The sequence below is a fragment of the Triturus cristatus genome, chromosome 3_1 (assembly GCF_964204655.1).
Source record: "Triturus cristatus chromosome 3_1, aTriCri1.1, whole genome shotgun sequence".
NCBI lineage: Eukaryota > Metazoa > Chordata > Amphibia > Caudata > Salamandridae > Triturus > Triturus cristatus.
Window position 1 is genome coordinate 1,027,175,285 of NC_140583.1, and position 144,179 is coordinate 1,027,319,463.

The window sequence follows — 144,179 nt, forward strand, 5'->3', positions numbered from 1 at the left end:
GAGTCATGTGTCGCTGTGGCCTTATGGCTTGTTCGTGGACTCGTACTCTATAGGTTATGAGTTTGATTCCTGGTGTTTTCCTCCTTGCGAGTTCTGAAGGCGCTGTTTCTTTCTTTTCTGGTATTTAATATTCTCGCTGTTGTGCACCCGCATTGCGAATGACTGTTTTCTTCCTCCTAGGATGGGATCCTGCCTGGGACTGGTGTGATGCGTCTTCCCAGTCTTTGCCTGACTTCCTGGTTTGGTGTCGGAAGTCAGGCTTCTGCTGCCGTGCGGTTGGCGGTGGTTTCCTTTGAAGGTTGCTGGTTGGCGTGTGTGTTCCGCATGGCGTTTTTTCCTGCTCCTGTCATGGGAGTCTGAGCAGCGGCACTCACCATCCTGTTATCCTGGGCAGATCGCTTGTTCTCCCTGTGCCTGACATAGTTGAGGGTGTCCGTCTGTGGGGTAAGGTGGTGCTCACGTGTAGCACTCTGATGCCCGATTTCTCAGTCTGGTTCACGCTTTATGAAGCTCTACAGCGAAGGAGGTTTCATGACGGGCTCCGTTCCTATGGTGGTTGTGCTCCTGCTCTTTTCTGGGGTCCTGTGCCCTTGAGTCCTCGTGTTCAGCCGTGCAGGCTCATGGATGGTGGGGGGTTTTCTGGGGGAGAGGGTGTGGCGTTCCTGCTCGTGCTTTGCTATCTTATCAATCTGATATCGGAGAGGAAAATGTTCAATGGAATTGGCTTCCCAGAGTTCTTGCAGAAAGATCCCTAAATAAACAACTATCTAACTCGCATCTTTAGCAAAGAATTATTTATAATATCCTGGAATGCAGCCGGTTTAAAAAACAGTCCGGAGAAAACGGCATTCCTTTTGTCCCTGGAGGCAAATATAATATGCCTCCAGGAGACATGGTGTACCGATAAAATTCAAATAGGGAAAGATTATTATGTATTGGAAGGTAGCGCCACCCCGAATAAAAAAGGACATGCCAGGGGGGGGATAGCTTGCCTCTTATCGAACCGAATAAATTGGATCTATGTGCACTATATGGATCCGAGTAAACTCTTCCAAGTAGTAACCTTATTTGAGTCTGGCAATCCTAAAACTGGCAATCGCCTGGTTTTGATAAATGTCTATATACCACCGGAAGCTGGCTTTAATGCAATCTTAAAAAAGGTTTTCTTGCATAGCCAGAGTATCAAGGAGAAAGATCCAACGGCGGCTATAATTTTAGTCGGGACCTGAATTGCAAGATTTCCAACTCAAGTATAAACTTATTCTGTGATAAACTTAGAGAAGAAACTCTCCATATTCCTCGGGCAGCGTTTCCTGAAAATATAAAAACAAATAAACGTGGCAAACTTTTACTAAATGAGTTGGCAGAAATGGATGGGATTATTGCAAATGGGAGACTCCCCTCGGATTCCCCGGCTAAGTTCACGCATAAATCCTACCAAGGGGAATCGATTCTTGATTACGTAATAATGGGGTCCCAATCATTTGAGTTATTGAAGGATCTCGATATTATTGATACACCGTTAAGTGATCACAGAATCCTCTCCATCTCGATGAATGTAAAGCCATCTAAATGTGATCAGTGGTCTCTGAATAGTGATCAAACAAATTTCGGTTCCAAATCAGGAAGGTGCTACTGGAACACAAGGGCGTGTCAAAATTTGGAAGAAATGCTCGATGTAGCAATATCTGAGCTTCCTTCCTGGTATGGCTCTGAAATTGAAAATTTCTCTCTGTTCTTGAAGTCAGTGATAACAGGGGCAAAAAAGCTCAATAAGAAAAAGTCCTTTGGAATATTTACTAGCCCTCTGAGACTGCTTAACATAGAAATTAATAAATTAGTAAGGGCCCAATATTTAAATAGATCTGTTGTTATAGCACAAAAAATAACAATGTTAAAAAGGAAACGGAGAAGGCTATTAACCACATTACGCAAAGAAAAAGAGGATGCTATCTGGGTAAAAATAAGAGAAGCTGCTATTAACGGGAAAATGAGGCAATTTTGGTCCCTTATAGGTGAGGGGTGCGGACTGAGAACAAGCCCTTTACCCATCCCTATTGAGGAACAAATATGGAGGGATTTTGTCTCTAATCTTTATGCAAGCAATAATACGGTGACCTCGCAAGTACGGCCAAACAAAATGAGCTTGTCTTTAGAGCCATTTACAGAAAAGGACATAGATTTAGCTATTGGAGAAATGCGGCACTCCGGGGCTATGGGCCCGGATGAATTGCCCATTAATGTATTAAAACAGAACAGGGCTAAATGGAGTATGCTACTCTGTCCAATTTTCAATATTTGTTTATCTAGAGGTAAGGTTTTACCCTCTTGGAAGGGAAGTATCCTGGTACCATTGTTTAAAAAGGGAGATTGTTTATCCCCTCAGAATTACCGTCAGATTGCACTGTTGGATGCAATCGGCAAAGTATTTACAAGATGTCTGCTCAAACGAATAAATGATTGGGTGGAGCATTTAAATATTCTTCCTCTCGAGCAGACAGGTTTCAGGAAAGGGGAGAGTCTATGCGGCATTCATAGATTTCTCCACGGCCTTTGATAAGGTCGACCGACAAGTACTGTGGAGAAAGCTACATGCCCTGGGAATGCCTCATAGACTCTTATGCTTGGTACAAGATTTGCACGATAACACGTGGTGCAGAGTGCTATTGGGGGGTGAAAGGGGCTTATCCCAGCTTATTCCATCGGCAAATGGCCTTAAACAGGGCTGTCTTTTAGCTCCTCTTTTGTTTTCCCTTTATGTTAGTGATCTCCCCCTTATCATATCTGCATGCGAAGGAATTGCCCCACGTCTGGGAGACAGATATATCTCTTGTTTAATGTATGCGGACGATATATTAATCCTAGACCTTACTCCAAAAGGCCTTAACAACCGTCTGCATTCATTATACGCATTCTCCGAAAACCATTTCCTGAAAATAAACATTTCTAAAAGCAAGGTAATGTGTATGGAGGGGCGAAAAAAACTGAAGTTGGAACACATTAACTGGGAGCTGGGAGGCCAAAAACTAGAAAGAGTAAAATCATACGTATTTTTGGGTAAGGTTGTAAATAGCAACTTGAGCAACAAATCCCATATAGAAAATAGTTCCCGCAAGGCAAAGTCGCAGGGAAATGGGTTAAGAGCATTATACAAATCAACCGGTAAAAGACACTTTGGTTATTTGCTGGAGGCTCTCCGGGCAAAAGTCCCCCCAACTTTGCTTTACGGCATAGAACTCATCGACCTAGTCGAATGGGGTTTTTTGGACATTATCGAGGGTTCCCTCTTGAGAAGCTTAACTTCAGTTAATAATAGTTGCAGTGCAGCAGCCCTTCGTTTAGAATTTGGTCTAAGAAGTAGCTGGGCACAGGGTCTGGCAGGAGTCATTCGCTGGGTTATCTGTTTGGTCAAAGGAAAGCCAGCCACACTAAGATCCCTAATCACAAAAGAGTTGATGGGCCCACTAAAAGAGCATTCGATTCTTATAAAGAATTATAGGAAGGCCATTACACTCTTGGACTTAGAGGAAGCCACTCTTTTAGACCTTTCCATGCAACAATTAAAATTTACATTAAAACAAGCCACATGGAAGCTAAGCTACGAAAGGGATCGTAACTTGATTGTACAAAAGAAGGGGGCTACTCAAGCTGTTGATTTCTATTTGTTTAAACAAATACAACCTTACGCCTCCTGGAATATACCCCACGGTTTGCGCCGTTTTTGGCTGCTTCTTAGGCAGGATCTCCTTCCACTGAATAAGTTGTTGGCCAAATGGCATGGTATATCTAATATATGTAACCTTTGCAATATCTCAGTCCAAGACTCTATACATGTCCTGCTAGTCTGTCCAGCATTAATGGCCCACCGTCGTCTGTGGGTAAAGCCTGTATGTATTCAGTTTGGTATTTTATCCGCAAGATCTCTGATAGATGCTATCTTAAGTCCCCCAAACGAAATTTTCTGTAACAGAATTTTTAACTTTTTCAAATGTTTTTTAGAATTGTATTAGATGAACGGTATGATAATCTGTACATTTTTTGCTTGAAAAAGTCGATTATATGTGGACTCATTTTATTATATCTTGGCTGTTATTTTATAATATGTGGATCTCCAAGGAGTTCCAAAATCATATTTAAATAAAATTGAATTGAATTGAAAAAATTGCTCGTGCGGCCTACTTTGGTGCTGGCGGACCGGGTTCGGGTCTCTCCAGTGACAGGTCAGACATCCTTTGGTTCTGGGTTCTTCACTTCTTCTCCCTGTATGCTTCCTGCTCCCCGTGGTGTCCTCACTCGCTCTGCCAGTGGCACTTCTGTCTTGTTAGCATATGGTCTGTGATTCTGGGTGGTCTCTTTCTGTCCCATCTTGGTTTGGGGTGTTTGCGTGTTGTCGCTGTGGACTTGCCACCGTGGGGGCACTTGTTCTTGTCTGTTGTCGACTGTTGGGCGGGGTCAGACCTGGTTGCTGCCTCGCTGTGGGCCCACCTGGTATCTCTTGTCTCCGTGCTTGGGTGGGGTGCTGGGGTCTGTGACTTGTGGCATTGTGTCCCCTCTTTGCTGTTTCTAGCATGTGGGATGTATGGGTTTGTTCTTTCTTCCACCTTGTGGTGTCTGTGCCGCCCGTTCTGGTCGGACTTGGCTTCCGCTCTCTGTTCGGTGGTTTTGCCTTTCTCTGTGCCCGGTGCTCTTGTTTGAGTTCTCTGTGGCGTTGCTTCATATTTGCTGCTCCGGCATGCTCCACCTCCCGGGCTGGCCTGCTTCTGCCATGCCTTCTTTACGGTGCTCCACTGCTGCCCTTGCCTCGGTTCTGTGGATGGGTACAAGTTTTGTTTTCTTTTGCGCTGAGGGGGGCTGGGGAGTTTCTCCCCTGCTGTGCTGCTCTACCCTGTACTGTTGCTTCCTGTGCTGTTCCGGTGCTGGCTTCTTCCCTTCTACCTTGGGTGGTGTTCCTGAGGTTTGCTGGTGTTCCTGGTTCCGTGCGGCCGTGCTCGGGTGTCCGTTGGCTCCTTCCTCCCTGGGGGTGCCTAGCATCGTCGGGGCGTCTGGTGTTGCCTGCACGTCCTCGGCTGCTTTGTGCCATTTCGGTCTCGCTTCGGGGGCCTGGTGCTCCAGTCCCCTCACCTCTGGATGGGCTATGGGGTTCTGTGCGGTGTCTTGGGGGCTCTCGTGAATGGCTGTGTCCGGCTGCTTGTCCGCTGTTTGGGGGCCTGGTTGATATGTGGTTGTGGGCCCGCCTGTGTGCCCTGGTGTTCTGGGCTTCTTGGTCTTGCGGCTTTTTGCCTGCTCTGATTGGGGTTCCCTCTGCAGCCTTGCCTCCCTGCATGCACCTGCTCTCTTCTGCTGGGCCGCTGTTGGCTCTGGTCTCCTCTGGGCTCTGTTCCCTGTCTGGCTGTCCGCCTGGGTGCCTGGTGCGGTGGCTTTGTTGGCGCACTCCTGGACTTTCCTACTGTCTGTGTATTTGTGCCTGGTCATGCTTGGCTGTTGCGTTGGGGTGCCTGTTGCTGTGGCCTGGGCATCCCTCCTTGGGTGCCCTTCTGGGTCTGCCCTGTGTTACTGGGTGGTTCTTTCCGGTGTTGGGTTGCGGCCGTTCCCTCTTTCTGCTCCTGTTCTTGTCTGCTTTCGGGCATTGTGTGGGTTTGGGCCTGGTTGGCTCCGGAGGGTGTGGGGGCTTTGCCTGTTTCTGGGTGCGCCTCCTCCCTTGGCCTTCTTGAGAGCCTGTTACTTCCCGTGCTGTTTTCCTGTGCCTGTGTGCGGGCCCGCCTCGGGTTCCTGGTGCTGGGTGCTTCGGCTGTCTTCCCCTTGTGTGGTTGCCAGTCTGGGGCTGTTCTCCGGTTGCCCTGGTGTGCTGGTTTTGCAGGGGGGGTTCTGCTTGGCCTCTACCCATGCCTCCTGCTCTTTTCTTCCTGTGTCACCCACTGGGCTGTTGCTTTGTTGGGTTCTCATGTCGTGTGGTCCGGTGGTTCTGTGCCGGGGTCTCTGCTGCCCTTCCTTGCCTTTGGCTGGGCTCTGTTTTGGGCCTTCTCCGGTTGCGGGTTGGGCTGCCGGGTCCTTCGGTTTGGGTAGCTTGCTTGGCTTTGGTCCTGACTTCCAGGCTGCTTTGCCCTCTCTTGCCTTCCTTCTGCCCTGCGGGTTTTTCCTGTTCCGTTCCTCCCTTGGCTTCTTCTGGGGTGTTTGGGTGCCTGTGTGTTTTGCTTGCTTTCACCCTGCCGTCTGTTGCCTCTGTGGCTTGGGTGGTTTTTGGGGGTTCTTCCCTCTGCCTGGTGGCTTGGGGTTTCGGGGTTGTTGCTGTTTGCCCTGTCCTGCCCCTTTTGGCCCTTGCTGGGTTCCGTTTGTTGGTCCCCAGTCTTGGTTGGTCTGTTCGCTCCTGGGCTGCTCCTGGTTCGGTTTTGGGGCATTAATCCTCCTGGGGTTTTGGTTCCTGGTCTCTCCTCTGCCCTTTTCGGTTTGGTTGGGGTTGGGGTTGGGGTCTGGCTGTCTAGTCCTCCTGTTTGGTCTTTCCGTCTTTCAGGGGGCTGGTTTTCCTGTGGGTGTTCGCATGCTGCCTTTTGGCTCTTGGGGCCTGCTGGGGCGTCGTTCCGGGGGCCGTGTTTGTGCTTCCCTGGTGTTCTTGTGTGTGACCTTTCCCTTTGGCCTGTCCCTGGGCTGTTGCTGCTCCTCCTGTGCTGGGTCGTTGGGGGTCATTGTGTGTCTGCTCTGTTCTGGGCTGTGTGCTTCTGTTTGTGGGGGGTACCGGTATTCTCCTTCTTCCCGGATTGGTCCTGGTAATCCAGCTCTTGCTTGGTTCTTTGGTTTGTGCCTTGCCCTTGTGGTTGCCGCTCTCCTCTTTCCCTTTTGGGTTGCTCTCTGGTGCATCTGCTCGGTGGTGTTGGCCTCTGTGGGGGGCCCCTTTCATCCTTCTTGCCGGGTTGTTTCAGGGGCTCCGGGGCCTTCCGTTCTTCCCACTTGCTTTTGGACCTTGTGTGTCCGTTTGACTGTGGGGCTTCCCTTTTGGGGTTCCCCCTTGTTGGTTGTTTTGGTCCCTGTTTCCTTCTGGGGCTTTGCATTTGAGGTCTCTTTGGGTTCCCTCCTTTTCTGCTCCCCTTTTTTTGCGTGTTCTCCATTTGGTGGGTTGGGGTTTCCCTTTGGTTGGCCTGGTCCTCTGTTTCCTGTTGCTCTGGTTGGCTGCCTCCTTGTTGTCACCTTCTGTTTTCCATGGTCCCAGTTTCCAGTCCTTGGTTATTTCCCTGCTGGCCTGTACTGGCTTACTGGTCGGTTGGGCCGCTGGGGGTCTTCTTCTTCCTGGTTTTGTGCTGACTGCCCTCTGTGGGTTGCCCTTGTCTTCGGCTTGGTCATCTCCCATTTGTTTTGGTGGGTGTGTCCCTGCGCTGGTGGGGTGTATTCCTGTCTGGATGCTCTGCCTGTTTGCCGCGGTTCTCCCTTTTGCTTCCCTTGGGTTGCTGACTTTGGTGTGGTTTCCTGTGTGTGTTTGGGATTTGGAAAGCCGGGTTTTCTGCTTTGGTATTCTCCACTATGTTAATGAATGGGACGAGGGACCTGGGGGTAATGCTCTATTTCTTAACGTAATCTTCATTACTCCAGGTCCCGTTGTTCTCGTTCCATTCATACGCCCCTCCCTCCCTCCCGGATAGCCGGCCTTCCTGTGGGGGCTTGGTTGTTCAGGCGGAATGCTGGGTAAGTATTGCTTATGTACTCCCAGTGGGAGGGGCTAGGGTCCCAGAATTCCTCTTTTCTTTTTTCTGTCGGGAGATGATTATCTCCACTATGTTAATGAATGGGACAAGGACAACGGGACCCGGAGTAATGAAGATTACTGGTAAGTAATAGAGCATTCCTCTTCAGTAAATCTCACCTGAGTAAGTGTAGCATTTTTACGCATTTCCAGGTCTATCACTAATGGTAAATCTGGGAATGCGTCAAAATCCATGGGTGGATGCACGGTAAAGCCCATGCTCCACCCATGGAATGCCTCCTGATTTGCGCTGCCTTGCATTACTTTAGGTTTATCAAGCTATGAAGGTGGCCTCTCGTGGCTTGCTAAATCTCATCTAGGCCATGCAAGGTAAAGCAAGGCCTTTGCAAAACCATGATAAATCCGGCCCCAAGTATTCAATCAAAATCACAATAATAGAGAACCTGAGCAAACCTTTTCCGACACAACTATTAAGTATGCTGTTTGCAATATCAACTTAAAAAAAAACTTTCATTTCAAGAAACATCACACTGACATTAGAAAAGGTGGCCATCGTGGAGTATGAGATTGCTCAGGGGAATTGAGTGGTTAACCAGTCGTCTCTCTCTCTCTCCTATGCCATCTCTATTAAGTCTAGAGATGTGATGTAAGCATAAAAATATCAAACAAGTGAGAAGAACTTCTCTTAAGGCCAAAATTTTGCAAAGAAAAATACTTTTTATTGTGAACATTTCCCAGCTTTTGCCCCTTAAAGAACCAACATCAATTTATGCTATGTTTTTAGGTCTCGGCGACAACTTTAGCTGTCTGTTCGAGTCCTATTGTTTCCAAAATATTACATATAATAAGAGTGGGTATTCAGTCAGCCCCATACTAATGACTGGACGGCTTTGTTATTCATGTCACTTCCATGCTCCTGATTCAACGTCTTTCATCCCAATACTTGTGTTTGTCCTGCTCAGGAGCATTTTCCTTTCACATCCTTTAGTTTTGGTGAGCTAATCATGGATTGGTGACATCAGTCCTGATAGTACAGTAAAGGGACCATTTTTTCTACATTTCTCACTCACTGCTCCTCCCTCCCTCCCCACCTAGTTCACTTTGTCTCTCACAAGTGCTGTGGAGAGCGACCTTCACAACGCGGTCGTTACACCGCGGTATGTTTACATTGCGGGCATTACAGCGCAAGTCGTTACAATGACTTGCACTTGATGGCGCTCTAAGCTTAGGAATAGTATGATTTACTAGTCCAACACCTTCCCCTCTGTAACGTAGGCTGGAGTTGGAATAGTAAATCATACTATTCCTAAGTCCAGTGCCCTCCAGCGCAAGTCGTTGTAGCGACTTGCATTGTAGCGAACGCAATGTAAAATACTGTGTTGTGAATGTATGCATTGTACCGTCATACATTCTGTGCTGCAGTTGCTACCTTTGATTTCATTTTTTAATTTTCGAAGGAACCGTGTTCAAAGAGGGCTGCCACGGATACAGCATGTATCCACAGTCAGCATCTTGAAATGTTTTTTCTAAAAAAAAAAATTTTGGGGAAGAAACCCCTGAAGAAACCCCTATCATAGATTGTCGCCTTGGATGTGCACACATTAGCAGCTGCCATCCAGCTAAAACAAATGTTTGCAATGTAATAGGTCTCGCATTTCTGAGAGATAGAGTTATTGTTGTTGTAAATGATAATGTCTTTTACCCATGTGGAGTGGAGGGGATGTATGTGGTGTGTAGTGGAATTACGTCGGTTGAATTGATATTGTTAGCTGTGGAATTGTGTGTGGTGGAATTGTGTGGTGTGGAGCGGATTTGTGTAGTGTAATTATGTGTCATCGTGTGCAGTGGAATTATGGGCATAGTAATTATTTGGTATTGAGTGTAACAGAATTATGTGGAGTGGGACTGTGCGTCATGGAGTGTCATTTTTTGGAATGGTATTTTGTGTTGTGGAGTGGTATGTAGTGGAGTTTTATTATGTGGTGTGCTGTTGACTTTTGTGGCATGATGTGAAATTCTGTGGTATGGATTGGATGTATGTGTTGTGTTGTGTAATTGTGCTGTTTAGTTGAATGATGTGGTTTGGTGTTGATTTATGTGGTGTGGAATGGAAATATGTGGAGTTGAATTGTGTGGCAGGTGGAATTATTCTGATTAGAATTATGTGGCATGTTCTGGAGTATGTATGTGAATTGTTGGTATGTGACAGTGGTTTATGTGTGGTGTATTTATGTCGTATTGAGTAGAGGCTAATTATGTGGAGTTGAGTCATGTTGCGTGTAGTGGTATGGTGATTTATTTCATGTTATAGTCTCACGTTAGGTTAGGTGATGTCATAATATGTTATTGAAGCCATTTCTTTTGGTTCATAAAAATGAAATCATTGTATTTACTAGGCCTGGGTGAAGCACTACGCTACGCTCGCGTAGTTTGCGAAGTTCGCGCTACTTCGCACTACGCGAACTGCACGTAGCACAGTGCGAACACGCGTAGCGTAGTGTTGCGTAGTGCTGCGGTCATTTTTTGCTTGCTCGCGGTCCTCAACGTCAAGTTGGCGACCGCGAGCAAGCAAAATGACATCCTGGCGAGACTTTTTCCTTGTTCGCGATCGCGAGCATGGAAAATAAACCTCCCGGCGAGATTCCCAACGCGAGAAGGTCAGGTTTCTCATTGCGAGGGGTCGCGTATGCTCGCGACCGCTCGCGATGAGAAACTACCAGTTCGCGTTGAGAAAGCTGCAGCTCGAGTAAAAATCTACTCGAGCAGCAGAAAACTACAGCTCGCACTGTGCAAGATGCCATTTTCAATGATTGCACAGTGCCGGTTGCTTGTCCGCACTGTGCAATCATTGAAAACAACATCTTGCACAGTGCGAACATGTTACTTCGCAGTTCGCGAAGTGCTACGCGTAGCTCGCGTAGTGCGAACTTCACTTTGCGTAGCTTCGCGAAGTGCTACTTCGCGAACTACGCCCACCCTTAGTATTTACCTCTGTGTGAAAAACCAGCTAAATGCATTGTTTTAAGTGCATCTGTTGAATGAATACTGTACACACATGCACCTTAACCTTGCAGTTTTATGTGAAGCTGGGCGTTCCTAATCTCACCAAGTACTATTGTCTACCAACCTGGAAAGCAGTGGGTCAAAATGCCCCTTTTCTAAACCAGCCTCAATTACCAAGACCTTCCAAAGTACTACAGGCCCAGGTCCAAAGACCCATGTACGATGCATCTCAGATAACATGCTCATTCAAGTGTTGGGGAGGCAAAATCATTAACAAAATAAGGCAAGGTTTCAACAGAAGCAAACAGCTTTTCTTTTAGGGAGAATTCTACTTCTGCAACCTCAAGTTCTGAAAATACTACATAAGAAATGCACAATCAAGGTTGGAGAAATGGGATTTCTAGGTACCTGTTACCGAGGCTTCTATTCGGAGTCCTTCCGCACATACCACAATAAAGCTGTTGGTCTCAAAGCACTTTGGGACATATTATCAAGAAAGGCGATAAAATTATCGCTGCTTTAGCAGCAGAAAACTGCCGCTAAATTGGCGATAATGGGTTTGATAATATGCTCTATGGAATTCCAATTGAAGCCCATGTTAGATATGAAGGACATCTAACAAGGGCTTCAATTGGAATTCCATAGAGCATATTATCAAGCCCATTATCGCCACTTTAGCGGCGATAATTGTATCGCCTGTTGTAAATTGAAACGACGATGTGATTAAGCATTTACTAAAGACATGAATTCTCCTTCCTTAGAACATGTCTCTTCCGTTATGTTGACTAAGGTTTGGACTCCATTTTGTATTGTCATGTCTCCACGTGCTCAACACGAGAAGAGTCCTATCTTCGTGTTAGTTGCTCTTGTAATCTGCCTAGTAACAGTCTATAAATAGTTCCTTTGTCCGCCTGGCGCATGCCCAGGCTTGACCACATCTGTTATCAGTTAGTCCTTGCTTGACCATGTTTTCGCGGGCTCATGGAGTATGTCAGCTCCGCCCATATATTGATTCAGTATCGAAAATGTCCATAAAAGGTAATATTCTTTGCCTCATGTTGTATCCACCCACTTATGAGCCCCTCTGTTGTGTATAAAAGGGGACCGTATACGCAAGTTCTTTGTGCTACTCTATGCAATACTGAAGGGTGTTGTATGGATTGTAGGACCACCCTTAAGGGTTAATAAACTTTGTCTTTGTACTTTGCAGTTTCCGTGCCAACTTCCTTATAGATTCCATTGCAGGAGAGCGAACCCTTGTGTCCTGCTGGCCTAGCTGGGGCCTGTAGTCATCAATTGGCGCCCGTCACATGGGGCTCATCGGCGACTCGGATGCTCGAAGGATTGGTCGCGACGAAGGTGAGGAATTTGGCCGGGGATGTGATCACTGCCAGAGGCACTTTAGTCCTGGCATCCCGAGGTTTTTCTTCCTTCCCTTCCGAGCTGACCATCTGGGTGGCGCCGGTCCTCGACTGAGACCTCTTCTGTCGGTCCTGCCGTGACAGCCGTTTGGGCGAATTTGGAGCTTGGCAGTTGGAATCTGGACTCTTGATTGGTAAGAACTGTTGTACGGTACTTGCTCCGAGTTTTTTTGAAGCCTGGTTTGGCTATTTGAGTTTGATTTGTGATGACCGGTCATATCTTGTATTGGCTATTGTGAGAATATATGCGTTGCAACACATATAGGCAGGTAATGTGGAGATATTTCTCCGGAACTGTGTAACTTTGAACGGCACAACGTTTAAGTGCCATTTTTGATAATACTGCATATTTTGCATTATTTTTGAGCATGCCTGCTTTTAGCGCACTCCGTAAGTGGTGCTGCTGCTTTGGAAACCGGTTAAACCTCGAGGAATCTGCTCCAGCCCCCCCAGAGGGGACTCCCAATAGGGATATGTATGTGAAGCATGGTCTTTCTTCCATAATGTACAGCACAGTATGGAGGAAATATACCAGAAAGGATCCTGAGTTACGGTGGCCGTTGTATGGGTCATTTGATATGCGTAAGATTGAGTATGTGGAACAGTGTATGTGTAAGCGGCGTGCTCGTCAAGACATGTTTGAATGTGTGCGATTATGGGTGAAGGAAGTGCGTGAGCGAGAGAAACGTGAGAAAGCGCTGTTTGATAAAGAGCAACGGAAGAATGATCATGTGAGAGCACAGGAAGCAAAGCGTCGGGAGGAAAGAGAACTGGCGGAGAGACAAGAGAAAGAGCGTCGGTTGCAAGTCTCGGGTCAATATGCTGTTCGTCAATCACTTTATCCTGTCCTTAATAATCCTGACGATGATTTTTATTTATTAGATCGTTCTCCGCCCCCTTATGTCGGCACGTCTGCTCCGAGGCCACAAGATTCTGGATCGGGTTCGGGTAAGGTAGACACGCGGTCCATGTTATCGACTGAGCGAATGGGTGAGCTTCGGCAAGTTTCCTATCGTGCACTTAAGGGCAAGTTATCCCTTGCTGAGTTGTTGAATTCCTGGGAGTTGTGGCAGGATAGAGAAAAGTTGTATTTTTTGGGCCACTTTTCTGAGGAAGTGATTGCTGCTTTCCGGAAATATTCCAGTGTCTTTGAGCCCGACGATGTGGAATTAGATGCTAAAGCATTGCGTAATGGTGTTTTCTCTCCCTCTAAGGCGCCTGATGCGGTTCGGCGGCTGTTTACGTTGCAGGACGCGGTGAGGGACCTTAAAGAGAAAGCACGCCAACAAGCTGAGGAGGAGAAGCAGTCGGATTCGCATACCGGAGATGGCCACTCATCCACCTCTCAGTCAGATAAGAGCGACCTAGTGCATGCTAAACCAATGCGAGAGGCGGCGCCTTTGTATGTTCCTCCTAAAGGAGCGGGGACTAGCTCGGATATTACCTCCGCCGACGCTAAGGGATATTTTGTGTATAATTGGGTTTATACTCCCTGGCACAGGGCTGACGTCATGGCATTAAAGAATGCGTTGCCTGATCCCCGCAAGAATCCAGCGGCCTTTTACGAAGAAGTCGAGGGGGCCTTGAATTCTTGTACTATGACCTTAGCAGATATAGATTTGTTCTTTGGGCTTATTTTACCACCAGATATGTGGCGATCTGTGCGGAAGGTGGATGATGTTGCCGCTTTTAAGGCTCGGTGGTCTGAGCTTGAGGATGAGGATAGGGAGAGGAAGCCCGCGCAGAAACCACCTCAGCTTATCTTAGATCTCCCTGCTGCTATTCTGACTAAGTTGAAGACAATCATCCCCCCTAAAAAGATTGACTGGAATATGCTAGCTTCGTGTAAGCAGAAAGTTGATGAATCAGTTGCAGATTTCTTTACGCGCTTTGAGGAGACGTTTCATGATTTTAGTGGTCAGTCACTTACGGATGATACGGGTCGACACCTCTTTGCTGATAAATATGTGGCGAATTTACTACCGGCGATCGCAGCCCGCCTAAAAGCGAGTGAAAGTTCTTGGTCCACTGCGACCCCGACAGCCCTCCTGACTATAGCTCAGTATTATGAGCGCCAGGAGCAAGAAGCGAAGGGACAGGAGGAGAAGAAATTGAAGGATTTAAAAACGAAGGTGATGTTAGCGCAAGTATATGGTCCGCCCCGCCGGGGTGTCAATAGAGGTAGGGGAGGATTTTATGGTCCTCCCTCGGGCCGATCTGATTTGAATAGGAATCAATGTGCGTATTGTAAGCAATCGGGACACTGGGCCAGGGATTGCCCGGCGTTGCATGCTTCGCGTCAGGGACACAATCAGGGTGGCCCGAGAGGTAGAGGGGGTTTCTCGAATTTTAGAGGGAATTCTAACGATCACGCTCGTTTTGACCCTGCCGGGCAGCAACGAGATAGGCCTAATGTTTTCGATCGACAAAACCAGTATCAAGTGTCGGGGATTGATCGCTCTGGGTACCATGATTCTCAGCATGCATAGGAATGCGTTGGATGGGGGTTAGAATCAGTTGAGGTGCCGGTTGATCAGAAGGGTCCTTACGTATCAGCTGAGGTTTTGGGTTCTACTGATCAGTTCCTAGTGGATACAGGAGCGACTCGTAGTGCGCTGTCTAAACAATTGGTTCCGAGGGCTCCCCCATCTGGCTTAATGGTTACATCGGTAGGGTTTGACGGTACACTCTCCCGAAGCCCTCTTTCGCGGCCCCTCACATTTCAGGTTGATTCTTTTTCTGCACCCTGTCCGTTTTTGCTTGCCCCGAACACGCCGGACAACATTATGGGCCTTGATATGTTAAAGCACTTCAGAGCTACGATCCGCTGCTCCCCTGCTGGAGTGCGGGTGATATTAAATGACAATTACCCCCGGTCTGAACGGATGTGTGTGGTTGCAGAAGATGCTGTGTTAGCTGCCCTCCCTTGTGCTTTGTGGGCCACTTCGGATACTGATGTGGGACAGATGGTGATTCCGCCTGTTCACATTAGTGTCCAGGAGGGGGCGGTGTTACCACGCCTCCCGCAGTATCGTATTTCGCAGGAGGGGGAAGAGGCTCTTATACAGATTGTGCAGGATTTGATTAAGGTGGGAGTAGTGGAAGAAGTTCCCTACAACGTCTGTAATAGCCCGATTCTACCCATTTTGAAAAAGGATACGGATGCTAAAGTCTATCGGTTTATAATTGACTTGAGAGAAGTGAACAAGATCGTGATACCTCAGTACCCAGTGGTTTCTGATATCACGACGTTGCTTACTTTGGTCCCGCCTACGGCGACCACGTTTTCAGTTATTGATTTGAAAAATGCCTTCTTTTCAATTCCTATTCATCCCGATAGTCGATATCTTTTTGGTTTCACTCTAAATAATAGGTCTTACCGATTTTGTAGAATCCCTCAGGGCTACACAGAAAGCCCTAGCATTTACAGTCAAGCTTTGAAAAGACAATTGGATTCCTTTGTTCTGCCCGAGGGTGTCGCCCTCATTCAATATGTCGATGACATCTTGCTGGCGGCCGACACTCCGGAGTTGTGTGAAAGGAGTACGTTGTCTTTACTTTCCTTTTTGGCATCCCACAATCACAAAGTATCTCGGAAAAAGTTGCAATTCTGTAGACAAAGGGTGACTTATCTGGGTCACCTTTTGTCTAAGGAGGGGCGTGCACTCACACCAGATCGTGTCCAAGTAATTTTGGACACGCCGACGCCGTCCACGCAGAAGGACGTGCGTGCATTTTTGGGTCTTGTTTCGTTTTGTAGGCAATGGATACTAGGGTTTTCACATATAGCTAAGCCATTGTTAGCTCTTTTGACAAAAGACACACCTATTCCGCTTCCTTGGTCGAATGAGTGTGACACTGCCTTCCAGAAATTGCGACAGGCCCTCTGTTCAGCACCAGTGTTAGGGACTCCTGATTATACCAAACCTTTTTCGCTGTATGTGCATGAGAAAGATGGATGTGCATTATCAGTTTTAGTGCAGATGCACGGCGACAAGCAGCGCCCTTGTGCATATTTTTCGGCTGTACTTGATCCTGTTGCCCGAGCATTGCCTGGTTGTTTTCGCTCGGTTGCGGCGACAGCTGTGTCAATACGCCAAAGCGAGGGAATTGTGTTATCTCATAAGCTGTTGGTATTAGTCCCCCATGCTGTTGATGCCCTGCTTAATCAGACAAAGACGCAGCATTTGACCAGTGCCCGTTTAACGGGATATGAGCTGACGCTTTTGGCTCCTCATATTATGTTAAAGAGGTGCGTAACGTTAAATCCGGCCACATTGTTGCCATACCCCGAGACTCAGTCTGAAGCACGGAAAGCACATGATTGTATTCTTGTGACTGAGGAACAAACAAAGGGTCGTATTGATCTCCAGGATACGCCCTTTCCAGATGTAGATGGAGAACTGTGGGTGGACGGATCATGCCTGAAGCTACCAGATGGTACGACTTCAGCAGCGTATGCAATTACCACACTGCAAACAATAGTGGAGACAGCACGCATACCACAGAAATCAGCTCAAGCAGCGGAACTGATAGCATTAACACGAGCATGTGAGCTCAGTACAGGATTGTGTGTGAATGTTTACACAGATAGCCGGTATGCCTTCGGAGTAGCGCACGATTTCGGCCTGCTCTGGAAGGAGAGAGGGTTTTTAACGTCACATGGAGTACAAATAATGCATGGGGAGTTAGTTCACAATCTTTTAACTGCATTGACATATCCGAAGAAAATTGCCATCGTTAAATGTAGCGCCCATAGGAAAGTAGTCGATAAAGTTGGAGAAGGGAATGCGTTGGCAGACCGGGTGGCACGGGAGACTGCGATGCAGCCCGGTGCTACTGCCATGTATGTAGTGAAATCGCAAGTAGAAAGATGGCACGATGCGAAGGAAGAAGTGCGAGAGATACAGAGGACCGCTTCTGATAAAGAACGGGAGCAATGGTCCAGTGAGGGAGAATTGGATGATGAGGGTTGCTGGAGAAATAAGCAGATGGATAGATGGAAATTACCCACGGCTTTTGTACAACCTATGGTTCAGATGGCACATGGGCTAGCACATGTTGGAGCTTCCGCAATTGTAAAATTGCTTACCCAAGTCTGGGAGCATCCAGAGATTGCTAGCACGGCAAAGAGAGTGGTGCAGACCTATATGATCTGCCTGAGGTACAACCCAGGAAAGGGTACTCGAACTCCAGCAGGAGGATTTGTAACACCTACTGCACCCTTTGAGGTTTTGCAGATGGATTACATCCAGCTTGAGCGCTGTAACAATTTGAAGTATGTTCTAGTAGTGGTTTGTGCCTTTAGCAAATGGGTTGAGGCATACCCTACGAAAGACAATACTGCAATGACTACCGCCAAGATGCTGTTGAAGGAGTTCTTCCCTCGATATGGCGTTTGTAGACTTCTGTGGAGTGATAACGGACCCCACTTTATAGCGGATGTTATAAAGTATGTTTTGAAGGGTCTGGGCATCACCCAGAAGTTCCACGCAGTCTTTCACCCTCAATCTACGGGACTAGTCGAGAAGTATAATGGTCCACTGAAGCTCAAGATCGCTAAAATCCAAGCTTCGACGTCCTTGACTTGGCCAGATGCTTTACCGCTGGCGTTATTGTTAATTAGATCGGTACTGCACTCTCGAACCGGTCTTACACCGTACGAGATTGTCTTTGGACGCCCAATGAATATTTGGGGTCCACCAAAACCTAAGACTGTGTATGATGTACCTTGTGTAATGATGAATGATTATCTGGCACAGTTAACGGATAACTTGGTTTCTATTCATCAACAGGTCCGGGAGGCGCTCCCTGATCGGTCCACCGGTGAAGGACATAGTCTCCGGCCTGGCGACCATGTCATGGTAAAGATCTTTGACAGGACGAACAGCTTGGAGCCGAGATGGGTGGGTCCTGAGCAGGTCCTACTTGCAACGAGGACGGCTGTGCGAGTTTCCAACAGAAAGAATTGGATCCATTCCCTGCACTGCCGCAAAGTACCGCCCGGATTGGTGGAGCCTGCTGTATTGACCGATCAACAAGAGATTCTGACCACAGAGAAAGGCCGTGCTGTGGAACCGAACGACGCTGAGGAGCTCTTTCCGGACCACGCGACTCCTGGAGGAAAGCGATATCATCTCAGGCCAAGGAAGTGAATTCTTCAGTATCAGGACATGTTGTCAGAACGGCCCTTGGGTTAGTGAAACGGAGAGCCAATGAGGCAAGGGGGGGGGGATCAGCCCTGCATTAGTGTAGCGACACCCGTATTGGCCCATTGGTGAAGAAATTGACCGCTGCCTAAGGGGAAGAGTTCTGACAAACCTTTTAGTTTCAGGAAGATATTGATTCTGTACTCTGACATGGAGAAAAAGAAAATCCTTTGTGCAACAGGTTTTATGCTTACAGTAGCTATTGTGGGGATAACCACATGGTTTGTGGAGGATGTGACTCCTGCTCGAAAGTTACTTGTGTTGACCACTCCAGTGCCTGAGGAGCATTACTTCTATACCCTTCCGTATCAAGAATTGAAGCATCGTCAGTCTTATTTGAATAACACTTTCATCCAGATGTTGCATCATACCCACGTTGCCACGAATGCTACGAACTGTTGGATATGTGGTATGATGCCAGCTCATCAGAAGAAAGGAGGAACGCCATTCATACCTCTTCCTTTCTCTCATAATGGCTCTTGTAGAGCATGGTACACTTTGGTTTTTGCCACCCGGAAACCCACAGTGGGACGATTACTCTTCAGACTCAATAAAGAATGTCATCAGGATAAAGATGGATATCCGCAAGCGAATGGGACAATTTGGGAATGGGAAGAGTATCGACCAGACAATGAATCGATTCCTTATATTTTCATGAACACCAGAGACACTGTGGGAAAAGACAGATTTGTGATTCAAGTGGCACAAGCTCAAGCGGACCTGTGTGTCCAGAGTGTGGGTTATATTCCTGTTGGTGTTAGTGATTGCATTACCATATTAAACATCGACGGGTTGAATAACAGTACCTTCTTAGCATCCCATAATACATACTTCGTATGTGGAAATAAAGGTTATTACCGTCTGCCAGCCGGTTGGTCCGGAGTATGTTATGTGGCATTTCTATTGCCTCCTGTATTTTTGGCACCTGCATCCTATCATAAGGATTTGAAGTTGTTAAATAATGTGACTGTAAATAGGTATAAACGTACTCTATCAATTGATGATGTGGATCAGACTGATACTAGTCTGCAGCAGTATATTGATTTTAATTTAGGATTGTTTTTCTTCGTTGGAGCTGCCCTAAATAGTAGGAAAGTTCGAAGGTTAACAAGAGTGGTAGAGGCTGTGACAAACCAAACCGCTGCTGCTCTTGGGAATCTTACGGAAGAATTGCAGATTACTAGAATTGTTGCATTGCAGAATCGTATGGTGTTAGATGTTATGTTAGCTGACCGAGGTGGAGCTTGTAAAATTATCGGAAGTAGTTGTTGTGTGTTTATCCCTGACCACACGCCGTCAGTTTATAGTGCCATCAACAGGTTGCATAAAATTGCAGCTGAAATCCATACAGAAAACGGCACTTGGTCCTTTTCTGGATGGTTTTGGGCATTGATCACTGCTTGGGGTTGGAAGGTTTTAACTGGTCTCTGTATAATTGTAGCAGTTCTGTTTTCTTGTTGCATCTGTGTCCAATGTGGTCCCTTGCTCTGTTCCTTATGTGTATCATTCTGTATTCCCGATAAGAAAGCTATTGCCAATGTCACTTATCAGAAACATTTAGCTAAAGAAGTAGAGGAAATGATGACAATTGACATACACGATGATTATCCTAACAAACCGGATGTCTTCAGTAAATGCTGAAAGGGTCGTCTGTTGTAAATTGAAACGACGATGTGATTAAGCATTTACTAAAGACATGAATTCTCCTTCCTTAGAACATGTCTCTTCCGTTATGTTGACTAAGGTTTGGACTCCATTTTGTATTGTCATGTCTCCACGTGCTCAACACGAGAAGAGTCCTATCTTCGTGTTAGTTGCTCTTGTAATCTGCCTAGTAACAGTCTATAAATAGTTCCTTTGTCCGCCTGGCGCATGCCCAGGCTTGACCACATCTGTTATCAGTTAGTCCTTGCTTGACCATGTTTTCGCGGGCTCAAGGAGTATGTCAGCTCCGCCCATATATTGATTCAGTATCGAAAATGTCCATAAAAGGTAATATTCTTTGCCTCATGTTGTATCCACCCACTTATGAGCCCCTCTGTTGTGTATAAAAGGGGACCGTATACGCAAGTTCTTTGTGCTACTCTATGCAATACTGAAGGGTGTTGTATGGATTGTAGGACCACCCTTAAGGGTTAATAAACTTTGTCTTTGTACTTTGCAGTTTCCGTGCCAACTTCCTTATAGATTCCATTGCAGGAGAGCGAACCCTTGTGTCCTGCTGGCCTAGCTGGGGCCTGTAGTCATCACGCCTGTCTTGATAATATGCCCCTTTGTTCAAATCTGTGAAGTATATCTATTTTTAACAAACCCCACTCCTCCCCGAAACAGCATACATTCTTCCAAGAATAAGTCGCAATAAAAACTTTATGGAAGAATTCAAGCCAGCTGCTTATTAAATAAACCTATGAAAAAATTTCAATTTCTTTCAGGGCACACAACGCTAGATTAAGTACTTGGGGGCATATTATCAAGCACGGCGTTAAAATTATCGCCGCTTTAGCGGCAAAAAACTGCCGCTAAAGTGGCGATAATGGGCTTGATAATATGCCACAGAGAATTCCAATAGAAGCCCATGTTGACACCAGAACATGGGCTTCTATGGGAATTCTCAAGGGCATATTATCAAGCCCATTATCGCAGCTTTAGCGGCAGTTTTTCTGCTGCTAAAGCGGCGATAATTTTTACGCCGTTTCTTGATAATATGCCCCTACGAAATTGCACAAACTGCGGGGCATATTATCAAGAACGGCTTTAAAATTATCGCCGCTTTGGCGGCAGGAAACTGCCGCTAAAGCGGGGATAATGGGCTTGATAATATGCCCCTGCATTCTTTTCCAAAAGGGACAGAAAGAACCATGGTCAATTCGACCTGAGTAAGTGGGGAAGAGGGGTGTGGGACATATAATAGTTGAACCACCCATCTCCCCTCCCCCATTAAGACTTAATATGATTATTAAGCAAACGTGAGCTGCTTTGTGGAATAAAAAGGAAAAGTATCATCACCTCAGAGCTTCTATTTCCAAGAGAGTAAACGCTCGCCCATCCTTTCCATTCAGCGGTCACTTTTCCATCGATACCAGTCAAACCTTATGTAATATGTAAGGCACATGGAAGCTTCTTGTGACACAGCGAATTGTTTATATATTTGGGTATGCTGCTGTAATGTTTTTGTTCTGTGATAAATTGCATGGAGAGACCTTGGGGCATATTATCAAGCCAGGCGATAAAATTATCGCCGCTTTAGCGGCAGAAAACTGCCGCTAAAACGGCGATAATGGGCTTGATAATATGCTCTATGGAATTCCAATTGAAGCTCAGGTTAGATGTGAAGGACAGCTAACCTGAACTTCAATTGGAATTCCATAGAGCATATTATCAAGCCCATTATCGCCGTTTTAGCGGCAGTTTTCTGCCGCTAAAGCGGCGATAATTGTTTCGCCTGGCTTGATAATATGCCCCCTTGTATGTATATAGCGGGATACGCAAAGGAGAGTGTCAGTAAATGCCGTCTGGCAAAATTAACGTTATTTTACATTTTACTGAAATTCTGGAATGCTGCTGGTCGGAGTGGTATTGGCTTCCTCCTAACTTTCAGACAAGGCTGCAGCACAGCCGAGCTATCTGTCGGCTGTAGCTGCCCTCCCCCAGCACCATATAATAGCATGCACATTCTGTGCTGTCTAGAAAGGCCACGTGGCCTTCAGCACTCTCCAGGGGGGAGGAAAGGAACAGAGAATTACCAACTCCCCCTGAAAAACGCGCAGTTTAAAATCTATTGTGCACTGGAAATCAATCGTCCCTTCTCGGATTGAAATATTGCAGGCACAACAAGAAACATAAAAGCGGGCGCCATGCTCAAACATTCTTGGTCCTTATTTAGCACTCATTTTCAGGGGGTGGTGACACTTTTTTGCTTAATTTCCTGAGCACTTGTTTATTTAATTGATTTTCGGGATAATGTTTGGATTTTATTACTTATCACAATCACTGGCTCTTTTTGATAACAATTTCTTTTGGTTTTTCTCTTCTGTTTAATTTGACCCCTTTCTAAGAATTTTCTCTCCATCTTGTGCTATGATGTGACCCCTGTCCATACAACATTTTTTCTGATACTCCTTCTTTCTGATACTCCTTTGTTCATTTTTAGACTTTTAATCGTATTTCCCATCAGACACTCCGGTATTCATTCTCGTTTGTCCTGATGATGACCATCTAATTCTAATATGGTCGAAACGCCGTGAACGCCTACATGTGGCCCTGGTTGAAGAGGACGCATTTTTGTTATGTGTTGTTTCTGTTTTGTCTAACCCACATATATTTACTTTTTCCTCAGCCACTTTTTATGTATACACAGTATATTGTCTTTATGATTGTTTGTGTAACTTGTTGAGGGCCATTAGTGTTTTACTGTTGCATTTATCATTGTCTTATCAATACACTTTCTACATATATATAACATTTGAGTCTGTGGGGCTATCACTTGTTTAAAATATTCCTTTACTCTTTTCCTTTCTTTTTTTTTTCTGTTCTTTCTCGCTTGATTTCATTACTTCTCGGTTTAATTCTTTTGCACTTTTACTTTGTATTTTACGCTACATATGAGATTTAACTTGAACCTATGTTAGGATTCTAGTGCTCAAACATGAAGCGCGGTGCCCGTGCATATAAAAGTTATGTTTAGAATGCAATGCATGGGGCCTCTGATGACACAAGAAAACAATTTTTGAGGGAAATGCCATGAACCAAGGAGAGGCAGGGAGCAGCTGCTGTGCCTGGGGTGTGAGTTTCTGCAGCTTTATAAAAATGTGCTTCCTAAAGTCAGCGCTCTCGTCCCTCCTCTCCTGTGAGAAGCTGGCCTGGTATATGATGTCCACTTATGTAAGTGGACACCTCGCACCAGTCCAGTGAACCATTAGGGTGATTTAAGAGGTCTTAAAGAAGCTTAGAAAGCTCTCTAAGTGGTACGTGTGAAGTGGTGTTGGAAACCACCATCAAGTTCAATGAAGGACTTCAGGAAAGTGCCAATGCTGAAGAAAGAGAAAGTGTATGGGGGAATTCAAAGGTGGATTCTAGATGAGAGGTACCTGCAAGCAGAGGGGACAGAATCTATGTCACTCAGGAGTGACCAGGAGGGGAAGCGGCATTTACTTAGCATGCGTTACTTCGCATGCCGTTACTACGCCGTTGTTAGTTAGCATACCTTTACTTCGCAATTCGGAACTACGAATTGCAGTAAGGGGGGAAGGTGTTGGATTTAAAATCCAACACCTTCCCTAGTGTCCGCATAGACTGGAGTTGGAATAGTAAATTATACTATTCCAACATCCAGCACCCCCTTACTGCAATTCGTAGTTCCGAATTGCGAAGTAAAGGTATGCTAAGTAACAACGAGGTCGTACTAACGACCGCGTAGTAACGGCATGCGAAGTAAACGCATGCGTAGAAAAGTTATATATTCGACCAGGAGACTTGGAAGATGAATGCCCTTCGATGTCGGGTGCTGCGGGATGGTGGACGATGACCTTGATTCAGCAGCTGTGAGGACCAGGCAAAGTGGAGGAGGACCAGGAGCCATGCATGAGCTGTTCCACAAAGGATGTCGTGTGCTGAGGGGTCAGTGTCCAGCGGGAGCACCAATAAGCCTTGGCAAATGCAACCAATGTAGGAATCGAAAAAGGAGCAATGTCGGGGCCAGCAAGGTCCAGGGGACTCACCAAGATCAGGGGAGTCAGGGCATGCCCAAAGCAATCAGGGGAGCTCAAAAGAAGCTCTGATGACCCTCAACTGGACCTTTAGGCCGGAGGCACTGGAGTCTGAAGAGGACCTCAAGCAGCTCACCAAAAGATGCAGGTCACGATGCGCACGATGCGGTGTGGCTAAAGGTTCTGGTCACTGGAGGTGCTCGAGGTTGGGGCTACTTGAAGCCCGAAGATCATCTTGGAAAGAAGTCAACAAGCCTTAGCAACTGCAAGTTGATGCACTGCACAGGGTTTCGGTTATTGCAACCCCCACGAGGGATACTGGCCTCAAACTTGGTTAGAGGGCAGGGCAGGCCTTGGGAGCTGTGGAGAACCACCACTTGTGTTGCCTTTGGAGTCAAGAATAACTCAGGATCAGCAGACCGGTCAACTTAGTTGTGGTGCCTGCGAATGCAGGGGAGTGACTCCTTCACTCCAAGGGAGATTCCTTCAAGTGTCTTTGATGCTCCTCAGGCCTTAGAAGGTTCCTGTATGATGCACAGGCACAGACAAAGCAGCAGACTGGAATGGAGACAAAGTCAGGCCCAAACAAATTCTATCAGAGTCAAGGGTTCCCGGACGGTAGAAGAGTAATCGTGTCTGATCTGAATCTTATCCCATGATGAATCTAGGGACCTACACACAGGTAAGCCCTTAAGTATCCTAGAGAAAGGATTGGGAAGATTCAAGGGACCCTCCCAGGGGAGGGTCTGGACAGGGGGGAGGTACAGTAAATCCTGTCTGGGAGGTGGTCACACCTCTCTGTGACAGGATGCCTATTGTTCCGCCTTCCCCTGCTCGAGGGCAGAATCGTGTCTCTGTTCAGCAGCAACCATTTCGGCTGTCCGGGTCAAGAAGGCTGGTACTCTGAACACTTCCAACGCTTGGGATCATACCTTCCACACTGTTTATGGCGTGAGGGTATGATTCAAACATGATTGATAGAAAACATGATAGGATGTGTTGCAGCCAGTTTTGAGATGGTCATCGCATAATTACGCGGTGCCCCTCTATATAGTATATGGCTGCTTTACTGACAACCCAGGAGAATGGACCCCGTAGGCTGCAGGTGTGTCCTGCTCATGCAGGGGCACCCTCTCACTTAGAACCAAGCACCCTGCCTACAGGATTGCAAAGGCCTGCTATAGGGATGGCTTATAGGTTTTAAGTGCACTGACCCTCGATATAGGAAACTTATATCTTTAGTAAGTGGTGCGAGCACCAACTTACACAGGCTGCAATGGCAGGCGTGTAGTTTCATTTTGAATGGTCTCCCATGGGTTACATAATACATGCTTCAGCCCATGGGAGAGCTCTGGGGTACCTATGCTCTGTGTACCTACGTACCATATACTAGGGACCTATAAGGGTACCCCAGTATCCAATCTGTGATGTGCCTAAGTACTAAACCCAAATATTTTAGGGAGAAAGCAGATAGACTGGGGTCCTGATTAGAAGGATCCCAGTCAGACTAGTCAAATACAGCTTAGCACCAGGCAAAAAGTGAGGGTAACCATGCAGAAGGATCCTACCTTTCTACATCGCCTCTCTCTGACAAGGCATTCTGTCCAGACTTCGATTTCAGGTTTCTCACCATGGCAAGGTATATCTCATGCCCTTCTCATGCAGCCGACACACTGACACAGAAAGAGTGTTATTGAAGTGGAGCCACCTAAGCCAGGGGGGAGGGGAGCCTTGTTTTCATGGTAAAGCAAACAGTGGTAGTGAGTGAGCGTTGCTCATGTGAAAAGCACTGCAGCCGGCCGTGAAGGGGAGAGGAAGCATATTTCAAAAAAACAAAGTGCAGCATTCATTTTGAGCAAGTGGTCGCATAAACCAAGTAATTAAAAAGTAGTGGAGGAAATTCTCAAGAACGTGTGATAACTACCATAAAAGTAGCTTAACGCATCTCTTCACATCGCGGTCTATCGTGGGAAAATAACTCCAGTGTTAACGTGGTATTCTCAACACGATGGCACCATGCAATAGACCCATGATAACGCATCAAATGAACGCATTAAAATCAATGCGACGCCGCAAGAATGCGAAACAGCAAGGCGAAAAAAGCGGCGTTGACGCCAATCTCGATACAAAAATCAGCGAAAACCAGCCACAGGCCTGCAATCCCCAAGCGTCATGCGGGAAAATGCACTATAAAAGTTGGAAAAAAAATACATACAAAAGCCAAACAACAGCGAAGCACAATGGAGGTTGCCGGAGCAAGTGCAGAGGACAACCAGAACCCCACAAGCCCCCCGATGATCAGCCTGAGACCTCGGGGGCAGGGAAGGGCAAGGACAAGAAGAGTAGGAAGAAAAGGTTCAGTCCGCAGGAAAATAGGATTCTGATAACGGAGATGATAGAACACCATCAACTACTGTTCGTCACCTCCACTGTGTCACTGGCCACTAAAAATGGAATATGGCAGTCCATCGTTGACAAGGTGAATACAGTCGGAGTACTGAAGAGGACAATGGAAGAGGTCAAGAGGCGCTGGAGTGATGTCAAGCACAAAACCAAGCAGAAACTCGCAAACAACCGGAAGGCAGCAATGCAGACTGGTGGTGGGAGCCCAGTGCCACAGAAGGAGCTGGACGAGATGGAGAAAATGGTGTCCACAGTCATCAGTGGAGAGACAGTGGCAGGAGTTGGGGGACGAACACTGCTCTACATGACCGGACACAACAGCAACAGGGTGAGTAACGACCAGGGACTGTGGGAATTAGGGTAGATGGGCAAAATGGCACACATACAGAAGTAAGAATAGCACAACTACGGACAAACCATGCCCCAGAGTCCCAACTCCCACCAAGAGCCCAATGTACCCAAGTCTGCAACATTCCATCACTGTATAAGCACAGAAGTCAAAGGTGCACCGCATTAAAGGGATAAGGGGCATCCAAATCAGAGCTGCAGAAAATGCCGCACACACACATAACATGCAGAACACAGCAATAGTGACAACAATGTGGTACAAACCGCAACACCTCCACAACAGAACAGAGGACACAACTGATGCCGCTTGTGTGCAGAAACTGGCCAATCACATTTGGCATAGCAGAGAAATGTGAGATGATGAAGCACAAGTGCAAACACACATCTGTGATGTCGTCGAAATGTCCCCTTTCCCACATCAAATAGGCAGCTCCCCCAAACACTCACAATGTACACTGTCAAGCAGTCTGAATGTAAACATGTACAATGCGTCAACACACATGTGAACACAATGTTAAACTGCATCTCCCCTTCACATTGCAGGGGGAAATCCAACACCTCCTGCAGAGCAGCCCAAACCCCTCTTGTCCGATGACTAAGAGGACCAGCACACCTTCGACTCTGATGCCCTCCAACAGCATGTGGAGAGCCACCGTAGCCCACTTTCAGGAGCAGGGCAGCCCAGCTGCTATGAGCAGAATCGACCCCCTGCACAGAACATACAGCAGGCAGCACACACCACCATGGCTGCCTCCCAGGACCCCCACAACGGACACATGGACTTCCAATGCTGTGTGTTGGGGTGCCAGGAGAAGCTGGCTGAACAGGTGCATGTGGGGTTCAACCGCATGGCAGCCAAACTAGACACCAAACATGGGTGCCTAATTCCCATCAGGGACCTCTCACAGTCCCTAAAGGACACCCACAGTCCACTCCATGCCCTCCAATGAACCATGGCTGACATCGCCAGAGTCCTGGCTCTGAGACAAGAACAACTGTCCAGTCATAGTGGATTCAGCTTGATCTCCCGGGAGTTGGGACTCATGCAGAGGCTCATGGAGAACATGGAGCGGATGCGGGTGGAAAGAGCGGCTGCCACAGCTGCACACCAGTCAGAGGTAGCTGGGTTCCTCAATGCCCTAAAGACCATCCTCATGGCTGTGTTGCCACAAGGCCTGGCGCTGGTGCATGCTGCTGCTACCACTCCATCCACATCTCCCGACCCTGATGTGTCAGTGCCACACAGTGTGGTGGACATTCCACCTTTGGCCCCTGAGGTGACACTACCACACAGTGCTGGAGACAGAACACCACCACCCACTTGTGAGGCAATGCAACAGCAGATGACGAAGATGCGGATGAATCTGCCTCTGTGGTCAGAAGGACGCAGTAGCATGCATCTCTGCCATATGGCCTGTTTCTGCTTGCTTTTGGCCTCTGCATAATCACCTTCCACTGTCCCCTGATGCACTCTGCGACACTCACCTTGGACCTCGACATGGACTGCCATATTCTGTTTGGTCACCAATGACACAGCTGTCAGACTGCGGACGGAACTCCTCCTCTTCTGATGTACTTGTCATTCCCTGAAGGACTCTGGCTGGCCCTCCACGGGCCAATAATGCAAGGTGGGATTTGCATGGCCCTGTACTGCTCCAGCTACAACACTCCACTGAATGTGCATTAAACACTGATGTGTCATGTCTATGATCTTGCAAATGTGGAGGTATGGATGAATGTAGGGTCAATGATTCCCCCTTACGTCCATGTTGCTCATGTTTTGGGACTTGGGTCACAGGGTGACACATTGCCGATTGCGTTTCGGGTGGTGCTGACACTAGAACGGAGACACACGCATTAGTTACTTCCATGTCCAGCCCAGAATGGAACCATGCCCAGAGACCGGGGGGTCATTGTTCACACCCTTATGCTGGACTGACATACGGCAGGCCAGCCCACTCCGCTTACGCTCACGGGGGGGGAAGATTACGCTACAGCACTACCCTGTAGAGATCTGCTGCTCACAGGTCTAGCTGTCAGCATTCCACAGCCACTCCCTCACGGCTGGTTTACACCCACACCACACCCATCCAGCACAGCCGTCACAGGACATGTGACCCTGCCAATAAAAAGGGCTGGGCGCACGTGCCACGGGACGGTGTATTTCGGTGCACTGAGGTAGGGGCACCTTAAGTTCTGAGCAGGTGTGCAGCCTGCTGTGATGTGCCGTCCTGGCGGCCGGGACTGGTAGGATTAGTGTGAGCCCTGCTAGACCGCAGTGTAGGCCTGAGCCAGTGGGCAGTGCGGGTCTACTGACACGTGGCGTCGCCCCGTGGTTCACAGAGTTAGTGACACCTCAAGAGCTGAGCGGGTGTGCAGCCTGTGATGATGCCGTGTGCACTGGTATGTTCTCTGCCATAGCAAAATCAAGACCCAGAATCAAGTGTGTGACCTGGTGGTACACGGTGCGGTGCTGCATGATGTTGAGGGTGCCATGGTCGTGGGCCCCGGGTTTGGCGCTCCCACTGGTACGTGGTGGGCCCTCTTGGAGACACGCTGGTGGCGGAAGGTGAGCAGTGAGGCCTTGTTGCGCAGGGGCAGGTAATCACTGCTGGGCGGCGGGAGGGGCTGGGGTGAATCAGACTGTGTGCGCAGGGGCGGGCAGCGATGATGGCGTGTGCTACTGTTTGGACTCTGTCATTCATGTCTCTGGGAACTGTTTCAGATGAGGGACCTGGGGGACTGCAGTGTGTACCGGCACATGGTTGGAGACACACTGGTGGCAGCAGGTGAGCAGTGAGGCCTGGGTCCGCAGTGCCGGAACTCTCTCTCTCCCTCTCTTTCTCTCTCCCTCTTTTTCTCTCTCTCTCTGTCTCTCCCTCTCTTTCTCTCTTTATCTCTCTCTCTCTCTTTCGCTCTCTCTCTCTCTCTCTGAACTTTGATGAGCGCATTACACACCTTATCTAGGTTTTTGTCTTGCAGGCTGTGACTTACAAAATGTCCTCAGAAGACCCGACATGACTCTTCTGAATTGTTGTTTTGGGTTTATTCTATAATAAACTGATTATTTGTATATTCTAAGAAGAATGTATGAGTCTCCTTTTTCTGACCACACATGTATGTTAGGTGTTGTGATTGTGCGACTACAGGCGACTTGTGTGGTTCATGATTTCGTGGCGTTGATGTGCAATATTTTTGTCCAAAGGGTGGGGGATGCCCGGGGTAAGGCCCGAGGGAGCCTTGGAGGGGGGATGGCAGTGGGTGTTGTTGCCCTATTGGGGCTCAGGGCTGCATGTTCAGTTGCTCATTGGCATCTGTTGTTCTTCATGTGTGGCTCTGGGCTGTGCTCCGTTGTCTGGTGCCGGTTGTCGTCCGTCTTTACACCAGGTCAGAGCAGGTGTTGGTTTCCTGCTGCTAACGCGCTTTATCACCTGTTTTGTGATCTTATTGCAGATCTGGCTGGTCGTTGAGAATGCTGAGAAGTGGTATTGCCGCGGGTTTTTGCCCGGAATGCCTACTCTGCATCTCATTAGCGTTAGTTGCCAGGGTCATCTGTGGTGATGTTTTTTGCGGCTGCTATCGCAGGTAAACTGGTGATATGGGCTGTTTGCACCTGCTTGTGAATGGGGCGATAAATTTATCGTGACTTTGGCTGCGCTAAAGTGCCGATAACTCGGCGATAGATCCTTGAGAATATGCCTCATTGAGCGGGATGGCTGGCAGTAAACCAACATAGCTCATGCAGCAGCTGTGGTGTGCAAAAGCATCGAATGGCTCATGGTTGCTTAAAGATAAAGCAACTACACCGCGGCGCCAGAGGCAAGGCACGATGAGGAATTATTACTAATAAAAATATATAAGCGGGCGCAGTGCTGAAAACTACAGCATGGTGCCCGAGGCAGGACAGCAGCAGAGAGTGGAAAAGAGGACACTGTTGCAGGAAAGCATGTGGTGCCTGCAGTAAGAGAAACTCATTAAAGAAAATAGTGCTTACAGACTAAAGAAGACGTACCATGTAACAACAGAAGTAAAAGGGTAAGTCCACATTGGAGGTTACAAATGAAGACAAGGCGGTACTAAGGAGGGAATAACAGCCTAATAACAATTCAGAAGATAGCATTTACGGAGGACAATGGCACAAGTCAATGACAAATATGGGTGGAGAGTGGGTGGGGCTTCAAGTACATACTCCAGTAAAACCTGGCTCGCAGAGCAACGTATGAGCTGCCCAGGCTCGACCTAAAAAACATTTGCGATTTCAAAACGTTTCACATCTGAGATCTATTGACTTTGAGAAAAATTGTTCTTGTCCTGTAGGCTGTAGTTGTCTGGACAAACAGTTCAAAGAGTCAGATGACATGCAGCTGGGCTCGAGCGAGGGTGATCCCAGGGGGATTACCAACCCACATTAATACCCCTAACTCCGTTTCCCGACCTATTTACAAACCTGAAAATTCCTTTTTAAGGAAATGGCTGCCCCCCTAAAGACACACCCTTGTAAGTATTCTGTATTGTACTCTTGTGGTCAGCAGTGGCTACAATGTATTATACAAACTCATGTACACACACACAAAAGCACACACACGTATAGTTAGATGTTTTTGACACTTATATGAAATACAGAGGCATTAAAAGCACATATTTTATAGAAAACTCGGAAATATGGAAACACAATTCATGGCTCCCTTTGTAAAATGGATTGCATCATCATAAGGAAAGCCCCAAATCATTCTGCAAAGCTTTGCCATGGTCTGCGCTACTAGGAGGATGCAGCATGAGTGGGCCAAATTATGAAGCAAGTTTTATCTAAATTATACTGCAAAAAATGGAAATTATGTTTCAAGTTCTCTGGCAGCATTATTCTCATCCATTTTGAGCTAGAAACCATTTTGCCTGTGAAATCTGTAAAGTTTATGGCACATGCAATAAATCCATAATTACGTTGTAAAAACTGCTGCAGCAGAAGCACATAAATTCACTTCCACACACCATTTTCCATGAGTGTTATCAATAATTTATTCTTGAAAGGTAAACAAAACCTACACATCCTAATTTCAGTTAGTGCTCATTGCTAGTTGCATATTGAAGACAACAGCTTTTGTGAGCTACGTACTTCAAACTTTGGGAAAAATAGTATAGAAAATGCATAGCAGGCAACATATGATACGATTCTACAGAGCCATCATGGCGTTCTGGTACATATTCAACACATGAGGAGTTTGGCACAGGGCCTGCTCAGACATTTAACATGTAATTAGTGATGTAATATGTGAGGTCAGAAGCAGTGCATAAACAGGGTGCAAATTATAGTAAGTTCACTAAACTGTAACTGGAAATTTCCGTGATATTTCAGTTTTTAAACATTAGCTTTTATCCAATTTTAGAACTTGATTATAATTTCACTTTAATCCTAGTTTTTTTCAGCAAATCTCTACTGTTATCACAAGATACAATCTTAATAACGTACCTATATGCAATGTCACCTTAACTTTAGTTTTTTCATTGAAAAAAAATATTTACACGCACATATCGTTCGCGTCATGAACTGTGCACATATCGTTGATTAAATAAAGAAGGTTATTTCAGCATTGGCGATTGAAGTTGTCCGTTCCTGTTGTTGTGCGCCACTGCACATTTGGAGAGTTCTTTCGAATATATATATATATATACATATTATCTACTGGCGGTCGCCAGTAGATAGTCATAGTTACAACCTAGTTTCCATAGGAAATCTCACAATTCTATTTTGAATAACTTTGGCGCCGGTTGACGAATCCTCGCGAAATTTTTAAAACAAATGGGGCGCTCCGTTCAGCTCCTACCCTGAAAGTCTCGGGGTGATTCGTCAAGCGGGGGCCGAGAAAAAGGGAGGGTCCCAAAACGCGTTTTCCCCATGCATTTTTCCATAGGACCTTTAGTCGCAGCTACAGCCCGAACGGCTGAACAGAATTACATGAAATTTGGCAGAGAGGTAGCCATAAGGTCAAGGAAGTCCCTTTTGCAGGTCTGGTGTAAATCTGTTCAGTATTTCCTGAGAAAATAGCATTTAAAAGCATATCAATATCTATACGCGCGCACCGTGCGCGCACAGTGCGCGCACCCTGCCGTGCGCAAGCGCAATTCTGATTGGTTGTTAGATGTCGGTAAACATTCGAATCGGTCGAAACCAGAAAGTGTTGGCCGCCATTTTGTCTCTCGCAGTCTGAGGGGATGAAAAAAAAAGGTGGAGAACGTAAAAAGGGGGCAGAGTGGACAGTTCCTGACCCCCTAGCCTTGGTCATGGGGTCACAGAAGGACCCCCAAGGGAGAAAAAAAACTTCTTTTTTTTTTTTTAAATCGCGAGGGGCGCGCACCGCGCGTGCACGGCACGCACTGCGAACCGTGGGTGCTCGGTGCGCGAAGCGAACCGTTCGCCCACAGAGCGCGCACGGTGCGCGAATCACACCGTGCGCGCACGGTGCGCGCACGGTGAAAAACCTGAAAAATAAATAAATTAATAAATACATAACTTAGCATTTAAAAAAACGGACAAATTCACTGAAAAAACCATAGGTTTCACACACGTTATAGTTACAAATTAGCATTTAGAAAACCTTGCAAATTCACTTAAAAAACCATAGGTTTCACACATGTTATAGTTAGCTGGACATTTCACTCGTAAAAAACCAATGAAATTCCCCCGTTATAGTTAGTGCAGGCAACTATAACTCACGCGACCGCAATCCTCTGCTGATGACGTCAGATATTACATCACTGATGACATAGGTGTCTTTATGAAAAATAAATATTTGTAATATATGTATAGCTAAAGATTAATGGAAGAAGACATGGGTAAATAAGTGTCTAAATACAGTGATGTAATATCTGACGTCATCAGCAGAGGATTGCGGTCGCGTGAGTTATAGTTGCCTGCACTAACTATAACGGGGGAATTTCATTGGTTTTTTACGAGTGAAATGTCCAGCTAACTATAACATGTGTGAAACCTATGGTTTTTTAAGTGAACTTGCAAGGTTTTTTAAATGCTAATTCGTAACTATAACGTGTGTGAAACCTATGTTTTTTTCAGTGTATATATATATACACACACAAACACACACACAGGCGAGAAGCTCCATAACAGCATCATGATGGACACGGACATGGTGAATAAAACCATCATTAACCTATCTGAGAGACACTTGAATGAGGTTGATAAGAGAACATTGTGCTTAGGTCTCTGGTTTTGCCCCACTCTACCGTTTAACTATGCTGAAACTCAAATTGACTTATTTAAGTTTATATGTAAACTGAAAGTAAGGAAGTGGCCTTTATTGAAAGCAGCGTGTGCTCCGAATACAAAAGGGGCATGTAAAAGGGAGAGGGATCTTGACCTTAAAATAAGCAATATTGATACCCTCATCACTTTACACAAACTTGAAACGGGCATGGGCAATGATGTCAGGAGCACAGACATTAATATTGTTCTAGATCAGAGGTCTTCAAACTTTTGAAGGCTGAGCCCCCCCCCCCAGCTGATTTGTTTTAAATGTCGGGCCCCCCCACCACCGGACAGAAATTTCTGGAATCTCGTACACCACATAATCGATCGCCACCCTCATATCCCAGGCCATATCCGGCAAATAATGTCCAACACAATAAGTGTGTTTAGTTAGCTGCAGGTTTGTGAGTGGTTGTGGTTAAATGACAGAGGCTTATTACACAGCTCAAAACTCAATCTTCCAGCAGGTACATTAGTCACTAGTCACTGGTGAACCACACCTGAATATAAGTGGTGGGGCTTTCATTGTTGCCTAAAAACTGCTGGATATACAAGGAACTTTTCAGTGTCAGCCCCCAGTAACAAAACCACCCCCACCTTTCCAGCCTCCCAGGGAAATGCCTGATACCCGGTGTAGCCAGTCCGGCCTTGCTACCACCCTCCAGTGGTGCCCCTCATTTTCGCATAGACCGTCCTTCATGTGTATTTGATTTCTTTTATAGTTCTATTCATCCCAAGTATGTACGGCAGGGTGTCTGAGTGAGTTACATCACACACATTATATAAAGACAATGACTCATATAAATATGAAAGTCAATGTACTTAAGATAATTGGGCTACAAGCTGTAATCATTCTTTCATCCATCATTCAGTCTTTAACCATTCATTCATTTCACCATGTCCTTCCATCTGTGTGCCCATCCATAGCCACACATTTTCAACCATTTGCAAACCTTTCCATCATATATCCTTCAATCCATCATTTAACTCATCCATCCCTCCTTTCAGCCATTTACCCTTTCACCCATCCAACCATTCTTTCACTTACTCATCCATCCACCAGTCACTCACCCTTCCACCCATTTACCCTTTTAGTCATCCATCCATCCTTATTTTCTCTCTCCATCCCCCTTTCTCTTAGCCAACCTTCCACCCACCCACCCACTCATCCACTCATGAATCCATCCATTGACGCTATCACTCATCCATCCTTTTTCTCATCCATCCTTTCTCTCATTCATCCTTCCTCTCATCCATCCACCCTTTCACTCCTTCACTCATCTACCCACCCTTTTGTCCATCTACCCTCCCTTTCACTCACTCATCCATTGTTACATCCACCTTTTCATTCATCCGTCCATCCACCCTTTCACTTATCAATCCATCCATCATTTCACTCAGCCATCCACCCATTCACTTGCACATCATCCACCCTTTCCCTCATCCATCCATCCTTTCACTCATCCATCCAACCTTTTACCCATCTATCCACCCTTCCACCCATACTTCCATCTATTTACCTTTTCTCTCATCCATCCTCCCACTCACCCATTCATCCTCTCTTTCATTATCCATCCTTTCACCCTTTCATTCACCCATTCACCCTTTCACTAATCCACTCAGCCATCCACCCATCCCTTCACTTACCCACTCACCCACCATTTCACATGAATTATGAGCTAAGCTTTCGTATGCTGGTCTGAGGGCTTAGTTTTCTCTGGGACTAAAAACCTTCGGGTGTTTTTTCAAACACCTGCAGGATACTTGCATCAGCCTTTGCCTCATGTACCTCCCAAGAGCATTTGTCGAAGTAGTGCATTGACTGTCCTGATCCTGAGGTCACTGTAAACAATTGCCTGAAAGTACCTAACTGCCACAAAAGTAGTCATGACACAGAACATCCCTTTGGAAACACCTTGTCCCCATGTTCCAGCCCTTCAACTACACCTGCTGAGTGAACCAGAACAAGGTAAAGGTGGAATGTACGCTGCACTTGGTTGTTTCAGCAGCTTCACTGCATCCCCACTACCCGATTTAGGTCCATGTATTTTCACTGTTCAGTTTTGATGGGAGATGTACTCATTCATTCATTCATTGAGTGATTATGCTTCAGGCAATGATAGGTTGTCAGTCAGCCTGTATGGACACACTTCTTTTGACCACCACCTTAAGGGGTGAAATGATTAACTCACTCAACAAGCAGACATCAAAATGTCCCTCAGCTGACCTTTGGCCATTTCCTTCCCCATTTTCTTTCTAACTATATCTTGCTCATCCTTTGCCCATCTCAGTTTTTAGCCCCAATGCTTTCATAAACGCACTTTGGAAGTTAGGTACACTTCAGTGCTTCCCATTCCTATCCAGAAGATGGAACAGCCCCTTCCTACATTATACACCGAGACTAAGCAGCTTAACTTCACCAGATCTGGAGCGTAAAACAGGCCCCTGCAAATCCTGCGGCGCAACGGGCCCCTCATCCATTCAGGTGGCGCCCCATTCAGCCCAAGACCAATAAGCATATGTGAAACTCTGGGACCCCTCCACACATTCTGCAGGGGGGCATCTTTTTGTGTTATGTCACTTCACCAAGCACTTAGAAATGGGGACTGTCAGTCATTTCAGCTGCAGTGTAGGCTGGTAGTCTCCTCTGCCATGAAACGGAACACGAAGGAACAGACAGTCTACTGTAGACTGTCTGTTCGTTTCCTTTCGGTTTCATAGCAGAGACTCCCTGCCTCTCACTGCAGCTAAGGCATATCAGCTCTAGCAATTAACCCATTCCTGGGATGGTTAGCTCTTCCCAGAAGGGAGGCAACGTTTCCCTTGAAATTAAAACAGCATGGGCACGTCGTGACCCATCCATTTCCCCTCCAACCCTCCGTGACTGCCGAACCCCCTTCACGTCCTCCCACTCCCCTCCTCCAACCCCCCCCCCCCGGGACTTCGAAAACTGGGCAGCATTAAATGGCCTAGCAGTATATTAGGGCGCAATTCTATCACAAAAGCCCACTCCACTTACCTGTTGGTGATCTTCCAAGGTGTCAAGAGACCAGCAAACTCCTTCACTGCGCGGCGGTAAAACCAGGAAAGCCTCCATAGCACACAAAGCAGAATCAAGGCAGAAAAGGCAGCAAGCACGAAGCAAACAGCAGGAATGAAAGAAGAAAGAAGTAGGTGTATGCAGGAGTTATTTGCACAAAAATTTCGCGGCACTTCCTGCCATCTATGCTGCTGCCTCCTCCTTTGTGGAACGTCAGTGGTGACGTTCCTACGTGTTGATTGGCTGCTGTTCTGGAGCTTCTCAATCTAACATCCCCATTTGAAATGGGTAAAGAAATACCAGAAGCAAAACAACTTGCAACGTGGGAAACAATGGTTAGAGTTTAGGGTGGAGTGCGCGCCCCCCCTGAGATGGTGTCGCGCCCCCCCAGGGGGGCGCGCCCCACAGATTGAAGAACACTGTTCTAGATGATCTTAACATTACATATGACGATACAGCCAAAACACAATTCAGACCACGTTCCACATTTTGCCCCGCAATTGATCATGACAACATCAACACTTTTCAAGACATTGTCACGACCAATCTCATCAAATTCTGTTGCAGAAAATGGTTTAAGGAACAAGGTGCATTACAACAAAGACACGCCCTGAGATCTCTGGCAGAGGACAATGACATTGTCATACACCCAGCTGACAAAGCTGGGAATATAGTGATTCTTAGTAGAGACAAGTACATTAAGGAGACATTACGCCAACTTACAAATGAGAGGTTCCACACAGTGGTTAATAGAGAAATATACTTACAAAGTGTAGAGGAAAACTGGGGCAAATTGAAGAATTGGAAGGACAAAGGTATTCTAGAGTGGCAGGAATATTGTTACCTCAAAAAAGATCATCCCATTCTACCAGTATTATACCTTTTACCCAAGTTCCACAAAGATAGGGACAATCCACCTGGCAGACCGATCGTGTTGCCCAAAGATAGCACCACCGAGAATATTTCCAAATATGTGGATAATTTTGTACGTAAATTTGTGAGCAACCTACCCTCACATGTCAAGGATACTAAAGATTTTCCAGGCAAATTGGAAGGCACACATTGGGAAAAAGATTTTTTATTAATTACCCTTGACGTGAGTTCACTTTATACTATCATTGATAACAATCAAGGTATCCAGGCCTGTCTCCATTACTTACAAACCAGACACATAAGATTCAAAGTTCATACCTAGATGATCCTGGAGATGATTGAGTTCTGCCTCACCAACAAAATCTTCTTGTTTGATGGGGCCCTATACAAACAGGTCCTCGGTACCACAAAGATTCCCTCATTGTTAAGTGGAGATCAATGTGCGACTCAAGTATTAAACATTGACAAAATTGAAAGATTAAAACAACTGAAAAAGAAAAACATAAGAACCCAATTACACGCTCAGGTTCTTTTGGAACATTTAAAAAATAACACTGTCCCAGTAGGCCTCCAAGTGAGAAATATCCCAGTAATTTTTATTACAGATAAGGTATATTTGGGTAAATTTGGGGGAGTAGGAACAAAATGCTCTAGGGACTGGATGGCATTGTCTATAGAAACTGCCCTTAGATTAAATGACGAAGAATTGAAGGAAATTCAGTTATTGGAACAAGAAATTCTAGGAGATAACACGATAAAAGATAGCAAATCTTTGCTTGAAACAGTCGAAAAAACAATTGCAGATTTCAAGATACACACCACTAATCAAAAAACTACGAAAGTAGCTAGAGACATCAAAAACTTTAAACTGGAAGAGACATATCCTTATTTGAAGGAGGATTTTTATCAAAATAATAATCCAAGTTCAATAAACTCACAATACAGAGGTAGGTCAAGAAATAGGTTCATCACTTTTTCTGATACATCCTCTGATTCAGACCAAGGGTCATACAATAATTATCAGAACTATTCTCAGTACCCTAGATCCCAACCTTTTTTTGGCAGAGGCAGATATCGAGGCAGGGGAGGAGGAGCAAGATGGCGAAATTTCAACACTCAATCAGGCCAGTATCAACAACAGGGCCAATACCAGACCCCGGATCAGTACCAAAATCAGGATTCAGAGACGTTCAGAACCCGCAAGAAAACATACAGACGTTAAATAGATGGGATACTGCGCAAGTGGACAAAATAGAAACTATACCCATTTACAATTTGTCCAAATACACTCCTACCCAAACTGAGTTGATGATTTTAAGTAAAGGCCTATCCTTTGTTCCAACAACGTTACAAAATCCCGTAAATACAAAAACTGAAATCTTACACTTTCTCAGAAAAGTCAGACTGAAAGCATTTTTCCTGGAAAGAGAGAGCAATGAACAAATTAACATAAGTGGTTTACGAAAGAAATCAAACTTTGTTCCAGAAAGTATATTTTTACCAGCAGAAATTCTAATCTTTGAGGAACAAGTCTTACGCGAACTAGACAGTCTACAAAAAAAGAAAATTTTCTATAATGTTAACTGCTCTAAAAATGAATTTCAAGCCCTAAGAGACTTGTCTAATAATCCGGCGATCATAATCAAGCCGGCTGACAAGGGGGGAGGAATCGTTCTGTGGGATACAGAAAAATACGACCAAGAAATAATTCGTCAATTATCTAATCCCTTGCATTACAGAGCACTAGACATTAATCCCACACTTGATTTAAAATCTAAAATCATGGAGATTACCAAGGAGGGTTTGGAGGAAGGATGGCTATGCAAAAATGAATTTGAATACTTGAATAATGACAATACTAAAACACCTAATATATATGTTTTGCCGAAGGTTCATAAAACCTTGATAGATCCACCAGGCAGACCAATTGTGTCTGCCTGTGGGTCTATCTTAGAGCCATTAGCCAAATATATTGACACCTTTCTAATCCCATTGGTGAAAGAGACCCCTTCGTATATAAGAGATACTATGGATTTGATATCAAAGATTGAAGGATTACCTTATGATAAAGAAAAACAACTCTTGGTATCCTTTGATATCGAATCTCTATATACGAATATACCACAAGAAGAGGCATTGGCTGTGATGGAATACCACCTTGACAAAAGAGACCGCCCTCATCAAGTTCCAACAGAATTTCTAGTAGCATTAGCTAGCTTGTGTTTGAAAAACAATTTTTTCAATTTTAAAGGGGACCTATATCTCCAAATTTCTGGGGTAGCTATGGGCTGCAGTTTTTCGCCTGAAATAGCCAATCTGGTGATGGCGGAATTTGAAAAAAGATGGATATATGGCGACACCAATCCCTTTAAACATCATATGGGGTTTTGGTGTCGCTATATAGATGATATTTTTATGATTTGGGCAGGAAATGATTCTCAACTAAAGGAATTCCACAATTGGTTGAACTTTAGGACAATGGAATTTAAGTTTACAATGAGCTTTGATCATATGAAGATCAACTTTTTGGATGTATTCATCCAACAAGAAATTGACAAACTAGGAGTGTGTCTATACACCAAGCCCACAGATCGAAACACCTTACTACACTTTGCAAGTTGTCATCCGCGCACATTAAAGGAGAATCTGCCATATGGACAGTTTCTCCGTATCAGGAGAAACTGTACCAATAAATCAGATTATTTTATGAATGCAGAGATCCTCAAAGAGAAATTGATAGCACGAGGATACCCCAAACAACTTGTGAAAGGTGCGCTAAAAAGAGCTTGGTATACTCCAAGGGAGGAATTACTAACACCAAAAGAAAAAGACAAAAATACCCCCTTGACTTGTGTATTGACATATGACCCCAAGGCAAACAAAATTAAAAAGATTGTCCAAAAGAATTGGAAACTGATTGAAACCCTGGGAATTCCTAAACCTCTGTTTGCTTTTAAAAAGGGTAGAAATATCCGGCAACAACTGGTGAAGGCAAATAGACCAACTGTACCCCCTAAAAAAGATCTTAGAAATCTTTTAAACTTACCACCTGTAGTGGGCCATTATAGATGCCAGAATTGTTCGGCATGTTGTCTAACAGAGGATTCCAAAGAATTGACTATCAATGACCAAATACATCATCAAAAAGTTTTTTCTAATTGCAATTCCAAAAATGCAATTTATTGCATCAAATGCCCATGTAACAAATACTACATTGGGCAGACTATACAACAGATGAAAAAACGAATACTGCAACACAAGTCGCGAATAAAATGTAAAGTCCAAGGTGCTCCGTTAGTACAACATTTCCAGACTTTTAATCATTCGGAAAATGACTTTAAATGGTCAGTACTTTGCTTAGTGGGCAACCTGGAAAAAAGCCAACTTCAGACAAGGCTAAATAGATTGGAAGCCAGACTGATTGAAAAATATCACACTACAGTTGTGGGATTGAATGACAGAGATGAAATATGGTCATTATTGCATTAAAACACGGCAGTGGCAAATAAGGCATTGAGTATGTGAGTTGTTCTTCGTTATTTCTTTAATACAGGGTCCAATAATATACTTGGTATAAAAATTGTCTGATGATGAATCGATATATGTAAAAACAGACTGTAAGGAGTGGCGGGTTCACACTGGGCTATAAGGTGACCTTCTTTGTATATATTTATTTATTATTTATAATTATATTTTCTTTGTATTATTTTAATTTGATTTTTTCAACAAATTACCTACAAGTGGTATTACGAGGTTCTAATTGAATTAGAAGTAACATTCGGGTGTTTATAATGATCACTAGCGACACTGATGTTATGGATAGTCTGCCCTCCATTTCCCTTACGGCGGAATAGAGTCCGTTTTTTAGCTCTAGTCCCTCCTCAAGCCGGATATAATCCCGCTGGCGTATTACGCGCTTCCTGATGCTGGTAAACGCGAGGAAGTTTGACGAGGAGTTTGGACGAGAAGATTTGGAATAATAAGGTGAGAAACGATAAAGAAACTACGCCTTTCCTTATTAGACATTTAGTCATCGACGTGGGTCCCGAGTATAACTATACGTTTTGTAACTTTGGCAGAGCCGACGTTTGTGGTCGTCTATTGTCCCGCAGGGATTTCTTGATAGGAACTAAGGCTATCACGGGCGTACAATTTAAGTCCTTTTGAAAAGGTAGGTTTTATAATTTAATCTTGGTTTTGCCTGGATGTGTATAATAATAATAAATTAAGGAAGTTTACGGTTAGACATCCCCTTTTTTGTTTTGTAGTCATGATTTTCCATTGAATGAAAGCTTGGAGAAGTCCATTACGAATATATTTTTACGAGACACCTCGACAGCACGGATTCCATTAGTAAGTTTAGAGTGTGTGTACATCAGGGTAAAGATGGTTTGAGTGCTTTTCCATGAATTGAGTCTTGTTATGGAACCACACCATTCGCTATGAATGAAGTTGTGAATCAGGGTGCCGCAGGTACTATATTAAAAGTCTTTCTTCGGTACTTGCTTGGTTAAGAAATATTACACTTCGTAAGGCTATATTCCCTTCAGTTGCAAGAGAGGTGGGATATATATATACATTGAGATTCTAGTTTAAAATATTGTTTATTTATTATTTCTTCTTTAATATTTGCATCCATAAAGATAATTGACACACAGTGGTGTTTAGTGCACTATTATGTTCATATTTGACACATTTAAATCGGGATATATTTTGCCCGCCACTTCAGTGATTCTCTAAAGAAACGTGTTCTTGTTTGTAAATATGAGACAGCATGATCCGTCCTTTTGCTCCAAGGTGTATATATAGTGTAAATAAGGATATAGGTTTGTATTATATTGTATATAAAAAAATAGTAATACAGAAATATTGAACTTGTATTTATAGGTGAATTTTGATGAAATCGAATATACGTGTACCCTAGTCCTGATGAGGCCTTAAAAATTCTTTGGGCTGAAACGCGTCGACAACGAATTGGAAGACATCCAGTTAATTGATTAAATTTTGTTTTGATTGATGTCTAGCGGAGTACTTTTAAGAAAGTAGAGATCAAAATGAAAAAAGATCTCTAGAGTTCTCATTTTGGTTTGTTCTTCATTACAAAGGAATGCTGGAACAGATTAATCCTACAAGCATCCAAATTCAAGTATAGGGTCGTATAGATGTATATGTGTATTGATTTTTTTCGAGAAAAGAATGTAAATATTACAAATGTTTTTGTATATATGTCTAAAAGATTAATCTTCTTATATATGTTTGGTGAAATATAAAACAATAAATACACTTAGATGCAGATCTAAGGAAAGATATATTCATTGTTGGGTCGGATTTTCTATGTATGACTAGTGAAAATAAAGAGAACATAGTCTATTTTTGAGGATTAATTAACTCAAGGGAGGAGATATTTGATTTTTTTCTCGTCACCATAACATAGTTATATTATTAATCCCTAGGTGTTAGTTTTTCCTGTCTACCTGTTTAAGTACCCAGACACCAAAGGGTTAGTATGGGTTTTCCCCTTTTTCTTTTGAAAAAAAAAAAAAAACTCGGTACCACAATGGGCACTTGCTTTGCCCCGAGCTTTGCCAACCTTTACCTAGGTCAGCGGGAGAAGGAAATATTCATGGATAATCCTGACTTTCCTGAGTTTGAGCAAGCCTTGGCTTTGCTACATTGACAATATCTTTATGATATGGAAAGGTAGTGAAGATGAGGTGAACAATGTCAGTGATAAACTCAACAGGAATTCCGGCAATATCAATCTCACCAGAACAATCAACAAACACTCAGTGGCGTCCCTTGATATCAAAATTGAGATTAAGGAAAACATCATTCAACATGAATCTGTTCCGCAAGGAGACTGCGTGCAACACGTTACTCCATGCTCTCAGCAGTCACCCGGACCCCCTGAAGTGGAGTATAACATACATGGAGCTGCTGAGAGCTTAACAAAATTGCAATTCCAACACTGCATTTCTGGAGGAAATGCAAACCATTACTGTGAGGCTTAGAGAAAGGGGGTACCCACCATGGGTTTTGAATAAAGCCATTAACAAAGTCTAGCAGGTACACAGAAAGGACACTCTGTTCACAGAAACGGACAGGGAAATGGAGAGCACGGATACTGAGAGCAATATGAGGATTATTCTCATGCACAACGTGAGTGCTAATGAAATCAAACACATTCTCACTAAACATCGGGATATACTCATGAGTGACCCCACTATCGGCCACCTAGTCAATGATAGACCCAGAGGGCCCGATTGACAGAACTAACTTAAGACAAAATCCTAAACTTACTACTTTTGGTATTCACAGAAGGCATTTAATAGTAGTAAAGTTAGGATTTTGTCTTAAGTCTGTCTTAAGTCTGCGTTAAGTCTGTCTTAAGTCTGTCCTAAGTTTGTCTTAAGTCTGTCTTAAGTCTATCTTAAGTCTGTCCTAAGTTTGTCTTAAGTCTGTCTTAAGTCTGTCTTAAGTCTGTTCTAAGATTGTCTTAAGTCTGTCTTAAGTCTGTTTTAAGTTTGTCTTAAGTTTGTCTTAAGTTTGTCTTAAATCTGACTTAAGTCTTTCTTAAGTCAAACTTAATACAAAATCCTAACTTTACTACTACTAAATGCCTTCTGTGTATACCAAAAGTAGTAGGACAGACTTAAGACAGACTTAAGACAAACTTAGGATGGACTTAAGACAGACTTAAGACAAAATCCTAACTTTAGTACTACTAAATGCCTTCTGTGAATACCAAAAGTAGTAAGTTTAGGATTTTGTCTTAAGTTAGTTCTGTGAATCGGGCCCAGTATTACCTACAGAAGAGGCCACAGCTTGAGGGACCAACTGGTCCACAGTGATGTCACCCTCTACAACACTATCAAAGACCCAGGCCTGACAGGGTTCTTTCCCTGCGGGCACTGTAAAGCATGTAAGAACAGCTATATGAGAAAGGAACTCACCACGGACAAGGGGTTTGTGAAAAAGATTACCCAATTCCTCGTATGCAGTGCCCCCTATGTGGTGTATGTCTTGGAATGTCCGTGCAAACTCAAATACATTGGCAGCATTATCCAACCAGACAATAAATGCATATTGGAACACATGAGAGCGATCACTAATGTTAACCCACAATACCCTGTTGCACGCCTTTTTCAAACATACAATTACTCAAACAGCGTGTCGCTGAGTTACTTTTGCATTGAACATATTCCTAGGCCACATAGAGGGGGGGGATAGGAAATTAAGACTCAGACAACACAAATCAAAATATATTATTGAGTGCCAAACTAAGAGCCCATGTGGCCTGAGTCTTGATGAAGAATTGGGAATTCATCTCTATGTAACATAAAATGCATTCATGGTTTTGCCAAACTGTAACCTCTTTCTGATGCTAGGGATTGAAGTACTGTCAGTACTCTGTTTTTAATCACTTGTTGACACAAGGAGATACTTAGTGGTTTTAACTAATTCACTGTTTTATCCCTTGTTTTTTCACTGCAGGAAGAAAGGAAGGGACCCAACCTACCTTAGTAGTTCACCCTCACGGGTTCCCTACCCTTTTCTTCAGAGGCAAGAGGCGGTGATAAGTCACTCCGGATATGAACGTACACCTGTGGTTTGCTTTTTATCTTTTTTCTTCTTGTTTTCCCCCTGTTTCATATTTGTGTACATCAGTATGGCACCGGCCCGTTATGCATTATATATTTGACAATTACTTACTGTGATTTCATACTTTGCTTGTTCCATAGTATCAACAATGTCTATGTCTAAGTAAGGGGTGGTTGGGCACTTGACCATTATATCAAGACATCCACAGTATTTTGATACCAAGCATTATTCAATGCACATCACATGATCCTTCACTAGTTATGATCCAATGTACCTGTACCAGTCCTGACAGGTAAGCTGTACTGGGGAACAGGCCGGTTACCCTTTTTCAATAGACTATAGGCATCAGTCCATATAATACTTATGTTGACACTCAGGGGCAGCTACCTCACAGGGAGGGCACAAGACACATTCATGATTTCTGCACGTTTCACATTATTTCTTTGGGGACGTACAACCGAAGTTAAGAAATCTTGGACTCTTTATCTGTACCAGTCAGACGTCAGCAACCTTAGCCAGGCGTGGACCCATACCCGGGCTATATAAATTACACATTATGTGTTTATGTTGTTATCCACGGGCAACCAACACAGGCTGTCTTGTTTAGCCAGGGCACGGTGCACACCGTTACATTCTCCTTCTGACACTCTGGCAATGCCAGGTGTCAGCTGCTGATCCCTTACACAGACACTACTCAAAGATGGCTGACATTAACTCATGCGTGCCCTGTGCCCTATCTGGAAATACTCTTCTTGGATACACCACACCACGGGGTGCTATACGGCGAACACATTGTATCTGAAATTAGATAATGCAGGTTCTGTTGGCACGTAATTTGGATTCTGTGCCATGAGATATACATATATCAGATTAGCATTAAGAATTATCACTATTTACCAACCCCTATGTAATTACAATGTGATCATGATCTTTGTCCCATGATGGACCGGTTCATTTAGTTTTTGTATTAACACATTACTTGTCCTTGACATTCCAATATGGCCGCCATTCTCGATCACTGAATTTTTGATGGTTGTGTCCATCCTCACTGTTTTTACGTTTGTATTTCAACACAGTATGTACAGCTCTTCTTACGTGTGGGCAAGGCTGTTTAGCCGAAACACGTAACGAAGAAGTGAGATAAGGTTTCCTGAACTTACAATCCAGCTGGGTCTTGAGAGTATGTTTATCCACGATTGCATATATATATATGTATTCCCAAATGACTATATATAAGCTTGAGTCCACCAAGAAGCGCTGCACACTCCAGAGCGGGTGCCCGTCTGATAACGTGGCAGTGGTTCCACAGATTACATTCAGCTCAAACTTCAAAGGAAGAGACCGCACTCATGAGAGAGGAAGAAAAAGCTCAATTTATTCAATGAGTTGCAGGTCCAGAGGACGCGTCTCGGCTTGCGCCATTCCCAACCATAAAAGCTCTAGCAGCACTTCCTTGAATTATAGCTACATCATCATACCGTATATTTAAAAATAAAGTTTGGGGGCTCCAGCCCATCAACCAGCCCCAGGGACCACCACCTTCCAGTGCTTAAATACTGTGATGTAATTTGAGATGTCATTAGTGATGTAATCAGTGATGTCACTGACCATTTCATGTATGTCAAAAGCAGTGCATTGCGGGGGTGCGAGTTATAGGTAGCTCAGCTAACTATAACAGCTACATTTCTCTGGTTTCGTACGAGTGAATTTTCAGTTTATCTTTAAAGGCTGTGTAACCTTTGTTTTGTCAATAAATTTCTAAGCTTTTTTAAATGCTAATTCCTCACTATAACTTACCTGTAACCTTTGATTTATCTCTGAATTTCCATGGTTTTTTAAATAGCAATGGTCTTTGCAGAATGCTGTAGAAAGGAGGCAGAGCCTCTGACCAGCTCTCAGAATGCCTGCTGAGTAGGACTTATAGAAAGTACCAGGAGGGCTTCTTGGACCCAAGTCCTTTAGCATCTTAGACAACTTTATTCCCCAACCAGTAGTGTGCCAGGAGACTTGTTTGCAGAGTGGTGCAGAAAGGGGGTGTGGCCTCAGAATACCTCTTAGCAAACTGACTGTGTACAACTTGCTGGAGGTACCAAGAGGGATACTTGGCCCTCAAATACCCGCAAAAGGCGGGGGACTTCATCCATCAACTAGTATTATGCCAAGAGGCACGTTTGCAGAGTCATGCAGTAAGGACGTCCACGAAGATTGCACAAGTAGTTCCTGTATGATTCTATGAGTGCCACTGCCAAGGACAGACTGCAAATACAGGGAATGTTTGACGAAGTGTAAAACACATATATAGACATATTTGAGATAAAGTTTTAGTGTAGCTATTTAGTAAGATACTAATGTAACTTTTCCCTTTGTATTCATTTGTTGACATAACTACATCAAAAATGCATTTTCTTTCCTCACAGCAACACCGGAGTACGTAATTACATTAGTAGTCACGAATACAAACGAAAAAGTGTAAAACAAATACATAGACATATTTTATACAAAGTTTGAGTCTAGCTGTTTAGTAACATATTTGGTTTAACTTTATTTTAAGACCATATTTTTTTTAAAACAACAGTCTTAAAAAATAACATTCAGCATCTAAACACACGAACACAACATAACTTCCAAACAAACCATAAACTATCCATTGTTACCCAAACTTATGAGGAATCAAGAATTGCTGGAAAACTAGTGCAACGCACAATGTTTGACAAGACCCTCTCTGGAGGGATGAACAAAAAATATTCATGTGCGATAACGTCCATGGTATATCATATAAAGCAGAGTGAAGCTGGAGGGTCATCTACTTCAGTGGCAGCAGCAACACTTCCCGGTCCGAAACTTCCTTCTGAGGTGCAGACTACTGCAACAGATATGGCTTCAGAGTTGTCAAGAATGCCCACGTACTGCATGGATTGTAGTATTGTTATAAGTACTGGTGAGCAGTGTGTTCCAGGTATTCAATGGTGATTAGGGGTGGGCAGAATTTGCGGAAGTGCCTTTTACAAATTATCGCGAAACGGCAAAAAATCTCCGCGATCACGCAAAATTTCGCGTGATCGCGGAGATTTTTGTGTGCTGAATTAAAGCGTTACTGAATTCCTGTTGGGGTTTCATTTTTGTGACAGGAGCATCGTGCCAGAATGAATGCTGCCCTGCATATTTACCCAAGAAGATGCCACTGTTTTGTGCAATACCTCTACTCAACTGGAGTACTTTCTACTGGCTAATCAGTAAGTGCTACCTCGTTGGGTAAATGTATAGTGCTTTTCCCACACTACAGCTGCATAAAGGGCCAGAAGAGTTGTCTACGGTGACCATGTGTGTCTCTAACGTTGCCACCACGCCGACGGACCCTGGGGTCCCTCGAGTCAGCTGTCTATCGCAGTTCACATGCCTCTTGTTTATAAAGGGCCAGAGACCGATCAGAGCAGCAGATGAGGAGACAGAACCTCCTGGCGTCAGGAGCTACACGGGGATTGCGCTCGAGAAAGTCGTGAATGCATAGAGCTCCATCAAGAATCACAGCTAATTTTTGACGGTAGATGTGGGGAGAAAAGCACACCTGCCCAGCCTTGACCTAGCTCCCGAATGTTTTGTGCTGATTAATGCGTTACTGAATTTGAGCTCCAACTCGGGCACCTGCTTTATATATATCTGTAAGTGCTTCCTGTTGAGGTTTAATTTTTGTGACAGGAGCATCGTGCCAGAATGAATCCTACCCTGCATATTTACCCAAGAAGATGCCACCGTTTTGTGCAATACCTCTATTCAACTGGAGTACTTTCTACTGGCTAATCAGTATGTGCTACTTCGTTGGGTAAATGTTTAGTGCTTTTCCCACACTACAGCTGCGTAAAGGGTCAGAAGAGTTGTCTACGGTGACCATGTGTGTCTCTAACGTTGCCATCACGCCGACGGGCCCCGGGGTCCCTCGAGTCAGCTGTCCATTGCAGTTCACATGTCTCTTGTTTATAAAGGGCCAGAGACCGATCAGAGCAGCAGATGAGGAGACAGAACCTCCTGGCGTCAGGAGCTACACGGGGATTGAGCTCGAGAAAGTCGTGGATGCACAGAGCTCCATCAAGGATCACAGCTAATTTTTGACGGTAGATGTGGGGAGAAAAGCACACCTGCCCAGCCTCGACCTAGCTCCCGAATCTTTTGTGCTGATGAATGCGGTACTGAATTTGAGCTTCAACTAAGTCCCCTGCTTTATTTATATCTGTAAGGGCTCCCTGTTGAGGTTTAATTTTTATGACAGGAGCATCGTGCCAGAATGAATCCTGTCCTGCACCTGCATATGTCCGTTCCGGCCGTGGATTGCGGAAGTTTCGACATTTTCGCGAAATTGTCGAAATGTCGCAATTTCCGCGAGCGGAACGGAAATTGTCGCCCACCCCTAATAGTGATATCTCAATCTAAATGTACGGCTAGTGCCTCATCACTATTGTGTCCCATTGGCTGTATAGTCTGATATTCTATAATCATCCGGGATTCGAGGCGTCTCAATTCTTTTGTCCTATCACCTCCTCTTTCCCTTCTTGGGATACTGTCTAGTACAATGAATGGTAACAGGCTGTTGTTTAGATTGTGGCGGGTTGCAAAATGACTCGCTATCGGGTACTGTTTATCATTGTGTGTTATTGCCCTCAGATGCTGCAAAATGCGCTTTTTGGCTTTGTGAATGGTACTTCCAATATAGTATTTATCACAGGGGCATCTGAGGGCATATACCACGTATTCGGTATTACATGACACATGTTTCTGGATTTTGAATGGTCTGCATTCAGTAGAGAGCTTAACCTCTGTGCAATTAGTGATATACTTACAGGCCTTGCATCTTCCACATACATAGAACCCTTGTATAGTACTTTTTTGTGTATCACTGGGGAGTAGGGCCGGACACATCACATCTTTAAGTGACTGTGCCTTTCTGTAGGTTACCTGTGGATATATATATATAGTGATAATATATGGTGGTGACTGACTCCGTGCAGTTATGGTTCATCTATATTTTTCATTGAAATGGCATATTTTTTTAGTTTACTATACCTTTAAACCCCCTGGATGGATTTGCACATGACATTCTGCAATCGCTGTTATGTTATGTAAGGTAAAAATTTTTATTAAGCGCTCGTACACCACAACGGTTTAATGGCGCTATAGGATAAAGAGCAACAGTGTACTGGACCAGATGTTTATAGGTATGCCTGAGTGAATAGGAGAGTTTTGAGAAGGGTTCTGAAACGCGGAAAAGAGGTTTCGAGTCTAAGCTCCAGGGGGAGAGAATTCCATAACTGGGGAGCCAGAAATGAGAAGCTAAGTCCACCGTGTTTTTTCCGCTTGCAAGGAGGAATAAAGAGAAAGAGTGGGATGAGCGAAGAACGCGGGTAGGGGTGTACCGAAGATCCAAAGAGGAGATAAAAGCCGGACCGAGACCGGCTAAGGCTTTGAAAATAGTACAGCCCAGTTTGAAAATGCAACGCTTGGCCACAGGGAGCCAGTGAAGGTTTTTCAACAGGGGACGAACATGTTGATGACGTGTTTGCTGAGAGATGAGACGAGCAGCTTGATTCTGAACCATTTGGAGGCGGTGAAGTTGGTACGCTGGGATACCAACATAAAGTGAATTGGCATAGTCAATACGAGAGATGACTAAAGCCATGAGAACCACAGTGAGAGCCTCGGTAGTTAGAAATCTCGAAATCTTGCGAATTCTGCTTAGATGGAAAAAGCAGGATGATGTCACAGCGCTGATTTGAGATTTCATGGACAGATCATTGCTGATTATCACACCGAGGCTTTTCACGGATTTAGTAGGTAGAGGAGGGTTACCTAATGTTGGAGGCCAAAAGTTGTTATTCCAAGGATTGGAGATGCCGCTCAAGACCAACTCGGTCTTATCGGGGTTGAGTTTGAGTTGACTGGCATTCATCCAATCACTAATAAAGCAGGAGTCAATTTTGAAAACTAATTGAAGGTCGTCAGCGTAGTTAAAGCAAGCGACCTCAAAATTGCGGAGGGAGTGAATCAGAGGGAACATATACAGATTGAATAGGAGAGGGGAGAGGGGAGAGGGGAGAGGGGAGAGAGAGGATCCCTGAGGCACACCACAGGTCATGCTAATCCTCCTGGCAGAGAAAGTGTCCAGGCGAACCGCCTGCGACCGGTTTTCAAGAAAAGAAGAGATCCACTTTAGAGCAGTACCATGGATGCCGGCATCCCTGACACGGTCGATCAGAAGTTTATGATCGACCGTGTCAAACGCGGCCGAGAGATCCAGAAGGACAAGAGCCGGAGAAAAGTTATTATCAGCCCCCTTTCTGAGCTCATTCATAACTGCAAGTAAGACCAGCTCGGTGGAATGAGCTGGTCTAAAAGCCAGCCTGTTGGGGGTCGAGAAAGGATGAAAGTTCCACAAAGGTGCTGAGGCAATGGGTGACATGGGCTTCAAGGATCTTGCTGAGGTAGGGGAGAAGAGAGATAGGGCGATAGTTAGTGAGGTTAGAGGGGTCAGCGTTGGGTTTTTTTAAGATGGGGACAACCTCTGCGGCTTTAAAGGAGTCCGGAACTAAGCCTAATTTTAATGAGTTATTTAGAAGTGCAAGAGGGGGATCGGGGCAGGAAGAGAATGCTTCTTGGAGAAAGGGGGCGGGACATGGATCCATAGGAGAACCAGAACTGACCTTTTTCTTTATAAGCATGAGGAAGTCCGCTTTTGAAATCAGAGGTATCTGATCCAACACTTGTGAGTTTTTAGGCAGGGTCCCGGACACGGTGGGAGTAGTTGGCGGAGGGATACTGCATTTGATGGTAATTATTTTCTGCACAAAGTAATCATTGAGAGCGTCACATAACTGTTGAGTTGGGAGGGGTTTGACTATTACTCTATCAGGCAGAGATAATTCATTCACTATAGCAAAAATGTCTTTAGTTTTAGTTGCGGAATTCGTGATTTTTGAAGAAAATTATGTGGATTTGGCCAAGATTATAGATTTTTTGTAATCATTTAGGAGCCTAATAAATATGGTTTTCTTTTCAGGAGAGTAGTTACGCTTAGTATCGCTTAGCAAACTCAGTTACACTCTACCATACCAATTAATATATGTGTTTGTGTTGAAGGGAAAACGTTAAGGGGGTAAAAAAGAATTGTTTTCTGATTTTAGTTCCCATAGTAATTTTCTCGTGACTAGAGTTCAAACCATTGAACAGTTTTAAATCCAAAAGGACCTGGTCAACACCACCTGTGCTCTGATGAAGGCCCTGTGCATCAGGGGTTTGCAGGTCACAGAGGGTTGGGCACAGGTCCTAGCTACTGGCCAAGTCCTAGGGCCAACCCCTGATGTGGGTGTGTGAAGACCGTGAGCAGCTGGTGTTGACTGCCATCATGGCAGATTGTGCACAGGACCTGGTTATAAGCCAAGCGCTGCTGCCAATGCCTGCTGCACATAGCCAATCAAGTTCCAATAGATTGGAACTTGGTTTGATTACAAGGTGTCTGCTCACCAAAACGCAAGTAAGGAAGGGCAAGCATCCATATCCTTTTATTGCATTGGTCGAGTTTTAAACCCACCAATCAGCATTAGGTATGGGTTTATGTTATCTCCCTCCTGGGCATGAAATCTGAAGTCTGAATGCTGTGAAGTGATACAAAAATACAATCACAGACTGGTAGATAAATCTGAGCACAGTTTACAGCTACTGGAGATTTTGGAAGTTTTTTTTGTCGTATTGTAGTTTCTTTGTAATTGTTTCAAACTTTTTTAACATCAAGACAAAAGTGGATATTTTAAGTCTCCCTTTTCCAGGTGCAGCTGAGCAAACTTTCGCTCAGTTGCCAAAATCCCAGTGGCGTCTCCCCACTGAAAAAAAGGAAAAATAAAAAGATAACTATTATTATCCTAATATATATCATCATTATATTTTTCCTATATACTTCAGTGACTCTAGGTTGGGGGTGGGGCGGGGCGGGGCTGGCAGAGTAGCACCGCCGGCCATGCAGAAGCTGGAACAAAGTCTCAGAAGAACACCTCACTTCCACCCTCACCTGCACTCCACACCCTAATATGACAGACGTCAACACAGCGGCAAGCAACCTCCACCAATGGATTGCCAAATGTGCCAACACTCTCACCCCTTCAAGAACACCACAAGATGACACAACAAGAAAGCCAACTGATTCACCATGGATTTCCGAGAATCCAGGCACTTCTGCAATGACTGGAGAAGACAGGAGAAGATAGGAGAGGAGTTGGCCTAACGGCTAGGGTGCTCGACCTCTGATCTGGGGAACTGGGTTTGAGTCTCAGTAATGAAGCTGAACATCCTGTGATTCTGGGCAAATCACTTAATCTCCCCGTGCCTAACAAAAAAATGAATGTGTGTCCTCATGTAACGTAACTGGTGCTATGTAAAGCGCTCTGATACCTGATTGGATTCGGGTCAAGTTCGCACTATATAAAACTCTGCAAAAAAAAAAGACATGGGGAAACAGCGAAACCCCAGAAGCACGCTCAACCTACAAAACAGCCATCACAACACACCACCAACTCATCAAATCAACAAAGAGAAACTTCATTCAAGACAGAATCCTCTCCAATGTTCACAACCTTAAGCAACTCTTTGCCATTATACATGTATTCACCCAACCCAAAAGCTAAACAACTGACATCCCTCCCTCCAAGACCTCTGCAACAAACTCAACTCCTTCTTTCACCTCAAGATGAAGACCCTCTATGAGAATTTTGATGACCAAGACCACGGCACCGCCTCTGCCCCTACCCCCAATGATGCCACCCAACAGACCCTTCTCACCTGGACCTGGACCCCTCTCACCACATAAAACACCTTAAAGACAGTGAGGAGTATCCAATCCGGAACACCTTCTGACCCCTGCCTGCCACACATCTTCACGAGGGCCACCACTGCCAATGCACATGATCTACACCAAACTATCAACTGCTCCCTCAAGACAACCACATAACCCAACTAATTGGAAGCGCCCCAAACTGAACCCCCTTCTAAAGAAGCCCTCCACAGGCCTGATGGACCTCAAGACCTTTAGGCCCATCTCACTGCTTCCTTTTACTGCAAAGTCCTCAAAAAGGCCGTCAACACCCAGCTAGCACACTTCATAGAAACCAACATCCTAGACACCTCTCAATCCAGATTCTGCAGCAACAGCATCAAGACGGCCCTCCGAGACCGATGACATCCGTGCCCTCCTCGACACAAGGCAGCCCTAACCCTCCTGGACCTATCAGCTGACTTCGATACCGTATCCCACCGTCAACTAGCCACCATGCTCCACGTTGCCGGCATCCAAGGAAAGGCCTTAGACTGGATACGATCTTTCCTTTCAGACAGAACACAGAGCATAAGACTCCCGCCCTTCCTCTCATAACCGACAGACATCAAATGCAGAGTACTCCATGGATCCTCATCAGCCCCACACTTTTCAACATCTACATAGCATCAACTCGCAATCATCGTCAGGAACCACAGGTTCAACATCATCTCCTATGCCGATGACCTCATCCTCTCCCTCACCAAGGAACCCGACATCACCAGGCACACCTTCCAAGAAGGGATGAAAGCAGTCACAACCTGCATGAGGAACAGCTGCCTGAAGCTCATCTTGGAAAAAACAGAAGTCCTCATCCTCGGCTCCACCCCCTCTGCATGGAATAACACCTGGTGGCCCCCCACCCCCACAAACCCTCCCACCTCAACCATGCACGCAACCTCAGAATCATACTCGATTCATCACTCACCTTGAATCGCCATATCAACGCCATATCCTCCGCATGCTTCAACACCCTCCGCATACTTCGCAAGATGTTGAAATGGATCCCCCCGACTCCAGGAAAACCGTCACTCATGCACTCCGGCAGACTGGACTACGGCAATGCTCTCTACGCCGGAATCAACAAAAAACTACTCCAGAAACTCCAGACTGTCCAGAATGCCACACCCAGACTCATCCTCAATATCCCATGGCACAACAACATCACTCAACACCTCCGCAACCTCCCCTGGCTCCCCGTTGAAAGAAGAATAACCTGCAAGCTGCTCACACACGCATAAAAAGCCCTCCACAACACCGGACCCCAATACCTCAACTGCTTAATCTTCTTCCACGCCCCCAAGAGAAACCTCCACTCAGCCGACCTTGCCCTAGCCACCGTCCCAAGTTTTTCACAGGACCAGAGCAGGTGGAAGATCCTGCCCCTACCTCACAGCCAAGACCTGGAATGAACTCCCCTTCTCTTCCGATGAAGCCCGACACTGCACCAATTCAGGAAGGACCTCAAGACCTGACTCTTCATATGACCCCAACGGAGCTGCTCACACCCACCCCCAGCACTTTGAGATCCTCACAGGTGAGTAGTGCACTTCACAAAACCCTGATTGATTGATTGAGTCTAACGTTACCTGTTGTTACTTCTACCTAAACGGAGGTTGTCAAAATCTGGTCAGCAGAGTCTGGATGCCGAATTTCGTATCACGGACCTCTGTTTACTCAGTACACCTCTGCTTGTGGATGTATTAAACTGAACCTGTTAACTGGCCATGCATAGATTTGTATCTCATTTTCTCCTTGTTATCGATGCAAAGTTGAGTCAGAGTTTGATCTATGGGACCATTGATATGATATGTCCCCCATCCTCCTTCTCCCGTGTGGGATTCAGATCATAATTATATTTTCAAAATCCTTTTTTTCTCTTTTTAGAAATTTCAAAAACTAACAATATTGCTATCACAATTCTACCAAGTCCAGCCTCAGGGAGTCCTAAGTATCCTGACTTTGGTTGATGCCTGGCATCCAATTCACACTGTTTTTTTTTTTAGAATTAGAAAGATATACAAATAAAAACTGTGTTGATAACCTAGATTAGCCTCTGCCATTTTTCTCTGTTTTATTCTTTTTATTGACAGTGCTGTTGTCTGCAGACCTATTGCTACCATTTCATTTAAAAATACTTGGAGTGAGCTCTACTTCCACACAGAGGAATAATACTCTCTGGTCTCAAGCTATTAAGTACTTGGGACCATATTTATCGTTATATCTTCCAACGCAATACAGCGCAATGCAGCAAGACACCCTACTGAACTGCGCTGCGTAAAAGGGTGAGGGCAGGAATGTGCCATATCAATTAAGATATCACGCAAATCTACCTTCCTGTACAAAATATCGGCTAAGGCTTTCTAATCTTTCTACGCGGGTTGCAGAATGCAGCACACGTAGAAAGTGGAAAACACAAGGAGAAATAAAGATATTTCACCTTGTTTTGCCTCCTCTTTGAAGGCTTAGCATTCTGACACACTCCCAGGTCTACCAGTGTTGGTAAATCTGGGAATGCTTCAGAATACATGGGTGGATGCGTGGATACACCCACGTTACACTCATGGAACTTCTCTCTTGCGCTGCCATGCATTACTCTAGATTTACCAAGCCACGAAAGTTGGCATTGCGTGGCTTGAGAAATATCATAATAGGTTTTGCTTCACCCTTTGCCCCCATGGGTGGTGCAGTGAGGACACAAAACCCTTGATAAATATGCCCCATAGTGAACAAGTACCTCACATATGAAGTGCTTGCACTGCAATGTATTAGAGTACATTTCACATCTCAAAGTATACTGAATCATCACAAGTTAAATCATTTGTCTTATGGGTGATTTTGTACACAGGAAGAAAGTTTTTTGTTTGTTTTTTAATTGCAGCAGGCATTTCTTTAATCTTCAAAGCACTAAGGTGGCTTACTGCTATTGTGACTCTGCCACACCATAAGTTTGCATAAACCAGTAAATTTCTGTTTCCTCATCAGTTTCTCGTAATGAAACTTCTTCTCAAGACAGACAGGTACAGTGTCATATATGACACCTTCAGCCATACAGTCTTTTCAGTAGCCATTTGCAGTAAATTATGCTGGTGTAAAATTTTATAATTTAGGTAACTTCAGGTTATGATTGTTCGAAATTTCAGCAAAAAATATCAGTACACCACTTTCTTTAGTTATGTACCATTTGCTTTGAAAATGTACTGTGAACATGTGGAAACAAGAGAACACGAGCAGCTCTTGTTCCAAATTCATATTTTTTTGTATATTTCTTTTAGCACAAATAGATTCTAGCATCCAAACACTGTGATTAGGATGCATTTTGTGCTACAAAATAGCACTAAGTGACAGATTTGCAGATCAAGTAACTATGCGTAATATGGTGTAATTTTGCTGGAGTTTCACTTAATTACACAAAAGCAAACTATGCACATATCCCCTCTTTTTAGCCAGTTATGTTCTGGAACTTGTAGCTTCCCTTTAAACATTGTGCACAAGATTTACCATAGCGTTACATTGCCTTTGCCTCATGCATTGTGTCTCAAGAGCAACAGAATGCTAAAGGCAGATTTACCAAGCAATGCAAGGTCACTGTTGGACCAAGTCCTTTCAGCAGGGTCACCCCCAAAAAAATTTCTGTTCTCCCCTTTTTGCTGAATTTGTGTTTGTTGGCTTTAGGACTTTAGGACTGCCACCAATTGCTAGAGGGCATCTGCTCTCTACTCAAAACATGGTAACAGTGGTTTATCCACAATTGGCATATCTCATTTACATATAAGTCCCCAGTGCATGTGCCCAGAGCCTGTAAATTAAATGTTACTAGTGGGCCTGAAACACTGATTGTGCTACCCAATTCAGTAGCCCTTTAAACCTGTCTCAGGCCTGCTACTGCAGAGCCTATGTGTGCAGTTTTAAATCAACATTTCAACCTGGCAAGTCAACCCACTTGCCAGGCCTAAACCTTTCTCTTTAATACATATACATCACCCCTATGGTAGGCCCTGGACATCCCCAAGGGCAGGGTGTTTAAAAAGTTGGACATGTACTTTTAAGTTTTACATGTCCAGGTACTGAAAAACGATTACATTTGTTTTTCACCACTGCAAGGTCTATCTTTCCATCAGGTTACAACTGGGATTAATTTATTACATCTTATAAGTGTAGTTTCCAATTTGGATAATGCAGTTCATTAATTCAAACAAAAAAATTTATTGAAATGCAATTAATCTGTCGTGGTTGTCTGATATTGATTGATGTTAGTAGAACCTAATTGAGCAAACAGGGGAATCTGCATTGATTAGGGTGATTTCATGCTGGTCGAGATTTTACTTGGGAATGAGAATTTCTGTTTGTATGAGAAGAGCTGAAAATTGTACAACCTTTAATAGTCCGTTTTTTGAATTGCTATTGTTTTCCTTTAAAAAAGCACACAATAATTGATGTATGTTTTGTTTTGTTGAACGTTTTTTGGTTTGTGTAAGTACAAGAGAAATTGTAAAGGAGGGTGAACTTCTACATGGAGTGAGATTGTATGTCATAGTAGTTTGTGCTGAGCTTGATCTATTGGTTTACTTTTGCACTGAGATTGGTTGGTGATGTCAAGAAGCTGAGCTGTCATAGGTCAGTCATTTCATGAATGATGCACTGGCATTTGTTAACAAGATTTTGATAAACAATTGATACAGTATTGGAAGGAGAATTTGACATTTATAGAGCAGAATTATAACATTGAACTGTGAATTGTTTACTTGACGAGGATTGTGAAAACATATTTTTTTTAAAAAGGATTTAAGAGTTTTGTGAGGGGAGATGTTACAGTCCGATAACAAAGGTCAAGAGGCACCTCCTGAGGGTACGCCTGCACATTTTGGGCCCGATTCACAGAACTAACTTAAGACAAAATCCTAAACTTACTACCATTTTGGTATTCACAGAAGGCACTTACTCATTTTGGTATTCACAGAAGGCACTTACTCATTTTGGTATTCACAGAAGTTAGGACTCCTAACTTTAGGACTCCTAAATGCCTTCTGTGAATATCGAAAGCCTTAAAATTAGGATTTTTCTCCGTTTAGTAGTAGTATAGTTAGGACTCCTAACTTTAGGCCTCCTAAATGCCTTCTGTGAATACCGAAAGCCTTAAAATTAGGATTTTTCTCAGTTTAGTAGTAGTATAGTTAGGACTCCTATCTTTAGGACTCCTAAATGCCTTCTGTGAATACCGAAAGCCTTAAAATTAGGATTTTTCTCAGTTTAGTAGTAGTAAAGTTAGGAGTCCTAACTTTAGAACTCCTAAACTGAGAAAAATCCTAATTTTAAGACTTTCGGTATTCACAGAAGGCATTTCGGAGTCCTAAAGTTAGGACTCCTAACTTCTGTGAATACCGAAATGAGTAAGTGTCTTCTGTGAATACCAAAATGAGTAAGTGCCTTCTGTGAATACGAAAATGGTAGTAAGTTTAGGATTTTGTCTTAAGTTAGTTCTGTGAATCGGGCCCTGTGTGTTGAGTGAAAAGGGATTAGATACCAATGGCTTCATCAATGGTGCAAGATTACTGAGAATGAGTTCATTGAGGTTTTCAAAATATGGGAGTTTTTAAATAAGAATAATTGAGAAATTAAAGGACAAATTATGTGAGATGAAACCATCACCTAGATCTACACACGTTGAAGTTTTTTTAAGCATGTGTGAAATGGCTGTAAGAGACAAGTAGAGAACAAAATACCAGGAAAGGACAAAGAGAGCAATGTGTAACTATGCAGATGCTCGATAGTATGAGGAACAGTTTAGATAGATGAAAACCATAGTTGAAGGTGCTAGGTTATATCCCGCAATGTTGTACTGAAATGCTGGAAATAGTGAAGAAGTAAAATACTAAAGTTAAAGACAATGTGGGAAAAAAGGAGGAAAATGAGACAGATTGTGAATCAGTGACTATATTTTAGAAGAGATGTTAGATGCAAGACTCCCACCTCATGCAACTACAGCTAATAGTCCTGGAAGTAGAGCCACGGCAAGCAGTACAATAGCGACTGCTCCCATAGAGAAACTAGAGTGGTACAAGTTGAGGGACTACTTCAGATACTGTAGATTGCCCCACCACAAGTTGCTCAAAGACAGATTGTTCCTACAACTGTGGTAAAACCACCTGTGATGCATTTACTGGTGCAAGCACCACAAGTAGCAGCTGTACAGTCAGTGCTTGGAGCAGCTACAAGTGCCCCAGTAAATGTTAATTTGACTCCGGAGATAGAACAAGCTGTAGGGATTTGCCGGCAACAAGATGTGACCTGACGTCTCAAAATTCAGAGATTGTTATGTGGAGACCACCTCAGACAGTTCAAACACTAAGAGAAGGGGGAACAATTGTCTTTGCGACACCAATTATGAATGAGGAACATAAACTGTATGAAGATAGAATTTTTCCACCATGGTTTGAGGAAGCTGCAGGCAGGGCCAGGAACTAAGCAACTTTGCAGCCATGGCGAATTTTACATAATTATGGATTTGCCACCTAATCCACCACCTGCTTCATGATCTGCAGATCTTAAGACAAAAGAAATTCGTTTTTTGCTATAACGGTTCAAAAGCTACAAAAAGTGCAGCAACACATGCTGCTGCGCAGTGGAAGGCACTTTGCAAACATTTGAACCAAACAAGGGGGAAGTGAAGGGCTAATGTTTAACCAGGTCCAGCATACATGCCCCAAGATAAATCTAAACAAAAATGGTATGCAGTTCCTAATGTCAGAACAGGTTGTTGGTAAAGATAAAGATACTCCAAATGGAATAAAAAACTCAGGAGAGAGTTCTCCTTTTTTAGAAAAAGGCCCTCACACACCCAGCCAGCTAAGTGTCTTGCTTCATCATCGGGTCTGCTCCAACTCGGGTCGCCGCTGCAATACCCGATCAGGTGCCCGTGATGGGGCCTACTTAGCGGAGATCTTTAATCCTGAAGCCATAGGGTGATGTGCGTGTGGGGGCCCTAGAGTAGTGTAGGTGAAGGTGATGTGTAGGAAAATGTGAAATAAAATAGGGAGAGATGGTCCATTCAAGATAATTTTAATGAAAAAGGCCACTCCCCTAATTAAAAAGTAAATGCGCGTATCTTCACTCTATGGTGTGAGGTTATACGCTAAAAATGGTGGTCGACATGTTTCTTGCCCTTATATCAAGTAGATGGCAATTCTTCAGGACCTGTGAAGTACTACCTACACTTTTTGGTCGTGGTCACTATCAATTGTTTGTGAGTGGTGACCACCGTTACAGCACCCTAAAAAATGTGGTGGTACCTGTGTTTAATAAAAAGCAACAACCTGCAGAGGGGAGACAGAATAACAACTGTTTGCAAAATACTTTAGCAAAGGAATGTATTCATGAAGATATGTGCACCAATAAGTGTTTAAGGTGCGACACGCATGCCGTGCGCTAGTGAACTGTGGCATGCTGAGTGTACTTGTACTAAATATTGTAGGACGTTAGCGCTAGTGATAACAAGGTAAAAAAGGAAAAAAGCTAAACAGCGAGATACAACATGATAAAAACAAAAACAAAAGTTCTCACCCAATTAGGGTCAGCTGTGGGCCGCAACAGTACCGGACGGTGTAGACGCTAAGGTGTAGTGTCCTGATATATGGGATAAAAAACTCATTAGGTTGTGTAAACAGCATTAGTTTACCAGCAACAGCGGAACACATTGAATGTAAAGTAGTCTAAGAGCTAGTAATCATGACATATAGCGAAGCCCTTGTGTTTCACAACAGACGCCATATCCCATAACACTTGATTGTGCAACGGAACATCCCATACTGCGCATGCACGGTTCAATCGATAAATTAGCCCAAAATAACGAAAGAGACCCACTGGTGGTCATGTTCAATTCAGGCACCATGTAGTCCCTCCTCGGGTCAAGTCAACGTAGAGAACCGTGAATGTGGCCGGTGGGTTGAACCATGACACCCAGAGGAAGGTAGGGGGAAATGAGAGCGTAGGCGAGATTGACACGCACATACAAATCGGGCTAACAATGTAAAACTCTGTCTGCAGGGACCAACACGATCGAGCGGAAGCCAGAATACGGTATCTCAGTCGTTCGAACAGTTACTTGTGGCAGATGTACACAAGGGCGGAACCAATTAGGTTTGCGCGTAGTGCGTCCCAAAGTAAAAAAAGATATAGAAAATGGCCTGAGTAAGATGAGATAAAAATGGTCATGTTGCAAACACAACGGGACCAAGGTATGGTCACAATTACTCACGTAACCCCAGGTGGAGCATTGGCGTCTGTCCTACCCCTCACTCGGCCGGTCCGGGTAGTAGTGAGCGTGATGACGGCTCAGCTACAAGTAGCGGCCCGTGGAGGTGGGGTGGGCGGTTCTACCAGTAACTTCCGGGTCGTTGGTGCAGCAACTGAGAAACCAACCCCCAAGCGGGCGCCATGTTGGAATAGGCACTGCATAGGCATCTGAGACCCGATGTGGTTGCTGCGTGCGGGACTCGCATGTTTACACCCTAAGAGGCTGCGGTAATTAACACAATGGGATGGTGTATGAAAAGTATAGCGAAGTGTAAATACACTAATTAAATTATCTGCGAAAATGGTGAGAGTCCATTCGTCATCTATCTAGTCGCGACGAAAGTTGAATAAACCCAAGTTTGGTGTGTATCGATTCTCGCTGGCTAGACGTCTGTCGTAACCAGACCTATAATGAGGGATTGCACCGGAGTAACAAAACATAGAGTTATTGGTGGCCAATGCATCATGGGAAATGTAGTCCTGTGATGTAACTGGAGTATGTGTATGAAGTCAAAGCTGGTACTAGTGGCCTCCCTCTAGGGTCATAGATGAAATCAATTCATTTACATGGTAGACAACCCCATTATTTTATAAGCAGGGTGATTGGTTGTTTAAGATGTTATGTTGTATTGATGGGTAACACCAATTCATAAATGGGGGAATGTGTGGATACCTGATCCAAATATCATCAGGTTAATAGACTCCAGGGAATGTCTTGATTGAGCCCAGTTTTATCTGTAGACAACCGGAGCACCCACCGTTGCTCAAGACGGAACAATGCATCCCTGGACATGGCTGGATGTGCTTCTAATATCCCCCATTCAAAGGAATCTGGGGGATGTTGTGCTTGTTGGAAGTGAGTGGTCATTTTGGTGTTGGTCTTAGAAAATCGGAAGTTGCTTCTATGTTTCATCATTCATACTTTGACTGATCTAGTGGTCATGCCAATGTAGAGGAGGCTACACCTACACTTCAATATGTAGATACAATTGAAGCATTACAGTTGGTGTGCGTTTTCAATTTCCATGTGACGCCATTAGGGAAAGTCAGTTTCTTCATGACTTTTGTTTGGGGACAGACTGAACAGGACGCACAAGGATAGTGACCAAAGACGGGAGGGAGATCCCACAGGTTTCTTTGTTTGTTGTTACGATGTTTCATGGGTCTTGTATGTATCAACATATCCTTGATGTTGTTGGTCCGTTTAAAGGCGAACCTTGGTGTGGCGAGATTTAGTGTGCCAGTCTTAAGGATGTTCCAATGTTTAAGAACAATACTCCTCAGACGATTAGAGTTAGAGGTGTACGTCGTGACACACGTGATAGTGTTGTCCGGTTTTCTAGTCTGGTTTTCCAATAGGCTTTCTCGATTGTTGTTTTTAGCCCTTTTGTAAGCTGTGTCAATTACCTGACTAGGGTATTCACGCTGGAGGAGGTCTTGTTTTAATGTGGCAGCCTCCTTTTTATAGTCGTAGATAGTGCTACAATTCCTCCTAATGCGGTGGAACTGCCCAAATGGTAAGTTATGTCTGAGAACCCTGGGGTGATGACTACTGAAAAGCAGGAGACTGTTTCTGTCAGTGGGCTTACGATACAAGGTAGTAGAGATCCTACCCTCCTCCTGTCTAATCAACAGGTCAAGGAAGGGGATTGATTCTGCTGAGATGGTGTTTGTAAATTTCAGAAAATGATTCAATGAATTGATCCATGTGCAGAATTCATCGCATTTGTTGCGGTCTCCCTTCCAGAGAATCAGTATGTCATCGATAAATCGTTTCCATAACATTGATTATATTGGAGATGTAAGGGTTACGGGAATTAAGGATCTCTCTCTCCTCAAAGGCTGACATGTACATGCATGCCAGACTTGGAGCGAAGGTGCTGCCTATTGATGTACCCTGTGTTTGGTGATAGAGTTGGGTATCAAATTGGAAATAATTTTCTGTCAGTGCTAGTGTCACGCATTCCATTATGAACGCCACTGGGGTGGGAGATTCCCACTCAATGTTGTTTAAGGCATCCTCAATAACATCCAGAGTTGCTCTTTGGGGTATGTTGGTGTAGAGGGCCTCAACATCCAGGGTAACCAGTAGGTTAACTTCCTCTAGATGTTGGGTGCCCTCACGGAGACGTAACACGTCCGTCGTGTCCCTAATGAAGGAAGGAGTCGCCCTGACCAATGGTTGAATTAAATGGTCAACGAATTTCGAAAGGGGTTCTAAGATGGACCCAATACCAGAAACTATCGGTTGTCCAGGGACAGGAGTGATCCCTTTATGAATCTTGGGGAGACAATATAAGTAAGGTATAATGGGTTCTTTTGTTAACAGGAAATCAGCTCCTTTCTTAGAGATCCAACCCTCGGATTCTGCTGAGAAGGTCATGGCAGCGATGGTGCTGTTAAGTCTGGGTGTGGGATTGACCCTAATAGGAGTGTAATACCTCCTATCACTCAATTGTCTGCGGCACTCGATATCATAGTCCGCTGTGGACATGATTACAGTTGCCCCGCCCTTGTTGGCTTGCTTGATGGTGATGCTTTCATCGTTGGCCAGGGCCTTGATGGCCGCTGACTCTTCGGAAGACAGGTTATGGAAAGGAGCCAGTGTATTAGTTCTATTGAGGTCTTTCAACACTGCTTGCTCAAACGTAAGTAACTCATTAGGTACTTACACACCCAGCAAGCTATGTGACTTGCTTCATCATCGGGTCTGCTCCTACTCGGGTCGGCGCTACAATACCCGATCAGGTGCCCGTGACGGGGCCTACTTAGCGGAGATCTTTATTCCTGAAGCCGTAAGGTGATGTGCGTGTGGGGGCCCTAGAGTAGTGTAGGTGAAGGTGATGTGTAGGAAAATGTGAAATAAAATAGAGAGAGATGGTCCATTCAAGATAATTTTAATGAAAAAGGCCACTCCCCAAATTAAAAAGTAAATGCGCGTAGCTTCACTCTATGGTGTGAGGTTATACGCTAAAAATAGTGGTCGACATGTTTCTTGCCCTTATATCAAGTAGATGGCAATTCTTCAGGACCTGTGAAGTACTACCTACACTTTTTGGTCGTGGTCACTATCAATAGTTTGTGAGTGGTGACCACCGTTTTTTTTCCCGAAAAAGGAGAACTCTCTCCTGAGTTTTTTACTCCATTTGGAGTATCTTTATCTTTACCAACAACCTGTTCTGAAATTAGGAACTGCATACCATTTTTGTTTAGACTTTGCAAACATTGACTGGTCACCTTTATGTATCTTATTGCTATAGTTGGGTGTTAAACTGGTACTAAAGAGTCTCAACTTATGCCCAGCCAGTGTTAAAAAGTCTTAAAATGTCAAAATAATGAAGTAGTCCTATCACAAACATGCTGCATAATGCTGCATAATTTGGCTTATCTAGCAGCATACTTTACTGAAGCCTGCCGCATAATTTGGCCCTCTCCTGCTGCATAATTCCAGTGTCCCTGGCTATAGGTATTAAAAAGACAAAAGACTTGATGCAACTGACTAGCTCAAAACCTGAGAATGAAAGGGCATTAAATATACCAAAATTAAAAGTTGAAATAGAGGAAATTATTGGGGGATGTTTGGATTTAGATTTTTGAGTACGTATCATGGAAAACAACTGATCTACTTATGTGGAGAAATTACAAGACAATCAGCAATTACACCTGAGATGTTGACCCAGAAATATGATGTTGTTATTCCAAAAAGCTCTCCTTACCAGAAGAGTTTTAGGGTATAATTGGATGATGCAGCAATTGAAAACATGTGTCCTACAGGAATGAGGTTACACATTATCGAATTATTAAAATCTATTAATTAATGGAGTGATTTTGAAAAATTAGGACACAAATGGGAAAAGAAACATGAAAAGAAAAAGAAGCAGCCAGGAATTGGGAAGGAAAATAGGGAGTCAGACCTAGAAGGAGCTTCAGTTTATCCACTTAGGAACATAATGGGAGGAGTGTATGTTAATGTACCTTGGAGCAGAGGTGATCTTGCAGCATTTCCAAATAGTTTACCAAAACTGAGAGACAAACCTATGCAGTGGTAGTTACAAGTTGATCAATTTTTGAAAATTTCAAAGGTGTTGTGAACTTATTTAAATACATTATTTTACATTGTGCTGCCAAGTAATTTGTAGGCCGAATGTAAGACTACTGTGCAATTGCCATGTGATGAGCCATTAAGAGATGTATGCTCAGATGCACCATCTCCCAAATCTATGGAGAAATATGAAGCAGTGACTATTTTTCTGAAAGGCAGAGTGCCTCCAAAAGGCTTAGATTGGTTGAAAATAAATCAAACCACACAAGAGGCAAAGGAATCAGGTCATGATTATTATGAACATTTGTTTCAGGTTTTTCAGCGGCATAGTGGAAGAGAATACCCTGAGGAAAAGGACATGGGGTTTTTGTATCTCAGTTTATGTTAGGATTAAGACCAGAGATCCATATAACTCAAAGTGTAATCAGTTGGCAGAATAAGACATTTGGGGCCATATGTAGGTAGCCCAATACCGGTCGGTAACGGCCGATTTTCGGTAAATATACCGTTACCGACCGGTATTGAGGCTTTTGCTATGTAGGGGGATCATTTCTGTATTCGGTAATTTACCGAATCAGTAAAATTACCGAATCGGTAATTTTACCGATTCGGTAAATACCGAATACAGAAATGAGATGTAGGGGGAGTGTGGGGATTCGTTATTTACCACCAACTAAAAGTTGATGGTAAATGACGAATAGGTGTAAATATGCATTTTTGTGCACTGTGAAGTGTGCAATGTGGCAGACATACATGCCCCTAGGGCATGTATGTGCGCCACATGTGCACACATGGACGAATCAGGGGTGCAACAGGGTGTCAATGTGACACCCTGCCACCCATGATGATGCCTCCCCCCATTACCGAATCGGTATTTACCGATTCGGTAATGGTAACTGGCTTCCCATTGATTCCTATGGGCCTCCTGGCCCATAGGAATCAATGGGAAACAAGTTACCATTACCGAATCGGTAAATACCGATTCTAAAATACCGACACTTACCGAATCGGTATTTTTTTACCTACATTACATTTACCGATTCATAAATAGAGAATCTGTAAAATTCGGTATTTAAGAATCGGTAAATGTAATTTACCTACATATGGCCCTTGATGAGATCCTGGGATATGCAAAGTATTGCAGTTGCGAATTAGAAATAAATCAGAAAACAGATTAAAGAGAAATGTATGTTGGTGTAATTTGTATTCTGTTGGCAGAATAAGACACTTGATGAGATCCTGGGAAATGCAAAGTATTACAGTTGGTATTAGAAATGAACCAGAAAAAGATTAAAGAGAAATTGATGTTGGTGTAAATGGAATTGGAAAAAATCAAGTACTGGGAGAATGGATCACTTGTCCTGTGTTATCAGGGTCTAAGATCTTAGCAGTCTGTGTAAGAAAACCCTCATATGAGTACACAGGTCGGTGGCGGTGTATCTTGATTCTCCGCCTTCGTGTACTGTCACAGCATCTTCATTGGGTTCCTTTTTGTTAGTATGCTGTCCTCCACCTGGAGGTAGCCCAACTGATACTACAGTAGCGTCCAGGTATCAAAAAAGGAGAGGGATGTGTAAAGTGCTCATAAGTGGTGAGGTTAAAATTCCCTACTCAACTCTAAAAACTGCAAAAAAACTTTAATGAGAACAAGAGTGGAGTGGGAAATTAAAATAAAAGTGATGTTATTATAGACAGAGTTAATAGTCTATTACATCAGTGGATGAGGTCTGTGGATAAGGTCAACATGTTTCAGCCTTCTCGTGTATTCTTGAGGCTTTCGTCAGGACCAAAAAGTAAACAAGGGGGGGGCCCGTTCTGCCGCCTTTTGGTGTGTGATCAGGTGACCACCACTATGATAATTCTTTCAAAGAGTTGTTGACTCTTGCTCAATGTCTTGTATGAGCTTCCTCGGGACTTCAGAGATCAAGAAACCTGTTCCGGTTCTTCATCACGCAATGCTTGTGCTGACTCTGATCGCCGTGTCCCGGTTCCCGGTGTGGGAGGTATGATTCCACCCCTCAGAAGCAGGTTTCATGGGTCCCTGGTCTTCCCGGTACCAGCCTTCTCGACCTGGACAGCACAAGATGTTTGCTGCCAACCAGAGACACATTTCTGCTGCTGAGCCAAGCTCGGGCAGAGGAAGGCAGCACAATAGGCATCCTGTCACAGGGAGGTGTGACCACCTCCCAGACAGGAGTTAGTGTATAGGGGCTGGGTGGGTGCACTTCCAAAGTGCCTGAAAGTCTGCACAAGGGGCACCTTTCAGTCCCTGTGTATAGTCCAGTTCAAATCAGTTCTGGGAGCCGTTGGCTCCTGCTCTGGGGCGAAACTAGACAAAGGACATGGGTGTAACCTCCCCACTGTCCTGACCCTCCCCTGGGAGGGTCCCCTGAATCTGTCCAACCCTCTCCCGTGGGTACAAAAGGGCTCACCTGGCTGTAGGACCCTAGATTTGACGTGGACAAGAATCTGAACAAGAAACCACTGAGCTTGGACCGTCTGGGCACTCTGGACTTCGCTAGACTTTGACAGTTCCTGACTTTGTCTCCCTCTCCATCCAAAGTATCATCTGTGCCCGTGCACCATACAGGCTTCTTGCAGGACCTGTGGAGCATCAAGGACAACTGACGTCTCTCCCTTGGTGTGAAGGAGTCACCCCCCTGCGTTTGCAGGCACCGTAACACAATTGACAGGTCTGCTGATCTTGAGCTCTTGTGGACTACAAAGCTCCAGCACCACAGGAGGTGGGTTCCCATGTTCCTTGAGGTTGAGATACCCTCTCACTGAGTTTGAGGCCAGTATTCCCCGTAGGGACCGCATAACCTGAACCCCTGTGCATCGTGTACTTTTGCATGTGTATATGCTTGTTGGAGTTCCCTAAATTTGTGCACTGGGCTGTCAATAGCCCCCACCACTGCGCACATTTCATGCAAAGGACATCGGCCTCCTTGCAATCTGTGCCCTGCAATCTGTTGCTTTGTGAAACTGCTAGAGGTCCCCACGCGACGACTGTGCCTTCGGCCTGTGGATCCATTTGAGGGACAACATTGAATTTCTTGGACTCCCCTGGTTGCTCAAGGCCTGCCCTCATTCCCCTGGCTGTGGTGAGTCTCCTGGTCCTTGCTGGGCCAGGCCGTGACCTTCCTCAACCTTCTCCATGGGTTGCTGTTGCAAATGCTTGTCGGTGCTCCCGCCAGACACCGACCCCTCAGCACTTGACATCCTTTGTGGGACAGCTCGTATCCAGCTCATGGTTGTCCTCAACATCTCCTGGTCCCTGCAGTTGTAGAGTTAAGGTCTCCTTTCTCAAACCTGAAGCACTCGACATCGGTAGGCATTCGTCTACCGAGTCCCTGGTCACTCCTGAGTGACTCAGACTCTGTTCCTTCTGCTTTCAGGTTCCTTTCATCAAGAATCCACCTGCCGATTCCACCGGACACTTTTCTTATTTCCAGTAGTGGCATTTCTTTGAAGACTCCCATTGAGAATGACGGCGGTTTCCGACACCACTTCAACCCTATGCACCCGGCTTCCCTGGGATAGGTAGCGTTGCTACTTTGGTATCCATGGGTGGGTCAGCTCTCCAACCTTCTATGTTCCAAAGGATTTCCTTGTAATCCACTGGGAACAGTCCTTACACTTTAAATCTGCAACCACCACTATCCCATTGAAATGCACGTAGCACGCAGTTGTGTTCTCACACTGCACCCGTCCTCCGTGGCATCCTTACTTACTCACCTTGGGTGGTTCCTTGGGGTCCCAGCGATTCTACATCCTCTAGACACTGTCTTGACTCGAGTCGTATTTCTTATACCACTATTTTAGTGCATGGTTTGGTCTCCCTGTGTAGCCCACTGTGTATTAGTGCTACTTACGATTGTTTCTGTGCTACAGTATTGTGTGCTTTGTGTTTATCTGCATGTAGCAGATACTGTGAGGTATTTAAGGTGTTATAATAATAAATATATACATTCTTATAACTACTGGGTGGTTCTCCTTTCATTGAACCAATCCAATAAGGTTGCATTCTGGTAAATCAAGCTGCTTAACATTCCTTCAAGACTAAGCCTGAAGGCTGCTCTCCACAGCTACCACTTGGATAGCTTTCTAAGGTTATCTTCAACCTCTTAAATCACCATAAGAGTTGTTTGGACTGGTGCAAGGTGCCCACTTTAACTAGTGGACATCATATACCAGGTTAACTTCTCACATTGGTTTGCAGCGGTTGGGATTCAAGCCTGCATTGTTTTACCAGATGAATCTTTGTATTGATTAACTGAAAACCACTAAGTACTAGGTACATATAATACTATCTTAGAATAAGTAAGTTCTACTGAACTTGGGGTTTGGTAAGTCAAGGGTCTTGCACACCCTTCTTCCAACCTTAGAGAGTTTAGTTTCCATTAGGTTATGCAGGTACAAAACCTCATCGCACTTAATATGTCTTCTAAGGGAGATGCCAGTCTCTCTCTGCCCACTACATACCGTGAGCTTTCATTGCAAGAATTGAAAGCCCTTTGTGCCTCTAGAAAGCTGAAGACAGGGAGAAATGTAAACACCCAACGCCTCATAGAGGCCTTACTGCTTGAAGACCTTAGGAAGACCCCTGGGTCAGATGAACAGGAGAATGTGGGTGGGACAGGCAATGAGGACAGGTCAGGAGGTGATATCTTCTATGACCTAGACTCAAACCCTGGCCAGGAGGAACAGGATGGTTCCCACCTGGACAACTCAGATCTTCAGGGAGATGATAAGGAAGGACAAAATGGCCCTCTCTTCACCCCTCTGGAAGAGTGCAGAGTTTACCAAGGAGTTCGAGATCACCCTCTGCAGAGTCACATCACTCGGGACTTTCTGTAGGGACCTCTGTATCTAGCAAGAGGGACCACTCTTATGACAGGGAGTACACATTTCTGGAACTTGAGAAAGCTAAGCTTAGGCTCAGGCAACAACAATTGGCCCAGGATAAAGAGTCCCTAAAAGTCCAGAGGGCTAGAAAAAGATTGAGACTAGAGTCCCATTGTGGCAGCAACAGTTTTCCTAGAGTTAAGGAACATTCTTTGACAATAGGAAAGTGAGCAAGATTGTCCCTCCTTACCATGTTGGGGACGACATCCATAAATGGATAACTGCTTTGGAGAGGGCCTGTAAAATTAGGAACGACCCTCAAGAGCAGTGGGCAACTATCCTGTAGCTCTCCTTTGCTGACAAAGGTAGAGATAATCTACTCACTGTTAGAGAAGAGGATGCTGACAACTATTCAGTCCTGAAGAGTGCCCTCATTGATGGGTTTGGCTTAACCACTGAACAGTAAAAGACTACGTTCAGAGACACCCTGAAGGTACAGAATCAGGACTGGGTAGACTTTGTGGATAGTGCTATTAAGTCTCTGGAAGGCTGGTTACTTGGCAGCAAATTGAATGATTTCAAGGGATTGTACAATTTGATTATGAGGGAGAAGATCCTTAATAATTGCCAAAATCAGTTGTTGCATCAATACCTTTTTGACTTTGATTGACTTCTCCCCAAGAATTGGGAAAGAAGGCAGATAAGTGGGTCAAAACCAGGGTGAAGCAGAAAAAAGAGAACTCTGGTGGTGACCAGAAGAAGCAGGATTCTAAATCTCCAGATAAGGGTGGGGACAAAGATAAAGATCAAAAGTCTTCATCAGGGCCCCAAAAACCTGCATCTGGGTGGGGGTGGAGGGGCAGGGGGGTCACAGTCTAACAAAGGAAAAGGCAAAATAAAACCTTGGTGTTACTTTTGTAAGGTAAAGATACATTGGAGAAAAGAAGTTGATTGTCCAAAAGCCAAGGAAAATCCTTCTACCACCACTGCCCCTAAGGCAACTGTGCCACTTAGCACAAGTGCAGGTGGTGGTACAGGGAACAGGGGATTAATAGGGTTAACCTTGGGCTCTGAGGTGGGTTCTGGCCTAGTCAGAACTCCAGCTCAGGCTGTGCTTGTGTGTGATGGTGGCATGGATATTGCCACCCTATTTGGCAGTCCCTGTAACCTGGGGAAATACAGACAACAGTCTTTGATTAATGGTAAGTAGGCCATGGCATACAGGAACACAGGTGCAAGTGTCACTATGGTGACAAAATATCTTGTGGACCCTGATCAGATGATACTTGGTGAGATGTACCAAGTGATTAATGCTAACAATGTCAGGAATGATCATTCCTTGGCAGTTGTTAACTTCAGGTGGGGAGGTGTAACTGGCCCAAAGAAAGTTGTGTTTAGCTCAGACCTGTTTAATGGGCATCCCAAAGGATCTATTGGGATGAGGGACTCCTTTACTCAGAGGGTAGAGACCCCAACACTAGTGCCACCAGGAGGTTGGTCATACCTCTGAGGTTTAAGGGCTTCCTACTCACCTTGGCACATGACATTCCCTTAGCAGGACACCGAGGCCAAAGTAAGACTTGGGACAGGCTTGTCCCACACTTTCACTCGCCTCATATGTGAGAGGACATCAAGGAGTTTTGTCGCTCCTGCACCTCCTGTCAAGCTTGTGGTAAGTCAGGTAGTCCCACAAAGGACCACTACCTGCGGAAGGGGTTCCCTTTGAGAGGGTTGGGATTGACTTAATTGGTCCCTACTGCATCCGGGTACAGTTATTTTCTAGTGGTGGTGAACCATGCACTAGGTATCCAGAGGCTATATCCCTTAGAACCATCACAGATCCTGTGGTGGCCAGAGCCCTCCTGGGAATTGTTTCTAGAGTGGGTTTCCCTAAGGAGGTCTTAACTGACAGAGGTACCAACTTCATGTCTAGTTACATCACTGCAATGTGGAAGGAGTGTAAAGTGAATTACAAATTCACCACACCCCATCACCCACAATGCAATGGGTTGGTTGACATGTTCAACAAAACCCTAAAGAGCATGGTCATGGGCCTCCCAGAAAAGCTTTGGCGAAAATGAGATGCCCTGTTGCCCTGCCTTCTCTTTACCTACAGAGAGGTCCCACAAAAGGGGGTTTGCTACAGCCCTTTTGAACTTTTGTTTGGGCATCCAGTTAGGGTCCCTTGTGTTTGGTGAAGGAGGGATGGGAGTTACCTCTCAAACCTCTCAAGCAAGACATAGTGGACTGTGTACTTGCTCTCCGCTCCAGGGTGGCTGAGTACAAGAAGAAGGCCAGCAAAACCCTTGAGGCAAGCCAAAAATTGCAAAAAGCTTGGCATGACCAAAAGGCTATACTGACTGTTTAACAGTCAGGACAGAAAGTATGGGTGTTGGAGTCTGTGGCCCTAGCAGCTTTCCTAGACAATTGGAGTGGACCTCATACTTTTCTTTCGCAAAAGTGAGAGCTCACCTACTTGGTAGACCATGGAACTCCCAGGAGCCCCCATAGGGTGCTACATGTAAACAGGCTCAAACGCTATGTGGACAGGGTAGACATGGGCTTGCTCCTGGCTACTGATGAAAGACAGGAGGAAGAGAGTGACCCAATCCCTGACCTCCTCTCACAGAACCCAGATGATGGCTCAGTTGATGGTGTAGCCTTGGCAGGCAGCCTCACTGAGCAACAACAGATTGATTGCAGGAAGGCCCTCAATTAATACAGGCACATGTTTTCTTGGGCTCCTAGTCAGACAACTTGGTGTACCCATGAAGTGGACACAGGTGAGATTCTATCTGTTAAAAATAAGATTTACGGGCAGCCTGACCAAGTCAGAGATTGCATCAGGACTGAGTTCCAAAAAAATGCTGGAATTCGGAGTCATTGAAGCCTCAGATATCCCTTGGGCTAGTCCAGTGACCTGGTATCCAAACTTCATACCCAGGATGGTAAGAGAGAAATGGAAGCCTATAGTGAAGCTTATCTTGATGATATAGCTGTCTCTAGCTCCACCTGGGAAGATCACCTGGTCCACCTGAAGAATGTATTGGAGGCCCTGAAGAAAGCACGCCTCACTATCAAGGCCACCAAGTGCCAGATAGGGCAGAGTAAGGTTGAGTACCTCGGCCACCTTGTGGGTGGAGGCCAGGTTCAACCATTGCAGAGCAAAGCCTAGACCATCATGGACTGGGTTGCTCCCACTACCCAGACTCAGGTCAGAGCTTTCTAGGGACTGACTGGGTACTACAGAAGATTTATGAAAGGATATGGGTCTATAGTGACTCCCTTGAATGATCTGACATCAAAGAGAATGCCCAAGAAAGTTCAGTGGACAGTTAGCTGTCAGAAGGCATTTGATGGTCTCAAGCAGGCCATGTGCACTGCTCCCATTCTGCAAAGTCCTGACTATTCCAAACAATTCATTGTCCAAACAGATGCATTTGAGTTGGGGGTAGTGGCTGTGTTGTCACAACTTAATGCAGAGGGTCAGGATCAACCAGTAGCTTTTATTAGCAGAAGGTTGACCCCCAGAGAGAAACGTTGGACAGCCATTGAGAGTTAAGCCTTTACTGTGGTTTGGGCGCTGAAGAAGTTGAGGCCATACTTGTTTGGCACTCACTTCATTGTTCAGACAGACCATAAGCCCCCTCTTATGGCTAAAACAGATGAAGGGTGAAACCCCCAAACTTTTGAGGTGGTCCATTTCCCTACAGGGGATGGACTATACAGTGGAACATAGACCTGGGAGTAACCATGCCAATGCAGATGGACTCTCCAGATATTTCCACTTAGAAAATGAAGACTCAAATGAGCAAGGTTAGTCTCCTTAAGTTTGGGGGCGGGGTTGTGTAGGAAAGTATGATCTGCTTCTTATGGTTACCCCCACTTTTTGCTTGATGTCACACTTTTTTTACTAGTCTGACTGGGATCCTGCTAATCAGGACCCCAGTCCATCTGCTTTCTCCCTAAAATGATTATGTCATGTACTTAGGTACACCCCAGATTGGATACTGGGGTACCCTTATAAGTCCATAGTATATGGTACACATGTACCCAGGGCATAGGTACCCCAGAGGCCTCCCCTGGGCTAAAACATGTATTATGTCACCCATGAGAGGCCATGGAAAATGGAACTACATGCCTGCCTGCCTGTGCAAGATGGTGCATGCACCACTTACTTTAGATATAGGTTTACTATATCTCACGTCACTACACTTAAATCCCATATCGCAGGCCTTGACAATCCGGAAGGTAAGGTATTGGGTTTTATGTGAGAGGGTGCCCCTGCATTTGCAGAGCACCCCTGCAGCCTTCGAAGACCATTCTCTCGGGTTGTCGGTGACACAGCCAGACATATAGGTAGAGGTGCATTATGTGCTCGCGTAAAATGCTATCTCAAAAACGGCTGCAACAAACCATGATGTGTTTGGTATCAAACACCTTGGAATCATACCTCTACACCGGTAACCGGTGAGCGAGGTATGATTCCACCCCTCAGAACCTGATTCCACCCCTCAGAACCAAGGTTCGTGGGTCCCTGGTCTTCCCGGTACCAGCCTTCTCGACCTGGACAGCACAAAATGGATGCTGCTGACCAGAGGCACATTTCTGCCCTCCTGCTGCTGAGCCAAGCTCGAGCAGAGGAAGGCAGCACAATAGGCATCCTGTCACAGGAAGATTGACCACCTCCTAGACAGGAGTTAGTGTATTGGGGCTGGATGGTGCACTTCCAAAGTGCCTGAAAGTGTGCATGAGGGGCACATTTGGTGTCCTTGTGCATAGTCCAGGTCAAATCAGTTCTGGGAGCTGTTGGCTCCTGCTCCAGCATGAAACTGGACAAAGGACATGGGAGTAACCTCCCCACTGTCCTAACCCTCCGCTGGGAGCGTTTCTGAATCTGTCCAACCCTCTCCCGTGGGTACAAAAGTGATCCCCTGGCTGTAGGACCCTAGATTCGACATGGGTAAGATTCTGAACAGGAAACCGCTGGCCTTCTTGTTTCCTAGATATCTACTTCTAGATGAAAACTTCGTAGTTCAGATTAAGAGACACCTGAAAGAATTCCTAGAAATTAATATTGACTCTGCTGCGCCCACTGTAGTATGGGACTCATGTAAGGCTAGTATTAGAGGACTCTCCTAGCAATACATTTGGAGACAGAATGGTGAGCGTAAGAAAGAAACAGAAGAGACTATCACAAATATTCTTACGTTGAGAATCAACAGGCCGAGGCATTGTTAAGGGGTCTCCCAAATGCAGAAGATTTAGGATATATTTTAATTGACTTAAAATCCGCACTGAAAAAGACATTTAGGGAAAAAATCGTAGCTAAACTAAATAAATATTGGGTATCTCAATATGAAAGCTGTGAAAAAATAGGGAAGCTCTTGGCATTCAAGATGGCAGATGATAAGGCCAAGACCCTTAGAAAGCTGATTAAAGGGTCTAATAATGTGGTTTATGAGCACCCAAACCAGATACTAGGGCAATTCGCTGATTATTATCAAAAATTGCATACTCCAGAGAATTGATCGGAATTGGCTGACATAAATAAGTACCTGCAGATCAATCCAATGAAAAATATGGGTGATGAAATATCTGATTCATTGACAGCTGATATTACGAATGAAGAAGTCAAACTAGCGATAGCTGCTCTGCCTTCGGGTAAAGCATCAGGGGAAGATTCTATTTCCCTGGAACTATATAAGCTCTGCATGGATGAACTACTTCCACTTCTCATCCAGCTGATTAGATCTATCTGAGCAGGAGGAAATGTTCCTGACTCGTGGAATCTCACACAGATTGTTTTCTTTTTAAAAAATAACAAACCACCGGAGGAATGCGGGTCATATAGACCAATATCACTTATAAATACCAACGCAAACATTTTTGCTAAGATTTTGGCGACTCGTCTTGCTCCAATAATGCCTGGTCTGGTGTCTCCTCAACAACATGGATTTATCTCAGGGAGGGACACTACGGCTCATGTGAATATGGCCGTAACAGCATTTGATGATGCAAAGACAAAGGCGACCCCACTCGGTATGATCTTATTGGATGCCGAAAAAGCTTTCGACCGAGTGGGGTGGGACTTTCTCTGGGCCACATTAATAGCATTTGGTATTACAGGCAAGTTTCTGCAATGGGTCAAATCCTTGTATCATCACCCTAGCGCTAAATTAATATATGCGGGATTACAATCCCCTACCTTTTCAATTTCTCGTGGCACCCATCAGGGGTGCCCTCTATCGCCGTTATTGTTTGCGCTGTCAATAGAGCCATTTATTTTGGCCTTGCAAAATCAACCTCGGATTAAGCCCTTTATATCTGGGTTGAATAGCCTCAAAGTCACGGCGTATGCAGACGACATTACAGATTACTCGACTGATGTTGAGGAAGCACTGAAGGGGATTGTCGAGGAGGCAAAGAGATTCGGTGCAATATCTGGTCATAGACTTAACACTAATAAAACTCAAGTTTTGCTGAATTATAAATCCCCAGCCCCAGTTCCGGAAGTTTGCAGTGTCGCTACCTATTTAGGGATTAGAATGTCAGCTAAAATAGATAAGATAGTTGCATTAAACTACAAGGTACTTTTGAAAGAAACAGCTAAATCACTCAAAAAATGGCACAAGGTGCCTATAGGTATCAGCGGACGAATAAATATAATCAAAATGAAAATCTTGCCCAGATTCCTATATCTGTTTCGGTCCATCCCTCTACGACTGAATACTTCCTTTTTTAAGCGCCTAGATGGAGTTTGTAGTGGTTTTATCTGGGGCTATAAGAAGGCGCGTAGAGCTATTGACTTATTAAAGCTTCCATTCAACCGGGGGGGGCTCGATTTCCCGGATTTTAAATTATACTTCTGGGCAGCTTTTCTGGGCTGTCTCCGTAGCTTAATAAATCCCACGAGCAATACTTTTTTCTATAGATTTATGTTAGGTGAAGATTATAATATGTTTCTTTTCAAAACTAATGACCCGAACTATTACAAGCGGGTCAAATTTAAGACCGCATGTGATAGTGTAAATATTTGGCGTGCCATTCTGTCTAAATGCAACACACTGTTCTATCATGTCAAACTTCCCATGTGGGGTAATCCGGGTCTACCAGAGATTTTTCATGATGCAGAGTGAAAATGATGGGCTAGTTCTGGGATCAAATACCTAGGGGATCTATATGATTATAATGGATTTATTACATTTGAAAGACTGAATAGTCTATACAATTTATCAGCAAGCTTGCGATTTAAATATTACCACATCCGAGACTACTTCATACACAGTATGAAGCTGATAAATGTTTCGGATTCTGATATATGTAAATGCTTGTATGAAATAAACAAAAAATCATTGATTAGTATAGGATATATAAGTCTCTGCACCTATAAGGAAGACAATTGCACTAGACTAGCTGATCGCTTGAGTCGCAGTATGGGAATATCGATCTCGGCTAATACTATCTTGCTAGCCCTCAGCAGCATCAATAAATCGGTGCACTTGTCTAACTTGAGGATGCAGCAGTATAAAACAATCTGTCTACTATACTATACACCTGAAAAGATATCGAAATGGTCATCTCACGATTCCCTTAGTGGTCGGACAAAGTGCCCGAAGTGTGATTTACAGGCAGCTGATCTAAAACACATGTTCTTTTCATGCCCTGAGCTAGCAGAATTCTGGCAGAAGGTGACTCAAATATTGTCTCATAAACTTGGGAGATTGCTCATGTTCTTAATAGTAGATGTAATGATGGGTGGGCAGAACATGGGAACTAGCCAGACGGACTTAATTACTATCTCACTGGTATGTGCTAGGTTGACAATTGCCCGGGTCTGGATCTCACGAGCTCCTCCATCTGCTATGGAATGGTGGGGATTGGTTAAAGAGACATATGACATGAAATTAGCACTGGCTAAAACAAGAGGGATTCGCTCATTACGCAAACTTAAGAAAGTTTGGGAATCATTGTTATGAAAAATTTAAGGAATAGTACGGAACAGTTTGGTTTAATTAAGATCGCCTTTTGTCTTAAAAGAAGGGGAAGAATTAATATTCCCGAAATTTGCTATGTTTTGTTATCACTGGTGTAAGTCAGTATGACTGTCCATTTAAATGTCTATTCTGTTATCTTTCTCATGTTGGTAAATAAAAAAAAACCATATATATATATTTTTTTTAAACCCACTGGCCTTCGACTATCTGGACACTCTGGACTTCCACTGGGCCCGACTTCGTCTGCCTCTCCATCCAAAGCATCGTCTGTGCCCGTGCAACCATACAGGCTCCGTGCAGGACCTGTGGAGCATCAAGGACAACGGAAGTATCTCCCTTGTGTTGAAGGAGTCACTCCCCTGCGTTTGCAGGCATAACGCAATTGTCTGGTCTGCTGATCCTGAGCTCCTGCAGACTCTGAAGGCTCCAGCAACACAGGAGGTGGGTGCTACGTTCACTGATGTTGAGCTAACCTCTCACAAAGTTTGAGGCCAGTTTCCCTCGTGGGGACCGCATAACTTGAACTCCTGTGCACCGTGTACTTTTGCAAGTACATCTGCTTGTTGGTGTTCTCCAACTTCGTGCACTGGGCTGTTGATAGCCCTTACTTCTGTGCACATTTCATACAAAGGACTTTGGCCTCCTCACAGTCTGTGCCCTGCAAGCTGTTGCTTTGTGAAACTGCTAGAGGTCCCTTCGCGACTCCTGTGCCTTCCGCCTGTGGGTCCCTTTGAGGGACAACATTGCTTTTCTTTGGCTCCCCTGGTTGCTCCAGGTGTGCCCTGACTCCCCTGGCTGTGGTGAGTCTACTGGTCCTTGCTGGGCCAGACCGTGACCTTCCTTGTCCTTCTTCATGGGTTGCCGCTGCCAAGGCTTGTTGGTGCTCCCGCCGGACACTGACCCCTCAGCACTCAACATCCTTTGTGGTACAGCTCGTGTCCGGCTCCTGGTCATCCACGACATCTCCTGGTCCCTCCAGTTGTAGAGTCAAGGTCTCCTTCTTCACACCTGAAGCACCCGCCATCGGTGGGCATTCGTCTACCGAGCCCCTTGTCACTCCTGAATGACCCAGACTCTGTACTCTCTGCTTTCAGGTTCCTTCCATAAAGAATCACCATGCGGATTCCACTGAACACTTTTCTTCTCTCCAGCAATTGCATTTCTTTGAAAACTCCCATTGAGAACGACGGCGTTTTCCGACGCCACCTCAGCCCTATGCCCCCGGCTTCCCTGGGATAGGTAACTCTGGTACTTTGGTGTCCACGGGTTGGGTGGCTCTCCAGCCTTCTATGTTCCAAAGGGATTACTCATAATCTACTGGGAATGATCCTTAAACATTAAAACTGCAAACGCGGCTCTCCCATTGAATTGCAAGTAGTTCGCGGTTGTGTTCTCACACTGCACCTGTCCTCCGTGGGGTCTCTTCTTACTAGGGGTGGGCGGAATTTGCGAAATTCACTTTCGCAAACTATCACGAAAATGTTAAAAATCTCCGCAAACATGCGGAAATATCGCAAAGACGCAGAAGTTTTTTTCCCGCCCGTTTGCGGTATTTTCTGCGTGATCGCGGCTCGCCTATTTACCCATGCGGTTGTTCATGGGCGCGGCCATCTTGTTTTCAATTGTCCCACCCACTCGCGTTCGATATGACGTGCCCGCGTCCTCAAGCTCTCGCTCGCGGTGGAGAATGATGTGTTCGAGATCTCAATCATCTCATACTCTCGCCGTGCATGATCGCGAGAAGAAAGACGTGATCGCGTGACGAATGACGTGATCGTGTGACAAATGACGTTAATGCGGGCGCGAACTGTCGCGAGACAGCGCAAATGGCTACCAACAATCCAACATCTCGTGGACAACGCGACCGGATCGGGAAAACTTGTCGGCGAACGCGGGGATTCAGGTAAGGCGATCGCGCGCACACGAGAATGTATTTTTTCACAGCGCGAGCAAGAAAAAAATTTCCGGTAAGATGCGGATCGTGGAAATTTACACATTTTCGCGCTCTCCGCGTAACACGAAAATGTCAAATTATCCCAATTTCCGCGAGCGGAACGGAATTTTCGCCCAGGCCTACTTCTTACTTACCTTGAGTGGTTCCTTGGGGTCCCATTGATTCTACATCCTCTAGACACTGTCTTGACTCGAGTCTTGGTTCTTATACCACTCTTTTATTATATGGTTTGGTCTTCCCCTGGAGCCCACTGTGTATTAGTGCTACTTACGATAGTTTCTGTGCTACAGTATTGTGTCCTTTGTGTTTATCTGCGTGTAGCAGATACTTTGAGGTATTTAAGGTGTTATAATGGTAAACAGACATAATATCGAATTAAAAATATCGACAGGACAGAATATCGAGTTTTTAATATAGAATGGTCAGAATATCGAATTGCCAAAATGATGAAGCGTGTCACAATAAGTGAGTGAGGTGTCTACTCCAAAATCTTTGGATATCCAAGAGGTTCAAAGAGGACCCCCCCCTTTCTGGTAATAGCCCAAAAAAGATTTTGAAAAAACCCTTAAAAAAACTTTCTAAATATTCCAGTTGCTTTTTATTTCTCAAGATCCCTTGGCCTTGTCACTGCAGATCTGCCCTGATGTATTCAAGTCATGGCGGCAGTGAGCAATAGTCTGGAAAAGAGTGAGAGCATAGTGATGGGATAGTCAGTAACTGTATTGATCCCTCACTCTATGGAGCTTCTATTGACAAGAAAAAAAACACAGCACATGACCCATAACCATATGAAGAAATATGAAGAGAATTTTCTCTTCTGAGAACGTTGTCATTAAAAGTTGTCAGATTTTAAACCCTGCTAAATTGATTCCTGTAAATGATGATGTTTGTGATGAAATTGAACATGATTGTTTAGATGTCACAGATTTATGTAAAAAGCCTAGACCTGATATTAAGGATGAACCCCTGATTGAGCCAGACCCTGTAATATTTGTTGATGGCTCATGTTTGAGAAACAACAAAGGTACCCTGAGAGCAGCTTATGCTGTATGTACATTACGTGATGTTGTTGAAGCTTCATGTAATGTTATGTTATAATATTTATTAAGCGCTTGAATACCCAAAAAGGTGTCCTGGTGCTAGACACAGCGTAGCAGTGGTTATGCAGGGTTAGTAGACCTATAGTGGGGAATTAAAAAGCCAGGTTTTGAGGCATTTTCTAAACCCAAGTGGTTGGAGGAGGCTGAGATATGAAACAGAAACTCATTCCAAGCATGAGCGATAGCCCGCATGAGTCTGAAGCCACCCCAAGTTGTGCGTTTAAAGCTGGGTACTAAGACTGTTTTTGCTGAGAAGGATCTTAGTGGTCTAGTGGGCAGGTACCATTTAAACTGTTTTAAGGAATAAGGGTCCTTGGCCATTCAGGACCTTATGGATGATGCTGGGAGCCTCGAAGGTGACTCTTTAACATATCTGCAGCCATTGCAGTTTCCTCATGGGTTTAGCAACCAATTGGTATTGAGGAATTTTAAGGAGGAGCCAGGTAGACGTGGGCGGTAAATTTAGTTCCGCTCGCGGAATTTGCAGAATTTGGGTAATTTTGCGTTCAGCGGAGAACGCGGAATTGCCAAAAATTCCACGATCCGCGGCTTCGCTGCATTTTTTTCAAAATGCGTGTTTGCAACATATTTCTCCCGAGCACGCAAACAGCGTTCGCGAACAGGAAAAAAGCATCGCGAACGGGCGGAACAAGCAATTCCGCGTGTTCACAGAACTTTTGCGTGCTGGCAGAGATTTTTTACCGTTTCGCTGACTTTTGCGTAGCGCGGACTATGCAAATTCCGCCCACCGCTAGAGCCAGGCACCTGCCTATCTAGTTTGTGTTTGTGAGAAGCTATATACAGACAGTTACAATAGTCCAGTCAGGAAAGAGCAAGGGAACTCACTAGCGTCTTTTGAAGCTGAGGGGAAATAAAAGGGAGTATCTTTTTTATGAGCTTTAGAGTGTGAAATACCTTGGAGGCAACTGTATTGACTTGGTCAGTGAGGGACAACTTATTGTTGATCAGAACACCTACATTAAGGGCTTTGTTGACAAGAGGTGGAAGGGAACCCATGTCATGGTGCCACCAGGTGGGCGTCCAAAAAGAAGGGGTCGGCCCCAAAAAGTAGGACCTCCGGCTTTCCTGTCTTCAACTAGAGGCAGTTTTCTGCCATCCATTGGTTGCCGAACTGCACACAATTGTAGAAATAGTTTCCTGTTCGTAATGAGTCATTGGCCAGGGAGACCCTAATTTGAGTGTTGCAGGTATAGGAGGTAAGGGCAAAACCAAATGACTTGATGAGTTCCGTAAGAGGGGTAACATATGTGTGAAACAGAGTAGGGCTGAGTGAAGACCCCTGTGGAACTACACATGAAAGGGAGAAAGAGTGAGATACAAATGTATCCAATTGAACCGTTTGTTCTTGGCCATGAAGAAAAGAACTAAGATGTTTCCAAGCCATGCCAGTGACACTGATATTCTTGAGACGATTCAACAGCCTGTCATGACGTAATGTGCCGAATGCCGCTAACAGGTCCAAAAGTATAAGGACAGCTTTGCCGCCTTGATCGAGGGATTTCCTGATTTCCTCTGTTGCCTTAATTAATGCCATCTACGTACTGTGCCCTGATCAAAAGCAAATCTGGGTTTCATCCAGATGATTGTTGTTAAGGATAAACTTAAATAGCTGAGAATTCATTTTCTTTTCGATAAGTTTGGCGGGAAGGGGAAGGCAAGATATAGGGCGATAAACTATTTGGCTCAGAGGGATCAAGAGATGGCTTCTATAGAAGAGGGAGAACTGATGCTTTTTTCCAGCTAACAGGAAAAAATAGCAGTATGATACATGAGGTAGAAAATCCTGGTCAAAGTGGGCGCTAATGTCTCTACAATGGAGATGGTTACCTTAGGAGGACAAGGGTCCCCCGAAGTTCTTGATCTTGCGGATGTAATAAATTTGGTAATTCTTTCAGTGGAAAGAGGAGAGAAAAATTCAGAAAGCAGGTTCGATGAGATGGAGATCAAAGTGATACCAATGTTGGAAAGTGAAATAATGGGATTAGAAGAGGTGTTGTAGATGTTGAATACTTTTTGTAGACAGAAACTGGCTAGAGAATAGCAGGATGATTGATTAGCAATCGTAGGGGATCAAGTTGCCTTTATATTTGTGAGCTTGGTCACTGTTAGAAAGAGTGTCCTGGAAGAGTTATTGGCTGCTGCAATTTATTTTTGTAAAGTAGGACATTTTTGCAGGAAAAGTCATGGCCTTACAAGTACTCAGGCAAATCTTGCACTTAATTCTTTCCTGAGCATTGCATTGGAGGCAGCACTTCTTTTCTTGCCATCTAAAGCTTTGTTTAAAAGTTCTCAGTTCTTCAGTGAACCATGGGGTAGAGGTCTTGTTTCTCTTAAGTTTGTTCTCCTTAAAGGGCGTTACCATGCGAGCGGCCGAGTCAACCCAATCATTATACTGGGTTACAGCTATGTCTGGGTCATCAGAGAGGACTCATTGAGAGTTGACAAAGAGTTTTGTGAGATTGCTCGAACTGACTTTATGTCAAGCCTGAGCAACTACAGTGTGGGGAGCCGATAGAATAAAATATCTAGTAAATTCATCGATTTGGGGCTGCTCCTTGCTAAACGGGAGGTGACCAGGAATTGGAAGGCACGGACCGGCCCGACAGGGAGCCGGTGGCACAGCGAATTTTTGAAGTGGGCGGCGGGGGAGAGTACGCTTAGATACCAGCTAGCTTGGAGGCAGCGTAACGAGAAGGCCGAGGAGACAGCGCTGGAGTGGGAGATGCTCGTGCAGGCCCTTAGGGAGTATTGCGCCCCCGGCGATGCCGAACGTGAGGAAGCGGCGCGCCCTGAGTCCCGTTAGACGGTTGCACTTCTCAGCTTTATTGCTTTCCCCATGGGTCCCCTAGAAGATCCGGTTGCGGTTGATGCCGCGCGCTGATGGCGGGGGGGGGGGAGGGTTTTTCTGGGATAGGGGGGTTTCAAAGGTGGGGGGGTGTATTTGGAGTTATAGGGTTGTTTAGAAAAGCAGATGAAGGACAACGAATCCTCCGGGCCGACCTCGACAACCTCCTGAGCCCCCATGGACTTTTGCCGCCCGACCCCAGGGTTGTGGGCTGAACGGCTGTGTAAGCAACTTCCGGAGGGGGTCGGAGGGTTGGGTTTCAACGCTCCGGCTTGAGATGTAATGCTGGCCGATTATGTAAAGATTTACTAATTCCTGCAATAAAAATAATTTAAAAAAAAAAAAAAAAAATAAAATACAGTGTGGGGAGCCGATCTAATGGCAGGTGGACATTCCATATGGCAGGCAAAGGGTTGCATTAGATGGACAGAGTGGATAGATATATTACTGTTAGGCCATCCCATGCTATCGGGCCTGTCCTGACGATGGATCGAGTAGCCTGCAGGGATAGCTCCAAGGAGATCCTGGGCAGATATAGAGTTGGCCCAGGTTTCTGTAATAAGGAGAGGATTTGTGGGTATCGATTAGCAGGAAGAATTCTGTGTTGTGTTTGACCAATGACCTAGCATTGGTGAGTACAGAAGAAAGGCTTCAAGGGGTTACCTCAGCACAAGTTGCAGAATCGATTGCCCTTCCCAGAGCATGCAGTTTAACTGCACAAATGAGAGCTACTATATTAACAATTAGTCAGTATGGCTTTGGCGTTGTCCATGATTTTGGTCAATTATGGTCACAGAGAGATTTCATGACCTGCTCAGGAACACCCATTAGGAGTGGGGTGCAGTGAAAGATTTGTTAGATGCTCTTCAATTACCAGCTGTGATTCCAGTGGTTAAATGTACAGCTCACCTGAGTGGGAATGGCTGTATAGCAATAGAAAATAGGCACGCTGATTCAGTTGCACAATATTGTGCTTTGTTGGCCAGCACATTTAATGCAGCTTTCACATGTCAGTCTGAGGAACACACTTCATTCTCTATGCTCATGAAGTTGACAGATACCTGGGATGAGGTAAAAAGGGTACAAGAAAATATCAGTATTGGATTGAAGCAGATTGTGCAAAAATTGTCAATGACATTTGGATGTCAACTGATGGAAGGGCAGTGGTGCCTTATAGTTTGTTGTTCCCAATGACTCGATATTTGCATGGATGCATACACTTAGATAGGGACGCCATGACTATACTTTTCTACGAGAACTGGTTTAATCCCAGATTCATGATGCTAGCGAAAGAAGTGTGTCACAGATGTGTGGCATGTCAACAAATGAATCCAGGGAAAAGAACACTGTCACACTGAGTCACATAGGGAGATCAGGTGGTCCTTTCAACAGAATGCAAATTGTCTTTATCTAAATGTCTATTTGTAATGGTCTGAAATATGTCCTAGTCATAGTATGTTTCTTATCGAGATGGGTGGAAGCCTACCTAACCAGCAGAAAGGACAATCTCACAGTAGACAAACTGTTATTCTGAGAATTAATACCAAGGTATGGCGTGCCGGTTCCTTTGGAGTCAGATAGGGGAACTCACTTTAATAATAAAGTCCTGAAGATGATTTGCACAGCATTACAAATTGATTGAAGACTACATTGCAGCTGTCGACCTGAAGCCTCTGGCATAGTTGATCAGATTAATGAAACTATCAAATCTCGTTTATCAAAGGTTTGTGCTTCAACATCGCTGTATGCCTTACCATTGGTGCTGATGAGTAATTGAAGTATCCCTGATAGGAAGACTTGTCTTTCAGCCCATGAAATACAAATGGGACAGCCCTTTAGGTTGCCTACTGTATCTGCAAATGCATTGTTGAACATCACAGGTGATAAGATCCTCAAGTGCTGCAAAGGATTGGCTGACGAGGTGCGTTCTGTTTCTTACCAGGTTGATGCTGCCACTAAATATCCACACCAAGAGCAGTGCCAAGAACTCAATCCTGGTGATTGGGATGTGATCAAGAGGCACGTTTGGAGGAATTATTTGGAGTCAAGGTAGAAAGGCCCATTCCAGGTCATTCTAGTGACCAATACTGTTATGAAGTGTGGCACAGTTGCATATTGGGTGCAAGTATCACACACCAAGGAACTGAGAAATCCCAAAGAACAAATTGTGCTCTTTTGTTCTGAACGAAGAGCATTGGTGACTGCACCACCACAAGCTGTTGGACCATGTGGAGCAGCGATTACGGGATCTCACCAGCAGTAAGGTGAAGAAAGGGGTGAAGAACTGCAACAAATTGCACAAATTCAAATATATACCCCTCATTGCACCAACTGGCATTGAAGTCTCTAATGAAGTAGAAGCAGCGACTGGTCCTCAATTTGAAGAGGTGACTGATACAACATCAGTATAGCAAGAAGACCGTGGTGAAGGAAGAAGCATTGAACTGGGAAGAATCATCTGTGAAGTTGTATAGCCACAGACTTGTAATCAAGAAAGATTGAAACAGAGCTTGTTAATTGACCGAATTCCATTGACAATAGCAGAATAATCTGAGACAGGTGATGAAAGTGATTCAGGAGAAACTCAACAAAAGTTGGGAAGATTAAAAAACAATAAAAGTACCTTGTCAGTTGTATTCAGCACCTGAGTGGACTTTCTATCTGGAGTACTTAATGTCACAATTAATGCACTGTTTGAACCTCCGTGACACCATTGCAATTAGCAGTGCTGGATAAAAGATATTTGATAGAAATGAACTGTGCATTTACAAAAAGACTGTGTAAAGCAAAAGAAAGCGATATGAAAAACAAAAAGTCTGACACTGATCAATTCCTTTTTGTTTTTTATTTTACAGACAATAAACCTAGTCCAAAGTATGCGGTAGAAGAGAAGGGATAACATTATTAGAAGAACACGGAGTAGGGTTAAGGATTGGTTAAAAGAAGATTTGATTGTTGAAAACTAATCATTTAAAGAAACTATTTGCAAAAGCTGCAGACTGAACTTTAGCTGCATACATATAATCTGTTTCCAGAGAAAACATGTAATGCTTTATAAATAAGTGGAAATATATCAAGTGTTCAATCTTCATAATACCAGTTATTATGATTACCATGGTGTTAGTAGGATTTTATGTAACTCCTGAGAAAGATTTTATAAATACAAATGCAACCAAAACTGAAATATAACTGAATGATGAAGAGCAATTTCATACCTCTTTCATTGCCTACAATAGGGTGTATTACTCAGCACATTTTTACTCTAGATAGGTACAGGAATACACCCATGCCATGGGAGCTAAGGACTGGTTTGTCTGTGCTCATTTACCATCATCAGCATCATAAGAAGTCAGATTTAATTAATACATGCTGTTATCTTATGAAATCTCATGTAATATATTGCTTGCACTTCTATATAGATTAGAACACTTTGAATATTTATATTCTAACTATGACTTAATACTGTCTAGAACACCATTGATAGAAATAATGAATTTATACTCACAAAGAAAAGAAATGGGCACAGCTTGGTATTATTTTAAGCTGCAAAGACCTATATAGAGCATTAAGAGTTATCAGAACAATTTAACCTTCTTGATGTGACCCTCGGAGAAAATGTATATAATGACATTAGAAGGGAGAAACACTAACATGACAAGTAGTAAAGATAGCCACAGTGAAGTCATGAAAAATGTTATAAGAAGGTGGAAGGTGGATTTAAAAAGAAAATGGTATATCCAAACTTAAGATTTGACAGTCGACACAAAGGAAAAGTTAGCATTTACCGAAATGAACCAGGCATGTGGCAATTAGTAGTTGTGACCCCACATTTAAATTGATGGGAGTGATCAGGTAAACAACTCATTCACTTTTGCAGTTAGTATGTTGTCTTAATTCCCAGGGTTTGTCTGTGCCAATGTCGATCATCTTGGTTATGGTAGTCTGTGCGCAAACCGTGCATGACCTACTGGAAAAATGGCTTTGGACAGGTGGAAGGCCCCATACTGTATTCTGTGTAGTGGGTGGTACTGAAGGTGGTCTGGTGTGTACCAAACTATCTCTGAGACTGCAACCCGTTTGAAAGCAAACAGGTTTTTCTAGGGCTAGAGTCCCTTTGTTGAGAATGTTCCAGTTCTTGTTGATTGAGCGTTTGACTTCATTGGACAGAATGCTGAATGTGTTCGAACAAACAAGTCTGTTGTGTGGTTCCTTGTGTGGATTGATGTCAAGCAAAGCATCCGTGTTGTTGTTGAGAGCTCGTTTTGCTGATTTTTTTATCAGAGCTGTAGGATAGTGCCTGCCAAGAGGTTGCTCCTTAGTTTAGATGCATGTTCATTGTACTTCTCTACGTTGGAGCAGTTCCGTCTCAGTCTAAGGAAATGGCTGAACAGTAAATTATCCTGAAGGGATTTCGGATGATGGCTTTCATATTGCAGGAGAGCATTCCGGGCCATGGGTTTCTGGTAGAGCTCAGTTTCGCAAGGGACAATTAAGAGGTCCAAGAAAGGGGGCCGTTCTTTTCTGTATTCACAGGTGAATCGTAGGTGTGTATTCTGCATGTTGAGCCACTGATGGAACAGCTTAATGGTGCAAGAGTTGCCATGCCACACAACCAAGATGTCATTGATGTACCTCTTCCAAAGACTGAAATGTGGAGGGTAGGGTTTGACTTCTGAGAGGACAATCTCTTATTCAAAAACATGCTTGCACAAATATGCCAGGCTCGGGGCGAAGGTACTGCACATTGAAGTGCAAGACACCTGTAAATACAGTTGGTCTTCGAACTGAAAGAAATTCTCTTTCATCGCTAGGGTGACACATTTCATGAGGGCATGGGCCTCGTGTACTTCAAAGTCTCTCCAACTTCAAATGCTCAAATGGTTATAAGTACTGGATCCCTGACACCACCAACTCAGTACACTTCTGGACCTGAGGACACTCTGCCAAGAGGACCGCTGTGCTGCTGAAAGGATTGTCACTCTGCTTAACGCCTGCTCTGCTGAGTCTGCCCTGCTGGCTGCTCCCTTTCTTGCCTGGTAGTGAGAAGGACTGGGCATAAATCTTTACATCATCAGAACCAAGAGGCTTCAAGGGCTGGTTGGATTGAGTCCTATTCTAAAGTCTCAGGGACATTAAAGACCTCATTCAACCCAGCTACAGCCTCTGGACTGTGCCAACAGTGAGTCCTACCCTGCCAAGCGGTGCCAATCCAGTCCTGGGCCCTTGGAAGTGGGTTTTCTGGCTGTTTCTGCAAATTCCTTGCAGTGCTGACTTTGAGCCGGTCTGAATCAATGCATTCTCTTCGACGCTAATGCATCACTGTTTCGAGGACACCACAGCACCAACAGAGAGGCTGGACAATGAGGCATTGCCTTCATTGCTAGGGGTTCGACACCGAAGCATCCCCGAACTGTGTGACTCGGAACCGACACATCGCCTACAATCCTTTGGATCGATGCCAAAGCATTTCCCCTGACGGTTCCTCGCAGCTGCTTCTCTACTTACGAGGCCTGCGTAAGTACTGTACCTGACCCATGCTCCCTTGTAGTCAACTTGACTTTTCAGACCAGACCCGGTTCAACGTGACCAGATAGCCCTGGTTGGCGCTTTATGACTGTAAGTACAATATTTCAAGATATTCATAAAAAAATTATAACTCCTGTTCTACTCATTGAAATTTTGTCATTTGCGTCTGGTTTTGTTAACCCCTTCAGCGAAGCGTGGATTTCCGCGCTGTGCTGAAGGTTCTGTGCGCGGGCGGGGCCATGACGGAGCGGTTCCGTGATGCGCACAGCGCAACCGACGCGCATGACGGAACCGCTCCGTCATGCGCATCAAAAGGGTTAATTAAATTAGGCACTATGGGGCATATTATCAAGCACGGTGTTAAAATTATCGCCGCTTTAGCGGCAGAAAACTGCTGCTAAAGCGGCGATAATGGGCTTGATAATATGCCGCAGAGAATTCCAATAGAAGCCCATGTTGACACCAGAACATGGGCTTCTATGGGAATTCTCACAGGCATATTATCAAGCCCATTATCGCAGCTTTAGCGGCAGTTTTCTGCCGCTAAAGCGGCGATGATTTTAACGCCATTTCTTGATAATATGCCCCTATGTTTCTAACCTGGTGTGGATTATTTACGTTGGCCATTTTCACTGTTTTACAGTATTAAGTGCTGCACAAATACTTTCCACATTTCCTCTTAAAGTTAAGTCTGACTGCTTTGGCCAAGCTACCAGAGGGTGAGCACAGGCTAATTTATGGTGTGTTTCTGACTTTTGCGGACTAGGATTGTAGTTCCTGGTTGGGCAGGGTGCATACCTCTGCAAACCAGAAACCCAGGGCCTCATTTATAAAAAAGTGGTGTGGAGCAGCACTGAAAGTCTTTTTGCTGCACAGCCTTACAACAATTTGAAAGGGCCAGAATGCACCATATTTACCAGATACGGCACATTCTACTCTTTTCCCCCTGTGCTGGGGCACAATTTGGTGCCTAGAGCCAACACAGTCACGTTTGTACCATAGTGCAAGGGTGTCTGCATTGTTGGCAGGATTGATTTTGTGCAGGAAGGTGCCCATTTGGGCGTTTTCCTTATTTCTCTTGTGCTGCAGAAAGTAGCACACATGGAAAGAGGAAAAACGAGGAGAACTGAAAAAATATCTCCCTGTTACACCTGTTCTGGGAAGGCATAAGGTGTTAGTCCTGCTCCAGGTTTATGTGATTTTGTAAATCTGGGGCAGCATCAAAATCTATGCGTGTTGCATGCGAACACCCTCCGCAACACCCAGGGTATGCTTCCTTGATGCAATGCAGTGCTTTGGGCTTCCTTGTCTTACTCCATATCTATGAAGCCATGCTTAGCCATGCAGGGTGGATTTGTGTTACCTCAGATATATGATTGAGAGTCCTATGCTACAAGAGCATTAACAAAAGTGACGCTCTGGTGGCGCAGGCCTCTTGTATATAAGCCCCCCAATTTCAGACAGTCACCTTGCGTGGCCATGAGTTTCTTGGTATATCTGGAGTAATGCAAGACAGTGCAAGTTAATGCCTGCACCAAGAAGGCATTACATGGATGGAGCATGGGTGTTTCCATGCATCCACACATGTATTTTGGCAGCCTTCCAGATCAACCAAAACCGGTGAAACTGGGAATATGTCAAAATACTACACCTTCCCAGTGCTGCGCTCTCAGCACACTTAGAAAGAGGAAAATGTCTCTAAGGTTTGTCTTTGTGGATGAAGGTGTCTCTTCTTGCACAAAAACAATCCTGCAATGCAGGCAACTATGGCACAAGGGTGCCTGTGTTGAAACTAGGCAGTAAATTGAGCACAAGCACAGTCAGAGAGCAGAAATGCGACCCAACTCTTAAGTGAGATCTAGCAAGATAAGCAAAGCCAACATGCGTGGCTTGATTAATCTAGAGTAACTCAATGCAGTGCGAATTGCTGCAATGCATAACTCTGCCCCAGGGAGGCGTTCCAAGGGTGGAGCGTGGGTCTTCCCATGCATCCACCCATGAATTTTGGCACACTCCCAGATTTACCATTATTGTTAGACCTGTGAATGCTTCAAAATGCTACTCATCCCCAGGGGAGGTATAACAAGGAGAGTGTCTTTATTTCTCCTAGTTTTGCCCCTTCGTATGTACCCTGCAAACAGAGATGCACCATATAATGTTAAATGCTGTCCATTCCTGCCCAATCCCTATCATGCAGCGCAGCAAGCTGGCCTGCGTGGTTGGTTGATAAACATGGCCCTATATTGGTAAATATGGTGCATTCTTGCCCTCTACCTTTTACACAGCAAAGCAAGTTGTTTTGCTGCATCGTGTTTCATGAAATAAGGATAAATCTTGACCTGTAGGTATAAGCTCAAAAATCCAAGCAGCAACAGTGCAGCCGGCTAAATTGCCTAACTACTTGAATGTGACACACATGATGTAAAGCACTATGCAGCTAGAGAGGGGAGTATGGAGGCGGATGTACAGGGCCTCATTTGCGAGGTTTTGGCGAAAGGGCAACGCTGTAAGGAATCTTGCTGTGCTGCCCTGCATCAAAAGAAAAGGGGAGGAATGCACTGTGTTAATGATACAAGGCGCATACTAGTCCTTTTCCCCTGTGATGGTGCACACTGGGCTGCCATACACCAACACAGACATCCTTGCACCATGGGGCAAGAGTGCCTGCACTGCATGGATGATTGTTTTTGTGCAGGAAGAGACACCTTCCTGCACAAAAATAATCACAAGGGGAGTTTTCCTCTTTTTATGTGTGCTGCAGAATTCAGCACACATAGAAAAAGGAAAAATGAAGAGAAATAAAGGTATTTCTCCTAGTTGCGCCACCCTTACGCCTCCCCTGGGGAGGTGTAGGAATCTGGCACATTCCCAGTTTTACAAATCCCTGTAAATCTGGGACTGCATCAGGTTCCATGGATGTTGCATGGGAACATCCAGAGCAGCACACATGGAATGCCCTATCACACAGAGTAATGTGTGATAGGGGGCCGTATTTACAAGGCCATAGAAAGCATTGAAGGGTGGGTTTATGTGGCCATGTAAATATGGGCAGGCATACTGCACTGCTGGTGCATCAAAAAAAGTGAGGCCAGTCCTGCCAAGTACCATGCATCAGGCAGTAGACTAACGCATTTCAGTGTGGTGCTCCACATTACTGCACTAAAATGGATTGTCATGCATTTCAATAGTGTCTTAGTTGTCATTGAATCGCTGCCTAAAACTGTTAGGTGTGGCAGCTGGCAGCTCACCGCCCGTGGCATGCATGTGCTAGTTCTGCATCAGGGTTGGGGCTCAAAGCTGATCTAAGGCTGCTGGCCAGGGCCGGCTTTAGCGCTGGTGGCACCCGGTGCGACAATCATTTTTGGCGCCCCATGACTGCTTCCCTGGATTCTCTCATTACCACCGGGTAAAAGTGCCCCTCATCTCTCTAATCATAAATTATTGCTAAAAACAGCACACCCCCTGAAATCAGCGCCCCCTCCACAGGTCAGCGCCCAGTGCAGCTGCACCGGTCACACTGCCCTAAAGCCGACCCTGGTGCTGGCAGACTCACAATCTTGCTGCTATAATGTATCATTCATTATTGTGATATCCCGTGGCTCTCACGGGCATCCTGACGTCATCGAGGTAGTGTCCAATGACTACTACCGAGACAGCCGGGGCTTGAGTGATACATGCCGGTGTCCCGGGGGACGTCACATACTGCTGCCAGAGCGAGGAATTTGTTGTGAGAGGAAGGCGGCTGACTGCTGGTTTGCGGGCACCTATGGAAATTCAAACATGGTGTTTGCAGCACTGCCTGCAGCAGGTCACACTGGCCCGGGCTGCCACACACTGTCACTGTTATTACTCCTTGCCGAATTAAATTATTGCTGCAGCCAAGGGAGATGGAGGGGAGCCAGTAACCCTGGTTGGAGCGGCCACCAGAACAGCCTATCACTGGATGGCCCCGCCCGGGACTCACTGGACAGCCTGGACGACTATCTCTGGAAGCAGGATGGGGCAGGGCTGAAAACCTAAATTGCTGCAGCCCCGCAGTGGTTCATGGCCTGAGCCTGCAGTCAGCCTTGCAGAGCCACTGTGTGCAATTTATTGGAGTGCCACATTCCTCTGGAATCTCATTTGTGGCCGTGGCCCAAGTAAGTACCAGCCACCTGTGTGAATGTGTGCATGTGTGTATGTGTTTGTGTGTGTAAACTGTAAATCACTTGCAGTGGAGTTAACTAGCTAGAGCAGACTTGCTGGATTCCCCCCACTCCCCCAAAAAAAGGAAGAGGGTGAGAGAAGCAGAGATTTACTCAGCTTCCCAAACCAGTACTTAAATATTCAAGATAAATGAAACACTTTCTTTCAGGGAAGGCTACAAGGCAATGATTCTGGTAACATCAAAACCCAAGATAAGCGCTTTATAATTGTTATAAATTATCTCAAAGAAATGCACCCCTTGCAGCCTTCACACATTTAGCAGCACAGCCAGGGCTGGCTCCAGAAAGTCTGCATCACTTAGGTTGTTTTCCAGAGTCTCTTGGAAATTTTCGATGAGGACCCTCAGGCACATTGTCAGGGCAGCAGTACACCATAGTTCTCCACTTATTTGATTGAGCGGTGTGAATTATCATGGGGTCTTGGCACCTGAGTATCCTGTTCCCCAGGTGTTCATCATGCTCCACCAGGAGGGAGACTGTCTAGTGTGTGACAGTCATGAATGGGAAGCGTGTTGGGATAAAAAAATGATTAAAAATATCTTCTCTCCTGTGTAGTTTGTTTTTATTTTCACAGGGGAGGGATAAGGTTAAAAATGTGGGTGGTGCCTAATTGGAAGATTATAGGTCCAATGCACCTGGTGAATGCTCGGTCAACATGTTTTAGCATGTGTTGCCCATATGGGTCAGATGGCTTTCTTCAGGATCAGACGATCCAGCCCTCTGGAAAATTGAGGGGCTGTGTATGTGCTATATAAGGTAAGTGGAAACGCTCACCCTATTAGGTCAACAGGTCCCATTTAATGCCTGTTGTGGACATGTGGTAATAGGTCTTATTTTGGTCAATTGCTGTGGTTGACAAAGAGAAAATGAAGAAGGAGTTAAAGGCTTACTTATTATCATGGCAAAATTATACATATAGGCTTACACGTTATGGAAAAAAGTTCCATCTCTTGCTTAATGCAATTTAGATGTTATAATACGTTTGAGAGTGCTGGCATCCTATTGTCAGCAGACGTAAAGTATTTCAAGCCAGATGAACTTCCAGGTTTGAAATGAAGAGAAAAATTGGGCTGAAAAACTGGCATATAGAGGATTCCTTAAAAATTACCAAAAGTGCATTTGTGTACCTCTATGACAATCAGTGTCAAAGTGCAAGTGCTCCCTGTGTAAATTGTGATTACAATTAGTTCTCCCTAATTGGCATATATGATTTACTGATAAGTCCCTAGTAAAGTGCTCTGAGTGTGCCAGGGCCTGTAAATCAAATGCTACTAGTGGGCCTGCAGCACTGATTGTGTCACCCGCATGAGTAGCCTCGAAAAGGTATCTCAGACCATCCACTGCAGTGTCTGTGTGCAGTTTGTTAACTTCCATGTTGACTTTGCAAGTGCACCCAGTTGCCAGGCCCTACCCTTTGCTTTTCTTGCATGTAAGGCACCCCTATGGTAGGCCCAAGGTACCCCATAGGCAGGGTGCAGTGTATGTGAATGGTAGGACATATACTGATGGGTGTGACATGTCCTGATAGTGAAATACTGACAATTTCGTTTTTCACTATTGAAAGGCCATCTTGCCCCCATAGGATAGAATGGAAAATGCTTTGTAACGTCTTACAAGTAAAACTTCCCATTGGGACAAGATAGAGAAATAATGTTTAAGCTCTCTGAACTCAGAATTTAATAAAACATATTTTAGTAAAGATGGTTTTTAAATTGTGTGTTTGAAAATACCACTTTTAGAACGTAAGGCATTTTCTTGTTTAACCATTATGTGTCCCTCTGCCTGTTTGTGTATTTACTGTCTGGTTCTGGAGTGACAGGGGCTGGGGATGTGCATTCACTATAGACAGCCACTTAGGAGGGGGGGGGTTGAGGTGCACCTGGCCCTTCCTGGATGACTCAGAGCTGAGCTGAATAGACCTAGGCTGAATTTAGAGTAGTGGTAGGAGATTTCCTTGCACCTGAATAGGATCTGTCTCCCTTGCACAATTCTCTCTCCACCTCTGTGGTCATACTGCGCCAGTGAGGACAGAACTGCTTTGGACTGGGCTCAGTGACCCTGACAGAGAATAAAGACATTTTGGGGCATAAGTATTAAACCTAAAACCACAGAACTTTAGATTGCTTCTGGACTCAAGAGGAACCTTTGCCAAGGAGAAGAGGTGAAGAGGTGAAGAGCTAAAGAGCTGTGAGAAAGAGTACTGCCCCTGTGCTGTGTGGGTTTGGCCTGCAGTTGCTCATTCTGCAAAGGAAAGGACAAAGACTGAAACCTTGCTTTGAACCTGCTTGAGAAGATCTCCACAGGCCTGTGTGTGCTGGCCTCCAGTTCTGAAGTCTCAGGCACATGAAGACTTCACCCCCAGCTACCCTGAACGCTGCTGCTGAGAGTTCTGGCTTGCTAGGAGGTGCCTGTTCCAGTGCCAGGCCTCTGGAGATTGTGCATACTTCTGGGAACTGGAAGAAACCTGAAGAACTAAGAATATTGATGCGTTGCTTTTCTTGCAGCTGTTTTTCCGACCCAGCACCACTGTGCGAGAAGAATCTCGATGAATTGCAGTGCCGCTCCCAAAACCGACGCAGCGCCAGTCACTGCTGCAAGAACTGACGCATCAAGGGATCACAGCTGAAGAAACCAATGCAGTGCCACTCACCACCGCATTGATCAACGATGCATCCCGGATTTCCACACTTCACACCTGTGCAGAAAGTTTTTTGCGATGCAAAACCCGCGGACCAGAACCATCTTGGAGTCAACGCATCACTTCCCCCTACAGACCTGCATGCAGCAGAACTGTCATGTCACCTCCCCATGGTCTCAGGAACTGATGCATCTCTTTGTTTCTCCATGCTTTCCATCTCTGCAGATGTTTGACCTGGTGAATTTTTATGCATCAACAGGTACTTTGTGAGAAATCACACATACATAGTTTTCTATGGACCAAGTTGTTTAAAACCTTTCTGAAGACATATTCTTATTAAATGCATGTTGGATTTTTGTTGAGGTTAGATAAAGATACTTTATTTTTCTAAACTGGTGTGGTGTCCATTTGTGGTGTTATCACTGTATTACTGTGTACTTTGAGTACAGATACTTTACAAATTGCCTTTGGGATAAGTCTGCTCTTTTCAAGCTACCTAGGGGGTGAGCAGGGGTTATCTAATGTGTGTATCCCCCTTACTCTCACTAGAAGCAAGGATCCCTATTTGGACAACGGTACCTACCTCTGTCAACTAGAGACCCCCATTTCTAACATTGGTGGTCAGCGGTGAGGATTTGAACTTGTATTTGTACTTGACCCACTGTGATTGGTGTACATCACTAGTTTAGTGAGGACCACTACGCAACCGCATACTGTGTTTATTTTTGGTTCTATTTCTGATCTGACCCTTGAAGTATCCACGCACCCTATCTCTGAATGGTAAATCAGCAAGTGAGGCTCCAGAATTGGAATGTGACATTGAAATGTTAAGTAGATACAAAGCAGAGCAAGTCAAGCAATTCTGCAAGAGCTTTGGATGTCCCATGAAGACCAACTCTAGGAAAGAGGAGCTACCAAAGGCCCTAGGGGCCTGATGGGAGTTCAGACAAGCTGAGGAGACAGATGATGCAGATTTGGATTGGGGTGCGCCAGATTATGGTTTCAGATCTCAGGATTTGCTTGTTGGGAGAGGAGCCTCTAGGACTGTCAGCAATCATTCCTCCAGAAATTGGGCACCAGAGGAAAAGGAGGAAAGGCGCAGGGTCAGGGATCATGAGTTGGAGGCCTTGAGGCTCCCGACCAAGGCAGAGGAGAGCAAGGATGCTCATGCTTTAAAGGAAAATAAATTATCTTAGCCCATGAGTTGAGCATGAGAGAATTGGACATCAAGGCCAAAGAGGTGGAGTCCTGTACAAATGGTGGCAGCGTACAGCCAGTGCAAGGGGTTAAGGTTTATATTCCCAAGGATCTAGTACAGAATTTCAAGAAGTGGGAGGATATTTATGCATGGTTTGCATCTTATGAGGCAGCACAGCGAATGAATGAGTTCGATCAGAAGAATTGGAGGCAGGTCTGTGGAGACACTTTGAGGCCAATAGGAAGAACACTCTGACACCTTTGGAGGAGGCGAGTGGTCTGAGCTATCCCAATATGAAGGAGGATTTATGCCTCAGGTATGGGCTCACACCTGAGCAGTACAGGGAAATGTTTATGTTCTTCAAGAAGCTTGAATCCGATATGTAGGTTGAGTGTATGAAACTTTATTGCAGAGCACTGGATGGTTAGATAAAGGGCAGCAAGGTAACTGATTACCATGGGTTGTACAACTTAATTGGTTGGGAGCACTTGAGTAGTCTTTGTGTTCCAGAGCTGTGCCAGCATCTGAAGGATAGTAAACTGACTGACCCCAGGAAGCTTGCTCAGAAGGCGGACCGCTGGACGAGTACCAGGGTCCACTAAGAGTATGTGGGAAACCCAGCCAAGGTTGGGCAGGGTCCCCAGCAGAAGAGTGGGGGGGACAAGGGTAATCAAAATGAGTTCTCTAAAGGGCCCCAAAATAGTTCCCAGAGTAAAGATTCCTAGACCGTCAGTGGCAGATTTACACGAAAGTGACGCATATGTAGAAATGCGTCACTTTCCCTGTGCCACCATGCAAAACCCTTGCGTCACCATGGATGCGCCGTATTTGCAATATGGCGCAATATGGCGCAAGGATTGACAGATGCGACAGAAATACTGACACATCTGTTGACGGATAAGTTACACATTGCTGGAGTCGTGTCGCAAGCACAACGCAACTACAGCAATGCGTGTTGCGGCCTATTCCCAATACACTGCATCACTCCTTATGCCTGCTTCAAGCAGGCATAAGGTTTTGATGCAGTGACATCCTAAAAGTCATACAGTGAAATCTTGTCGATTTCACTGCATCACTTTTACGAGGCTTTCCTGCGTGGGAACGCCTACCCTGCATACATTATACCTGACGCAGGTATAATGTCACGCAGGGCTTTACAACGTGACGCATCTCCCTAGATGCGTCACGTTGTAAATGTGCTGCAACTTTTACCCCGCTGCTGTGTCACAAAAGTGACGCTACGACGGCGCAAAAGTGACGCAAGGGGCTTGTAAATCTGCCCCTCAGTTCTAAGAAGCCATGGCCCCCTAAGGGTAGTCCAGGCAGCAGGGGTCCCCAAAAGTGGTTTGCATGTGGTCAGGAGGGTCACATACAAAATGATACCATGTGCCCCAAGGCACCACCAACACTCACTGGTGCGCCATCACCAGGGTTAGTTGGTGTAGTGCTGGGGGAGGAGTTGGTTCTTAGTGAGGGTAGGGAACCAGCAGTGATGACCCTTACCTTATTTCAGGGGCACTACCAGTTCTGTGTCATGCTCTTTTGGTTGAAGAACGCCCCAGCCACATTCCAGAGACTGGTCAACCAGGTACTGCCCGGGCTTGAAGAATTCAATACCGCCTACCTGGATGACATTGCTGTTTTCAGCTCCAGCTGGGAGAAACACTTGAAACTCTGAAGTGTTGAAGGCTCTGCAGAAGCCAGGCCTCACTATTAAGGACAGTAACTGCCAGATAGGGAAGGGATCGGTGGTGTACTTAGGGCACCAGGTAGGAAGAGGCCAATGGTGTCCAAAGAGCCTAAGATCAACGCCATTCTGGCTTGGGAACCCCCTAAGGCCCAGACAGGGATAAGAGCCTCTTTAGCTACTCACCGAGTACTACCGACGGGTTTTCAAGAGGTATGGCACCATTGTTGCCCCCTTGACAGAGCTTACTTCAAGGAAGCAGCCAAGGAACGTGATCTGGACCAATGCCTGTCAGACCGCTTTTGATGCCCTGAAATCTACCATGGGCACGGCGACCATGCTCAAGGCACCCAACTTCTCACAAGAATTAGTTGGGCAGACAGATGCTTCAGAGCATAGTGTGGGAGCTGTACTCTCACAAGTGAACAATAAGGGCTTGGACCAACCCGTAGCATTCATTAGCAGGAGGCAACTTTCCAGGGAACAGAGGTGGAGTGCAATTTAAAGAGAAGCTTTTGCTGTGGTCTGGACGCTGAAGAAGCTAAGATCCTACTTGTTTGAGACTCACTTCTGGGTTCAGACAGACCACAGGCCACTCAGATGGTTGATGCAAATGAGGGGTGAGAACACAAAACTGTTGAGGTGGTCCATCTCCCTATAGGAAATGGACTTTGCGGTGGAACACCGCCCTGGTACAGAATACGCCAATGCTGATGGTCTGTCCAGATTCTTCCGCCTTAGTGATAAAAACTCCCAAAAGGGTGGGTTGTTCTCCCCAACTTTCAGCTGGAGGGGACACGTGTCAGACTTGGCATCTTTGGCGTGAATTCCCAGAAATGTTTGCCTTTAACTCCTGTATTTTTGATGTTGTGCCGGATTTTGTTTTTGCTGCCTTAGATGCTTTGGGAACTTAGCTACTGCTGGTCAGTGTCAAACAGCAAGTGCTCCCTGTGTAAATTGTGATTTCAATTTGTTCTCCCAGATTGGCATATTTGATTTACTGGTAAGTCCCTAGTAAAGTGCACTGAGTGTGCCCGGGCCTGTAAATCAAATGCAATTACAGGGCCTGCAGCATTGATTGTGCCACCTGCATGAGTAGCCCTGAAGAAGTCTCTCAGACCTGTCACTGTAGTGTCTGTGTGCAGTTTGTTAACTGCCATGAATGACTTGGCAAGTGCACCCACTTGCCAGGCCCTACCCTTCCCTTTTCTTACATGTAAGTCACATTTAAAGTAGGCCCAGTGTACCCTCATGGGAAGGGTGCAGTGTTTGTGAACGGTAGGAAATGTACTGGTGTGTGTGACATGTCCTGATAGTGAAATACTACCAATTTAGTTTTTCACTATTGAAAAGCTATCTCGGCCCATAGGACAGAATGCTTTGTAACATCTTACAAGTATAACTTTCTATTGGGACGAGATAGAGAAATAAAGATTAGGCTCCCTGAACTCAGAATTTACTAACACGTCTTTTAGAAAGTATGCATTTTCTTGATTAACCATTCTGTGTGCCTCTGCATGTTTGTGTATTAACTGCCTGATTTTGGAGTGACAGGAGCTGGGGATGTGCATTCACTGTAGACAGCCACTACGGGGGGTTGAGGTGTGCCTGGTCCTTCCTGGATGACTCAGAGCTGAGCTGAATAGACCTTGGCTGAAATTAGAGTAGTGGGAGGAGATTTCCTTGCACCTGAATGGGGCCTGTCTCCTTAGCACAATGCTGTCTCCACCCCCTGTGGTCATACTGCACCATTGAGGACAGAACTGGCTTGGACTGGGTTCAGAGACCCTTGCACAAAGAGAACAAAGACACTTTGGGGTATAAGTATTGGACCTAAAACCCAGAACTTTAGATTCCTTCAGGAATCAAGAGGAACCTTGCCAAGGAGAAGAGCAGAAGAGTTGTGAGGAGGAGTACTGCCCCTGTGCTGTGTGGGAGTGACCTGCAGTTTCTGTTTCTGCCAAGGAAAGGACAAAGACTGGAACTTTGCTTTGAACCTGCTTGAAAAAGATCTGCAAGGTCCTGTGTGTGCTGGCCTCCTGTTCTGAAGTCTCAGGGACACAAAGACTTCACACCCAGCTCCCCCAAACTCTGCTGCTGAGAGTCCTGACCAGCCAGGAGGTGCCTGTTCCAGTTCTGGGCCTCTGGAGGTTGTGCTTGCTGGTGGGAGCTTGAAGAAACCTGAGCTAAGAAAATAGATGCATCGCTCTTCTTGTGGCTGTTTTTGAGATGCAGCACTGCTGTGCAAGACGAATCACCCTGCATCGCCGTGCTACTGCTGAAACCGACTCAGCACCTTTCATCGCTGCAAGGACTGATACATCAAGGGATCGCAGCTGACGAAACCGATACAGCACCACTCGACGCCACATTGATCAACGACTCATCCCGGATTTCCATGCATCGCACCTGTGCGGCAAGTTTTTCCATACGCATCACTCGCGGACCAGAACCATCTTGGAATCAAGGCATCACTTCCCCCTACACACCGGATTTAACGCGTCACTTCTGCGCACAGCAGAACTGTCGCTTCACCTCCCTATGGTCTCTGGAACTGATGCATTTCTTTGTTTCTCCATGCTTTCCATCTCTGCAGATGTTTGGCCTTGTGAATTTTGATGCATCTACAGGTACTTAGAGAGATATCATGCATCCATAGTTTTCCATGGACCAAGTAGTTTGAACCCATTCTAAAGTCATATTCTTATTACATGTATGTTGGATTTTTGTCGTTTTGGTCCTGTTGAGTGTGGGTAAAAATACTTTATTTTTTAAACTGGTATGGTGTCTATTTGTGGTGTTATCACTGTATTACTGTGTGTTTTGAGTACGAGGGCCATATTATCAAGGAACGGCGATATCAATATCGCCGCTTTAGCGGCAGGAAACTGCCTCTAAAGCGGCGATAATAGGCTTGATAATATGCCCTTGTGAATTCCAATCGAAGCCCAGGTTCTGGTGTGAACCTGGGCTTCTATGGGAATTCACAAGGGCATATTGTCAAGCCCATTATCGCCGCTTTAGCGGCAGTTTCCTGCCGCTAAAGCGGTGATAATGTTATCGCTGTTCCTTGATAATATGGCCCCAAATACTTTACACATTGCCTTTGGGATAAGTCTGTCTGCTCGTGCCAAGCTACCCCGGGGGTGGCAGGGGTTATCTAAAGTGTGTATCTCCCTTATCCTGACAAGAAGCATGGGTCCCTATTTGAATAAAGGTACCTTCCTCTGACAACTAGAGACCCCCATTTCTAACGGATGCACTGACTAACTCAAATGGTTTTGGATGGCTGCGCAACGCAACTACTTATAGCGCTGTCTCTGATGGACAATAACGATCTTCCCAGCACCGGGCAGGCTCAAAATAAATTACAGCTGGCTACCTAGCTATGACCTATGACTCCCACTCTCCGCTCTCCAATGCAGCTGTGCTACTGCTCATATTGTCAACAGAGGTCCAGTGAGTCTTTGAGTCACTCAGTAGATTAAATTATGAACGTCCTCCAGACACCTTTATCAATTTTCTGCAATTTTGACTACAGTCTCATAAATGAAAGTCCTTTAACAATTAATTCTTATTCTTTGCAGCAGTTAACTTCGGGTTTCTCGTTGCTCAAATGGGTGTAATTTCTGATATTTGTTTGTTTCCCTCATATTCATGGCTTGATTTTGCTCGCAAGAGAGTGTCACTCATAGTCGTTGAAATGTCACTTATAATTACACTGAAATTATGTAAAAGTCCCACATAGCAATCGAAAACCTTGGTAGTTAAACAAAGGCACAGGCAGCACAATGGGTTTGTAAATAAGCCCCACATAGGATTGGATTAGAAAAATGGCATGTGTGTGGTGGAAAAAAGAAAAATACATTTGCTTTTGATTCACATAATTCATATAATGTTGAACTTCAAGTGCTGACATTTCTTTTTCAAAGCAGGAAACCGAATGGTAAAGGGGAAATCCCATTTTAAAGAAAGTCCGCAGGAGCCTTGCACACCACTTATGGTGGCATATTATCAAGCACAGCGTTAAAATTATCGCCGCTTTAGCGGCATAAAACTGCCGCTAAAGCGGCGATAATGGGCTTGATAATATGCCGCAGAGAATTCCCATAGAAGCCCATGTTGACACCAGAACATGGGCTTCTATGGAAATTCTCAAGGGCATAAAGTGGCGATAATTGCAACGCAGTTTCTTGGTAATATGTCTCTGTCACATTTACTACTGTTTGATAGAGTTCTATAGACAGATATCAAAAAGGCTCCCAAATTCATCGACAGCACACACCTGTGAATCTGCAGAAACATTTTTAAACAGGCATTCCATGCCGGTGCCTAATCTAATCTCCCTTTATAGAATGCTGCCACCAAACGTCTTTTTGAAGTACTGCACAACAACAAACGACAATTATTCTGTACACCGTCACATTCAAGCAGCGGCAAAAGCGGATATTTAGAGGCAGAGGGATGTTTAGTAATTTTTATCCAACAGCTCCACTTAGTAGCTTCTTCAAGACTTGCAAAGCACTACCAAACAAATATTTAAAAGTGCCTCAGTCACCATGTGTAGGAAATGTAAGTTTCAAACAAGTTTTTTGTACTGTTGAAATCAGAGGCAGTGACTCGGACTATAACCGTATCTCCCAGGTGTGCAGTTCCCTCCTGTCTGACACTCCTCTGCCTTCAGGGTTCTTATATTGGACATTTGAGTGCCATATGAGTGACACTGTGAGTGGCACCTGATCAAGTGTGTTAAAATACATTCATAATGAGATAACTTACATCTATAATTCAATTTTCTGTAATGTAACATTCTAGAAACTGCTTCAGAACCGTACTTGACTGAAAGCATCAGCTGCAAACATAGCAAGGTAGTTTGACAGATGTTATATGACCTCACACGCATATTTGTGTGTGTTGTACTGATCGTACACCTTTTGTAAAATAGTAAAAATACCTAGGGCCATATCTATCAAAAAGTAACGAAGCACAGCAAGTCATATTGTTGTGCTGAGCTGCGTTTCATGGAAAGGGCAGACATGTGCCATATTTATATCACTATGCGGAGTACACCTGCCTTTTCCCAGCACTGGCGCACAATGTGCTGCCTAGTGACAACGCAGGCACCCTTGCACCATGGTATGAGGGTGCCTGCATTGCAAGCAGGATTGCTTTGTGCAGGAAGGGGCTCCTTCCTGCACAAATACAATCCTCTGAGCCAATAAAGATATTTCTCCTCATTATGCCTCCACTGGTAAAGCGTAGCATTTTGGTGCATTCCCAGGTCTAACAGTAATGGTAAATATGGGAATGCATCAACATACATGGTGGTTGTGTGGGAACACCCACGCAATGCCTATGGAATGCCTCCCTGGGACAGACTTGCACAACGCAGTGGTTTGTGCTGGGTTGCGTTACTCCAGATTTATCGAGTGTAGAGAACTGGGCTCTTGTTGCAGTCCCCACACCCTACTTTTTAACCCCTATTTAGCTACTGGATGCTGATTTTCGACATTGGCAGTGCACTGCTGCCTGCGAGCCAGACTTCAGTACCAGTGCCCCTTCCCTAAAACAAGGTGTTGTCTGATTGTGCTACAATTGGTGAAGGAGGTTAGCACCCCTGTAAGCCCCTAGTTGAATGGTACCTCAGTTACCTAAGGCATGGGTGCTAAAGATGGTCCCTAAGGGCTGCAGCATAACTAATGCCACTCTAAGGTACCCACATTCAAATTCCACTCAGGTTGCCAGTGCAACAGCGTGACATGGATGATTTGTGATTTGATTTTTAATTTGATAAAGGGCTCAAATGCAATAAGACATCTTGGCACTGCTCCTGAAGAGGCAAGGGTATGAGGGGTTTAAAAAGAACAGTGTTAGTTATTTTAAAGCCACGTTTTTAGTGCTTTCCTGAAGGACCATAGATTATACCTGTCTTTTAGTGTGATGGTGAGCAAATTCCATAATTTTGTTGTTCCTGTGATTAAACTTTTTCCACTCCAGTGACCTCTTTTAATTCTGGGGACCACTAAGATCTTGCCAGTAGTTGATCTTAGTTTCCTAGATTGAGTGTACTAGGTAAAGCAATGTCTGGACCAACATTGCACATCACTTTAAAAGCTATGCATAATAATTTGAACGTGATCCTTTTGTTGATTGGGAGCCAGTGTAGGTTGACAAAACTCTGGGAGACAGATTGATGTTTAGGAATGCCCCAAAGTAGGTGTGCCAAAGCATTTTGTAACATTTGTAATTTCTACAGGAGTCTTTTTTAAATATTTAGGAATAAGGCAATTCAATAGTCAACTTCAGACAAGGCCAGATCGGTTATAACTGTCTTCTGGAGGTCGGAGTGAATAAATGGACTGATCCTTCTAATCATCTTTAGGACAAAAAAGACTGATGAGACTAAGGCATTCATCTGATTTTGTTTTAGGTTAGCCTGTTGTCAAAGAAAATTCCGAAGTTCTGTTCCTTATTCACTAATGAAGGAAGAGCACCCATGTACGTGGGCCACCAGATGGATGATGTTATGTTATGTTAACTGGGATTTGTAGAGTGCATAATCACCGGCAGGTCTCTTAGCGCTTCGAGAGAGTGGCCAAATCCCACCAGCAGTCACCGATACAACACTCAGAGGGGCTTTATGCTGTGTCCAGTGCCTCCCTAAACAGAAGAGTCTTGAGTCGTTTCCTGAAAGGGAGGAGCGCGGGTTCCTTGCATAGGTTCTCGGGTAGCCAATTCCATAGTTGAGGAATTAAAACAGAAAAGGCTCTGCCGCCTTTAGATGTAATTTTGAACTGTGGATATGCCAGAAGGCCTGCTTCAGACGACCGGAGTTTACGTCCGGCATATAGTTCCCTAGCCGCTCCTTGATATATACTAGGGCCTGGCCATGAATGGCTTTAGGGGCGATGCAGAGACCTTTGAACCTTGCTCTCTGTTTAATGAGGAGCCAGTGCATCTGCTGCAGTAGGGGGTTAGTGTGTGCCAGTCTTGGAAGCCTGAAAATCAACCTAGCTTCATCGTTCATGATCACTTGTAGCCTACTGATCAGTTTCTCGTGGAGACCAATGTATAAAGCATTGCCGTAAACCAGCCTTGACACAATCATTGCTGACACAACCATCTGTAGTGTGGCAAATGAGAGGAGAAGGGCTAGGTTCTGCAGTTGTCCCATTAAGCCCACAAAGGTACCGACCACGGTGGAGACTTGGTTTGCCATGGAGAGATTGGCATCAATTTTGATGCCAAACCTTTTACAACTGGAACTGGCGTTGGGGTGGGCCATGCTCTTGTGGCCAGAAAAGGTCATTCCAGGGTTTTTTTAGGGAGGAAATGAAGAGGACCTCAGTTTTATCGGGATTGATTTTCAGCGAATTAGCTGTCATCCAGTTGACCATGTATCTAAGTATGTTTTGCACACGGGCGTGGGCCTGGGTGGAATTATCGCTCTGAAGGATTAATTGTGTGTCGTCCGCATAGTTAATACTTGGCAGTCCATGCGAACCAACAAGGCCACAAGTGGCAGGAGGTAGATGTTAAAAAGGAGAGGGGACAGCGCAATGGCCAAAAAGAAGTGTAATTTCCTAGAAGTAAAACCTCCATTTTACTGGAATTTAATTGTAGGCAATTAAGCTTCATCCAGTTAATGATCTGAGTCATACAAATGTTAAAGTGTTCAGCTGGGTGTCATCAGTGTAGAAATTACTGAAAAGCCAAAAGATTTGATGAGCCTCGTCAGTGGGGTAACATACAGGTTGAACAGGGTAGGGCTCAATTAGGAGCACTGCGGAACCCCACAAGGTAGCTTGAAACTGACAGAGGTAGATTAACCTAGTGCTATGTGTTGTCCCCTATCTGACGGGAAAGACTTAAGGTCTTTGAGGGAGGTACCCTTAGTTCCAAGCTCAAAGAGCCGGTCAATTTGTTTGTGGTGGTTGACCGTATTGAAGGCAACCGAATGATCCAATAGAATCCCTCATCCCTCATCCAGGATTGATCTCGATCTTTGGTTGCTGTTATCAAGGCAGTCTCTGTGCTATGAGCTTCCCTGAAGCTACATTGAGTAGGATCCAGGAGTTTGTTAGAATCAATGAAGGAAGTGAGTTTAGTATTTAGTGCCCTTTCAAGGACTTTTGATGGGAATGAGTCTGGAGATAGGCCTATAACTACAGGGTTCCAGTGGAACCAGATTTGATTTTTTTTATAAATTGCAAAGTTGATGCTATTTTCCACTCAACCAGAAAGAGTCCTGTTCTCAAGATTTCATTAAATATCTCAGTCAGAGACTCACTAAACATTTCTGGTGCAAGATATACTATCCTAGGCAGACAAGGATCGAGAGATGAGCCTGATTTAGTTGCTAGTACTAGTTTTAGTACCTTTTCCATGTCCAGAGGAGAAAAAGTCTCCAACAGACTGCTGGTGGGGGAGGTTTCTGTGGTTGAAAGGTTTTCTGTGAGTTTTTGCTTGCTGATGTTGAAAGTGTTGTAGACTTCTTCCACTTTAGGCTGGAAAAACTACTTAGCTAGTGAATTGCAGAAGTCAGGGCTGCAGTTGTGTGGGTTATGATGCTTTCGCCAGACTTTTTACCGTGACAAATAATTGTTAAGCCGATTTCTATGTAGGATTTTGTCAGAGAAGTAATTAATTTTTTCTTCCTAGATTCAAATTTTATAATCTGTAATAGCCAAGGAACCATTTTTTTTATCATGAGAGTCAAAGAAAGCTCTCCACTTCCTTTCTAATTTCCTGCAAAGCTGTTTTTTTATTCTTAGTTTATTAGTGAACCATAGTTTTTCTTCATTTGGTGTGTGACAAGACTTATCACAGGCTTGTCACCCACTTTTACTGGCCCCAAATGCAGAGGCAAGTTGGCACACATTGTAGGTCTTGTCAAAATTGCCAAGCAAGTGGGAAGACTTAAGGGAGGTGTAAGGTTCCCCTCCAACCCTTTCTTGTAGTGGGCAAATCTTTCATGCAGGTGGGCATCGACATTGTGGGGCCACTGGAGCCCAAGACAGCCTTAGGCAACAAGTTTATCTTGATCTTGGTGTAAAATGCCATCTGGCCCCCAGAAACCGTCCCTCCTTGGACAATCATGGCCCCTGTGGTGCACCGTGCATTGATGTGGATCTTTTCCCATGTGGGGTTCCCACTGGAAACCAAGACAGCCTTAGGCAACAAGTTTATTTTCGGCTTTGTGGACCATGCCACCCAGTACCTGCAAGCCCTCCCGTTCATAACGATCACGGCCCCTGTGGTGAGACGTGCATTGATGGGGATCTTTTCCCGTGTGGGGTTACCCAAAGAGGTGGTCTCTGACCGTGATACAAATGTAATTTTCAGGTATATGAAGTCACTGTGGGAGCAGTGCGGTGTAATGTACAAAATCACCACTCCTTACCATACCCAAGGTAATGGGTTGGTTGAGAGATTCAATCAAACTCTGAAGGGCACAATAAAGGGTCTTGCAGAAGCCATGAGATGTAAGTGGGATGGCTTCCTACCATGCCTGTTGTTTGCCTACAGGGAGGTACCGCAGAAATCTTTAGGGTTCAGTCCCTTTGAATTGCTGTATGAAAACCTTGTGAGAGGACCTATGAAAGAGAAAACCCCTGGTAAGGCCCCCCAATATGTGTTCAGCTACATACTGGCCTTCAGGAACCAGACCCTATGCTTCAGGAAAATCACTCAGGCAAACCTGGAAGCCAGCCAGGAAGAGATTTAGCGATGGTACAACCAGAATATCACTCTGGTTGAGTTTCAGCCTGGCCAAAAAGTGTGGATAATGGCACCAGTGGAGACTTGTGCACTCCAAGACAAGTGGACTGGTCCATTTGAGGTGGTGGAGCACAGGAGTGATGTGACCCACTTGGCCAACTTGCAAACTCCCAGGAGCCCTTTGAAGGTCCTGCATGTGAACCACCTCCAATCTCACTTTGAGAGGTCTCACGTGACAATGCTCCTAGCTACAGATGATGCAATGAAAGAGGAGAGTGAGCCTCTTTCAGACCACCTGTCATCCAAGGAACATAATGGGTCAGTTGATGGAGTGAACCTCTCGAGCCCAGTAGTCTTGGTTCCAAAAGCTGCTGCACCCGGTGCCACTCCTGAACTCAAGTTCTGCGTGGACTACTGTGGGCTCAATGCCATCACCAGGACTGATGCCCACCCCATCCCCAGAGCTGATGAGCTCATTGTTTGGCTGGGAGCTACACGGTACATTAGTACATTTGATCTAACGTCTGGGTACTCGCAGATTGCCTTGACTGATGGGACAAGAGAGAGGTCTGTGTTTTCAATGCCAGAGGGGCACTACCAGGTCTGTGTCATATCCTTTGGGTTGAAAAACGCCCAGCCACGTGACAGAGACTGGTCAACCCTGTACTGTCCGGGCTTGAGGAATTCAATGCTGCCTAACTGGATGACATTGCTGTTTCAAGCTCCAGCTGGGAGAAACACTTGCAACACCTCTGTGAAGTTTTAAAGGCTCTGCAGAAGGCAGGCCTCACTATTAAGGCCAGTAAGTACTAAATAGGGCAGGGATCTGTGGTGTACTTAGGGCACCAAGTAGGAAGCGGCCAGGTTGTACCCAAACAGCCTAAGATCAATACCATTCTGGTGTGGAAGGCCCCCCATGGCCCAGACAGTGGTGAGAGCCTTTTTAGGACTCACCAGTTCTACCAATGGTTTGTCAAGGGGTATAGCACCATTGTTGCCCTCTTGACAGAGCTGACTTCAAGGAAGCAGCCAAGGAAAGTGATCTGGACCGATACCGGTCAGACCGCTTTTGATGTGTTGAAATCTGCCATTTGCACAGCACCCATGCTCAAGGCACCCAACTTCTCCCAAGGATTTGTTGGGCAGACAGATGCTTCAGAGCATGGTGTAGGAGCAGTACTCTCACATTTGAACAATGAGGGCTTGGACCAACCCGTAGCGTTCATTAGTAGGAGGCAACTTCCTAGGGAACGGAGGTGGAGTGCAATTTAGAGAGAAGCTTTTGCTGTGGTTTGGCACTGAAGAAGCTAAGACCCTTCTTGTTTTGGACTCACTTCCGGGTTCAGACAGACCACAGGCCTCTCAGATGGTTGATGCAAATGAGGGGTCAGAACACAAAACTGTTTAGGTGGTCCACCTCTAGGACAGGGAAATGGACTTTATGGTTGAACACCGCCCTGTTACAGAACATGCCAATGCTGATGATCCATTCAAACACTTCCGCCGTAGTGATGGGAACTCCCAAGAGGGTGGGTTGTTCTCCCCACCTTTCGCGTGGAGGGGGCACATGTTAGACTTAGCATCTTTGGTGTGTTTACCCCTGACTTTTTGCCCTTATCTCCTGTATTTTTTATGTTGTGCTGGATTTCGTTTTTGCTGGCTTAGATGCTTTGGGCACTTTGCCACTACTGATCAGTGTCACAGTGCAAGTGCTCCCTGCGCAAATTGTGATTACAATTGGTTCTCCCTGATTGGCATATTTGATTTACTGGTAAGTCCCTAGCAAAGTGCACTGAATGTGCCAGGGCCTGTAAATCAAATGCTACTACAGGGCCTGCAGCACTGATTGTGCCACCCACTTGAGTAGCCCTGAAAGGTATCTCAGACCTGCCACTGCAGTGTCTGTGTGCAGTTTGTTAACTGCCATGTTGACTTGGCAAGTACACCCACTTGCAGGCCCTATCCTTCCCTTTTCATACATGTAGGGCACCCCTATGGTAGGCCCAATGTACCCTCTTGGGCAGGGTGCAGTGTATGTGAAAAGTAGGACATGTACTTGTGTGTATGACAAGTCCTGAAAGTGAACTACTACCAATTTCTTTATTCACTATTGAAAGGCTATCTTGCACCATAGCATATAATGGGAAATGCTTTGTAACATCTTACAAGTATAACTTACCATTGGGAAAAGATATAGAAATCAATTTTAGGCTCTCTGAACTCAGAATTTAATAGTACTTCTTTTAGTAAAGATGGTTTTTAAATTGTGTTTAAAAATGTCACTTTTAGAAAGTAGGCATTTTCTTGTTTAACCATTCTCTATGACTCTGCCTGTTTGTATATTGACTGTCTGGGTTTGGAGTCACAGGGTCTGGAGATGTGCATCCACTGTAGACAGCCACTGTGGGGTGGGGGGTTGAGGAGAGCCTGGTCCTTCCTGGATGGCTCAGAACTGAGCTGAATAGACGTTGACTGAATTTAGAGTAGTGGGAGGAGATTTCCTTGCACCTGAATAGGGCCTGTATCCTTTGCACAATGATGTATCCATCCCCTGTGGTCATTCTGCAGCAGTGAGGACATAACTGGCTTAGACTAGGTTCAGGGACCCTTGTACAAAGGGAAAAAAGACACTTTGTGGTATAAGTATTAGACCTAAAACCCCAGAACTTTATATTACTTCTGGACTCAAGAGAAACCTTTGCCAAGAAGAAGAGCAGAAGAGCTGTGAGACGGAGTACAGCCCCTGTGCTGTATGTTGTGTGGGGGTGGCCTGCAGTTGCTATTTCTGGCAAGGAAAGGACAAAGACTGGAACTTTGCTTTGAACCTGCTTGAAGAAGATCGGCAAGGGCCTGTGTGTTCTGGCCTCCTGTTCTGAAGTGTCAGTGACACAAAGACTTCACCCCCAGCTCCCCTGTACTCTACTGCTGAGTGTCCTGACCTGCCAGGATGTGCCTGTTCCAGTTCTGGGCCCCTGGAGGTTGTGCTTGGCTGGTGGGAGCTGGAAGAAACCTGAATACCTAAGAAAATTGACACATCGCTCTTAATGCAGCTTTTTTTGCAATGCAGCACCACTGTGCGAGAAGAATCTCCATGCATATCCACGACACTGCTGAAACCGACGCAGCGCCTGCAAGAACCAACACATCGATGGATCGCAGCAGAAGAAAATGACGCAGCACCGCTCGAGGCCACATTGATCACCTATGTATTCCGGATTTCTATGCAACGCACAAGTGCTGCAAGTTTATCCAGAAGCATCACCCGCATACCACAACCATCGTGTATTCGACGCATCACTTCCCCCTACAGACCGGATTTGTCGCATCACTTCTTCTGCGTGCAGCAGAACTGTTGCTTCACCTCCCCATGGTCTCTGGAACTGATGCATCTCTATGTTTCTCGAGGATTCTCATCTCTGTGGCTGTTTGGCCTTGTGAATTTTGACGCATCTACAGGTATTTGTGAGAAATCACGTATCCATAGGTTTCTATGGACCAAGTTGTTTGAAACCCTTGTAAAGTCATATTCTTATTACATGTATGTTGGATTTTTGTCATTTTGGTCTTGTTGATTTAGATAAAGATATTTTGGGACAGATTTACAAGGCCCTTGCACCACCGGTGTGTTACTTTTTGTGACGTACCGGTGGCGCATTTTACTGCTCCATATTTTCAAGGACATGAAAAGCCACCCTGCATGACTTTTCTTGTCCTTGGAAATATGGCTTCTTTACACGCAGCAGTTTGCATGGAAAGGGCATTCCATAGGTATTGCTGTGGGTGTTCCCATGCAACACCCATGGAATCGTAAATCTGGAAATGTGTGTGAATGCTACGCCTCCCCAGGGGAGGCGAAGGGAGGTGCAACAAGGAGAATTTCTCATTGTTTTTTTTTTCCTGTTTCTATGCGTGCTGCATTCTGATTATTGTTTTTGTTCAGGAAGGGTTCCCTTCCTGCACATAAACAATCATTGGAACAATGCAGTTTTCAACTTCTATGTGTGCTAATGCAGCACACATATAAGTTGAAAAACGGCATTTCAGATTGTTTTTGTGCAGGAAGGGAACCCTTCCTGAACAAAAACAATCTCCCTACGATGCAGGCATCTTTGCAGCATGGTGCAAGTGGTGCAAGGGTGCCTGCGCCAGTGCATGGCAGCAGTTTGTGCAGTGGCAGATCTTCAAGGGAGTGCTGTGGGGCGGGGAAGGGTAGGGGCACGGTGGGGGGGTAGTAAACTCTGGAATTGGGCCGAACGCAGTTGAGTAAAGAAATAAGGGGCATATCAACAAGCAGGCGATAAAAAATTATCGCCGCTTTTGCGGCCGTTTTCGGCCAAAAAGCGGCGATAATTTTATTGCCTAATCAGCAAGGTCACGCTAACATGTGAAACCTTGCTTTAGCGTCAGGATTCCTAACGCCCAGTTTTGCATCTCTAATGAGATGCAAAGTGGGTGTTCCTGACAGGAGAAATGTCGCTAAGCGACATTTCACCTATCAGCAAGCCTAACGCTGTGAAGCATAGCGTCGGGAAAAGTAGCGATAACCCCTGTTATCGCTACTTTCCTTACGCCTGCTTCAGGACAGACTTAGCCATGATATCCTATGGAAGGTGGATATCATGGCTAAGTTTGTGAGTCCCTATCAACTAGCTAACGTGAGATTATCGCTGGGTTTCCAGCGATAATCTCACGTTAGCCAGTTAGCGCTAGGATTTTTATCGCCGGTAAGATAAGCGTTGCTAATAGCACGCTATCTCAGCGATAAAAATCGGCGCTAGCCGGCGATAATTATCTGAGCGCTAAGTGCGCTCAGCGATAATTATCACCGGTTGTTGTTGATATGCCCCTAACTAAATAAAATGAATTACATTGCGTGCTGCATCGCCGATTTGGCGTTGCAACGCGCTCAATGTAATTCATTTTATTTATTTATTTATTTACTCAACTCCGTTTGGCCTAATTCTGGAGTTTTCTACCCCCCATCCTACCCCTCCCGAGCCCCGCCCCACTGCCCCACAGCACTCCCTCCAGGAGCAGCCACTGAGTTTGTGCGCCAGCGCAGGGGAAGCATAGAGATGCAACATATTGTTGTAAATGTGTTGCATCCCTGTGCTTTGAAAGTGACTCAGTGTGACTGAGTGTGGCACAGCCAAATGGCTTGCAGCAGACACTGAGTCACTTTCATTGTGCATCTGCCCCTTTATTTTCTAAACTGGTGTGGTGTCCATTTGTGGTGTTATCACTGTATTACTGTGTGTTTTGAGTACAAAGACTTTACACATTGCCTTTGGGATGAGTCTGTCTGCTCCAGCCAAGCTACCCAGGGGGTGGCAGGGGTTATCCAAAGTGTGTTTCCCCCTTATCCTGACTAGAAGCAAGGGTCCCTATTGGATAAATGTACCTGTCTCTGCCAACTAGAAACCCCTATTTCTAACAGATGCACTGACTAACTGAAATGGTTTTGGATGGCTGTGCAACTCACCTAGTGATAGCGCCGCCTCAGATGGACAACAACGATCTCCCCAGCACCGGGCAATCTTAAAATGAATTACAGCTGGCTGCCTAGCTTTGACCTATGACTCCCACTCTCCTCTCTCCAATGCAGCTGTGCTTACTGGTCATGTTGCCGACGGCAGTCCAGTGAGTCTGTGAGTCACTCAGCTGATTATAATTAAATTATGAACATCTTCCAGACCGCTTTATCTTTTTTCTGCAATTTTGACTAGAGTCTCATAAATGGAAGTTGTTTAACAATTATTTCTTATGCTTTGCAGCAGTTAACTTAGAGTTTTGCGATGCTCAAATGGGTGTAATTGCTGATATTTGTTTGTTTCCCTCATCTTCATTGCTTGATTTTGCTCTTAAGAGAGTGTCACTCAAAGTCGTTGAAATGTCACTCATAATTACACTGAAATTATGAAAATGTTCCACATAGCAATTGAAAACCTTGGTAGTTAAACAAAGGCACAGGCAGCACAATGGGTTTGTAAATAAGCCCCACATAGGATTGGATTCGAAAAATGGCATGTGTGTGGTGGAAAAAAGAAAAATACATTTGCCTTTGATTTACATAATTCATATAATGTTGAACTTCAAGTGCTGACATTTCTTTTTCAAAGCAGGAAACTAAATGGTAAAGGGGAAATCCCATTTAAGAGAAAGTCTGCAGGAGCCTTGGCACACCACTTAGGGATATATATAAAGATGGTATAAATGCTGCAAAGTAGAAAGAGAGTGAAACGTCACATGTGAAGCCTAGAACACATCGGAGAGAGGGCAGTGCTTTAAATGGGCCGGTTCTGTCCAGTACTGAGTACCGGCACTTTTTTATTTTGAGATGGTGAGTACTGACACTTCTCAAGAGAAATGCAATACTTTTAATTGGAAAGTACCTGCACTTGTCAGAAACAAGCAGGTACTCTGATACAGAGTACCTGCACTTCTATTTTTCCTTTAAAGCACTGAGAGAGGGTTCTGCTCAGTGGAGCATATATAGTCTCTTCAGTTGATAAATGAACGGTGACACATTTACTACTGTTTGATAGAGTTCTATAGACAGATATCAAAAAGGCTCCTAAATACATCGACAGCACAAACCCGTGGATCTGTAGGAATAATTTTAAACAGTCATTCCGTGCAAGTTCGTAATCTAATCTCCCTTTATACAACACTGCCACCAAACGTCTTTTTGAAGTACTGCACAACAACTAACGACAATTATTCTGTACACCGTCATATTCAAGTTGTGTTTTTCAAACAGCGGCAAAAGCGGATGGTCAGAGGCATGTTTAGTCCTCTTATCCAACAGCTCCACCTAGTAGCTATTTAAAGACATGCAGAACACTACCAAATAAATATTTAAACGCGCATAATAATCACCATATTGTGTAGGAAATGAAAGTTTCAAAAAAGTTTTTTGTACTCTTGAAATCAGAGACAGTGACTCGTACTATAACCGTATATCCCACGTGTTCAGTTCCCTCCTGTCTGACATTCCTTTGCCTTCATTGTTCTTATTTTGGACATTTGAGTGCCATATGAGTGACACGGTGAGTGGTACCTGATCAAGTGAATTAAAATACATTTATAATGAGATAACTTACATCTATAATTCCATTTTCTATAACATAACATTCTAGAAACTGTTTCAGAACATCTACTGATGAACCATACTTGACTGGAAGCACCAGCAACAAAAATAGCCAAGTAGTTTGACAGATGTTATATGACCCCACGCGTATATTTGTGTGTGTTGTATTGATCTTACACCTTTTGTAAAATGGTAAAAATACCTAGGGTCATATTTATCAAAAAGTAACAAAGTGCAGCAAGTCATTTTGCTGTGCTGAGCTGCATTACATGAAAAGGGCAGGTATGTGCTGTATTTATATCACAATACGGAGTACACCTGCCTTTTCCCAGCACTGGCGCATAATGTGCTGCCTAGCGCAAACGCAGGTACCCTTGCACCATAGTGCGATGGTGCCTGCGTTGCAAGCAGGATTGCTTTTGTGCAGGAAGGGGCACCTTTCTGTACAAAGACAATCCTCTGAGCCAAAAAGATATTTCTCCTCATTATGCCTCTACTGGTAAGGCATAGCATTTTGGTGCATTCCCAGGACTAACAGTAATGATAAATATGGGAATGCATCAAAATCCATGGTGGTTGTGTGGGAACACCTACACAATGCCCATGGAATGCCTCCCTGGGACAGACTAACACAATGCAGTGGTTTGTGCTGGGTTGCGTTACTCCAGATTTATCGAGTGTAGAGAACCTGGCTCTTATGCATTCTACCTCCCCAACACACTTTTTTAACCCCTATTTAGCTACTGGATGTGAATTTTTGACTTTGGCAGTGCACTGAGGCCTGCTAACCATACTTCAGTGCCAGTGCCCCTTCCCTAAAACAAGATGTTGTCTAATTGTGCTACAATTGGTGAAGGAGTTTAGCACCCCTGTAAGCCCCTAGTAAATAGTACCACGGGTACCCAAGTCATGGGTACTAAAGAAGGTCCCTAATGGCTGCAGCATAACATATGCCACTCTAAGATTCCCACATGCAAATTCCACACAGGCTGCCAGTGCAACTGCATGACATAGTGATTTTTTATTTGATTTTTCATTTTATAAAGCGCTCCAATACCAGAAAGCATCTTGGTGCAGCTCCTGAAGAGGGAGAAGTATGAGCTGTTTAAAAAGAACAGTGTTACTTATTTAAAAGCCAAGCTTTTAGTGCGTTCTTCATGGATGATAGATTATTTCTGTCTTTTAGTGTGATGGTGAGTGAATTCCACAAATTTGTTGTTCCTGCGATTACTTTTCCACTCCAGTGGCTCTTTTAATTCTGGGGACCACTAAGAGCTTGCTAGTAGCTGATCTTAGTTTCCAAGATTGAGTGTTCCAGGTAAAGCGAGGTCTTAAATAGTCTGGAGCAACAGTGCGCATCGCTTTAAAAGCTATGCGTAATAATTTGAACTTGATCCTTTTGTTGATTGGGAGCCAGTGTAGCTTGACAAGACTCTGAGAGACTGATTGTTATTTTGGAATGCCCCAAAGAAGGTGTGCCAAAGCATTTTGTAACATTTGTAATTACCAAAGGAGTCTTTTTTTAAAATTTAGGAATAAGGCAATTCAATAGTCATGTTCGGACAAGGCCAGATCGGCAATAACTGTCTTCTGGAGGTCGGAGTGAATAAATGGACTCATCCTTCTAATCATCTTTAGGACAAAAAAGACTGATGAGACTAAGGCACTGATCTGATCTTTGAAGGTTAGCCTGTTGTCAAAGATAATTCCAAAGTTTTGTACCTTATTCAGTATTGAAGGAAGAGCACCCATGTCCGTGGGCCACCAGATGGATGACCAGAAAAAAATGTCATTTCCTAGAAGGAGGGAAACGCGTCGCAGAGAAGGTGCTGAACAGTGCTGGACTCAATATCCCAGAGGACCGAGGGGCTGCCTCACCTGGTTCCAGTGTAGAACTCCGCCCATAGCGCCTTTAAAGAAACCTAGCGCTTCCCGCTTCGTGGCAAACGTGTCGCAGAGAAGGTGCTGAACAGTGCTGGACTCAATATCCCAGAGGACCGAGGGGCTGCCTCACCTGGTTCCAGTGTAGAACTCCGCCCATAGCGCCTTTGAAGAAACCTAGCACTTCCCGCTTCGCGGGAAACGCGTCGCAGAGAAGGTGCTGAACAGTGCTGGACTCAATATCCCAGAGGACCGAGGGGCTGCCTCACCTGGTTCCAGTGTAGAACTCCGCCCATAGCGCCTTTAAAGAAACCTAGCGCTTCCCGCTTCGCGGGAAACGCGTCGCAGAGAAGGTGCTGAACAGTGCTGGACTCAATATCCCAGAGGACCGAGGGGCTGCCTCACCTGGTTCCAGTGTAGAACTCCGCCCATAGCGCCTTTAAAGAAACCTAGCACTTCCCGCTTCGCGGGAAACGCGTCGCAGAGAAGGTGCTGAACAGTGCTGGACTCAATATCCCAGAGGACCGATGGGCTGCCTCACCTGGTTCCAGTGTATAACTCCGCCCATAACACTATATATTACGTATCGCGCTCAGCTACGCGGGACGCGAGCGGGCACGCCGGACGAAGCCCGGACAAAGGGCGGGCCGTCTGTGGCTGTCGGGGGCCGGAGGAGGCTGGGCTGGGCTACTCCCCTTGCCTGACCTGTTGGCCTAACTGTGAGTTCTATTGGTGCCATTATATCCGGTTGTACCGGTTCTTGTTTACATTTCCCCTTGTGCCTCCCACCGAGTCCTTCCCCTTTCACCATGGTTACACGGAAGTTAATAGATAGTCAAGGAGTCGATGGAGAAGGTAGCACTGCATTAAAACAGCGTAGAAAAAAGAGAGTTCGGAGGACTGCTAAAGTGCCCGACCCAGTGGGGACATTGGACCGTATTAATCTGCTGGTTGGGGATTGTGAAGCTATTTTGGAGTCTGATGAGGGAGTAGCTGGTGCTTCCTCTGGGGTGCCTGTTGATGCCCTGGTGTATACTATTCCCAGTTCATCCCCTAATATCCCAGCTATGTTTCGTACTAAAGCTAAGAAAACATCTAGGGGACAGGGGAGTGTTGAGGAGGGAGTTGTCCCGGGGGGAGGGGTTGATTTGTTTTCTGCCGTCTCTACCCACTCTGTGGATGCTGTGCCTGCTGTTCTATGTTCTAATAGATTTGCCCCATTGATGAACGAGTCGAGAGAGAATAGTGTAGAAATTATTGACCCCTTACCATCTTTACAAATAACTCCCCTATGTAGTATTGTCAGGACCCAGGAAGATCCCCTTCAAGCTCTTGTTAAGTTAATCCGTTCATTGCAGGAGGAAGTTAGTGCCCTGAAAGTTGTGATTAACACCTTGACTGTTGCTGTTGGTAATTGCACATTAGATCAACAACCTCTCTCTTGTATTCCCAAGAAAGCATCCACGTTACCTGTGGATGCTAGGTTTCACTCTCAGGTTAACTCTTCAGGACTGTTAAAATCAGGTACCCAAGCGAACAAGGAGGTAACATATAGTGATGTAGTAAGGGCGGGGAATTTTTGCTCCTCACGTCGCTCTGGGGGTACTCCCGTTGCTGCTTCACAGTCTAATTTGAATTGTAAGAGGAATGAAGGTGAGAGAGGGATTCCTACCACTAACACTCAGAGACTCCTAGCAGTTAGGGGGCCACGTGCGGAGCAATATATGAATATAGATAACAGTTGCACTAACAAAAAAAATTTCATGACTAATGTTCCGAAATTGTGTAATAATCAGGGCTATGAGAATGCTGATTCACTGAAAAATAAGGCGATCCACTGGTTGAGATATGTCAGAGGTTGTCGCTCTGTTATTAGGGATGATATTATTAGAGCTACTAGATTGATTTCTCCACTGTCCCCAACCGATTGTATTGGACTAAGTCTATGCACTAGCATACTTGTGGAGAATCTTTTTACCCTGGAGTTTAGGACATGTCCCCCAAATGGATCCCCCATCCAGCTAAGAAAATCTATTTTGCATGGTTCTGGGTGGGTTAAGTGTGACCAACAGAGTACCATCAGAGAGGATGGGTCTGCACTGGATAGTGTTGATTGACAAGATGTCCTGGGGGTCACAGGTTTTTGTTGTCCTTCTCTAAGGGAAATAGATGAAGGGATCTTACCGCATAGTGTTAATAGCTGCCGTACTGGTTTTTCTATTTCCTCTATCCCGCTTATGGGTCCAGGTTCTAATAACTGTTCTGACATTGTTGTTCCAGACCAGAGTCTGGACCCTATTCTTCCGAAGAATATTGTTAGTTTTGCTCACCAAGCCACAACCCTTATTAACAAGTTTTTATCTTTGGGGGGTGGCTCATTACTTTCTTGGAATATAGCTGGATTAAATGCTAAGTTGCCCATTGTTGAATGGGTTGCATTTATTAATAATATGGATATATGCTTATTCCAGGAGACTTGGTTGCTGGAACCAAGATTTAAACTACCACATTCCGCAATAAAAAGGGGCACATGGCCGACCATCTGGGGGTTTAACGATATGGCTTCGGCAAGATTTAAATTTAAATAGTAAACCCATTCCTACTGGGAGTAGAGATATACAATTGCTTAGGTTAGAATTAGGTTCTGTGGGCACAATCGATATTTATAATGTTTATGCTAGGGGTTCGGGTGGGGTAAGATCACCAGTTTTTGATGAGTTAATGAGGCTGCTTGATCTCCACTCAACTGGTACCCTTGTGGTAGTAGTAGGTGATTTCAATGCTACCTTCGATCCCCTTGTACTTCTTGAGGGGGATGAATATGAGAATGAAGAGGCACTTTGGGGTATCCCCCCACTAGAATTGCCTCCTATAAATAGGTGGACGGAAATAATAATCCAGATTAACTCCCTCTGTATGGAGAAGAGTCTAAGGGCTCTGAATGGTAGGATGCCTAGTGACCGTAATGGTGCCTATACTTTTAATAATGGACAAAGTAGGAGCCGTATTGATTATATCCTTGCGGCCGTGAGTCTATGGCACTCTCTTGTTGATAAGAAGGTTTTTGACCTACCTGAAAGTGACCATAATCCCCTTTGTCTATCTCATAACTGGTGGAAAAGGGATTGCGCTCTTCTGGCGGCTGGAGAATTGCCCACCTCGAATGTCGTGTTATCTAACGATATGCGTCGTCTGAGGTGGTCTTGTATTCAAGAGAATCCCTTCACTCTACAGAGTATTACAAGTGAGGTTAATAGTTCTATCCAAGAAATGGAACAGATCTTTTTTTCCAATGGCGATATAGGGGATATAACATCAATTCATACTAGTCTCTTTGTTTTCTTGAGATCTCTTTTTTTAAAGAAAAGGAGATCTGGTCCAAAATTGGTCTCGAGCCGAGTCAGTTGGTTCAATGAGGATTGTAGACAGTCGAGGCTACTGCTGGGGAAAGCTTTAAAGGAAGGTGATGTAGGTGCTGTTCATGCTACCAGAAATAACTACTAAAGTAGCATTGCTAGGGCAAAACGTCATTGGGATGAACTCAAGTGGCTGGATCTTTTAGAAGCGAGTACCAAGAACAACAGTAAATTGTTCTGGGGCATCGTGAAGTGGGGCTATGGTGGCCAGTCAGAGCGGCTGCAAAACAATGTTTCCCCAGAGAGGTGGGTGGAGTATTTAAAACCCCAGAATGCTTCTCACCTGGATATTACAGCTAGTGTAGATATTGCTGCTGTGATTATCTTGGAACCTGATTTTAATAGTGCGGAATTAACGCTGGCCCTTACCGGTGTAGCTCCTGGGAAGGCTCCTGGCCCTGATGGGGTCCCAGCGGACCTCCTTTTGAATAACAAGGTCAAATGGGGGAGGTACATTCAACTGGTTGCTAATGCCCTGGCGCGTGGTGCACCTATTCCTAGCGCGTGGAAATTGGCGGAGATAATTCCGGTCTTCAAAAAGGGGGACCGGTCGCTCCCGGAAAATGATAGGCCCATTAGTCTGATTGATGCTACCCAGAAAATTATAGGCAGGTTGATTTTAAATCGTGTTCACCTCTGGGCAGCCTCAAATAGTATTTTGTCTCCATTTCAGGCGGACTTTCGTCAGCATATTAGTACGGTTGACCAGGTATTCCGTTTTGTCCTCCTATACTAGAAATCCGTGACACTGGGTAAGGGGAGCCTTTATGCGGTCTTTGTGGATCTAAGGGCAGCCTTCGATCTAGTCCCTCGTCTTAAATTATGGAAGGTGTTGAAAGATCTGGGACTTCATCCAGGCCTGTTGTCCTTAATACAGAGGCTTCATGACGAGAATACCGCCAGAATTAGGTGGGGAGGGCAGGGTGAGACAACAGAGGCCTTCCCGGTTGAACGGGGGGTTCGTCAAGGTTGTGCAATGGCCCCTACTATATTTTCCCTATACATTAATGGTATAGCTGATCGCCTTCTAGAAGCAAGCACTGATGCCCCTTCCCTTGCAGGTGTGAAAATCCCGATCCTAATGTTCGCGGATGACACGCTGTTAATTTCTAAGACTCCTAGCGGTCTACAGCGGGCATTAGGTATTTTTGAGAACTTTTGTGTGGAACGTGGACTTGAAGTAAATGTAAAGAAAACCAAGTTCATGGCTTTTAACCCTCATAGACATTTTAAAAATATGTTTTTATTGTTTAACCAATCCTTAGAACTAGTACAGGCTTTTACTTATTTAGGGGTTAATATCCAAAATAATCTTAAGTGGACGCATCAGAAAGAATTGGCAGCTTTAAAACACAGACAGCTCACTGGAGTAATAATTGGTGAATTTAAGAAATCTTTAACGAAACCAATCAAACCTGTGCTCCAGGTTTATAGTGCTAAAGCTGTTAGTGCAGCACTGTATGGAGCTGAATTGTGGGGCTTCGAGAACTTGTCCTCTTTAACCATCTCAGAGAACAAGTTCTTTCGAGGCATCACATCACTCCCTCAGAGCACGCCCCTAGTTCCCCTTAGGTATGATCTGGGGAAGAGTTCTATTGCAGATGTAGCTAGACTGCGTCCAATTTTATATTGGCGTATACTGTGGTCAACCCCGGCATTAGCTCAGTATGCAGCGGGTTTCCTGGATATTTTGTCCATGGCTGGATCCCATAAAATTGGGTGGTTCAAGGATCTCCGAAAAAAAATTGAGGCTTTGGGTATAAGTGATCTAGGGGTGAAGCCCTTGGATGTTTCTTTCCCACTAAAACAACCTGTTGAAAGAAAAATACTGGGAGTTGATTAATACAAAGATAATGACTGATTGTAACACCCCTTCTTTAACTGATGGTTTTTAGAATATAAAATCTGTCCCAAGGTTGGAGCCCTTTTGGGACCTCGTCACTAAAGTATTAGATAGGAAGTTGTACTTTCAGTTACGGGTGGGATCATTGCCCCTGAACTCATTCACTGCCCGGTGGTCTAGTAATGTTAATAACTTATGCCCATTCTGTAAATCTCACGAAGAAACAATAACTCACATGCTTTTTGTATGTCCTGCCTGTTTATCTCCAAGGCGGGTGTGGTTGAGACCAATTTGTAAACTATTGGGCACTAGGCAAAGTGGTGAGGCAAGAAGGATCCTATGTACTAGTACAGCACCGGTTATTGTTGTGGCTGTGGCAACATTTCTAGGATGGGTGTGGATTATAAGAAATCGCAGCACTCGAGAGTGATGTCCTAGCTGTTCCTGGATGCGTATCTGTATTTAACCTCGAGTATGTTTGAAATATGTTTCTTTTTTTAATTTTTCCACAAATGTTAAAGTCTGGTTTTTAATTCTATTTTTAAGTAACTAATTTTTTAAGATCCCTTATGCAATTATGAATTGTATATATGTTGTATTGCTGCTATAGATTTTGTACTTGTTTTGTATCGCTTTTATGACAATTGTCGAATAAAGCTTTCTTGGATTGGATTGGAATTTTACTGGAATTTAATTTTAGGAAATTAAGCTACATCTAGTTATTAATCTGAGAAATACAAATGTTAAAGTGTTCAGCTGTTTCCTGGAGATTGCTGGACACTGAGACTATGATCTGGGTGTCATCAGCGTCCGAAACGACTGGAAAGCCAAAAGTTCCGATGAGCCTCGCCAGTGGAGTTACGTGCAGTTTGAATAGGGTAGGGCTCAATGAGGAGCCCTGCGGAACCCCACAAGGAAGCTTGAAACTGACAGAGGCCGATTTACCTAGTGCCATGTGTTGTTCCCTATCTGACAGGAAAGACTTAAGGACTTTGAGGGGAGTAGCCTTAGTTCCAAGCTCAGAGAGCCGGTCAATTAGTATGTGGTGGTCGACCGTATTGAAGGCAGCTGAATGATCCAATAGAGTTCGTCATCCTGGATTGATCATGATCTTTGGTTGCTGCAATCAAGGCAATCTCTCTGCTATGAGCTTCCCTGAAGCCAAATTGAGTAGGATCGAGGAGTCTGAAAATATTAATGAAGTGAGTTTAGTATTCCCATCAAAAGTCCTTTCAAGGACTTTTGATGGGAATGGCAGTCTGGAGATGGGCCTTTAACAACAAGGTTCCAGTGGGACCAGATTTGATTTTTTTTTATAAATCACAAAACTGATGCTATCTTCCACTCAACTGGAAAAAGTCCTGTTCTCAAGATTTCATTAAATATCTCAGTCAGAGACTCTTTAAACATTTCTGGTGCGAAATGTACTATCCTAGGCAGACAAGGATCGAGAGGTGAGCCTGATTTATTTGTTAGTACTAGTTTTAGTACCTTTTCCTTGTCCAGAGGAGAAAAGTCTCCAACAGACTGATGGTGGAGGAAGCTTCTGTGGTTGCAAGGTTTTCAGTGAGGTTTTACTTGCTGATATTGAAAGTGTTGTAGACTTCTTCCACTTTGGACTGGAATAACGACTTAGCTAGTGAATTGCAGAAGTCAGGGCTGCAGTTGTGTGGGTTATGATGCTTTCACTAGACTTTTTACCGTGGCAAATAATTCTTAAGTGGAGTTCTTTGACTGTAGGATATTGTCAGAGAAGTATTTGGTTTTCACTTCCTAGATTAACATTTTATAATCTGCAATAGCCAAGGAATCGTTTTTTTTTTCATCTTGAGAGTCAAAGTTAGCTCTCCACTTCCTTCTAATTTCCTACAAAGTTGTTTTTATATTCTTAGTTCATTAGTGAACCATAGTTCAGAAGCAATTTTTCTTTTGCTGGAAAAGGATTTTTCGTGGACTATTTTCTCGATTGCAATGCTTATCCAGGTGGTATAGGTAAGGGCTGCTAAGTCTGGATCAGATTTGGCAACTGGCTTGGAAGTTGCTAATATTGGTTGAAATTCAATGGGATCAATCTTATGTCAGGCTCTGCCTCTGCTGATGGACGAAGAATTATTATAGGTACATTGTGAGCAGGGTGTGCTGATATTAAACATTGCTGCTTTATGGTCGGATCATAATTAAGGCAGCACGTCTGTGGCCATGAGTAGGGGATTATTAAGAAAAGAGGTTACACACCATGAGTGAAAGCATGGCATGGCACACTCCTGAATGTCATGCAAAAGTCACTGCATCTAATATATGTAAGTCACCCCTACAGAAGGTATTTGAGCCCTAAGCAGGGTGCATTATATTTTATGTGAGAACATAGCTGCATGAACAGGTATGCTCTTGTGATGTGTAGTTCTATTGCTAGATATTGCAAGTGAGCTGGGAAGCCATCCTAATGTGGGCACCAGGCACCAGTCAAAACAAGTAACCCAGTTACATAATAACTTCACTAAAACATATGGTGCTTGATATCAAACACTGTTTAGAAAATAGGGGACCCCTACATAACTAATAGACTTGCTATACGTAAGGAAAAGAGCTATTTAGGTAAAGTACTATAGCAAGTGGATAAACATATAACAAGACAAATGCTGGGTGTGAGCCATGAAAGTAACCACTAATAGTACCAAACTTATAAATAAGGCTTTCATACACAAATATAATTTAGAAAAATATATGGTATTTATTTTTTCATTTTTTCCATTTGATATTTTTGATTGTTGTTTGTTCTTTTTTATATCATTATTTAGCGTTATACTTATCAGCTTGATACTCAATAGAGATTATGTATCAGTGAACTAAAATTACAATAAAATATTTCATTAAACACAATATCTGTTATGTATTCCAAACAAATGATGCGGACAATTTATACATATATTGTTGATAGCAGCAATGCGGTAGATGGAAGCTACGCGCGTTTCGGCAATACTGCCTTCATCAGGAGACCGTCTATTGCATTAAAACTGTATAAGATATAAAACAACATATAATGTGATGGTTACATTTTCATGATTTCAATTCATATACACCTAGGCTTAATTGTTTTTTTTTTGTTTGTCCTCATATGCCACCAAGGTTCTATATGCGCAATCGATCGGCTTACAAGCAATATGCTGACACAGTTCATACCAACTGGGAGGGATAGTCATGGAACCGGGGCCTCGTCCCACAGCAATAGGGCTTGACATACCAGCGAACGCCATACCATAACCTCAGAAGTTCAGCCAGGGTGCTACCCAAGTGCTGAAAAAGGAATCAGAGCACCGCTTATACCAAGCAGTGGGATAGATGGCTTAATCATTGGACATGGGGAAAAAAAAAAAAATAAAAAAAAAAAACCAGAGTCTCACTGATCCCATTTAAGAAGGTGCCAAAATGATCTTTTGTCTGGATTCCCAGCTCTAGCCAAATCAAACTTAGAAACATGCAGGGCAGAGGCGTACCAATCATTGATAGAGGGAGGTAAAGGATCCTTCCACTTTCTGCATATCTCCCTTCTAGCCAGTAGTATAGCGTAAAATACTAGCTTCTTCGCCGAGCTGGAGAACCCCTCTAAGATTCCGAAAATCACCAACTGGGGATGTACAGTTATTTTGGAGTCTATTGAAGACGACAGGATCTTACAAATGGCTTCCCAAAACTGAGACAGAAGGGGGCATTCAAACATGTGGATGTCAGAGGCTGCTAGGAAACCACATCTAGCACACACCACCATATTCCCCTGAGTAAATTTGGAAAGTCGAAGGGGGGAATAATATGCTCTGTAGATAGTAAAGATGTGGTTCCTACGCAACCACGCCGGTTTCACCACATCCCACAGCAGTCTACAAGATGTTCTCCATAACTCTTGCAAATCAGTATTACTTATATCAGCCCCCCAGAGTTCATGTGGAAGCTTAAATACTCCATCCATCTCATCCAAAATCAGATTGTACCAGGACGAGATCTCCTTCTTAGCAGGGGGTCTATCAATTAACAGAGTAATAAGGGTACTATAACCACCTACTGGGAATTAATTTTTTCGAGAGGGCTGTGCAGAATAGGAACGAGACCAGCTGGACATCTGCAGATATTTTAGCCTAGCTAGGCCAGGGCCAATCTTTCTACTCAAACACTCCCAGGAGAGCAGTTCCTCCTCAACAAATAGATAACCCCAGACCTCCACACCTGCCTCTCTAATAGGTGCTGCAAGTGAGTCTCCCAACCAGGGTGGATTATCGGGGAGATCCCATAAGGGAGTTCTACTGCTATAGTACCCTATTTTAATGGATTTTGAAACCTGGGCCCAAGTCCTTGCCATTCCCAATAGAATTTTTAATGTAATTTTTTTAAAGAACTTTCAGAAGCAAATCTGGCTTCTCTCACAGTGGAGGAAGCTGATCCCTTTTGTCTAGAGGCCTTTGGCACCTGGACAGGTGAAACAATTAGCTATGCAGGAGGCGTGCTGCACTGCCAGGCTGGGTACACCTCTGGAACTGCAGGCCTGCCATTGCAGCTTGTGTAAGTTGGTGCATGCACCACTTACTAAAGATATAAGTTTACTATAGTTAAGGGTCACTGCACTTAAAACCTAAAAGTCACCCCTATAGCAGGCCTTTGCAATCCTGAAAGGCAGGGTGCTTTTCCCAGACTGTCAGTGAAGCAGCCATATACTAGCCATATACTATATAGAGGGGCACCGCGTAATTATGCGATGACCATCTCAAAAATGGCTTCAACGAATCCTATCATGTTTGGTATAAAAAAATGTTGGTATCATATCCCCACAACGTAAACGGTGTGGAAGGTATGATTCCAAGCACTGGAAGAGCCCTCCATTAGGCTCTCAGTGTTCCCGGTACCAGTCTTACAGACCCAGACAGCACAGAATGGTTGCTGCCGACCAGAGACACATTTCTGCCCTCCTGCTGCTGAGCCAAGCTCGAGCAGAGGAAGGTGGAACAATGGACATCCTGTCACAGGGAAGTCTAACAACTTTCCAGATGTGATTTGGTGTATTGAGACAGGGTGGGTGTGCTTGCCAGCCCCTGAAAGTCTGCATGAGGGGCACCTTTGGTGTCCTTGTGCATAGTCCAGTTCAAACCAGTTCTGGCAGCCGTTGGCTCCCACTCTGGCACGAAACTGGGCAAAGGACATGGCAGTAACCTCCCCCCTGTCCAGACCATCCCAGGGTCCCTCAAATCTTCCCAAACCTCTCCCTAGGTGTAGGTCCCTAGATTCATCGTGGGATAAGATTCAGATCAGACACCACTGCACTTCTACCGTCTGGGCACTCTGGAATTTACTGGACTTCCTTTGGGCCTGACTTTGTCTTCCTTCCAGTCTGCTGCATTGTCTGTGCCTGTACATCATAAAGGAACCTTCAAGGCCTGTGAAGTATCAAAAACACCTGAAGTAATCTCCCTTGGAGTGAAGGAGTCATTCCCCTGCATTTGCAGGCACTGCAACTAAGAAGACCGGTTTGCAGATCCTGAGCTCCTTCAGACTCCATGGGCTCTACAACACAGGTGGTGGTTTTCCACAGCTCCCGAGGCCTGCTCTACCCTCTCCACAAGTTTGAGGCTAGTATCCCTTGTGGGGATTGCAATAACCAAACCCCTGTGTACAGCATCCAACTTGCAATTGCAAATGCTTATTGGCTTCTTTGGAAAAAGATCTTTGGGCTCCAAGTAGCCCCACTCTTGTGCATTTCCTGTGACCAGAATCTTCAGCCACACCACATCGTGTGCATCGTTGTCTGCATCTTTTAGTGAGCTGCTTGAGGTCTTCTCATGACTCCAGTGCCCCCAGGCTGTGTGGCCACTAGAGGGTCTCACTAGTTTCTTTTGGGCTCCTGTTAGACTTGGGGGTCTCTAGTTGGCACAGGTATGCACTTGTGACAAATAGGGACCCTCGCCTCTAGACAGGGTAATAGGGTACACTCCTAAAATAACCCCTGCTCACCCCCTTGGTAGCTTGGCACGAGCAGACAGGTTTATCTCAGAGGCAGTGTGTAAAGCATTTGTGAACACATACAGTAATCAAGTGGCAACACTACAGATGGACACCACCCAGGTTTTATATAAAAAATAAGTATTCTTTATATAGATTTACAACAAGACCATAAACGACAAAAATACACAATACTGTTACTTTAGATCGTAGAATTTAGCTTAGTTCTCTTAAGTTCTTAGATGCAACACTTTAAGTCAATGTACCTTTTAGATGCGACACGCAGGGCAACAAAAGTGTTGCAACGATGTTGATGCGATGAAGATTTTGGTGCAAAGAAATAAAGACATGAAGATCTTCCAGATGTGGCACGCTTCTCCGAGGTTGCGAGAAGAATCGACCCGAAGCGTCAGCTACAGTGGCGACATCCCTTTACGCAATGCGACGACAACGGCCTTGGCAGTGACACTCTTTTATGACGTTGCGAGACGCTTCCGCTCGATGCGATGTTGCAGCGGCGACACCCCTTTACGCGATGCGATGACAGCAGCTCTGACGGCGGCACGCTTCTCCGTGGATGCAAGGCGCTTTTCTTGTTGCGGTGCAATGCAACAAAAATGATGGCTGCGATGGCGAAACGCTTCTTCCTCATTGCGAGACTCTTCTCTTGATGCGGTGCAATGCATCAGCTACGATGGCTGCGATGGTGACACGCTTCTTCGGCGTTGCGATATACTTCTTCAATGATGCGAGGTGCGATGCTGCAGCGGCGGCACACTTTACGTGATGCGACAACAGCTTCGACGGCGGCACACTTCTCCTTCTTGAGTCACGCTTCCAGCTCCTTGCGACACACAGTCCCTCAGAAGGCCCAACTAGCAGCAGCTGGCACTTCCAAAGGACTCTGGGGAGCTGGGGGTGAAGTCTGTTGTTCCTGAGACTTCAGCAGAAGGCAAGCTCTTTTCCAAGCCCTTGAAGATCCTTCACAAGTTGAGCAAAAGTACACACAAAGTTCCTTTCTCCTCTCTTTGGCAGTAGGCAACCCCTGCAGGCCAATCCCCCAGTTTCAGGGATAGTCTCTCCTCAGTTTCTTCTTGGTTCCTCTCCTCAGCAGAGTTTCTTCTTGTTTCCCAAAGTGATCTAAATTCTTGGGATCAAGGTCCCAATTCTTATACCCCAAAATCCTTTGTCCTCTGAGGGCAGAGGGGCCTTTGCCTTGTTCAAACAGGCTTTGGTCAGTCCTGGAGCACTTTGTTTACCTGACTCCTTCTTTCCTTCAGTGTGCAGGACAGAGAGATCAGACACACCACAGGAGGTGGAGCCAACATTGTGGAAGGAAGGCACAGTCCTATTCAGGTCCCAGGTGCAACTCCTCCCACCCATCTAGATGCAGATCTCTCTATTCACCACTGGGACACCTCACCCTGTCTCCTGGAATTCCCCAGCCCTGTCACTCAAAACTCCAGACAGGGAATACACAGCCTAGCAGAGGCAGGTTTGAATGGTTAGACAAGAAAATCACTACTTTCTAAAAGTGGCATTTTCAAGCACAGAATGTTAAAACCAACTTCACTAAAATATGTATTTTATCATTCGGAGTTCAGGCATACTAAATTCAAATTTCTATCATGTTCCCTGAGTCAGTTAGGATTATAAGATGTAATAACCACACTGCCCATTCTGGCCTATGGAGAACAGGTAGGCTTGCAATAGTGAAAAACAAAAATGGCTGTAATTCACTATTAGAACATGCCACACACACCAGGGCATGTCCTACCTTATACTTACAATGCACCCTGCCCTTGAGCCTACCATAGGGGTGTCTGATATGAAGAAAAGAGAAGGTTTAGGGACTGGCAAGTGGGTGCACTTGCCCAGTCAGCATGACAGTACCAGACTGCATGCAGGTTCTGCAATGGCAGACCTTAGACACATTTTTACAGTCTGCTTCTGTGGGTGGCACAACCAGTGCTGCAAACCCGTCAGCAGCATTTGGATTTACAAGCCCTGGGCACTCCTGGTGCACTGTACTAGGGTTTGACAAGTAAACCAAACCAACCAATCATGGAATCACAAATCATACATTAATTTAAAATAGGGAGCACTTGCACTGTGGCACTGAACAGCAGTGGCACAGTGATGTTCCTGAGCAACTAACACCAGCAAAAATACATGAGGCAACAGCAACAAAATTGGAAGGGAGACCCACGCCAAGGTGCCAGGTCTAACAGCTCCCCTGATTTCTCAGGGCCTGCTCTGACTCCCCTGCCCTTGGTGAGTCCCCTGGACTTTGCTGGTCCAGACGTTTCTCCTTCATTGCTTCCTGCATTGCTTGCCTTTGCCAGGGCTTGTTGGTGCTCTCGTCAGAAATCGACCCCTCAGCACTCAACATCCTTTGTGAGAGAGCTTGTGCATGGCTTCTGGTCTTCATCAGCATCTTCTGGTCCTCACAGCTGCAGAGTCAAGGTCATTGTCATCCTCCCTGAAGCACCCGACATCGGAGGGCATTCATCTTCCAAGTTTCCTGGTCACTCCTGAGTGGCATAGACTCTCTCTTCTCTGCTATCAGGTACCCCTCTTCAAGAATCCAGATTTGAATTCCCACGGACACTTTCTCCTCTTCCAGCAGCAGCACTTTCCTGAAGTCCTCCATTGGGTTTGACTGTATTTTCCGACACCATTTCACACGTATGCACCAACTCCCCTGGTGAAAGGTAACATGGGTACTAGGGAATCCACAGGTGGTGTGGCTCTCCAACCTTCTGTCCTCCATGGGTTTCTTCAGGGTCCACTGGGAAGGGTCCTTAATCTTTAAAAATCCAACCGCAACTTGCACATAGAATTGTACGGAGCACACAGTCGTGTTCCCACACTGCACATGTCCTCTTGACATCGTCCTGACTTGAGTCATGGTTCATATAGCACTTTTTTAGTATATGGTTTGGTCCCCCCCGGGGCCACTATGTATTTTGTGCTATTTACTCTGTTTCTATGCTAACATATTGTGTGCATTGTGTTTATCTCCATGTTGGAGATATTTGAACATTCTAGAGAGCATATAATAAATACATATCTTTATAAATACTTGGTGTGGTTCCTTTCACCTAATCTCTACTATAAGATTGCACTTTGGTAAAACAAGCTGTTTACACTCCTTCTGGACTAAGCTGAAAGATGCTCTCCACAGCTACCACTTAGAGAGCTTTCTAAAGTTGTCTAAGACTTCTTAAATCACCATAAGGGTTGTCTGGACTGGTGCAAGGTGCCCACTTACATTAGTGGGCATAATATACCAGGCCAGCCTCTCACAACTTACAAAAGACAAACACATTTTCTTGGGGGTAGTAGCAGTAATCAAGCGTGGGGAAATTACAGAAAAATGAGTAAAACTGACAGATTATGAAACAAAGTTAGAAATGGGGAGATTTTATAACAGTTTTTGTCTATTAAGAGATGAAGGTTTGGGACAGATTCAGTCAGATATTGGGTACTAATAGAATAGAGCTATCCCCTTTCATTTGATTGATTTTGACCCAGCCTTATGAGCCTTTTTGAGACATCACATATACCCAAAACCATTTTATTATTCAATAATTGACTTAGATTTGTAATTAATATCCAATGTTAGCGCTCTTATTGTTCCTTAGAGCTCTGTGTTGATACTACAGTAGAACATTGGGCAATTACCTGAAATGTTTTTGCGTTCGGAAGCACGTGTTGTACTCATCATATCATACCTTTTTCTCATATGGCTCAGGAAGATTTTTATAAATTTTTAGGGAATGTGTCCTCATTTCAGCTACTCGAGCACCTTCCATGATTACTTTGAAAGCATCACGAGAAAGGAGTTTTCTCTCAAACAGGATTATTCAAATCGACAAAAGAGGGAGCATTTTGGCCTGTGAAAATCACCTTAAAACGCACTATAATTACTATAAATTATTTGCGACTCGCTAAATAGGTTTTGCAACTCGCTTTTAGGAATGGGCGTTCCCTTCCTAATAGCGACTGCAGAGCCATGTATGAATGTTTTGCAACTGCAATTGCGGTCTCAAAACACTTGCATATTACCGCCCTCTTCAAGAGGGTGGTAATGGAGTTGCAAATGGGAATGGGTCCTCAGGGGACTCCTTCCCCTTTGTGACTGGCTCCAAAAATGAAACAAAAATGTTTCATATATATATATATATATTTATAATTTTTTTAATGCATCGGCTGCATTAAAAAAAACTACTTTATTTAAAAGCAGTCCCAGACATGGTGGTCTGCTGAGCCCAGCAGGCCACTATCCCTGGGAGGTCTGGCATTCACAATGGGCTCGCACATTATGAGAGGCTCATTAATATTCATGAGCCTCGCAATTTGCGACCCCCATTGGAAATCGCAAACAGTGTTAAGCACACTGTTGTACATGCAAAATAGGCCAGTCGCTATTTTGCACATCGTACATCTGGCCCAAAATGTCTAAAACTTTTTATACCAGCCCACTTTGCTTGATTGTTATAAAAAAAAATGTATTGGGTCATAATCAAGCAGTATTTAAAAGCTTGGTTGTGTTTATTAGTGCGCTAGAGGCATCATGTGTTTTTAATGGGGGGACATAGGAGACGGGAGAGGTGAGTGAGATCACATTGGATGCAAAGGACATTTCTTGGGAAAACATGCTAGGTGCAAGAGATGTATGGAGTGCTCTGCCTGTGTGGGTTGAGGACAGATCCAGACCAGGAAGAGTGGCCGCAATGCTACACTGCACTGATGTGTAGAATTAAAGTGCGCCGTGCAGACTGAAAAAGCTGAGAGAATAATAAAATAGGCTTGATACTCCCCCCTCCCCTAACAACCTCCGGCGAAAGTGCAAAGTGCGGTTCCAGAAGGGTGCAGGGATATTAAGAATATGATACCATGCACATGGTGCTGGGGCATGGAGTTATGATGCGGGAGAACTATTCAAGGTTACTGGAGTTGGGACTTCAGGCATAGTGCTGAATAATATAGGCCTAGTATGGGGGATGCTTGGGCTGAAACTGGGAGCATTCATGTAGAGCTGGACAGTCCGGGAAATAGTGACTCAGTGCTTGGTTATAAAGAAAAATGTAAATCACAGCATTGTGTAATATAATAAATAAATAAACTGTTTGACTGCTGTGACAATTAGATGGTCCTGTTTCTTAGCTGGTTGCAGACATACATAATAAATGTCCCAAATCTGGCCATTTCGAAACTATTTTCAAGGAATATTAAAGTACAATGGCCTCATTGGCTGAACGGGTCCTGTGTTGTATGAATATAGGTCTCAGTATAGTTCGACGGGATTGTAACAGGGCAGGGCAGCACAGTAGTAAATGTGCAACAGATTTTCTTCTGTAACTGCACAGCTGTCACCTGATGGTGGTCTCGAATGCTTTCCAAGATGGATTCAGCTCCCTGATTGGGAGTGGAACTAATCTTGTTGACAGAATATGTCATAGGGTGTATTTGCCCACTGCTTGGTGGAGGTGGTGTTTGCAGGGGTATTCAGTTGTGATGCGGTTAAAGTCTCATGCGGATATTTAGCTAGGAGGTCTTCCATGTTCAGTTCACGTGACCGCTGGTGGAGCTGCTTCCTTACTGTGGATTTAATGCATGAGTAGCTGATTGCGTTAGAATCCCAGTTTTTCACCTCCAAATGGGTCACTCCATGGCTAGTGCTAGTTTGATTGACCTGGGGTTATTAGCTCTTGTAAAGATTGTTTTTATTGAAGATATCATGGAGTTGTCCAGGGCAGTCAATGCCTGGAAGTAGTTCTTTGCCAAAGCGGCCAGGTTTTCTAGCTTTTGTTGTACGAGCCCAAATTCTAGCCTGATCAAGGTGTTTCTTGTGAACTTTGGAAGATTAAATAATTTCTTGTAAGCTGTGCACTGGATTTTTCTAAAGCAGTAGCCAATTTGCCTGGGAATGCTTGCTGTGTCTAGTTAAGCATGGGGAGCATCTTGGATGATACCAACCTCCGTATAGCGGTGGTCAGTAGACTGTCTAGGGTGGCATTTATTTCAAACAGGGGATATGTGACCTTTCTTGCCTTGCTTTTCATTTTATTTAAATGGAAAGTCAGTTTCCTGGTTTTGCTTAACCAAACTCCCAGGTAGTTTCAGAGTTGCATGAAATCCAATTTTAGCAGCCCCAGACACTATTTACGACCCTTTTCTTTGGGTAATTTCCAAAGACCATGACTTTTGTTCTGGCACCATTAGCAACAAGCTCATTGCTCGAGTTGTATGTGTTTAGAGCTGTTAGACCTGGTACCATTGGCGTGAGTCTCCCTTCCATATTTTCTGATTGCCTCCTCTGTTTTTTATATGTTTTGCTGGTTTAGATGCTTTGGGTACTGTGTCACTGCAATTCAGTGCCACAGTGCAAGTGCTCCCTATGTTAAATTGATGTATTGATTAGTGACTCCATGATTGGGTTATTTGATTTACTTGTCAGACCCTAGTACAGTGCACCATGTGTGCCCAGGGCTTGTAAACCAAATGCTGCTGGTGGGCCTGCAGCACTGGTTTTGCCACCCACAGAAGCAGCTTGTAAAGTGTGTCTCAGGTCTGCCATTGCAGAGCCTATGTGCAGTCTGGTAATGCCATGCTGACTGACCAAGTGCACCCACTTGCCAGTCCCTAAACCTTCCCTTATCTTCATATCAGACACCCCTATGGTAGGCCCAAGGGCAGGGTGCCTTGTAAGTATAAGGTAGACCATGCCCTGGTGTGTGTGGCATGTCCTAATAGTGAATTACAGCCATTTTCATTTTTCACTATTGCAAGGCTACCTGTTCTCCATAGGCTAGAATGGGCAGTTTGATTATTACAGCTTATAATCCTAACTGACTCAGGAAACATGGTAGAAATTCAAATTTAGTATGCCTGAACTTAGAATGATAAAATACATCTTTTAGTAAAGTTGGTTTTAACATTCTGTGTTTGAAAAGACCACTTTTAGAAAGTAGGTATTTTCTTGCTTAACTGTCCAAACCTGCCTCTGCTAGGTTGTGTATTGTGCGTCTGGTTCTGTGAATGACAGGGACTGGGGATTCAAGGGGAGAGGGTGAGTCAGCACAGGGCTGAATAGGAAGATCTGCATGTAGATGGGTGGGAGGAGTTGCACCTAGGACCTGCATAGGGCTGTGCCTTCCCTCCACACTGCTGGCTCCACCTCCTGTGGTGTGTCTGATGTCTCTGCCCAGCACTCTGAAAGGAAAAAAGGAGTCAGGTAAACAAAGTGCTCCAGGACTGACCAGAACTGGTTTGGAGTAGGCAAAGGCCTCTCTGCCTTCAGAGAACAAAGAGAAAAGTAGTATAAATATGGGGACCCAAACCCCAAGACTTTAGATCACTTCTGGAACAACAAGAAGAAACCTCTGCCAAGGAGAAGAACCACAGGAAGCTGTAGGAGTTGGACTGCCCCCCTGCCAGTGTGCTGTGTTGTTGGGTTGGCCTGCAGTGTTGTCTTCATTGCCAAGGAGAGGAAAAGGAACTTTTACAGAACTTTCATCATCTTGCAGAATATTTCTCCAAGGGCTTGAACTTGTGCTTGCCTCCTGCTGAAGTCTCAGGGACAACAGACTTCACCACCAGCTCCCCTCTGAATTTCCTTTCTGGGAATTCTATCTGCAGAAGCCTGCGTGTCACTGGGAGCTGGAAGCGTGATGTAACGAGAAGAAGCATGTCGCCGCCGTAGCTGTAGTCATCGCATCGTCGGAGAAGCATGCTGCATCTCCCAGAAGCGTGCCTTCATCACAGCTGTCTGCTGTCGCATCACCGGAGAAGCACATCGCAACCGTGAGGGTCGCCGTCACATCATCGGAGAAGCGTGTCACAGGGCCTGTCGCAACTCCAAAGTACGAGAGTCACCGCAAGGCTGCAAGGGTGTGTCGCATCATCTCAACGTCGTCGCATCAAGGGCGCCATCGCATCAAAGCAGATTGTCGCATTGCATCGAGACGCCATCTTGTCGCATCGCAACTGGGCTCCAGCACGAGAATCTATGCATCACCTCATCTCCGGTAAGGATCAAGACACGTCCCCTACTCTGTGCAAGCATTAAAGCGTGACGCATAGTCTCCCCCGGAACAAGGAACCGACACATCTCCAACGCTGCGAGCCTTTTGTTTATTTTGCGTTATGCATACAGGTACTTTTGTGAGAACTGTATCGCATTTACCAACAACTTGAACTAAGCTAATTCTACCATCTTGAAACCAATTTAAAGTACAGTATTGTGGACTTTTGTAGTTTGTGGTCTTGTGTTAATTCTATATAAAGAATACTTATTTTTAAAAAACCTGTGTGGTGTTCATCTGTAGTGTTTTCACTGTATTACTGGATGTGTTCCCAAATGCTTAACACACTGCCTCTGAGATAAGCCTGTCTGCTATGAAGGGCATGAGCAGGGGTTATCCAGTAGTGTAATCCCCTTTCCCTGAATTAGAAGCAAGGGTCCCTATTTGGTCAAAGGTACCTACCTCTGCCAACTAGAGACCCCCAGTTCTAACATTGGTGGTCAGCGGTGGGGATTTTAACCTGCATTTGTGACTCATATAGAGTGATTGGTGTACACTAATAGTGAGTGCAGACCAAACGTGACTACATACTTTTTTTGGGTAAATTTCATTTTCCTTGGATTGTTATTTTTTCCTGAAGAACTGCCAATTTTTACTGCCATGAGTAGACCAGCATCTGTTGCATCTATGCATCTAGATTTTGAGGAAGATAGATTGGAAACCTACACTTTGAAACAGCTCAAGTATCTTTGCAAGAAACTGAAAGTTGCTACACCAGGCATTTCTAAAAAGGATGACCACCAAAAGGCGCTGAGGGCCTGGGTAGAAGCAAGAAATGCCCCTGAGTCAGTGGTTGAGCCAGCTGGGGATGCAGATGGGCAACTGGATAGGCCAGTGTTTCCAGCCAGGGGAGGGGTGCCGTCCCCACCTGGCAGTAGTGTCTCTTCCAAAGACCTGTCCCCCAGAGCGTTGGAAGACAGGGAGAGAAATAGGGCACACAAGCTGGAGATTGCTAAACTTAAGATGGAGGGTTCGAGGGAAATGGAGAATAACAAGTTGTCCTTGGTGAGAGAGAGAATGAGAATGGAGCATGAGAGGATGTTGATGGAGTAGGAGATCAAGCTCAAGGGCTTAGAGATCAATCCCTCTGGTGGCAGCGCACCATCTGTGCCTTTAGAAAGCAGAGTGTATGTTCCCAAGGATGTCATCAAATATTTCTAAAAGAATGAGGAGATTGGGCAGTGGTTTGCAACCTATGAGATAGCAATGTTGGCCCACCGGGTCCCTGAGAAGGATTGGGGAGCTGGGTAGTGGGGCCGCTTTGTGAGTGAGGGGATAGATACTTTGTGAGACCTGCCCAGTGAATATAGGATGTCTTATGCCCACATGAAGGAAGCCCTGATGACAAGGCATGGTTTGACCTCAGAACTCTATAGACAGAGATTCAGGAATTGTAAGAAACTGGAGGGAACCATTTGGGTAGAATATGTGTCTTTCTTTTGCAGAGCTATGGATGGTTGGGTGAAGGGTAGCAAAGTGGATACTTTTGAAGCGCTCTATGATTTGTTTGCCAGGGAGCACTTGTCTGCTAATTGTTTTCCAGAGCTACGCCAGCACCTTATTGATAGCAAGTTAACTAACCCTAGGAAGCTTGCTGAGGAGGCAGACCAATGGGTCAGTACCAGGGTCCACAAGGGTCATGTGGGAGACTCAGCCAAAGGTGGGCAGGGTCCCCAGCAGAAGGGTGGGGAGGACAAGGGTAAACAGAGGGAGTTCCAGAAAGGGCCCCAAAGTAATTCCCAAGGGAACCAAGGGAAAAGTTCCCAGCCTCCCCCTAAGAAGAAGTCAGAGCCCCCGACAGGCAAAGCTGTTCATAGGGGGGCAGTTACCTGATTTCAGTGTAAACAGGTGGGACTCCATTGGTATGATCCCCAGTGTCTCCAAAAGGGTCAGTATGTGCCACCCCATGCACCCCCTTCAGATGGCCAGTGTTGCCCTGGGAGTGGAGGAGAAGAGTGCCCAAGGTGGGTGGGGTCCTGCAGAAATGTCCCTTGTCTCATTAGGAGACTTTGAGATGGTCCCTCAAGCTCAGCTGCCTGATAACACTAAGAAATACAGGCAGCGGGTGACCATCAATGGCCACAGAGTGGAGGCTCTAAGAGACAAAGGAGCCAGTGTGACAGCTGTCAAGTGTCATCTTGTGTCTCAAGAGCAGGTTGTCCCCAATACCTTTTACCCAGTTGTTTCTACTGACAACACAGAGAGCCACTGCAAGGTGGCTCAGGTTCCCTTTGATTGGGGTGGGGTCTCTGGTACTCTTCAAGTAGCTGTGAGGCCAGCTATGCCTATGGATTGTTTGTTGGGCAATGATTTGGAAAGCTCCCCTTGGGCTAAGGTGGAAAAGAAGGCTCATTTGGAGATGTTGGGTTTGCCTGAGTGGGCGTGTGTTACCACTTGGTCTATGGCAGCCAGTAAGGGTGTTGAAGAGGTCCTGGAGCCTTAAAGTATGTCCCAGGGACCTGCCTTAAAGAGTAGAGGTAGGGGCATGGAAAACTAGCTCCCATTGTTCCCATGGTCCAGGAGGAGGCAGACCTTGAGGGGGATGCCCGGGAACCTACAGGGGAGCAAGTTGCTGAAATGGGGGCCTGCCTGATCTGACCCATTGGCAGCAAGAAGGAGGACCCTCCAGGGAGGAATTTTGTGCAGAACGAAATAAGTGCCCTTCTCTTGTGGGTTTGCGGCAAGAGGCCAGAGACCAGGCAGAAGGTGATCAGTCTGGATCACATTGGATCTACTGGGAGAAGGACCTCCTGTATACAGAGCCTAAGGTTGCTGAGCCTGGGTCAGCCCGTGTGCTGGTGGTACCCCAGCGCTTCAAAGCCATCCTACTGGGGTTGGCTCATGACGTACCTTTAGCTGGACATCTGGGGCAGGACAAGACCTTTGAAAGGCTTGTCACCCACTTTTATTTTCCCGAGATGCGGAAGAGTTCAGATACTCATTGTAGGACCTGTCAAACTTGCCAGGCAAGTGGGAAAAGTGGTAGGAAGCAAAAGGCTCCTCTCCAACCTTTTCCGGTAGTCAGTACCTCCTTTGAACGGGTGGGCATTGACATTGAGGGGCCACTGGACCCCAAGACAGCCATGAGCAACAGGTTTATCCTGGTCTTGGTGGACCATGCCACCCAGTACCCGGAAGCCATCCCTCTCAGGACAGTGACGGCCCCCGTGGTGGGACGTGCACTGATGGGGATTTTCTCCCATGTGGGGTTCCCCAGAGAGGTGGTGTCAGACCGTGATACCAATTTCATATCTAGTTTTATGAAGTCCTTGTGGAAGGAGTGTGGTGTTACCTACAAGTTCACCATTCCTTACCATCCCCAAGGTAATGGGCTGGTTGAAAGGTTCAACCGGACCCTTAGAGGCACGATCATGGGTCTTGAAGAACAAATGAGGTGTAAGTGGGACGTCCTCTTGCCATGCCTTCTGTTTGCTTACCGTGAGAGTGCCACAAAAGTCCCTAGCGTTCAGCCCCTTTGAACTGTTGTATGGACACCCGGTAAGAGGACCTATGAGTCTGGTCAAGCAAGGTTGGGAGCAATCTCCCAGGAGACCTCCCCAGGATGTATACAGTTACCTGCTGGCCTTCAGGAACCAGACTCGGAGATTCAGAGAGCTCGCTCAGGCGAATCTGGAAGCCAGCCAGGAAGAGATGAAGCGGTGGTACGATCAGAATGCGATCAGATCTGATTGAGCTTCAACCTGGAGAAAAAGTTTGGGTCATGGCCCCTGTAGAGCCTTGCACGCTCCAGGACAGGTGGACCGGTCCATTTGAGGTGGTGGAGCTCAAGAGTGATGTCACCTACCTGGTGAACTTGCGGTCTCTAAGGAACCCTTTGCGGGTCCTACATGTTAACCACCTGAAGCCCCACTTAGAAAGGTCCAAAGTGGGCATGGTCCTAGCTACAGATGATGGAATGGAGGAGGAGACCGAGCCTCTTCCTGACCTCCTGTCTGCAACAGAGCAAGATGGGTCAGTGGATGGTGTCAGCCTCTCTGCCCCACTGATTCCTGATCAGCAGCAAGATTGTCGCCAACTGTTTGGACAATTCTCTGATTTGTTTTCCTTGGTTCCTGGTGTCACTAAGTGGTGCATCCATGATGTCGACACTGAGGACAGTCCTCCTGTGAAGCACAAAGCTTACAGAGTGACTGACAAGGTCAGGACTTACATCAAGGAGGAAGTCTCCAAGATGTTTGCCTTAGGAGTGATTGAGTCCTCCAACAGTCCTTGGGCCAGCCCCGTGGTCTTGGTCTCAAAGGCTGACTCGCCTGGTGCCACACCTGAACTCAGGTTCTGTGTGGACTACCGAGGACTCAATTCAGTCACCAGGACTGACGCACACCCCATCCCCAGAGCTGATGAGCTCATTGATCGGTTAGGGGCTGCACGGTACCTCCGCACGTTTGATTTGATGTCTGGGTACTGGCAGATCGCCTTAACTGCTGGGGCCAAAGAGAGGTCAGCATTCTCCATACCAGATGGGCACTACCAATTCTGGGTTATGCCCTTTGGGATGAAGAATGCCCCTGCCACCTTTCAGAGGTTGGTCAACCAGGTATTGGCTGGGCTTGAAGATTTCTGTGCCGCCTACCTGGTTGTCATTGCTGTGTTCAGCGCCAGTTGGGAAGAACATCTGCACCACCTCTGTAAAGTGTTAATGGCACTGCGCAAGGCAGGCCTCCCGATCAAGGCGAGTAAGTGCCAGATCGGGCAGGGTTCCGTGGTGTACTTGGGGCACCATGTAGGGAGCGGCCAGGTGGGGCCCCTGCAACCCAAGATTGATACCATCCTGGCATGGGAACCCCCAAAGACTCAGACACAGGTGAGAGCCTTTTTAGGACTCACGGGGTACTACAGGAGGTTTGTCAAGGGGCATGGCAACATTGTTGCACCCTTGACTGAGCTGACTTCCAGGAAGCAGCCCACGAAAGTGAACTGGACTGACACCTGTCAGAAGGCTTTTGCCTTCATCAGTAGGAGGTTACTTCCACGGGAACAGAGGTGGAGTGCAATTGAGCGTGAGGCATTTGCTGTGGTCTGGGCACTGAAGAAATTGAGACCATACCTATTTGGGACTCATTTCCGGGTTCAGACAGACCACAGACCCCTCATATGGTTGATGCAGATGAGGGGTGAGAACCCAAAGTTGTTGAGGTGGCCCATTTTCCTACAGGGGATGGACTTTACGGTGGAACACCGCCCTGGTACAGAACACGACAATGCTGATGGTCTGTCCAGATTTTTCCGCCTTAGTGATGAGAACTCCCAAGGGGAAGGGTAGTTCTCCCCACATTTCAGCTGGAGGGGACACATATTAGACCTGGTACCATTGGCGTGAGTCTCCCTTCCATTTTTTCTGATTGCCTCTTCTGTTTTTGATATGTTTTGCTAGTTT